Source organism: Oryctolagus cuniculus, chromosome 19 (genome assembly GCF_964237555.1).
Source record: "Oryctolagus cuniculus chromosome 19, mOryCun1.1, whole genome shotgun sequence".
Lineage (NCBI taxonomy): Eukaryota > Metazoa > Chordata > Mammalia > Lagomorpha > Leporidae > Oryctolagus > Oryctolagus cuniculus.
This window is the reverse complement of record NC_091450.1, coordinates 44517819-44650093: the sequence shown is the minus strand read 5'-3', so window position 1 is coordinate 44650093 and position 132275 is coordinate 44517819. Positions and strand designations below refer to the sequence as shown.

Here is a 132275-nt window from a genome sequence, read left to right as displayed (position 1 = left end):
TATAGAAGCACCGATCCTCCCAGTCTCTATTCCCACCCCCTTTTTCATTTCCTCTTGGTTCCTGTCCATTAAAGATGTCCAGTAAGAGGAGTCAACTGCTCATCTTGGCCCAGGCAGGCTCAGCTCATTGTCCCAAAAGATTTCCAAGCTCTGTCATGGCTTGAACAGATGGTGGCTCCCTCACTCATGTCTACGTTCATCACACACATATGTACTTGTATGTTCAAAAACAAAAACAGAGGCATAAAGGTGTCCCTTTAGAGGAATTGAGCATTTGCAAACTGAGTTCTGGTGGTGCTGCCCACCATCAGCCTGCTGCTCTGTTTGTCTTCTGAAGGTGAAACACTCAGAGCACACGGAGAGAATAGAAACAATGTTACTGGAAACGCTGCACAAACAAGCCAGGCTTCCTTCCCCATAGAACAGCAGGTTACAGCCTCAGCCTCACTCAGCCCCTGTCTTCCTCCTGAGGGAGGATTCCTGGGGAAGGTAAGGGACCTATTGTCGCTCCTCCAGGCTCCTGAGTTCTTGCAATGCAGACTGTGAAACGTGTTTATGAGATCTTCACAATGAAAGTGGTGTTGTTCTCACTCTTGCTCTCTCCATCCCCTTCTCTCCCCTTCCCTCCGTTTCTCCCCACTGAAAGTATGTCTTTCAAATAGATTAATTACATTTTTTAGCTTTTGTTAATATTTAATTGTTTATTTATTTTTAAAGATTTTATTTATTTGAGAGGTAGCATTACAGACAGTGAGAGGGAAAGACAGACAGAGAGGCCTTCCATCCACTGGTTCACCCCCCAGATGGCTGCAATGGCCAGAGGCGCGCTGATCAGGAGCCAGGAGCTCCCTCCCGGTCCCCCCCATGGGTGCCTTCGGACGCCCTCACCCACGTGCCCGGCCTGAGTCCCGGCTGCTCGGCTCCGAGGCTGCTTCCTGCTAATGCACCTGGGGTGCTCCCTGGCATGGTCACGCAGGAGACTCAGACGAGGCCCTGGCTCCAGCCTGGCCCAGCCCCGCACACATCTGGGGAGGGCACCAGCGGATGGAAGGTCAATTGCTCTCCTTCTGTGCTGCAGTGTCAGCGGGCTGGTGGAGCAGGGAGGTGCTACGGGGCCAACAGAGCGGGGAGCACGAAGAAGGGCAACAGGGAGCCCCCCAGAGCAGTGCAGGGCCCAGCACCACACAGGGTTCAGGGGCAGCAGAGACTTCCTCAAGTTGCCCTATAGGATCAAAAACAGCCTGCAGACCAAGCCTCCCTGGTGTAGACCAAGCCCTCTGGGATGTAGAACATCCCTCCCGGGTGTAGACCAGGCCTCCCAGGTGTAGACCAGGCCTCCCGGGGGTAGACCAGGACTCCCAGGTGTAGACCAGGTCTCCCAGGTGCAGACCAAGCCCTCTGGGATGTAGACCAGCCCTCCCAGATGTAGACCAGGCCTCCCGGATGTAGACCATGACTCCCGGGTGTAGACCAAGCCCTCTGGGATGTAGACCAGCCCTCCCGGGGTCTAGACCAAGCCTCCCAGGGTGTAGACCTGTAGACCAGGCCTCCCAGTGTGCAGATGAAGCCCTCCCAGATGTAGACCAGGCCTTCCGGGTGTAGGCCAGGTGTCCCGGGTGTTGACTTGTAGACTAGCCCTCCTGGGTGCAGACCAGGCCTCCCAAGGTCTAGACCTGTAGACCCGTGCCCCCCCCGGGATCTAGACCAGGCCACCGCAGTCTCTGAACTCACATCCAAGCCCCTCCAGGACCTGCTGGTGCAGCTGAGAAGAAAAGGGAAACCCGTTCTAGATGAGGAGCTCCTGGACAGAACCGCCGCAACACATGCTGCACCCCTGCAGGCCAGAGGATAGCAGAGGACAGCACACCCACCACGTGGAAGAGCTGTGGCTCACACACTGCACCCCTACAGGCCAGAGGGTAGCAGAGGACAGCACACCCACCACGTGGCAGAGACGCCGCTCACACGCAGCACCCCTGCAGGCCAGAGGATAGTGAGGACAGCACGCCCACCACGTGGCAGAGATGTGGCTCACACTGCACCCCTGCAGGCCAGAGGATAGTAGAGGACAGCACGCCCACCAGGTGGCAGAGCTGTGGCTCACACACTGCACCCCTGCAGGCCAGAGGATAGCAGAGGACAGCATGCCCACCATGTGGCAGAGCTGTGGCTCACACAATGCACCCCTGCAGGCCAGAGGATAGCAGAGGACAGCACACCCACCACGTGGCAGAGCCGTGGCTCACACCTCCCCCATGTGGCAGCTTCATGGGCCACCACGGCACCTCCAGCCACTGCTCACTGAGCCTCCTGCCATTGCATGTCACACTCTGCAGCAGGGGACGTGGCTTGGCCCAGGCCATGGGATGCCTGGAACCCTCCCTCCTGTAGCTGATTCCTGGCAGGGGTGGAGAGACCTCACACCCTGTCAGTCTCGTAGCAGGCCTGACTAGTGTGAGGTCAACACGGGGTCACTGGGATGTCCTCGGAGACACTGTCCCTTTTGCCGTGGTGCGGGCAGGAGTGAGCACAGGCTCTGGGCAGGACAAAGGGAACTGCTGGCCTCCCAGGGAGCACCCGGCTCCAGTTCTCTCGTGCAGGGACAGCCCAGTTGTCCTACCCCAGGACTCAGGGCTCCCACTTGACACGTGCTGGCACTGGCACTCACAGTTGCAGCACAGAGCCTCTGAGGGAGCAAGGAGGGCCACCGGGCTGAGGCCGGACACAGGAGCAGGGCCTCCCATGGCGACACGGAGACCGGGGGCGCTGGGACTGCTGCCCACCTGCGGTGGCCTCCCCACACGTGTGCTGACCTCCGAAACCTCTGTCACACTAGCAGCTAATGGGTCGGTGGTGCAGGGATGGGGCAGGGCCCCGACCCAGTCCTGGTGTACGAAGGCTTCTACAGAGTGGGTGGCCGGATTGGGTGGCCAGGTGGTCCCGGCTGCATAAGGAAAACCCCAGAGGGCAGAGGACCTGCTGCTGTCTGTGCTGCCTGACATGGCCTGGGCCCTTCCTCTTGGGGGATGGCCATGGTTGACCAGTGCCAGGCACACGTGGCCAGGCCCTGCCAACCAGCCAGCCACAGTCAGCCTGGGGGCCACCTGCTCCCGCGTGCACACCCACTGCGCCAGGGGTGTTCTTTCTGGGCTCGCTGAGGCACACAGGATCCGTCCCCAAGAGCCCCAGGCTCCATCGCCGTGGATGGGCACGGCCCAAGGCCATATCAGTGGCAAGCTCCCCAGGGCCCGGGACTTTCTCCGGTGTTGGCCAAGGGCGGCCTCGGTGCGACAGCTCCTGACTGTGTCAGTTACGCCAGATGAGCCATGCCCTGCGGGTGGCCCTCCTACCCCCATCCCGGGAATGGTATCCTCCCATGGACGTCACTGCGGCCTCTGCCTGCTGGGGTCACTCATCCACTGCGCCCCTGACCCTGCTGCACCACCCAGGCTCTGCACTTCAAGACCTTGGGTCCTAGCTGGGAGCTCCTTTGTGGGGTGGCAGCCCCCGGCCCAGCCTCCCCCAGCCCTGCACCCAGCCTCTCCCAGCCCCCTACCCTGCCTCCCCCAGCCTCTGGCCCTGCCATCTCCAGCCCCGCACCCAGCCTCTCGCAGCCCCCCACCCTGCATCTCCCACCCCCCTGGCCCTGCCTCCTACAGCCCCCACCCTGCCTCCCCCAGCCCCAACCCTCCCTCCCCGACCCCCCACCTTGCATCTCCCAGCCCAGGCCCTGCCTCCTACAGCCCCACCCACAGGAACTGAAAGGCAGCGACGGCCCCCAGGCTCTGCCTCCACATAGCGCTACACAACCCCACCATGGACAGACATGCATGGCCACATGGACAGACATGACAGGATCAGTGAAGGAAGCCTGGCACAGAAGGCAGCAGGCTCCTCTCCCACGAAACGTCCGCGACAGGAGGCAGAGCGGTGCGGCCAGGACTGAGGGGCTGGGGTCCCAGTGGGCTCAGGGCTCCTCCTGGTGGGAGTGGAGGTCCAGGAGCCGGAAGGCACCCAGCAGCTGAGTAGTCCCTGTGGCGACTGTGAACCCTGCACACCGGGCGGCTCACTCTAGAAAAACCTCCCGCCCATCCCTCTGCCCTCGGATGCGGTTCTGGTGGTCACGCCGGAGCCAGCCATGCCTGTACACGCCCCCAGTCCAGCTCAGGTAAGCGAAGCACAGGAAGGCATGGCAGAGCCGTGGTTCCCCCCCATGACTTCACTCCTGCCTGTCCACACCACCACGTGAGCAATCCCATGAGTTCCCACCATCCTGAGTTTCCCCTGGCAAAAATAAGCAGGTATGTGAACTACTTCTTTATCAAAAAGATTTATGTTTATTTCCTTTACTTGAAAGCCAGATTAGAGGGAGGTGAAGAGACGGCTCGTGTCCGCTGCTTCAGTCCCAAAATGGCCGCAATGGGCTGGGCAGGAGCAGGAGCCAGGAGCTCCCTCCGGGCCCCCCACGTGGGTGCAGGGATGGACCCCCTGGGCTGTCTTCCAGGGCTTCCCCCGGCCACCAGCAGGCAGCGGGAACAGAAGTGGGGCAGCCGTCCTCGATCCAGCACCCACGCGGGATGCCGGGGCCACGGGCGGCTTCACCCACTGCACCACAGCGCCGGGCCCCTCTGCAAACTCCTGGACCTCTGGTGCAAACTGTGATTTCCTCACAGAGCACCCAGCACGAGTCTCCAACACACAGAGAACATGCCAGCGTCCACCCCACGGCACCACCCACACCTGAGCTGGGGATCACACAGCATCCCAGCGTCCACCCACAGTACCACCCACACCTGAGCTGGAGAAAAGAGCATCCCAGTGTCCACCCCACGGCACCACCCACACCTGAGTTGGGGATCACACAGCATCCCAACGTCCACCCACACTACCACCCACACCTGAACTGGTGGACACAGCATCCCAGTATCCAGCACACAGCCCCACCCAACCTGAGCTGGGGGACACAGCATCCCAGTGTCCACCCACGACACCACCCACACCTGAGCTGGGGGACACAGCCTCCCAGTGTCCACCCACGTCACCACCCTCACCTGATCTGGACACAGGAAATCCCAGCGTCCACCCACAAAACCACCCACACCTGATCTGGAGAACAGAGCATGCCAGTGTCCACCCACAGTACCACCTACACCTAGGCTGGGGGACACAGCATCCCAGTGTCCACCCACACAACCACGCACACCTGAGCTGAGGGACACAGCATCCCAGTGTCCAGCCCATGGCACCACCCACACCTGAGCTGGGGCACACAGCACCCCAGTGTCCCCCAACGGCAGGTCAAGGTCAGGCTGTGAGGGGCAGGAAGGCCACAGAGGTCACTGTGGAAGCTCCAGACAGAGAAGCTGCCCCAACAGGTCTCAAGTCTAAGTAACCGCTCCTGGGGCCAGCACCAGGTGGCATAGTGGGCAAATCCGCCACCTACAGTCCCAGCACCCCATCTGGGCACGAGCTCAAGTCCCGGCCGCCCACCTACGATCCGGCTCCTGGCTACAGCCCGGGAAAGCAGCGGAAGATGGCCCAAGTCCTTGGGCCCCTGCACCCGCACAGGAGACCCGGAGGAAGCCCCCAGCCCCTGGCCTCAGATCAGCCCAGCTCCAGCTATTGTGGCCAACCAGGGAGTGAACCAGCGGATGAAGACTTCTCTCTCTCTCTCTTTAACTCTTCCAACAACAAAAAAATAAATAGATAAATAGCTCCATGGGCCAGTGTTGGGCGCAGCAGTGAGGCTGCCACCTGTGCGTCCTTAATCCTGTGGGACACTGGTTCAGGTCCCGGCTACTCCACCTCTGCTCCAGCTCCCTGATGATGGCCCAGGAAAGCACCGGAAGATGCCCAAGAGCTGGGACCCCTGCACCCACATGGAGAGCTGAATGAAACTCCTGGCTTTGGCCTGGCCCAGCCCCAGCTGCTGGGGCCATCTAGGGAGTGAACCAATGGATGGAAGCTCTCTCTGTTTGTCTCTCCCTCTCTGAAACGCTTCCAAATAACACAATAAATCTTTTTTTTCAGACAGAGTTAGGCAGAGACAGAGAGACAGAGAGAAAGGTCTTCCTTTCCTATTGGTTCACCCCCCAAATGGCTGCTACCAAAGGCTCCCTGTGCCGATCCGAAGCCAGGAGTCAGGTGCCTCTCCTGGTCTCCCATGTGGGTGCAGGGCCCAAGCACCTGGGCCATCCTCCACTGCACTCCTGGGACACAGCAGAGAGCTGGCCTGGAAGAGGGACAACCCGGACAGAATCCGGCGCCCTAACTGGGACTAGAACCCAGGGTGCCGGCGCCACAGGTGGAGGTTTAGCCTAGTGTGCCACGGCGCCGGCCCACGATAAATCTTAAAAGAAAAAAAGGAAACAGACCAGGCGTCTCTCCAGTGCCATAAGACTTCCTGCAGGCATCAGGAGAGGGCGTAACAGACGAGTGCAGGGGGCAGTGGTGAGCTTGGGGCACGGAGGCGGTGGTGTCGTGAGAGCACAGTGCTGGGGGCCGTGGTGAGCTGGGGGCCGTGTTGGAGCACAGTGCTAGGGGCCGTGGTGGAGTACAGTGCTGGGGGCTGTGGTGAGCTGGGGGCCGTGGTGGAGCACAGTGCTGGGGGCTGTGGTGAGCTAGGGGCTATGGTGGAGCACAGTGCTGGGGCCATGGTGGAGCACAGTGCTGGGGCCATGATGGAGCACAGTGCTGGGGGCCGTGAAGGAGTACAGTGCTGGGGGCCATGGTGAGCTGGGGGCTGTGGTGGAGCAGAGTGCGGGGACAATGGTGAGCTGGGGGCCATGGTGTCCTGAGAGCACAGTTCTGGGGGCCGTGGTGAGCTGGGGGCCATGGTGGAGCACAGTGCTGGGGACCGTGGTGAGCTGGGGGCCATGGAGTCCTGAGAGCACAGTGCTGGGGGCCGTGGTGAGCTGGGGGCTGTAGTGGAGCACAGTGCGGGGGCAGTGGTGAGCTGGGGGACATGGTGGAGCACAGAGCAGAAGGCGGTGGTGACCTGGAGGCCATGGTGAGCTGGGGGCTGTGGTGGAGCACAGTGCAGGGGCAGTGGTGAGCTCGGGGCCGTGGTGTCCTGAGAGCGCAGTGCAGGGGACAGCTCACCGCGGCCGCCAAGATCACTGCCACCTCTGCACTGAGCTCCCGGGGGCCAGACCCCCAGGTAGGGGGTAGAACACCTCTGGAGAACACGACTAGCCCTAAGAGAAGCCTAAACAGGGGCCACGGGGCCTCATTAAGGCCTGGGCAGATGACCCACCAAAGGCAGATCCACACGCACCTCCCGGGCAGCCAGCTCAGAGCGGGGTGGAAGGCGATGTTTGCTGAGTCACAGCAGGGCCCGAGGCGGGGGCTCAAGTCCTCATGTCCCTGCTCCCACCCCAGACCAGGTGCAGCTCCCGGCTCCCAGCTGTTGTGGGTGTTTGGGAGTGAACCAGTGAACATAGCTATCCTTTCACTCTTTCCAATGAATAAAAAGCTAAAAAAACGAAACCAACCCCCTGCGATCACACACACACAGGACACTCCATGTGGCACCTGCTGGGGTCGCTCTCAGGAAACCGGCCATCCCCCCTCCCCAGGAAACCAGGGGTGCAGCCCTGCACCTGCTCCCGACTCTTCCCAGGGTGGCGTCTGCAGTCCCCACTCATGGGCTCACCCACCACCACATCTGCCTCTGCCCCTTCTCACCAGGACGGGGTTGTGACACAGCGGGCTCACCAGGACCCGGGCATCCTGGCCCTCATCTGGGAGCATGGGCCACACTCCCCTCCTCCCCTTCCAGGGCATGGGCACCCCTCCCTTCCCAGCCCTCCAGGCCGGGCCCCACTACCCTCAGTGCCCGATAGGGCCAGACCCTGTGCCACTACTTGTCCTACTGGGCCTAGCCCTGCTCCCCTTTTTGCCCTCCAGGGCCGGGCCCTGCTCTTCTCAAAGCCCTCCAGAGCTGGACGCCAATCTTCTCCTCACCCTTCAGGGCCTGGGCCCCACTCCCTCCTCGCCCTCCAGGGCCTGGGCCCCCACCAATTGCACCTCGCCAAGGCCGGGCCCCTTCCCAATGCATCCCAACAGGGAAGGGCCACAATATCCTCAACACCCTATAGGGCCAGACCCTGCTCCCCTCCTAGACCTCCAGGGCCAGGGCTCCACTCCAATTCTCACCCTCCAGGGCCTGGGTCGCACACCCCTCCTCACCCTCCATGGCCTGCGCCCCATTCCCCTCACCCTCCAGGACATGGGCCCCACTCCAATTCTCTCCCTCCAGGGCTCAGCCCTGCTCCCAACCTTGCAATCCAAGGTCAGACCCCACTCTCCTCCTCACACTTCAGGACCTGGGCCCAGCCCCCCACACTGCTCTCCAGGGCTGGGCCCCACTCCCCTCAAGGCACCCCAGGACCAGACACTGCCCCCCTCCTCGCCCTCCAGGGCCTGGGCACGCTCTGCTAGCTGCCCTCCAGGGCTGGACCCTGCTTCCCCTCCTTGCCTTCCAGGGCCTGACACCACTGCCCTCAAGGCCCTCCAGGGCTGGATCCTGCTCCACTCCTAAACCTCCAGGGATTGGGCTCTACTCCCTACGCTGCCATCCATGGCCTAGCCCCACTCCCCTCAAGGCCCTCCATGGCTGGACCCCACAACCCTCCTCACCCTCCAGGGCCTTGGCCCCATTCCCCTCCTTGCCCTCCAACGCCAGTGCCAGCTCTCCTCCTCACCCTCCAGGGTTGACCTGACACTTTCTTGTTGAGAAAAATAAAGCAGAGGAAAACAGACAATATTGCAGGGAACCGAACCTTTTATTCTGTAACAGGGTTAGGTCCAGAAAGGTCTCTGGACCTTGGACAATCTCTGCTTTGATTTGGAAACATTGCTCATGGCTCGGTGAGGTCTCAACAGTGAGGCTGTGAGCATGAAGTGGCCTTTGTCCTTTGTCCTATAGACTGTGTCCTTTCGCGTATGTCCTATGTCTTGTGTCCTGTAGGTCCAAGGTCCAGAGACCTTTCTGGATCTAACCCTGTTACAGAATAAAAGGTTCGGTTCCCCGCAATATTATCTCTTTTCCTCTGCTTTATTTTTCTCAACAAGAAAGTGTCAATTCAACCAGTGGTGGGTGAGGAGGAGAGCAGGCACTGGACTTTGTCCTTTGTGACATAGGTCACAGGACACATGCTACAGGATGGAGGCCACAGGCTACAGGACATAGGCCAAAGGCTACAGTACACAGGACACAGGCTACAGGAGATAGGACAGAGGACACAGGACACAGGCTACAGCACACAGGACATAGCCCAGATGACACAGGACACAGGATATAGGACACAGAATATGGAACCCAGGACACAGCCTAGAGGACACAGGCTACGGGACACAGGTTGCAGGACACAGGACATAGGCGACAAGCTACAGGACACAGGACAGAGGCTACAGGACACAGGCTACACAATCTAGGACACAGGCCACAAGACACAGGACACTATCCTATAGCCAGTGTCCGGTGTCTTGTTCCCTCTCTCTTTCAGCCTGTCGTGTAGCCTGTATCCTGTATCGTGTAGCCTGCAGCCTGTATCCTTTGTTCTGTGGTCTGTCCTGTGTCCCATAGCCTCTGTCCTGGATCCTCTGTCATGTGTCCTGTGTCCTATGTTGTGTAGCCTGTGTCCTGAATCTTGTACCCTGTGGCCTATGTACGCATCCTGAATCTTGTGGCCTCTGTCCTGTAGCCTGTGACCTCTGTCCCCTAGCCTGTGTCCTGTGTCCTGAGCCTGTGGCCTGTAGTTTTTGTCCTAGTGCTGGTGTCCTCTTTGCTGTAGTCTGTGTCCTGTGTCCTGAAGCCCATTTCTTGTAGCCTGTGGACAATGTCCTGTAGTGTGTGTCCTGTGTCCTGTAGCCTGTTCTCTGAGCTCTGGGGCCTAGGTCCTGTAGCCTGTATCCTGTGATGTTTGTCATATGTTGTGTAGCCTGTGTCCTGTAATCTATGGCCTATGTCCTGTGGCCTATAGCCTGTAGCCTTTGGCCTTTTCCATGCAGGCTTTGTCCTGTGTCCTGTGGCCTCTGTCCTATAGCTGGTGTCCTGTGTCTTGTTTCCTCGTTCCTTCAGCCTGTGTCGTGTAGCTTGTGTCCTGTATCGAGTATGCTGTGTCCTGTAACCTGTGTGCTGTAGCTTGTAGTCTGTATTCCTTAACCAGTGTCCTGTATTCTGTGTCCTGTGTCCTTTGTTGTGTATCCTGTGTCCTGTAGCCCGGCTCCTATAGCCTGTGGACTATGCCATGCAGCCTTTGTCCTGTGGCCTGTGGCCTTTGTCATATAACCTGTGTCCTGTGTCTTATTTCCTGTGTCCTTCATCCTGTGTCATGTAGCCTGCGTCCTCTGTCTTGTAGCCTATGGCCTATGTATGCATTGAGGATCCTGTGTCCTGTGTCCTGTAGCCTCTGTCGTGCGTCCTGTGTCCTGTGTCCTGTGTCCTATGTCTTGTATCCTGTGTTCTAAATCCTGTGGCCTCTAGATGTAACCTATGTCCCATAGCCTGTGTTCTAGCCTGTGTCCTGGGTTCTGTGTTCTGTGTCCTGTATCCTGTGTCCTGTATCTTCTGGCCTATGCCCTGAATGCTGTAGCTTGTGTTCTATCTTGTGTAGCCTGTGTCCTGTAGCCTGTGTGCTGTAGCCTGTGTTCATGTCCTCAACCCTGTGTCCTGTGTTCTGTAGTCTGTGCTATATCCTGTAGCTGTGGCCTTTGTCCTGTGGCCAGTGTACTTTACACTTTGGCCTCTGTGCTTTGTCCTGTAGCCAGTGTCCTTGTCCTTTAGCCTGCTCATGTACCCTGCTCCATTATCCTGTATCCTGAGCCCTTAGCCTGTCCCTGTGTCTTGTAGCCTGTGTCCTATGTTGTTTAACATGAGTCCTGGCTCCTGTAGCCTGTAACCTCTGTCCTGTAGCTTTTGGCTCATGTCCTGTAGCCTGTAACCTGTCTCCAGTAGCCTGTGTCCTGTGTTCGGTATTCTGTGTCCTATGTCCTGTGTCCTGTGTTGTCTGGGCTATGTCCTGTGTCCTGTAGCCTGTGGCCTATGTGCTGTAGCCTGTGTCCTGTGTCCTATATTGTTTAGCCTTTGTCCTGGCTCCTGTAGCCTGTAACCTGTGTCCTGTAGCCTTTGGCTCGTGTCCTGTAGCCTGTAACCTGTGTCCAGTAGCCTGTGTCCTATGTTCGGTATTCTGTGTCCTATGTCCTGTGTCCTGTGTCATCTGGGCTATGCCCTGTGTCCTGTAGCCTGTGGCCTATGTGCTGTAGCCTGTGTCCTGTGGCCTCTGTCCTGTGTCTTGAGTCCTGTAGCCTGTATCTTATGCCCTTATTCTGGGTCCTGTAGCCTGTGTATTGTGTCCAGTAGTCTGTGATGTCGCAGGACACAGGCTACAGCACAGAGGCCACAGGCTACAGGACACAGGACACAGTCTATAGGACAAGGGACACAGGCTACAGGACAGAGGCCACAGGACACAGGACACAGGACATAGCCCAGATGACACAGGACACAGGATATAGGACACAGAATATGGAACCCAGGACACAGCCTATAGGACACAGGCTACAGGACACAGGTTGCAGGACATAGGACATAGGCAACAAGCTACAGGATACAGGACAGAGCCTACAGGAGACAGGACACAGGCCACAGGACAGTGGCTACAGGACACAGGCTACAGGACACTCTATCCTATAGCCAGTGTCCGGTGTCTTGTTCCCTCTCTCCTTCAGCCTGTGTCGTGTAGCCTGTGTCCAGTGTCGTGTAGCCTGCGGACTGTATCCTTTGTTCTGTAGCTCTGTCCTGTGTTTCATAGCCACTGTCCTAGACCCCCTATCCTGTGTCCTGTGTCCTATTTGTGTAGCCTGTATCCTGTGTCTTGTACCCTTTGGCCTATGTACACATCCTGAGTCCTGTGGCTTCTGTCCTCTAGCTGGTGTCCTGTGTCCCCTAGCCTGTGTCCTGTGTCCTGAGCCTGTGGCCTGTAGTTTTTGTCCTAGTGCTGGTGTCCTCTTTGCTGTAGTCTGTGTCCTGTGTCCTGTAGCCCGTTTCTTGTAGCCTGTGGACAATGTCCTGTAGTGTGTATCCTGTGTCCTGTAGCCTGTTCTCTGAGCTCTGGGGCCTAGGTCCTGTGGCCGGTGGCCTGTGACCTTGGCCTTTGTCCTATGTCGTGCAGCCTGTGTCCTGTAGTCTGTGGCCTATGTCCTGTGGCCTATACCCTGTAGCATGTGTTCTTTGTCCTCAATTCTTTGTCCTATGTCCTGTAGCCAGTGGCCTTTGCCCTGCAGCCTTTAGCCTGTGTCCTGTGGCCTCTATCCTATAGCCAGTGGGCTGTGTCTTGTTCCCTCTTTCCTTCATTCTGTGTCGTGTAGCCTGTGTCCTGTGTCGTGTATTCTATGTCGTGTATCCTGTGTCCCATAGCCTGTGTCCCATACCTGTGTCCTGTGTAATGTGTCCTGCAGCCTGTGTCATGTGCCCTGTTTCCTGTAGTCTGTATCCTTTAACCAGTGTCCTGTAATCTGTGCCCTGTGTCCTATGTTGTGTATCCTCTGTCCTGTAGCCCATCTCCTGTAGCCTGTGGACTATGCCCTGCAGCCTTTCCTGTGTCCTGTGTCCTCTGTCCTAGAGCCTGTGTCCTGTGTCTTGTTTCCTGTGTCCTTCAGCCTGTGTCATGCAGCTTGCATCCTCTGTGTTGTAGCCTGTGGCCTATGTATCCATTGAGTATCCTGTGTCCTGTCCTGTAGCCTCTGTCCTGTGTCCTGTGTCCTGTGTCCTATGTCTTGTATCCTGTGTTCTAAACCCTATGGCCTATAGTGTGTAACCTATGTCCCTTAGCCTGTGTTCTAGCCTGTGTCCAGGGTTCTGTGTTCTGTGTCCTGTATCCTGTGTCCTGTATCCCTCTGGCCTATGCCCTGAAAGCTGTAGCTTGTGTTCTATCTTGTGTAGCCTGTATCCTGTAGCCTGTGTGCTGCAGCCTGTGTCCATGTCCTCTACCCTGTGTCCTGTGTTCTGTAGTCTGTGTCCTATATTCTATAGCTGTGCCCTTTGTCCTGTGGCCAGTGTGCTGTACACTGAGGCTCAGTCCTGTGACCTGTAGCCAGTGTCCTCGTCCTTTAGCCTTTGTCCTGTGTCCTGTAGCCTGGGTCCTGTGTCCTGTATCCTGAGCCCTGTATCCTGTCCCTGTGTCCTATAGCCTGTGGACTGTGTCCTATATTGTTTAGCCTTTGTCCTGTCTCCTGTAGCCTGTAACCTGTGTCCTGTAGCCTGTGGACTATATCCTGGAGCCTGTAACCTGAATCCCATAGCCTGTGTCCTGTGTTCAAAATTCTGTGTCCTATATCCTGTGTCCTGTGTCATCTGGGCTATGTCCTCTGGTCTGTAGCCTGTGGCCTAATTCCTGTGTATTGTGGACTATATCCTGTATCATGTAACCTGTGTCCCATAGCCTGTGTCCTGTGTTCGGTATTCTGTGTCCTATATCCTGTGTCCTGTGTCATCTGGGCTATGCCCTGTGTCCTGTAGCCTGTGGTCTCTATGCTGTAGCCTGTGTCCTTTGGCCTATGTCCTGTGTCTTGAGTCCTATAGCCTGTGTCTTATGTCCTGTATTCTGGGTCCTGTAACCTGTGTATTATGTCCAGTAGTCTGTGATGTCACAGGACAGAGGCCACAGGCTACAGGACACAGGACCAAGGCTACAGGACAGAGGACACAGGCTACAGGACAAAGGACATAGCCCAGATGACACAAGACACAGGATATAGGACACAGAATATGGAACCAGGACACAGCCTAGAGGACACAGGCTATGGGACACAGGATGCAGGACACAAGACATAGGCGACAAGCTACAGGACACAGGACAGAGGCTACAGGACACAGGACAAAGGCTACACAATCTAGGACACAGGCCACAGGCCACAGGCCACAGGACAATGGCTATGGGACACAGGCTACAGGACACTCTATCCTATAACCAGTGTCCGGTGTCTTGTTCCCTCTTTCCTTCAGCCTGTGTCGTGTAGCCTGATTCCTGTGTCATGTAGCCTGTGGCCTGTATCCTTTGATCTGTAGTTCTGTCCTGTGTCCCATAGCCTCTGTCCTGAGCCTCTGTCCTGTGACCTGTGTCCTATGTATATAGCCTGTGTCCTGAGTCCTCTAGCCTGTCCTTATGTCCTGTAGCCTGTGTCCTGTGTCCTGTAGCCTTTGTCCTGTCTCCTGTAGCCTGTAACCTGTGTCCTGTAGCCTTTGGCCCATGTCCTGAGCCTGTAACCTGTGTCCTGTATCATGTGTCCTGTGTTCGGTATTCTGTGTCTTATATCCCTTGTCCTGTGTTATCTGGGCTATGTCCTGTGTCCTGTAGCCTGTGGCCTCTGTGCTGTAGCCTGTGTCCTGTGACATCACAGACTACTGGACACAATACACAGGCTACAGGACCCAGAACAAGGGCATAAGATACAGGCTACAGGACTCAAGACACAGGACAGAGGCCACAGGACACAGGCTACAGCACATAGGCCACAGGCTACAGGACACAGGGCATAGCCCAGATGACACAGGACACAGGACATAGGACACAGAATACCGAACACAGGACACAGGCTACTGGACACAGGTTACAGGCTACAGGACACGAGCCAAAGGCTACAGGACAGAGGTTACAGGCTACAGGAGCCAGGACAAAGGCTAAAAAACATAGGACACAGGACACAGGCTACAAGACACAGGGACAGGCTAAGGGCTCAGGATACAGGATAATGGATCAGGGTACATGAGCAGGCTAAAGGACAAGGACACTGGCTACAGGACAAAGCACAGAGGCCAAAGTGTAAAGTACACTGGCCACAGGACAAAGGCCACAGCTACAGGATATAGCACAGACTACAGAACACAGGACACAGGGTTGAGGACATGAACACAGGCTACAGCACACAGGCTACAGGACACAGGCTACACAAGATAGAACACAAGCTACAGCATTCAGGGCATAGGCCAGAAGATACAGGACACAGGATACAGGACACAGAACACAGAACCCAGGACACAGGCTAGAACACAGGCTATGGGACATAGGTTACATCTAGAGGCCACAGGATTTAGAACACAGGATACAAGACATAGGACACAGGACACAGGACGCACGACAGAGGCTACAGGACACAGGACACAGGATCCTCAATGCATACATAGGCCATAGGCTACAAGACAGAGGACGCAGGCTACATGACACAGGATGAAGGACACAGGAAATAAGACACAGGACACAGGTTATATGACAAAGGCCACAGGCCACAGGACAAAGGCTGCATGGCATAGTCCACAGGCTATAGGAGCCGGGCTACAGGACACAGGATACACAACAAAGGACACAGGACACAGAATACAGGACACTGGTTAAGGAATACAGACTACAAGCTACAGCACACAGGTTACAGGACACAGCATACTCGATACAGGACACAAGCTACACGACACAGGCTGAAGGAACGAGGAAACAAGACACAGGACACCAGCTATAGGACAGAGGCCACAGGACACAGGACAAAGCCTGCATGGAAAAGGCCAAAGGCTACAGGCTATAGGCCACAGGACATAGGCCATAGATTACAGGACACAGGCTACACAACATATGACAAACATCACAGGATACAGGCTACAGGACCTAGGCCCCAGAGCTCAGAGAACAGGCTACAGGACACAGGACACACACTACAGGACATTGTCCACAGGCTACAAGAAATGGGCTTCAGGACACAGGACACAGACTACAGCAAAGAGGACACCAGCACTAGGACAAAAACTACAGGCCACAGGCTCAGGACACAGGCTAGGGGACAGAGGTCACAGGCTACAGGACAGAGGCCACAAGATTCAGGATGCGTACATAGGCCACAGGGTACAAGATTCAGGACACAGGCTACACAACATAGGACACAGGACACATGACAGAGGATCCAGGACAGAGGCTATGGGACACAGGACAGACCACAGAACAAAGGATACAGGCTGCAGGCTACACGACACAGGATACAGGCTACACGACACAGGCTGAAAGAGAGAGGGAACAAGACACCGGACACTGGCTATAGGATAGTGTCCTGTGAATTGTGGCCTGTGTCCTAGATTGTGTAGCCTGTGTCCTGTAGCCTCTGTCCTGTGTCCTGTAGCTTGTCGCCTATGTCCTGTGTCCTGCAACCTGTGTCCCGTAGCCTGTGTCCTCTAGGCTGTGTCCTGGGTTCCATATTCTGTGTCCTATATCCTGTGTCCTGTGTCGTCTGGGCTATGTCCTGTGTCCTGTAGCCTGTGTCCTGTGTACTGTAGCCTTTGGCCTATGTCCTGTAGCCTGTGGCCTCCATCCTGTAGCATGTGTCCTGTGACTTATGTCACAAAGGACAAAGTCCAGTGCGTGCTCTCCTCCTCACCCACCACTGGTTGAATTGACACTTTCTTGTTGAGAAAAATAAAGCAGAGGAAAAGAGATAATATTGCGGGGAACCGAACCTTTTATTCTGTAACAGGGTTAGATCCAGAAAGGTCTCTGGACCTTGGACCTACAGGACACAAGACATAGGACATACGCGAAAGGACACAGTCTATAGGACAAAGGACAAAGGCCACTTCATGCTCACAGCCTCACTGTTGAGACCTCACCGAGCCATGAGCAATGTTTCCAAATCAAAGCAGAGATTGTCCAAGGTCCAGAGACCTTTCTGGACCTAACCCTGTTACAGAATAAAAGGTTCGGTTCCCTGCAATATTGTCTGTTTTCCTCTGCTTTATTTTTCTCAACAAGAAAGTGTCAGGTCAACCCTGGAGGGTGAGGAGGAGAGCTGGCACTGGCGTTGGAGGGCAAGGAGGGGAATGGGGCCAAGGCCCTGGAGGGTGAGGAGGGGTGTGGGGTTCAGCCATGGAGGGCGTTGAGGGGCGTGGGGCTGGGCCATGGATGGCAGCGTAGGGAGTAGAGCCCAATCCCTGGAGGTTTAGGAGTGGAGCAGGATCCAGCCCTGGAGGGCCTTGAGGGCAGTGGTGTCAGGCCCTGGAAGGCAAGGAGGGGAAGCAGGGTCCAGCCCTGGAGGGCAGCTAGCAGAGCGTGCCCAGGCCCTGGAGGGTGAGGAGGGGGGCAGTGTCTGGTCCTGGGGTGCCTTGAGAGGAGTGGGGCCCAGCCCTGGAGAGCAGTGTGGGGGGCAGGGCCCAGGTCCTGAAGTATGAGGAGGAGAGTGGGGTCTGACCTTGGATTGCAAGGTTGGGAGCAGGGCTGAGCCCTGGAGGGAGAGAATTGGAGTGGGGCCCATGTCCTGGAGGGTGAGGGGAATGGGGCACAGGCCATAGAGGGTGAGGAGGGGTGTGCGACCCAGGCCCTGGAGGGTGAGAATTGGAGTGGAGCCCAGGCCCTGGAGGTCTAGGAGGGGAGCATGGTCTGGCCCTATAGGGTGTTGAGGATATTGTGGCCCTTCCCTGTTGGGATGCATTGGGAAGGGGCCCGGCCTTGGCGAGGTGCAATTGGTGGGGGCCAAGGCCCTGGAGGGCAAGGAGGGAGTGGGGCCCAGGCCCTGAAGGGTGAGGAGAAGATTGGCGTCCAGCTCTGGAGGGCTTTGAGAAGAGCAGGGCCCGGCCCTGGAGGGCAAAAAGGGGAGCAGGGCTAGGCCCAGTAGGACGAGTAGTGGCACAGGGTCTGGCCCTATCGGGCACTGAGGGTAGTGGGGCCCGGCCCTGGAGGGCTGGGAAGGGAGGGGTGCCCATGCCCTGGAAGGGGAGGAGGGGAGTGTGGCCCAGGCTCCCAGATGAGGGCCAGGATGCCCGGGTCCTGGTGAGCCCGCTGTGTCACAACCCCGTCCTGGTGAGAAGGGGCAGAGGCAGATGTGATGGTGGGTGAGCCCATGAGCGGGGACTGCAGACGCCACCCTGGGAAGAGTCGGGAGCAGGTGCAGGGCTGCACCCCTGGTTTCCTGGGGAGGGGGGAAGGCCGGTTTCCTGAGAGCGAGCCCAGCAGGTGCCACATGGAACCCTGATGCCACATGGAGTGGGAGATGCAGGGTGGGGGGCTGCGAGAGGCTGGGTGCGGAGCTGGAGAAGGCAGGGCCAGAGGCTGGGGGAGGCAGGGTAGGGGGCTGGGAGAGGCTGGGTGCAGGGCTGGGGGAGGCTGGGCCGGGGGCTGCCACCCCACAAAGGAGCTCCCAGCTAGGACCCAAGGTCTTGAAGTGCAGAGCCTGGGTGGTGCAGCAGGGTCAGGGGCACAGTGGATGAGTGACCCCAGCAGGCGGAGGCCACAGTGACGTCCACGGGAGGATACCATTCCCGGGATGGGGGTAGGAGGGCCACCCGCAGGGCATGGCTCGTCTGGCATAACCGACACAGTCAGGAGCTGTCGCACCGAGGAGCCCTTGGCCAACACCGGAGAAAGTCCCGGGCCCTGGGGAGCTTGCCACTGAGCTGGCCTTGGGCTGCACCCATCCACTGCAATGGAGCCTGGGGCTCTTGGGGACGGATCCTGCGTGCCTCAGCGAGCCCAGAAAGAACACCCCTGGCGCAGTGGGTGTGCACGCGGGAGCAGGTGGCCCCCAGGCTGACTGTGGCTGGCTGGTAGGCAGGGCCTGGCCACGTGTGCCTGGCACTGGTCAACCATGGCCATCCCCCAGGAGGAAGGGCCCAGGCCATGTCAGGCAGCACAGACAGCAGCAGGTCCTCTGCCCTCTGGGGTTTTCCTTATGCAGCCGGGACCACCTGGCCACCCAATCCGGCCACCCACTCTGTAGAAGCCTTCGTACACCAGGACTGGGTTGGGGCCCTGCCCCATCCCTGCACCACTGACCCATTAGCTGCTAGTGTGACAGAGGGTTCGGAGGTCAGCACACGTGTGGGGAGGCCACCGCAGGTGGGCAGCAGTCCCAGCCACCCCGGTCTCCGTGCCGCCATGGGAGGCCCTGCTCCTGTGTCCGGCCTCAGCCCGGTGGCCCTCCTTGCTCCCTCAGAGGCTCTGGGGTGCAGCTGTGAGTGCCAGTGCCGGCACGTGTCGAGTGGGAGCCCTGAGTCCTGGGGTAGGACAACTGGGCTGTCCCCGCATGAGAGAACTGGAGCCGGGTGCTCCCTGGGAGGCCAGCAGTTCCCTTTATCCTGCCCAGGGCCTTGCTCACTCCTGCCCGCACCACGCCGAAAGGGACAGTGTCTCAGAGGACATCCCAGTGACCCTGTGTTGACCTCACACTAGTCAGGCCTGCTACGAGAGTGACAGGGTGTGACGTCTCCCCACCCCTGCCAGGAGTCAGCTACAGGAGGAAGGGTTCCAGGCATCCCATGGCCTGGGCCAAGCCACGCCCCCTGCTGCGGAGTGTGCCATGCAATGGCAGAAGGCAGAGTGAGCAGTGGCTGTAAGCGCCGTGGTGGCCCATGAAGCTGCCACATGGGGGAGGTATGAGCCACAGCTCTGCCACGAGGCGGGCATGCTGTCCTCTGCTATCCTCTGGCCTGCAGGGGTGTAGTGTGTGAGCCACAGCTCTGCCACGTGGTGGGTGTGCTGTCCTCTGCTATCCTCTGGCCTGCAGGGGTGCAGTGTGAGCCACAGCTCTGCCACATGGTGGGCGTGCTGTCCGCTGCTATCCTCTGGCCTGCAGGGGTGCATTGTGTGAGCCACAGCTCTGCCACCTGGTGGGTGTGCTGTCCTCTACTATCCTCTGGCCTGCAGGGGCACAGTGTGAGCCACAGCTCTGCCACGTGGTGGGCGTGCTGTCCTCGCTATCCTCTGGCCTGCAAGGGTGCAGCGTGTGAGCGGCGTCTCTGCCACGTGGTGGGTGTGCTGTCCTCTGCTACCCTCTGGCCTGTAGGGGTGCAGTGTGTGAGCCACAGCTCTTCCACGTGGTGGGCGTGCTGTCCTCTGCTATCCTCTGGCCTGCAGGGGCGCAGTGTGAGCCACAGCTCTGCCACGTGGTGGGCGTGCTGTCCTCGCTATCCTCTGGCCTGCAGGGTTGCAGTGTGTGAGCGGCGTCTCTGCCACGTGGTGGGTGTGCTGTCCTCTGCTACCCTCTGGCCTGTAGGGGTGCAGTGTGTGAGCCACAGCTCTTCCACGTGGTGGGCGTGCTGTCCTCTGCTATCCTCTGGCCTGCAGGGGTGCAGCGTGTGTTGCGGCGGCTCTGTCCCAGGAGCTCCTCATCTAGAACGGGTTTCCCTTTTCTTCTCAGCTGCACCAGCAGGTCCTGGAGGGGCTTGGATGTGAGTTCAGAGACTGCGGTGGCCTGGTCTAGACCCCGGGGGGGCACTGGTCTACAGGTCTAGACCTTGGGAGGCCTGGTCTGCACCCAGGAGGGCTAGTCTACAAGTCAACACCCGGGACACCTGGCCTACACCCGGGAGGCCTGGTCTACATCTGGGAGGGCTTCATCTACACACTGGAAGGCCTGGTCTACAGGTCTACACCCTGGGAGGCTTGGTCTAGACCCCGGGAGGGCTGGTCTACATCCCAGAGGGCTTGGTCTACACCCGGGAGTCATGGTCTACATCCGGGAGGCCTGGTCTACATCTGGGAGGGCTGGTCTACATCCCAGAGGGCTTGGTCTATACCCGGGAGTCATGGTCTACATCTGGGAGGCCTGGTCTACATCTGGGAGGGCTGGTCTACATCCCAGAGGGCTTGGTCTACACCTGGGAGGCCTTGTCTACACCTGGAGGCCTGGTCTACACCCGGGAGGCCTGGTCTACATCTGGGAGGTCTGGTCTACATCCCAGAGGGCTTGTTCTACACCTGGGAGACCTGGTCTACACCTGGGAGTCCTGGCCTACACCCGGGAGGCCTGGTCTACACCTGGGAGGCCTGGTCTACACCCAGGAGGGCTGTTCTACATCCCAGAGGGATTGGTCTACACCAGGGAGGCCTGGTCTGCAGGCTGTTTTTGATCCTATAGGGCAACTTGAGGAAGTCTCTGCTGCCCCTGAACCCTGTGTGGTGCTGGGCCCTCCACTGCTCGGGGGGGCTCCCTGCACCCTGCTGGCCCCCTCGGGCTCCCTGCACTGCTCTGGGGGGCCCTGCACCCTGCACTGCTCTTGGGGGCTCCCTGTTGCCCTTCTTCGTGCTCCTCGCTCTGTTGGCCCCGTAGCACCTCCCTGCTCCACCAGCCCGCTGATGCTGCAGCACAGAAGGAGAGCAATCGACCTTCCATCCGCTGGAGCCCTCCCCGGATGTGTGCGGGGCTGGGCCAGGCAGGAGCCAGGGCCTCGTCTGAGTCTCCTGCGTGACCATGCCTGGGAGCGTCCCAGGTGCATTAGCAGGAAGCTGCCTCGGAGCCGAGCAGCCGGGACTCACGCCGGGCACGTGGGTGAGGGCGTCCGAAGGCACCCATGGGGGGGACCGGGAGGGAGCTCCTGGCTCCTGATCAGCGCGCCTCTGGCCATTGCAGCCATCTGGGGGGTGAACCAGTGGATGGAAGGCCTCTCTGTCTGTCTTTCCCTCTCACTAACTGTAACGCTACCTCTCAAATAAATAAAATCTTTAAAAATAAATAAACAATTAAATATTAACAAAAGCTAAAAAATGTAATTAATCTATTTGAAAGACATACTTTCTGCGGGGAGAAACGGAGGGAAGGGGAGAGAAGGGGATGGAGAGAGCAAGAGTGAGAACAACACCACTTTCATTTTGAACATCTCATAAACACGTTTCACAGTCTGCATTGCAAGAACTCAGGAGCCTGGAGGAGCGACAATAGGTCCCTTACCTTCCCCAGGACTTCTCCCTCAGGAGGAAGACAGGGGCTGAGTGAGGCTGAGGCTGTAACCTGCTGTTCTATGGGGAAGGAAGCCTGGCTTGTTTGTGCAGTGTCTCCAGCAACATTGTTTCTATTCTCTCCATGTGCTCTGAGTGTTTCACCTTCAGAAGACAAACAGAGCAGCAGGCTGATGGTGGGCAGCACCACCAGAACTCAGTTTGCAAATGCTCAATTCCTCTAAAGGGACACCTTTATGCCTCTGTTTTTGTTTTTGAACATACAAGTACATATGTGTGTGATGAACGTATACATGAGTGAGGGAGCCACCATCTGTTCAAGCCATGGCAGAGCTTGGAAATCTTTTGGGACAATGAGCTGAGCCTGCCTGGGCCAAGATGAGCAGTTGACTCCTCTTACTGGACATCTTTAATGGACAGGAACCAAGAGGAAATGAAAAAGTGGATGGGAATGGGGGTGGAAATAGAGACTGGGAGGATCAGTGCTTCTATACGTGTATTGAAACAATAGAAAAAGCCTGAAGAGGACTGTGCTAATTTATCAAGTCCTAAATACCGATCTCCACCACCAACTTAAGCCAAAAGCTTTTGGGGTCCTTTCTCTTTAACCAAGTAGAAAGTTTCTTGAGAAAACCAGCCTGGTGTGTCCCCAGCTGTGATTGGTCTAGAGCCTCCTCTGCCCTCAAGGGGGCCATTGTGATGTCATTCCAACTGCCTTAGCAGTTCCCTGCTTGGGCTCGGTTCTGGTCAGTTGGCCCAGGAAGCTCTGTGGAGACTGCCTGAAGGATTGGACGACATCACTGGTTTTCCCTTGTCCTGTCATTTGTGGTGTTGTTTTGTCTCGTCTATTAGTTCTCCTTACCGTAGTGGTTCTTTTAGTTTTTCTTCTTTTTTTTTTGCTATTTTGTCAATTTCTCTCCCCCTCCCATTTTTACATTGTGTGCTTGTGTATTTTCTGTAAATATTTGTTTATTTTTTGTTTTTTCTTTCACAGGCTAAATGTACTTGATGCTGTGTTGATTTTGTCCTCCTTGTGTTTCCTCCATTTTCTATTTTCTCATTTTTGATTCTTTGATTTAGATAAGACTGTTATAAGACTTATTGATTAGCATTGTTACCATAGTTACCATAGTTGGTGTTGCTTTCCTTCACCATTTTTAGTATTCTGTGTGTTTTAAAACTTTTAATTCTTAATTTTGATACAGTGTTAGTGATTAGTATACCATAGTTCATAGAGTTAGCATTATCTAGTAGAAATATTAGCATATTGAGTTGTTAATTTTGGTTTCCATTTAGCTTGTTTGATTTCTATTTGTTTCCCAGTTTTTGTTGTTACTTTAGGGGACTAGTAAGTGTTCCCAGTGTCAGAGTGCAGGGTGGGGGGTGGGGTGGGGATCCCACCATGGAAGGCCTCACCGCCTTCAGCAGTGAGGAGGAGGTCCTGGATGGGTACCAGGTCCTCAGGGTCCTCGGCCAGGGCGGTTTTGGGCTGGTGGTCCTGGCCTATCATTGGGAAAGCAGGACCCAGGTGGCTGTGAAGGTTGTGGAGAATGGTGGCCAGCACTCCTGCAGCTTCCAGCAGTTGTGCACAGAAGCAGAAATAATGAAGGGGCTGCATCACCCTCACATCATTCAACTATTGCAGGTCAGGCACACCACAGAGAGGGGCTACCTTTTCATGGAATACGCAGTCAGGGGGGACCTTAGATGTTACATGGTAGAACGAGGGTACCTGCTGGATGGAGAGATTCATCAGCTATTGAAACAAATTCTATCCGCTGTGCATTACTGCCATTCGCAGCACGTGGTGCACAGGGATTTAAAGTTAGAAAACCTGCTTCTCGACGCCCACCTAAACATTAAGTTGAGCGATTTTGGTCTCAGCTGCAAACTGGCTGGTGGAGAGCGCCTGAAGAGTCTGTGCGGGACCTTTGCCTACTGTGCGCCCGAGGAATTCTTAGGTGAGGAGTTCTGCGGGTACAAGGCTGATGCCTGGAGTGTGGGCGTGATCCTGTACGCCATGGTGGCAGGCTCACTGCCTTTTGTTGGAGAGGATTGTGTGGAGCTGCGGGCAGCCATCCTGTCTGGATACTACAGAATCCCCCACTATGGAAACCCAGTGCTGTGTAACCTGGTGGACAGCTTACTGACCCGGGACCCTGAGGCCAGGCCCACAGTGGCAGACATCATGGGCCACCCCTGGCTCCATGCAGGACATGGAGCACCTGGAACCAGTGACGAGTTTCTGTTTCTTCCCCAGGAGCAGGAAGTCTGGGAATTCCCGTGGGGCCTCTGTCCTCCACTGTGGCTTCATGAATGGGATGACCCCTTGCCCCCTGTGCCACGCTGGGGGATCTCCCAACAGCAGGGCTTCAGCATCCCAGAAATACATGGGCAGAGCCAAGTGGAGCCTGCAGCACCTCCTCAGGGTCCTGAAGCTCTAAGCTCCCTTGAGGACCTGGGATTGAAGCTGGGCCATCAAGCAGGCTCCCTGCCACCCAGGCTCCAAGCCAGTGCCTTGTGCCCAGGACTTCAGCAGGATCACAGCAAAGGGAAGCCCACGCCTCAGGCCATCCCCGGTGCTCAGAGCTGTCCCGCTCTCCAGTGCCTCCAGGGACACTCAGGCTGCAACAGCAGAGCCCGTGAGTGTCCCGCTCTTGAATCCCAACCACTGGTGCTTGCAGAAGGCCAGTCGGGGCAGACTCCTTGCTGTGGGACTCCCAGTGTGAGCAGCAGTGAGTCCTGCAGTACAGAGAGTTCCCAACGGGCCGCGTGGACAAGGAGCCCCGCTGCCTGTGCAGTCCTCAGCCAGGATGCTCTGACCTCTCTCTCCACCACACTGAGCACCAACAGCAGTGAGGCTGATGGAGAAGTCAGGAGCTGCTCCCCGGGTGCCTCAGAGGAGCAGAGCATCCCAGGAATGCAGCAGCAGGAGGAGGAGCAGGAGGCAGGGACCTCAGACAGGCAGGCCAGAAAGGGCAAGGGGCGCCTGGGGATTGGCAGGAGGATCATCCAATGCTTCAGCTGGATGTGTTGTGTCCTGCCAGCCCCAGAGGAAAGCCCTTGAGTGCAGAGAGGAAAGTGCCCTCTCAGTAGCCTCTTGGGAAATGCCCCCGAGGAGGGGCCCTTCCCTGAGGAGTGTAGCAATGAAGGGTAGTCATGGACTCCTGTCTGGGAGGAGGGCAGGTGAGGAGGCAGTAAGAGAAACTGCAGGCAGAGAGGGAAGATATTGTTGCATATTTCAGATGGCCAGTAAGGAAACATGTTTTCATGGTTAGGGGTCATGACCTTTTTCTAACACAGAACATGGTGCTGGATTTTGTTTAGAATTGATCCATGAACATCACTCCCTTAAACTTACTATACCCAGGCCTTATTGGGCCCCTCCCTTAGTCCCCCTTCTGGCTTGCAAGAGTATGATTTCCTCACGAAAACCTATTTTGCTTTTTCTCCCTCACCCTCATGATCCATGTTGGGATTATGTGAGAGAAAGAATGGACTTGAACTTCCTGCAGCATCGTTGGTGCCGTGACGTGGAGGGACTCAGCTCCATGGGAAAGGTGAGTAAGGCAGACTGCTCCTCTGGTGTTTGGAGAACCCCTGATCTTCTACATGGTCATTTATCTTTTAGATTCCCCAGGTCTCCGAGCCAGTTCAAAGCGATTGGTGTGGGATGCTGGTTGTAAGATACAGGCCCACGTTGGATGACACTCTTGTCCTCCTCCCACTTTATTCTGTCTTTGATTATTGCCTGCACTCTGTGCTCAGGCGGCTCTCTGCCCTGGGAAGTCTTCTCACCCTGATTTCCTTCTCCAAGCCCAAGTTCCCAGGTCCCTGGATGAGACACTCCTGCGACAACTTAGAGCTCCTAGATCTGCACTGAGGAGCCTGCATTGCAGACCGAGGTGGCCTCTCCCATTGAGCTGCCTTCTTGTGCGCCCCAAAGAACTCAGGACCCACATGTCTGGGAAGAAGTCACCTGGCACCTTAACTCGTGCCCATGCTTTCCGTTTTCCTGCCCAGGTTTTTCTTTGCCAAAGAACATGTTGGAAGTCATTCCTTCCCAGAGCCATGCTCCTGAAGGTGACTCCCAGGGAAAATTCTATCCTCGTGCCACACTCACATTCCCCCTCTGCACATTCAACAGTTCTGCACTTGCCCACCCTCCACACTTTGGCCACAAGAGAGTTAGTTGAGACCCCCTTTGTAGAGCCTCATTTCCAAGTTCAGACATGATGCAGGGACAGCAGGAGTGCCGGAGGACACAGGCAATGACTGCTAGGGACCACGCCAACCCCAAAGACTTGGCAACATCTGGGAGAATGGGGGGTCCTAAAACTCGGCTGCTGTGGGGGGGTGAGGAAGGAGGAGGCAGCTTCTGGGGTCCACGTGGTGACCTAGTGATGCAGTGGCAGTGGGAGTGCCCAGGGAAGGAGCTGGTGGGGCCTGGGGGCCGTGTGGTGGGGCCTGGGGGCTACAAGAGGGCCCAGATAACCACAGGGGAGCCCAAGAAGAAGTAGGAAGAATCCTCGGGCAATCATAGGGAGGCTGCTGGGGACCGTGCTGGGGGCCCCATGACGGGTGGCTCCTGGTGGCTGCACTGGGGCATAAAGATGTGGCCTCACTCGGTGTGCCTGAGGAAGCAGAAGGAGGCAGCCAAGGCAGGCCATGAAGTGGCAGGTGCTGGGGAACCGTGAGGGCTGCCCAATGCTGCAGTGACAGCAGGGGCGCACAAAGATGGAGGCCGTGGCTGCTAGGAACCACCGAGTGACACCAGTGACTTATTGGCAGCAATGGGAGCCGGGCCCAGCCGCTTAAGGTAAGAGGTGAGCAGGGTAAGGCCCTGGAGGGTGAGGAGGGCAGCTGGGCCAGGTCGTGGAGGACAAGGAGGGGAGCAGGGTTTGGCCCTGATGGTGTTGAGGTTAGTGGGGCCTGGCCCAAGAGAGCAGCGTGCTGAGAGGGGCCCAGCCCTGTAGGGGGAAGAGGAGAGCGGTGCCCAGCCCTGGAGGGCGAGGAGGAGAGTAGGGTCTGGCCCTGGAGGGTGAGGAGGGGAACAGGGTCCAGCCTTGGAGGGCAGTGAGTGGAGCTGGGCCCAGGCTCTGTTTTCAAGGTGGGGAGCAGGGTCCAGCCCTGGAAGGTGGCGAGCAGAGTGGGCCCAGGCCTTGGAGGGCGAGGAGGCAAGCAGGGCCCGGCCATGGAGGGTGTTGAGGGTAGTGTGGCCTGTCCCTGTAGGGAAGCCCTGAAGTGGGGCCCAGGCTCTGGAGTGTGAAGGTTGGAGTGGGTGCCAGGTTCTGCAGGGCAAGGAGAGGTACGGGACCCAGGCCCTGGAAGGCCAGGAGCGGAGCAGGGGCTGGCCCTGAAGGTGTGGAGGGAAGCGGGGTCTGGCTCTGGAGGGAGGACAGGGATGGCCCTGTGGGGAGAAGGGCCTGGCTGTGGATGGGGAGGAGGGGAGCAGAGCCAGACCAAGAGTGTGAGGAGGAGATTGGTGCCTCTGGGGAGCAACTTGGACTATACTGTTACTGGAATTAAGAGTTATTCTATACATCTGCTCTCCCACAATATGGCGCTGGGAGAGGAGCAAACAGCTTCTACCCAGCTGCCTCTCACCAACTTGATTGATTGAGCTGCAGGAGCTGATCTTGCTCCTGATTGGAGGAGAGCAGCGTACTCGGCATGTGGGTAGCAGAGTTGGGATTGGTGGAAGAGGACTATAAAGGAGGAGAGACAACATGCACCAGGAACATCTAAGGGGAACATCTATCTGAAGGAACACCTGTGCAGCCCCCGAGAGAGCCGGCCGGCGGTGTGCCGCTCCCCCGCGGAAGTGGGGAATGTGGCAGGGGGAACCGCCCTTCCACGGAGGTGGAAGGGACGGTAGCCAACCCGGGAAGAACCAGCAGCAAACCCGGGGAGGGCCGAGCAGACAAAAGAACAGCGCAGGGTCCTGTGTCGTTCCTCCATGAAGACGGGGAGCGACAGTGCCAGCCCTGGAGCATGAGGAGGGGAACACTGGCCCTGGAGGTGAGGAGGGGAGCAGAGTTTGGCCCTGGAGGGAGGCCAGGGCTGGGCCTGAGGGGAGAAGGGCCCGACCCTGCAGGCTGAGGAGGGGATTGGGGCCCAGCTCTGGAATGTGGTGAGGGGAGCAGGGCCTGGCCCTGAAGGACAGCAATGGGAGCTGGGCCCAGGCCCTGGTGGGCAACTAGGGGAGTGGGGCCCAGGCCCTGGAGGACAAGGAAAGTGGGGCAGCCCTGCTGGGTGTCTAGTGCCACAACTGAAGGGAGTAGGGCCTGGCTCTGTAGGGCATGGAGAGGAGAAGGAGCCCAGCCCTAGAGGGTTGCCAGGGCCCTGCCGGAGGGGATCATGGCCCTGGAGGGCAAGGAGGAGTGAGGGGCATGTCACTGGAGCGTGGCCAGGGCCCTGCCTGTGCTCTGGAGCCTATGTCCTGTGGCCTGTGACCTGTGTCCTGAAGTCTGTGCTGTGTCCTGTAGCCTGAGTCCTTTCGCCTGTGTTCTATGTTGTGTAGCCTGTATCTTGTAGCCTGTGTGTTGTGTTGTAGGCGTGTGTCCTCTGGCCTCTGCCCTGCGTCCTGTATCCTGTGTCCTATGTTCTGCAGCCTGTGTCCTGTGTCCTGTTTTGTGGCTAGTGTGTGTGTCCTGTGGCATCTGTCTTTTTTCTTATAGCCTGTGACCTATAGTTTGTCCTATAGAGTGTAGCCTGTGTGCTGTAGCCTGTGTCCTCTATCCTGTGTCCTGTGTCCATTAGCCTTTTCATGTGGCCTGTGTCCTTGTCCTGTAGCCAGTGTCCCATTGCCTGTGTCCTATAGCATGTATCGTATAGCCTGTGTCCTTTGTCCTGTAGCCTGTGTCCTGTGTCCTCTGGCCTGTTTCTTTTTGCATGTGTCCTGTGGCCTATGTCCTGTGTCCAGTGTAGTGTTGCCTCTGTCCTATAGCTGGTGTCCTGTGTCTTGTTCCCTCTGTCCTTTAGCCTGTGTCCTGTAGCCTGTGTCTTGTGTCCTGTTACTTGTTTCCTGTGGCCTATGTCCTGTGTCTTGTGTCCTGTAGCCTGTGTCTTATGTCTGATAATCTGTTTCCTTTGTCCTTTGTCCTATAGGCTATGTCCTATCCTCTGTGTCCTATCTCTTATATCCTGTGTTCTGTGTCCTGTAGCTGTGTCATGTGTTCCATATTCTGCATCCTGTAGCCTCGGGCCTGTGTCCCGTGTCCTATGTTGTGTAGCCTGTGTCCAGTGTCTTGTAGCCTGTGGCCTATGTATGCAACCCATGTCCTGTGGTCTCTGTCCTCTAGCTGATGTCCTATGCCCCCTAGCCTGTGTCCTGTGTATTGAGCCTGTGCCGAGTGTCCTGTAGTCTGTGTCCTGTGTCCTGAGCCTGTGTCGTGTGTCCTATAGCCTGTGGCCTGTAGTCTTTGTCCTAGAGCTGGTGTCTCTTTGTAGTAGCCAGTGTCCTGTGTACTGAAGCCGGTTTCTTGTAGCCTGTGACAATGTCCTGTATTCTGTGTCCTGTAGCCTGTAGCCTGTGCCCTGTGCTCTGGATCCTAGCTCCTGTGGCCTGTGGCCTCTGTCTTGTCTTGTGTAGCCTGTGTCCTGTAGTCCGTGGCCTATGTCCTGCAGCTGTGGCCTTTGTCCTGTGTCCACTGTGCTGTATGCTGTGGTGCAGGATATTGGATGTAGGCTACAGAACACAGGTTACAGGACACAAGACAGAGGCCCAAAGCAAAGGCCACAGTCTACAGGATTCAGGGCATAGGGCAGTGGACACAGGACACAGGATAGAGGACACAGAATACAGAACCCATGACACAGGCTAGAACACAGGCTATGTGACATAGGTTGCACGCTACAGAACACAGGATCCAGGAGAAAGGACACAGGCTACAGAACACAGGCTACAGGACATAGGACACAGGCTACAGGGCACAGAAGAGAGGCTACAAGACACAGACTATGGGACACAGGACACAGGCTATGGGACACAGGACACAGGACATAAGATACAGGCTATGGGACACAAGACACAGGACAAGGCCACAGGACATAGAACACAGGACATAAGACACAGGCTATGGGACACAGAACACAGGCTACAGGACACAGAGCACAGGACATTAGACACAGGCTATGGGACACAGGACACAGGCTACAGGACACAGAACACAGGATATAAGATACAGGCTATGGGACACAAGACACAGAGGCCACAGGACACAGGACATAGGACACAGGACACATACTACAGGACATTGTCCACAGGTACAAGACACCGGCTTCAGTATACAGTACACAGGCTATAGCAGAGAGGAAGTCAGCCCTAGGACAAAGAATACAGGCCACAGCTCAGGACACAGGACACTGGCTCAGGACACAGGACACCAGCTAGACGACAGAGGCCACAGAACACAGGTTGGATACATAGGCTTGAGGCTACAAGACATAGGACACAGGCTACACAACATAGAACACAGGATACAGGATACAGGATATAGACAAAAGGACATAGGCCACAGACTACAAGACAAAGATAAACGACACAACACAGAGGCCACAGACTACACGACACAGGACACAGGCTAGACCACACAGTGTGAGAGAACCACTCAGGACACAGGCTAGAACACAGGCTACGGAACAAGGTTATAGCCTATAGATCACAGGATATAGAACACAGGATACAAGACATAGGACACAGGACACATACACAGGACAGAGGCTAAAGCACAGGACACAGCGACATCACACAGGATACAGGACATAGGCTATAGTAAAAAGGACAAAGGAAATAGACTATCAGACACAATACACTGGCTACAGGACCCCGAACACAGGACAGAAGACATAGGCTACAGGACTCAAGACACAGGACATAGACCACAGGACACAGGCTGCAGCACAGAGGCCACAGGCTACAGGACACAGGACATAGCCCAGATGATATGGGACACAGGATATAGGACACAGAATACCAAACACAGGACACAGGCTATGGGACACAGGTTACAGGCTACAGACAAGGACACAGGCTACAGGACACAGGGACAGGCTACAGGACTCAGGACACAGGCTATACAACATAGGACACAGGTCACAGGACAGAGGCTCCAGGACAGAGGCTATGGGACACAGGACAGAGCTACAGAACAAAGGATACAGGCCGTAAGCTACAGGACACTGACACATGCTACACAACACAGGCTGAAGGAAAGAGGGAACAAGACACCGGACACTGGCTGTAGGATAGAGTGTCCTGTGGCCTGTGGCCTAGATTGAGGAGCCTGTGTCCTGTGTCCTGTAGCCTCTGTCCTGTGTCCTGTAGCTTGTCGCCTATGTCCTGTGTCCTGCAATCTGTGTCCCGTAGGCTGTGTCCTCTAGGCTGTGTCCTGGGTTCCATATCCTATGTCCTATATCCTGTGTCCTGTGTTGTCTGGGCTATGTCCTGTGTCCTGTAGCCTGTGTCCTCTGTCATGTAGACTGTGGCCTCTGTCCTGTAGCCTGTGTCCAGTATCCTCTGTCCTGTAGCCTGTGACCTGTGTCCTGTAGCCTGTGTCCTGTGACTTATCACAGACTACTGGACACAATACATAGGATACAGGACCCAGAACACAGGACATAAGACACAGGCTAAGGGCTCAAGACACAGGACATAGGCCACAGGACACAGGCTACAGCACAGAGACCACAGGCTACAGGACACAGGACATAGCCCAGACAACACAGAACACAGGACATAGGACACAAAATACGGAACACAGGACACAGGCTATGGGACACAGGTTACAGGCTACAGGAGACAGGACAGAGGCTAAACAATATAGGACACAGGACACAGGATAAAAGACACAGGGACAGGCTACAGGACTCAGGACACAGGACACAGGCTACAGGACACATGATAAAGGCTAAATGACGAGGACACTGGCTACAGGACAAAGCACAGAGGCCAAAATGAACAGCACACTGGCCACAGGACAACGGCCACAGCTACAGGATATCAGACACAGACTACAGAACACAGGACACAGGGTTGAGGACATGAACACACCTGCAGCACACAGGCTACAGGACACAGGCTACACAAGATAGAACACAAGCTACAGCATTCAGGGCATAGGCCAGAGGATAGAGGACACAGGATACAGGACACAGAACACAGAACACAGGACACAGGCTACGGGACATAGGTTACACGCTAGAGGCCACAGGATTTAGAACACAGGATACAAGACATAGGACACAGGACACAGGATGCAGGACAGAGGCTACAGGACACAGGACACAGAATACTCAATGCATACATAGGCCACAGGCTACAAGACAGAGGATGCAGGCCATACAGGCTGAAGGACACAGGAAACAAGTCACAGGACACAGGCTATAGGACAGAGGCCACAGGACACAGGACATAGGAAAAGGCTGCATGGCATAGTCCACAGGCTACAGGAGCCAGGCTACAGGACACAGGATACACAACATAGGACAGAGGGCACAGATTACAGGACACTGGTTGAAGGATATAGACTACAGGCTAAAGGACACAGGCTACAGGACACAGCACACTCGACACAGGACACAAGCTACATGACACAGGCTGAAGGAAAGAGGGAACAAGACACAGGACACCAGCTATAGGACAGAGGCCACAGGAAACAGGACAAAGGCTGCAGGGTAAAGGCCACAAGCTACAGGATATAGACCACAGGACAGTGGCCATAGATTACAGGACACAGGCTACAGGACATAGGACAAATGTCACAGGATACAGGCTACAGGACCTAGGCCCCAGAGCTCAGAGAACAGGCTACAGGACACAGGACACAGACTACGGGACATTGTCTACAGGCTACAAGAAATGGGCTTCAGGACACAGGACACAGAGTACAGCAAAGAGGACACCACACTAGGACAAAAACTACAGGCCACAGGCTCAGGACACAGGCTAGGGGACATAGGACACCAGCTAGAGGACAGAGGCCACAAGATTCAGGATGTGTACATAGGCCACAGGGTACAAGACACAGCACACAGGCTACACAACACAGGACACAGGACATAGGACAGAGGCTCCAGGACAGAGGCTGTGGGACACAGGACATAACTACAGAACAAAGGATACAGGCCACAAGCTACAGGACACTGACACAGGCTACACGACACAGGCTGATGGAAAGAGCGAACAAGACAGCGGACACTGGGTATAGGATAGAGTGTCCTGTAGCCTGTGTCCTGTAGCCACTGTCCTGTGGCCTGTGTCCTAGATTGTGTAGCCTGTGCTCTGTCTCCTGTAGCCTCTGTCCTGTGTCCTGTAGCTTGTTGGCTTTGTCCTGTGTCCTGCAACCTGTGTCCTGTAGCCTGTGTCCTCTAGGCTGTGTCCTGGGTTCCATATTCTGTGTCCTATATCCTGTGTCCTGTGTCATCTGGGCTATGTCCTGTGTCCTGTAGCCTGTAGCCTGTGGCCTCTGTCCTGTAGCCTGTGGCCTCTGTCCTGTGACTTATGTCACAGACTACCGGACACAATACACAGGCTACAGGTTCCAGAAACAAGACCTAAGACAGAGTTAATAGGACTTAAGACACAGGATATAGGCCACAGGACACAGGCTACAGCAGAAGGGCCACACGCTACAGGACACAGGACATAGCCCAGACGACACAGGACACAGGATATAGGACACAGAATACAGAACCAAAAACACAGGGTAGTACACAGGCTACGGGACGTAGGTTACACGCTACAGGCCACAGGATACAGAACACAGGATTCAAGACATAGGACACAGGACACAGGATGCAGGACAGAGGCTACAGGACACAGGACACAGGATACTCAATGCATACATAGGCCGCAGACTACAACACAGAGGATGCAGACTACATGACACAGGTTGCAGGACACAGGAAAGATGACACAGGACACAGGCTATAGGACAGAGGCCACAGGACACAGGATGTAGGACAGAGGCTACAGGACACAAGACGTAGTACATAGGCGAAAGGACATAGTCTATAGGACAAAGGACAAAGGCCAGTGCGTGCTCTCCTCCTCACCCACCACTGGTTGAATTGACACTTTCTTGTTGAGAAAAATAAAGCAGAGAAAAAGAGATAATATTGCGGGGAACCGAACCTTTTATTCTGTAACAGGGTTAGTTTTAGAAAGGTCTCTGGACCGTGGACCTACAGGACACAAGACATAGGACATACGCGAAAGGACACAGTCTATAGGACAAAGGACAAAGGCCACTTCATGCTACATCCTCACTCTTGAGACCTCACCAAGCCATGAGAAATGTTTCCAAATCAAAGCAGAGATTGTCCAAGGTCCAGAGACCTTTCTGGATCTAACCCTGTTACAGAATAAAAGGTTCGGTTCCCTGCAATATTGTCTCTTTTCCTCTGCTTTATTTTTCTCAACAAGAAAGTGTCAGGTCAACCCTGGAGTGTGAGGAGGAGAGCTGGCACTGGCGTTGGAGGGCAAGGAGGGGAATGGGGCCAAGGCCCTGGAGGGTGAGGAGGGGTGTGGGGTCCGGCCCTGGATGGCGTTGAGGGCAGTGGGGCTGGACCATGGATGGCAGTGTGGGGAGTGGAATCCAATCCCTGGAGGTCTAGGAGTGGAGCAGGATCCAGCCCTGGAGGGCCTTGAGGGCAGTGGGGTCCAGCCCCGGAAGGCCAGGAGGGGAAGCAGTGTCTAGCCCTGGAGGGCAGCGAGCAGAGCATGCCCAGGCCCTGGAGGGCAAGGAGGGAGGCAGTGTCTGGCCCTCGGGGGCCTTGAGGATAGTGGGGCCCAGCCCTGGAGAGCCATGTTGGGGGCAGGGCCCAGGCCCTGAATGGTCATGAGGGGAGCGGGGTCTGACCTTGGATTGCGTTTCAGGAGCAGGACCGAGCCCTGGATAGAGAGAATTGGAGTGGGGCCCAGCCCTGGAGGGAGAGGATTGGAGTGGGCCCATGTCCTGGAGGGTGAGGAGGGAGTGGGGCCTAGGCCCTGAAGAGTGAGTATTGGAGTGGGGCCCAGGCCCTGTAGGTCTAGGAGGGGAGCAGGGTCTGGCCCAATAGGGTGTTGAGGGCAGTAGGGCCCGAAAATGGGGGTTGCAATGGGAGGGGCCCCAGGACATGAAGGGTGAGGAGAGAGTGGGGCCCAGGCCCTGGAGGGTGAGGAGGGGAGCAGGGTTCATCCCTGGAGGGCTTTGGGAGTATTGGGCCCAGCCCTGGAGGGCAGTGTGGGGTGTGAGGTATGGCCCTGGTGTGCAGCGTGGGGAGTTGAGCCCAGGCCCTGGAGGATGAGGATTGGAGTCGGGTACAGGCCCTGGAGAGTGAGGATTGGAGTGGTGACCAGGCCCTGGAGGGGTGCAAGTTGAGCAGAGCCCAGGCCCTGGAGGTCTAGGAGGGGAGCAGGGTCTGGCCCTATAGGGTGTTGAGGGCAGTGGGGCCTGGCCCTGGAGGGCAGTGTGGGGTGTGAGGTATGGCCCTGGAGGGCAAGGAGGGAGTTGGGCCCAGGCCCTGGAGGGCTAGGAGGGAGTTGGGCCCAGGCCCTGGAGGACGAGGAGGGGTGTGGAATACAGGCCCTGGAGAGTGAGGATTGGAGCAGAGCCCAGGCCCTGGAGGTCTAGGAGGGGAGCAGGGTCTGGCTCTATAGGGTGTTGAGGGCAGTGGGGCCCGGCCCTGGAGGGATATGATCGGAGGGGGCCCGGCACTGGAGGGATGTGATGGGAGGGGGCCCAGGCCCTGGAGGGCGAGGAGGCCGTGGGGCTCAGACCCTGGAGGGTGAGGAGGAGATTGGCGTCCAGCTCTGGAGGGCTTTGAGAAGAGCAGGGCCTGGCCCTGGAGGGCAAAATGGGGAGCAGGGCTAGGCCCAGGAGGATGAGGAGTGGTACAGGGTCCGGCCCTATACAGATGGCACTGAGGGTAGTGGGGCCCAGCCCTGGAGGGCTGGGATGGGAGGGGGGCCCATGCCCTGGAAGAGGGGGAGGGGAGTGTGGCCTAGGCTCCCAGATGAGGGCCAGGATGCCCGGGTCCCGGTGAGCCCGCTGTGTCACAACCCCATCCTGGTGAGAAGTGGCAGAGGCAGACGTGGTGGTGGGTGAGCCCATGAACGGGAACTGCAATCGCTACCCTGGGAAGAGTCGGGAGCAGGTGCAGGGCTGCACCCCTGGTTCCCTGGGGAGGGGGGGATGGCCGGTTTCCTGAGAGCGACCCAGCAGATGCAACGTGGAACCCTGATGCCACACGGAGTGTCCTGTGTGTGTGTAATCGCAGGGGGTTGGTTTCATTTTTTTAGCTTTCTTTTTATTTATTGGAAAGAGTGAAAGAGATAGCTCCGTTCACTGGCTCACTCCCGAACACCCACAACAGCTGGGAGCCGGGAGCTCCACCTGGTCTGGGGTGGGAGGCAGGGACATGAGGACTTGAGCCCCCGCCTTGGGCCCTGCTGTGACTCAGCAAACATTGCCTTCCACCCCAGTTTGAGCTGGCTGTCCGGGAGGTGCGTGTGGATCTGCCTTCAGTGGGTTGTCTGCCCAGGCCTTAAGGAAGGCCCCGTGGTCCCTGTCTGGGCTTCTCTTAGGGCTAGTCGGGTTCTCCAGAGGTGTTCTACCCCTGCCTGGGGTCTGGTCCGCAGGATCTCATTGTAGAGGGTGGCAGTGAGTTCTGTGGCCGTGGTGAGCTGTCCCCTACACTGCGCTCTTAGGACACCACAGGCCCGAGCTCACCACTGCCCCCAGCACTGTGCTCCTCCATGGCCCCCAGCTCACCACGTCCCCTGCACTGTGCTCCACCATGGCCCCCAGCTCACCACGGCCCCCTGCACTGTGCTCCACCATGGCCCCCAGCTCACCAAGGCCCCCAGCACTGTGCTCTCGGTACACACTGTCCCTGTGCTGTGCTCTCACGACAGCACGGACCCCGAGCCCCGAGCTCACCACAGCCCCATGCACTCATCTGTTACGCCCTCTCCTGCTGCCTGCAGGAAGTCTTCTGGCACTGGTGAGACTCCTGGTCTGTTTCCTTTTTCTTTTATAATTTATCGTGGGCTGGCACCATGGCTCACTAGGGTAATCCTCCACCTGCAGCGGCAGCACCCTGGGTACTAGTCCCAGTTTGGTCTCCTGTAGCCTCTGTCCTGTGTCCTGTAGCTTGTCGCCTATGTCCTGTGTCCTGCAACCTGTGTCCCGTAGCCTGTGTTCTCTAGGCTGTATCCTGGGTTCCATATTCTGTGTCCAATAGCCTGTGTCCTGTGTCGTCTGGGCTATGTCCTGTGTCCTGTAGCCTGTGTCCTGTGTCCTTCAGCCTGCGTCCTTGTCCTGTGACCTGTAGCCTGTGGCCTCTGTCCTGAACGTGTGTCCTGTGACTTATGTCATAGACTACCAGGCACAATACACAGGCTACAGGACCCAGAACACAGGACATAAGACACAGGCTACAGGACTCAAGACACAGGACATAGGCCACAGGACACAGGCTACAGCACAGAGGCCACAGGCTACAGGACACAGGACATAGCCCAGATGACACAGGACACAGGGCATAGGACACAGAATACCGAACACAGGACATAGGCTACGGGGCACAGGTTACAGGCTACAGGATATAGTCCACAGGACACAGGAGACAGGACAAAGGCTAAACAACATATGACACAAGCTACAGGACACAGGACAAGGGTAAAGGACACAGGCTACATGCTATATGAACAGGTTAAAGGATGAGGACACTGGCTACAGGACACAGGAAGTCGGCACAGCATACAGCACACTAGCCACAGGACAAAGGCCACAGCTACTGGACATAGGACACAGGCTACAGGACGCAGGATACAGGACATAGGACACGGGCTACAGGACATAGGTTATAGGACAAAGGACAAAGGCCACTTCATGCTCACAGCCTCACTGTTCAGACCTTACTGAGCCATGAGCAATGTTTCAAAATCAAAGCAGAGATTGTCCAAGGTGCAGAGACCTTTCTGGAACTAACCCTGTTACAGAATAAAAGGTTCAGTTCCCTGCAATATTATCTCTTTTCCTCTGCTTTATTTTTCTCAACAAGAAAGTGTCAGCTGAGCCAGGGGTTTGGGGCCAGAGACTCTCAGCACCATGTGTGCTGCCACCCTCTCCGCGAGTGTCCCTCATTGTCCAGTCTCCTTCCCTTGGGTATCGGGTTGTTCCTCTGTTGTCAGGTCAAAAGAGCAGTTTCAGTTCTCAACCACAAAATTCTCTGGAAGTATCTTCAGCGACCGTTCATCCTCATCCAAGGGCTGAGTCAGGAGGCAGGCAGTGGTGTCTACAGATGGCCTGGTTTGCAGCACCACGAGGGTCCTCCAAGCGGTGCCTCCTGTTCTGATGGCTTTCTTCCTGAGTGCCCACTTTGGAGCTGCTGCACTTACGTGGCCTTGCTGTGGCCTTCCTGTGGCTCCTTCCTGGGCAGGCTGGGAGTGGGTGGAAAGGGGCATCTCTAAGGCCCTCCTCTTCCTGCTTCCTAGGAGCCTGTAAAATGGTTGCCCTGATGCTTCCAGTACAACCACAAGATTCTCCCCTGGACCTGGGCGGAACAGCTGCTCCCAGCAGGCAGTCGTGTTCTTCGAGGTGTTGCTTTCCAGGTGGCTTCTGGCCGCATCAGTGGGTGGGGCCTAGACAGGACCCATGAGTGAGAACTTGGGGGCCTGGGTGTAGCCTTGATTATACATTAACTAATATGACATGAGCTTCTGCTAGAGCCTGACTCTCATTCCCATACACGAGGGACTACACGAAGAGATGAGTATAAAAGAAAGAAAAACTACACCTTCTAGACCTTACCGTCTAGCTGAAGAATGGGTCATTACAAGACACAAGGTACAGGCCGGCGCTGTGGCTCACTTGGTTAATCCTCCGCCTGTGGTGCTGGCATCCCATATGGGCGCTGGGTTCTAGTCCCGGTTGCTTGGCTTCCAGTCCAGCTCTCTGCTGTGGCCCAGGAAGGCAGTGCAAGTGTTTGGGCTGCTGCACCCACATGGGAGACCAGGAAGAAGCACCTGGCTCCTGGCTTCAGATTGGTTCAGCACCAGCAATAGCGGCCATTTGGGGAGTGAACCAATGAAAGGAAGACCTCTCTCTCTCTCTCTCTCTCTCTCTCTTTCTCTCTCTTTCTCTCTCTCTCTTTCTTTCTCTCTTTCTTTCTCTCTTTCTCTCTCTCTCTCTCATTGTCTATACCTCTACCTGTCAAATAAAAGAAAAACACAAGGTACAATACATGAAGGAGACAGCAGGAGGGAGCTTGTCACAGCCACAGGAGGATCCAACGTGCCACCCAGCATGTTCCCCGGGGCAGTGACTTACACGGAGACCCCCAGAGATACGTTGGAGTCATCCAGATGATTGGGACAAGGAATATGGAGGACCATGGAGGCTCGGGACAGAGGGCACAGGAGGGAGGGTGAACTAGAGGCGGGGGGAGGAGAAGGTTGTCCCTAACAAGGCAGAGAGGTAGTAGGAGCCAGGTTGCACAGAGAAAGACGATCCAGTGATGACAGGGCTCCTGGTGGGATGAAATGAGATCATAAATGCAAATCAGTTAGTGCCGTGCACGTACACAGGACAGGTTTGAAGAACAGGAGGGACTTGCACGCTCAAACCACATGGAGGACCAGCCTGTACTCCCAGGGACAGGCAGCTACCGAGCATGGGAGAATGAGGCAGTCAGGGAGAGGAGTGGGTACCGGCCCTGGAGGGCAGTGTGGGGAGCTGAACCCAGGCCCTGGAAGGCAAAGAGGGGAGCGGGGTCCAGCCCTGGAGGTTGGTGAGGGGAGTGGGGTGTGGCCCTGGAGGGCAGCAATGGGTGCTGGGCACAGGCCCGGGTGGGCAAGGAGAGGAGTGGGGCCCAGAACTCATGGGTGGCTAATTCAGCGCCCAAGGGGAGCCAGGCCCTGCTCAGTATCGCATGGAGAGAAGGGTCCATTGCTGGGAGGTGGCCAGGGCCCTGCCCTGGAGTGTGAGGAGGAGAGCAGGCCCTGGCCCTGGGTGGTGAGGAGGGGAGTGGGGCCCGGCCCTAGAGAGTGAGGAGGGGAGCGGGGTCTGGCCCTGGAGGGTGTTGAGAGGAGTGTGGCCTGGCCCTCCAAGGCAGCATGGGGAGTGGAGTCCAATCCTGGAGGTCTAGGAGTGCAGCAGGGTCCGGCCCTATAGGGTGTTGATGGCAGTGGGCCCGACCATGAAGGGCTGGGATGGGAGCAGGGCCCAGGCTTAGAGGGCGAGGAGTGGAGCAGGTCCCATAGCCGGGAGGACGAGGAGGAGAGGGGAGTCAGCTCTGGAGGGCTTTGAGCAGGGCAGGGCTCGGCCCTGAAGGGCAAGGAGGACAGCTGGGTCCGGCCCAGGAGGGTGAGGAGTGGAGCAGGCCCCAGGCCATGGAGGGCGTTGAGGGCAGTGGGGTCTGGCCCTGGAGGGCAGCGTGGGTAGTGGGGACTGGCGCTGGAGTGTGGCCATGGCCATACCTCAGGGAAGCAGGGCACGACCTGCAGGGCAAGTATGGGAGTGAGCCCCAGCCCTGGAGGTTGTCCAAGGCCATGCCTGAGGGGAGCTGGGCCCAGCCCTGGAGGCCAAGGAGTGCAGCAGAGCCCAGCCTAGGAGGGCAGGCATTGGAGTGGGGTTCGGCCCTGGGTGGTGTTGAGGGCAGTGGTGCCAGGCCCTAGAGGGCCGTGTGCAGATAGAAGCCCAAGCCCTGGGGGGTGAGGAGGAGAGTGAGGTCCAGCTTTGGAGGGCATTGAGGGGAGTTGGTTCCAGCCTTGGAGGGCAGCGGAGGTAGTGGGGCTCAGGCCCTGAAGGGCCAGGAAGGGATCAGGGTATGGCCCTAAGGGAGCTGAGGTCACTGGGGTCTGGACCTGGAGGGCATTGAAAAGAGCAGGGCCCAGGCCCTGGAGGGAGAGAGGGGTGCGGGGACCAGGCCCTAGACAGCCAGGAGGGGAGCAGGGTCTGGCCCTGGAGGGGGGTGAGGTGAGTGGGTCCAGGCTCTGGAGGGCAAGGAGGGCAGCAGTGTCTGGGCCTGGAGGGCCTTGAGGGTAGTGGGGCCCAGCCCTGGAGAGCAGCGTCGGGTGACAGGGCCCAGGCCCTGGAGGGTGAGGAGGGGAGCAGGGCCTGGACTTGGAGGGCGAGGATGGGAGTAGGGCCCTTGTCCATGAGGGTGAGCAGGGGTGTAGGTGTGGGAACCAGGCCCTGGAGGGCTAGGAGGGGAGCAGGGCCTGGCCCTGGGGGCAAGAAGGGGAACAGGGACAAGCCCTGGAGGCCATTGAGGGTATTGGGGCCTGGGCCTGGAGGGCAGTGTGGGGAGTGGGGCCTGGCCCTGGAGCTCGAGGAGGGGAGCAGGGTCCAGCCCGATAGGGTCTTGAGGGAAGTGGGGCACGACCCTGGAGGGCTGGCATGGGAGTGGGGCCCAGACCTGGAGGGTGAGGAGGGCAGCATGGCCCAGGCCATGGGGGATGAGGTGGTGAGTGGGGTCCTGCTCTGGACGGCTTTGAGCAGTGCGGGGCAGGCCCTGGAGGGTGAGGTGGGGAGTGTGGCCCAGGCCATGCGGGATGAGTTGGTGAGTGGGGTCCTCCTCTGGACGAATTGAGCAGTGCGGGGCACGCCCTGGAGGGTGAGGTGGGGAACTGGGCCTAGCCCTGGAGGGCAAAGAGTGGAGCAGAGTCCAACCCTGGAGGGCATTGAGGGCAGTGTGGCCCAGCCCTGGAGGTCAGTGTGTGGAGTGGGTTTTGGCCCTGGAGGGCAGCATGGGGAACAGAGCCCAGGCCCTGGAGGGTAAGGAGGAGAGCTGGTCCTGGCCCTGGAGGGTGTTGAGGGGAGTGGGGCTGGGCCCTGGAGGGCAGCGTGGGGAGTGGAGTGCAATCCCTGGAGATCTAGGAGTGGAGCAGGTCCAGTCCTACAAGGTGCTGAGGGCAGTGGGTCTTGGCCTTGGTGGGCAGCGTGGGGAGTAGGCGGAAGCCCTGTGGGGCAAGGAGGAGAGCAGGCACTGGCCCTGAAGGGCGAGGAGGGCATTGGGGCCCGGCCCTGGAGAGCAGCGTGGGGAGAAGAGCCCAGGCCCTGGAGGGCGAGGAGTGGAGCAGGGTCTGGCTCTAGAGAGCATTGAGGGCAGTGGGCCCAGCCATGGAGGGCTGCGATTGGAGGGGGCCCAGGCCCTGGAGGGCGAGGAGGGGAGCAGGCATTGGCACTGGGGGTCAAGGAGGAGAGCAGGACCCGAGAGAGGAGGGCAAGGAGTGGAGCGGGGACCAGCCCTGGAGGGCGATGAGGGCAGTGGGGCCCAGCCCTAGAGGGCAGCAGTGGGAGTCAGGGTCCAGGCCATGAAAGGCAAGTGGGGAACAGGGTGTGGCCCTGGAAGGAGGCCAGGAACAAGCTAAGGGGAGCAGGGCCTGGCCATGGAGGGTGAGGAGGGGAGCGGGGCCTGGCCCTGGTGGGCAGCAATGAGAGCCGGGCCCAGGCCATGACAGACAAGTAGAGAGCGGGTCTGGCCCTGGATGGAGACCAGGGACGCACCTGATGGGAGCAGGACCTGGCTCTGGGGGGCGAGGAGGGGAGCAGGCCCGGCCCTGCAGGACAAGGAGGCGAGCGGTGTCTTGCCCTGGAGCCTGAGGAGTGGAGCAGGGTCTGGTCCTGGAGGGTGTTGAGGGTAGTGGGGCCCAGCCCTGGAGGGCAGCGTGAGGAGCTGGGCCCAAGCCCTGGAGGGTGAGGCGGGGTACAGGTCTTGGCCCTGGAGGGTGTTAAAGGCAGTGGGGCCCCGCCCTGCAGGTCAGCGTGTGGAGTGGGGCCAGGCCCTGGAGTGCAAGGAGGGGAGCAGAACCTGACCTTGGAGGGTGAGGAGGAGAAGAGGCACTGTCCCTGGGGGCTAGGAGGGGAATGGGTCAAGGTCCTGGAGGGTGAGGAGGGGTTTGGGGTCCGGCCCTGGAGGGCAGCGAGCAGAGCGTGCCCAGGGCATGAGGACAAGGAGGGGACTGGGGCCTGGCCCTGGAGGGCAGTGTGGGGAGTAGGACTAGGCCCTGGAGGGCAGCATGAGGAGATGGATCCAGGCATGGAGGGTGAGGAGGGGAGGGGGGACCAGGCCTGGAGGGCCAGGATTGGAGTGGGACTCGCCCTGGAATAGGCCAGCAACTGCTTGAGGGGAGCAGGGCCCGATCCTGCAGGGCAAGGAGGGGAGGGGAGCTGAGCCCGGGAAGGTGGCCATGGCCATGCTTGAGGGGAGCAGGGCTGAACCCAGGAGGGCAAGGAGGGGTGCGAGGCCCAGCCCTGGAGTGTGAGGAGGAGAGCAGGCCTTGGCCCTGGGTGGTGAGGAGGGGAGCGGGGTCTGGCCCTGGAGGGTGTTGAGATGAGTGTGGCCTGGCCCTCCAGGGCAGCATGGGGAGTGGAGTCCAATCCCTGGAGGTCTAGGAGTGCAGTAGGGTCTGGCCCTATAGGGTGTTGATGGCAGTGGGCCCTACCATGGAGGGCTGGGATTGGAGCAGGGACCAGGCTTGGAGGGCAAGGAGTAGAGGAGGTCCCAGAGCCGGGAGGACGAGGAGGAGAGAGGGCTCAGCTCTGGAGGGCTTTGAGCAGGGCAGGGCTCAGCCCTGAAGGGCAAGGAGGGGAGCTGGGTCCAGCCCAGGAGGGTGAGGAGTGGAGCAGGCCCCAGGCCATGGAGGGCAGTGTGTGGAGTTGGGCCCAGCCTTGGAGGCCAATGAGTGCAGCAGAGCCTGGCCCAGGAGGGCGAGCAGTGGAGTGGGGTCTGGCCCTGGATGGAGTTGAGGGCAGTGGGGCCTGGACCTACAGGGCCATGTGCAGATAGGAGCCCAAGCCCTGGAGAGCGAGGAAGACAGCAGGGTCCTGCACTGGAGGGCATAGAGGGCAGTGGGGTCCATCCTTGGAGGGCAGAATGGTGAGCAGGACTCAGGCCCTGAAGGGCCAGGAAGGGATCAGGGTGTGGCTCTATAGGGCGCTGAGGGCACTGGGGTCTGGACCTGGAGGGCATTGAACAGAGCGGGCCCCAGGCCCTGGAGGGCGAGGAGGGGTGCGGGGACCAGGCCCTGGACAGCTAGGAGGGGAGCAGGGTCTGGCCCTGGAGGGGGGTGAGGTGAGTGGGTCCAGGCCCTGGAGGGTGAGGAGGGGAGTAGTTTCCGGGTTGGAGGGACTTCAGGGTATTGGAGCCCGGCCCTGGAGAGTAGCATGGGGGGCAGGGCCCAGGCCCTGTTTGGTGAGGAGGGGAGCAGAGCCCGGCCTTGGAGGGTGAGGATTGGAGTGGGGCCCTTGTCCACGAGGGTGAGCAGGGGTGTGGGTGTGGGAACCAGGCCCTGGAGGGCCAGGAGGGGAGCAGGGCCTGGCCTGGGGGGCGAGAAGGGGAACAGGGACCAGCCCTGGAGGGCGTTGAGGGTATGGGGGCCTGGCCCTGGAGGGCAGTGTGGGGAGTGGGGCCTGGCCCTGGAGCTTGAGGAGGGGAGCAGGATCCAGCCTGATAGGGTGCTGAGTGAAGTGGGGCACAACCCTGGATGGCGACCATGGGAGTGGGGTCCTCCCTGGAGGGTGAGGAGGGGAGCGTGGACCAGGCCACGGGGGATGAGGTGGTGAGTGTGGTCCATCACTGGACGGCTTTGAGCAGTGTGGGTCAGGCCCTGGAAGGTAAGGTGGGGAGCCAGGCCCAGCCCTGAAGGGCGAAGAGTGGTGCGGGATCCAACCCTGGAGGGCGTTGAGGGCAGTGGAGCCCGTACGGGAGGTCAGTGTGTGGAGTGGGTTTTGGCCCTGGAGGGCAGCATTGGGAGCCGAGCCCAGGCCCTGGAGGGTGAGGAGGGGAGCTGGTCCTGTCCCTGGAGGGTGTTGAAGGGAGTGTGGTCGGGCCCTGGGGGGCAGCGTGGGGAGTGGAGTGCAATCCCTGGAGATCTAGGAGTGGAGCAGGTCCAGTCCTACAAGGTGCTGAGGGCAGTGAGTCTTGGCCTTGGTGGGCAGCGTGGGGAGTACGCCAAGGCCCTCTGGGGCAAGGAGGAGAGCAGGCACTGGCACTGGAGGTCGAGGAGTAGAGCAGGGTCAGGCTCTAGAGGGCATTGAGGGCAGTGGGCCTGGCCATGGAGGGCTGCGATGGGAGGGGGCCCAGGCCCTGGAGGGCGAGGAAGGGAGCAGGACCTGACCCAGGAGGACAAGCAGCGGAGTGGGGCCCAGGCCCTGGAGGGCGAGGAGGGATGCAGGCATTGGCACTGGGGGCAAGAGGCGAGCAGGACCCGACCCAGGAGGGTGAGGATGGGAGCAGGACCCGACCCAGGAGGGTGAGGAGGGGAGCAGGACCCGACCCAGGAGGTCGAAGTGGGGAGCAGGATCCGACCCAGGAGGACGAGGAGGGTGAGGAGGGGTACAGGGCTTGGCCCTGGAGGGTGTTAAAGGCAGTGGGACCAGGCCCTGCAGGGTAGCATGGGGAGCAGGGCCCAGGCCCTGGATGGAGGGTGAGGAGCAGAGCAAAACCTGACCTTGGAGCGTGAGGAGAAGAGGCGCTGTCCCTGGGGGCTAGGAGGGGAATGGGGTCAAGGCCCTGGAGGGTGAGGAGGGGAGCGAGGTCTGACCTTGGATTGCGAGGTCAGGAGCAGGGCCCAGCCTTGGAGTGTGGTGAGGGGAGCGGGGCCTGTCCCTGGAGGGCAGTGTGGGGAGTAGGACTTGGCCCTGGAGGGCAGCATGAGGAGATGGGACCAGACCTGGAGGGTGAGGAGGGGAGGGGGGCCCAGGCCTCGAGGGCCCGGATTGGAGTGGGAGTCGCCCTGGAATAGGCCAGCAACTGCTTGAGGGGAGCAGGGCCCGATCCTGCAGGGCAAGGAGGGGAGGGGGGCTGAGCCAGAGAAGGTGGCCATGGCCAAGCCTGAGGGGAGCAGGGCTGAACCCAGGAGGGCAAGGAGGGGTGCGAGGCCCAGCCCTGGAGTCCAAAGAAGGAGAGCAGGCCCTGGCCCTGGGTGGTGAGGAAGGGAGTGGGGCCCGGTCCTAGAGGGTGAGGAGGGGAGCGGGGTCTGGACTTGAAGGTGTTGAGAGGAGTGTGGCCTGGCCCTCCAGGGCAGCATGGGGAGTGGAGTCCAATCCCTGGAGGTCTAGGAGTGCAGCAGGGTCTGGCCCTATAGGGTGTTGATGGCAATGGGCAAGAACGTGGAGGGCTGGGATGGGAGCGTGGACCAGGCTTGGAGGGCAAGGAGTGGAGCAGGTCCCAGAGCCGGGAGGACGAGGAGGAGAGAGGGGTCAGCTCTGGAGGGCTTTGAGCAGGGCAGGGCTCAGCCCTGAAGGGCAAGGAGGACAGCTGGGTCCGGCCCAGGAGGGTGAGGAGTGGAGCAGGCCCCAGGCCATGGAGGGCGTTGAGGGCAGTGGGGTCTGGCCCTGGAGGGCAGCGTGGGGAGTGGGGACTGGCGCTGGAGTGTGGCCATGGCCATACCTCAGGGGAGCAGGGCACGACCCTGCAAGGCAAGTATGGGAGAGAGCCCCAGCCCTGAGGTTGTCCAAGGCCATGCTTGAGGGGAGCTGGGCCCAGCCCTGAGGGCTAGGTGTGCAGCAGAGCCCGGCCCAGGAGGGCGAGCAGTGGAGTGGGATCCGGCCCTGGGTGGTGTTGAGGGCAGTGGGGCCAGGCCCTAGAGGGCTGTGTGCAGATAGGAGCCCAAGCCTTAGAGGGCGAGGAGGAAAGCGGGGTCCAGCTTTGGAGGGCACTGAGGGGAGTGGGTTCCAGCCTTGGAGGGCAGCGGGGCGAGCGGGACTCAGGCCCTGAAGGTTCAGGAAGGGACCAGGGTTTGCCCTATAGGGCGTTGAGGTCACTGGGGTCTGGACCTGGAGGGCATTGAAAAGAGCAGGGCCCATGCCCTGGAGGGCGAGGCAGGGTGCGGGGACCAGGCCATGGACAGCGAGGAGGTGAGCAGAGTCTGGGACTGGAGGGGGTGAGGTGAGTGGGTCCAGGCCCTGGAGGGTGAGGAGGGGAGCAATGTCCAGGCCTGGAGGGCCTTGAGGGTCTTGGTGCCCAGCACTGGAGAGTAGCGAGAGGTGGCAGGGCCCAGGCCCTAGAGGATGAGGAGGGGAGCAGAGCCCAGCCTTGGAGGGTGAGGATTGGAGTAGGGCCCTTGTCCACGAGGGTGAGCAGGGGTGTGGGTGTGGGAACCAGGCTCTGGAGGGCCAGGAGGGGAGCAGGGCCTGGCCTGGAGGGTGAGAAGGGGAGCAGGGACCTGCCTGGAGGGCGTTGAGGGTATTGGGGCCTGGTCCTGGAGGGCCAGGAGGGGAGTAGGGCCTGGCCCTGGAGCTCGAGGAGGGGAGCAGGGTCCGGCCATATAGGGTCTTGAGGGAATTGGAGCACGACCCTGGAGGGTTGCTATGGGAGTGGAGCCCAGACCTGGAGAGTGAGGAGGGGAGTGTGGCCAAGGCCATGGTGGATGAGGTGGTGAGTGGGGTCCTCCTCTGGACGGCTTTGAGCAGTGCAGGGCAGGCCTTGGAAGGTAAGGTGGGGAGCCGAGCCCGGTCCTGGAGGGTGAGGAGGGGAGCTGGTCCTGGCCCTGGAGGGTGTTGAGGGGAGTGGGGTCGGGCCCTGGAGGGCAGCGTGGGGAGTGGAGTGCAATCCCTGGAGATCTAGGAGTGGAGCAGGTCCAGTCCTACAAGGTGCTGAGGGCAGTGGGTCTTGGCCTTGGTGGGCAGCGTGGGGAGTAGGCCGAGGCCCTGGGGGGCAAGGTGGAAAGCAGGCACTGCCCTGGGGGACGAGGAGGGCATTGGGGCCCGGCCTTGGAGAGCAGCATGGGGAGAAGCGCCCAGGCCCTGGAGGGCGAGGAGTGGAGCAGGGTCTGGCTCTAGAGGGCGTTGAGGGCAGAGGGACGGCCATGGAGGGCTGCGATGGGAGGGGGCCCAGGCCCTGGTGGGCGAGGAGGAGAGCACGACACGACCCAGGAGGGCGAGGAGGGGAGCAGGACCTGATCCAGGAGGGCAAGGAGTGGAGCAGGGCCCAGCACTGGAGGGCGAGAAGGGCAGCGGGGACAAGCCCTAGAGGGCAGCATTGGGAGTTGTGTCCAGGCTGTGAAAGGCAAGTGGGGAGCAGGGTGTGGCCCTGGAAGGAGGCCAGGAACAAGCTAAGGGGAGCAGGGCCTGGCCATGGAGGGTGAGGAGGGGAGCGGGGCCTGGCCCTAGTGGGCAGCAATGGGAGCCAGGGCCAGGCCATGACAGGCAAGTAGGGAGCGGGTCTGGCCCTAGATGGAGACCAGGGACACACCTTACGGGAGCAGGACCTGGCTCTGGGGGGCGAGGAGGGGAGCAGGCCCGGCCCTGCAGGGCGAGGAGGTGAGCGGTGTCTTGCCCTGGAGCTCAAGGAGTGGAGCAGGGTCTGGTCCTGGAGGGTGTTGAGGGTAGTGGGGCCCAACCCTGGAGGGCAGTGTGAGGAGCTGGGCCCAAGCCCTGGAGGGTGAGGAGGGGTACAGGGCTTGGCCCTGGAGGGTGTTAAAGGCAGTGGGGCCCGGCCCTGCAGGGCAGCGTGGGGAGTGAGGCCAGGTCCTGGAGGGCAAGGAGGGGAGCAGAACCTGACCCTGAAGGTTGAGGAGGAGAGCCAGGTCTCACCTTGGATTGCGAGGTCGGGAGCAGGGCCCAGCCTTGGAGTGTGGTGAGGGGAGTGGGGCCTGGCCCTGGAGGGCAGTGTGGGGAGTAGGACTTGGCCCTGGAGGGCAGCATGAGGAGATGGGCCCAGACCTGGAGGGTGAGGAGGGGAGGGGGGCCCAGGCCTCGAGGGCCCGGATTGGAGTGGGGACTCGCCCTGGAATAGGCCAGCAACTACTTGAGGGGAGCAGGGCACGAACCTGCAGGGCAAGTATGGGAGTGAGCCCCAGCCCTGTAGGTTGGCCAAGGGAATGCCTGAGGGGAGCTGGGCCCAGCCCTGGAGGCCAAGGAGTGCAGCAGAGCCTGGCCCAGGAGGGCGAGCCGTGGAGTGGGATCCGGCCCTGGGTGGTGTTGAGGGCAGTTGGGCCAGCCCTGGAGAGAAGCGTGGGGTGGCAGGGCCCATGCCCTGGAGGGTGAGCAGGGGAGCAGAGCCCAGCCTTGGAGGGTGAGGTTTGGAGTGGGGCTCTTGTCCACGAGGGTGAGCAGGGGTGTGGGTGTGGGAACCAGGCTCTGGAGGGCTAGGCGTAGAGCAAGGATTTGCCCTGGTGGGCGAGGAGGGCAACAGGGTCCAGTCCTGGAGGGCCTTGAGGATATTGGGCCCGGCCCTGGAGGGCAGTGTGCGGAGTGGGGCCTGGCCCTGGAGCTTGAGGAGTGGAGCAGGGTCGGGTCCTATAGGGTGTTGAGGGAAGTGTGGCCCGGCCCTGGAGGGTGAGGAGGGGAGTTTGGCCCAGGCCATGGGGGATGAGGTGGTGAGTGGGGTCCACCTCTGGATGGCTTTGAGCCGTGGGGGGCAGGCCCTGGAAGGTAAGGTGGGGAGCCGGGCCCGGCCCTGGAGGGCGAAGAGTGGAGCAGGGTCCAACCCTGGAGGGCGTTGAGGGTAGTGGGGCCCGGCCCTGGAGGTCAGTGTGTGGAGTGGGTTTTGGCCCTGGAGGGCAGCATGGGGAGCAGAGCCCAGGCCCTGGAGGGTGAGGAGGGGAGCTGGTCCTGGCCCTGGAGGGTGTTGAGGGGAGTGGGGCCGGGCCCTGGAGGGCAGCGTGGGGAGTGGAGTGCAATCCCTGGAGACCTAGGAGTGGAGCAGGTCCAGTCCTACAAGGTGCTGAGGGCAGAGGGTCTTGGCCTTGGTGGGCAGCGTGGGGAGTATGCCGAGGCCCTGGGGGGCAAGGAGGAGAGCAGGCACTGGCCCTGGAGGGCGATGAGTAGAGCAGGGTCACGCTCTAGAAGGCGTTGAGGGCAGTGGGCCCGGCCATGGAGGGCTGCGATGGGAGGGGGCCCAGGCCCTGGAGGACGAGGAAGGTAGCAGGCATTGGCACTGGGGGGCGAGGAGGAGAGCAGGACCCGACCCAGGAGGGCGAGGAATGGAGTTGAGCCCAGCCCTGGAGGGCAGTGTGGGGAGTGGGGCCTGGCCCTGGAGCTTGAGGAGGGGAGCAGGGTGCGGCCCTATAGGGTGTTGAGGGAATTGGAGCACAACCCTGGAGGGCTGCCATGGGAGTGGGGCCCAACCTCCAGGGTGAGGAGGGGAGCATGGCCCAGGCCACGGGGGATGAGGTGGTGAGTGGGGTCCGGCTCCGGACGGTTTTGAGCAGTGCGAGGCAGGCCCTGGAAGGTAAAGTGGGGAGCTGGGCCTGGCGCTGGAGGGTGAAGAGTGGAGCTGAGTTCAACCCTGGAGGGCGTTGAGGGCAGTTGAGCCCGGCCCTGGAGGTCAGTGTGTGGAGTGGGTTTTGGCCCTGAAGGGCAGCATGGGGATGGTGTCCAATCCCTGGAGGTCTAGGAGTGCAGCAGGGTCTGGCCCTATAGGGTATTGATGGCAGTGGGCCCGACCGTGGAGGGCTGGGATGGGAGCAGGGACCAGGCTTGGAGTGCAAGGAGTGGAGCAGGTCCCAGAGCTGGGAGGACGAGGAGGAGAGAGGGGTCAGCTCTGGAGGGCTTTGAGCAGGGCAGGGCTCCGCCCTGAAGGGCAAGGAGGACAGCTGGGTCCGGCCCAGGAGGGTGAGGAGTGGAGTAGGTTCCAGGCCATGGAGGGCATTGAGGGCAGTGGGGTCTGGCCCTGGAGGACAGCGTGGGGAGTGGGGATGGCATTGGAGTGTGGCCATGGCCATACCTCAGGGGAGCAGGGCACGAACCTGCAGGGAAAGTATGGGAGTGAGCCCCAGCCCTGGAGGTTGGCTAAGGCCATGCCTAGGGGAGCTGGGCCCAGCCCTGCAGGCCAAGGAGTGCAGCAGAGCCTGGCCCAGGAAGACGAGCCGTGGAGTGAGGTCCGGCCCTGGGTGGTGTTGAGGGCAGTTGGGCCAGCCCTGGAGAGAAGCGTGGGGTGGCAGGGCCCAGGCCCTGGAGGGTGAGGAATGGTTCAGGGCCCTGCCTTGGAGGGTGAGGTTTGGAGTGGGGCCCTTTTCCATGAGGGTGAGCAGGGGTGTGGGTGTGGAAACCAGGCTCTGGAGGGCTAGGCGTGGAGCAAGGCCTTGCCCTGGAGGGCGAGGAGGGTAACAGGGTCCAGCCCTGGAGGGCATTGAGGGTACTGGGCCCGGCCCTGGAGGGCAGTGTGCGGAGTGGGGCCTGGCCCTGGAGCTTGAGGAGTGGAGCAGGGTCGGGTCCTATAGGGTGTTGAGGGAAGTGTGGCCCGGCCCTGGAGGGTGAGGAGGGGAGTTTGGCCCAGGCCATGGGGGATGAGTTGGTGAGTGGGGTCCACCTCTGGATGGCTTTGAGCCGTGGGGGGCAGGCCCTGGAAGGTAAGGTGAGGAGCTGGGCCCGGCCCTGGAGGGCGAAGAGTGGAGCAGGGTCCAACCCTGGAGGGTGTTGAGGGCAGTGGGGCCCGGCCCTGGAGGTCAGTGTGTGGAGTGGGTTTTGGCCCTGGAGGGCAGCATGGGGAGCGGAGCCCAGGCCCTGGAGGGTGAGGAGGGGAGCTGGTCCTGGAACTGGAGGGTGTTGAGGGGAAGGGGCCGGGCCCTGGAGGGTGTTGAGAGGAGTTTGGCCTGGCCCTTTAGGGCAGCATGGGGAGTGGAGTCCAATCCCTGGAGGTCTAGGAGTGCAGTAGGGTCTGGCCCTATAGGGTGTTGATGGCAGTGAGCCCTACCATGGAGGGCTGGGATTGGAGCAGGGCCCAGGCTTGGAGGGCAAGTAGTAGAACAGGTCCCAGAGCCGGGAGGACGAGGAGGACAGAGGGCTCAGCTCTGGAGGGCTTTGAGCAGGGCAGGGCTCAGCCCTGAAAGGCAAGGAGGGGAGCTGGGTCCGGCCCAGGAGGGTGAGGAGTGGAGCAGGCCCCAGGCCATGGAGGGCGTTGAGAGCAGTGGGGTCTGGCCCTGGAGGGCAGCGTGGGGAGTGGGGACTGGCGCTGGAGTGTGGCCATGGCCATACCTCAGGAGAGCAGGGCCTGACCTGCAGGGCAAGTATGGGAGGGAGCCCCAGCCCTGGAGGTTGGCCAAGGCCATGCCTGAGGGGAGCTGGGCCCAGCCCTGGAGGCCAAGGAATGCAGCAGAGCCTGGCCCAGGAGGGTGAGCCGTGGAGTGGGATCCTGCTCTGGGTGGTGTTGAGGGCAGTCGGGCCAGGCCCTAGAGGGCCATGTGCAGATAGGAGCCCAAGCCCTGGAGGGCAAGGAGGAGAGTGGGGTCCAGCATTGGAGGGCATTGAGGGGAGTGTGTTCCAGCCTTGGAGGGCAGCAGGGGGAGCGGGGCTCAGGCCCTGAAGGGCCAGGAAGGGATCAGGGTGTGGCCTTATAGGGCGTTGAGGGCACTGGGGTCTGGACCTGGAGGGCATTGAAAAGAGCAGGGCCCAGGCCCTGGAGGGCGAGGAGGAGTGAGCGGACCAGGTCCTGGACGGCCAGAGGGGAGCAGGGTCTGGCCCTGGAGGCGGGTGAGGTGAGTGGCTCTAGGCCCTGGAGGGTGAGGAGGGGAGCAGTGTCCGGCCCTGGAGGGCCTTGAGGGTAATGGTGCCCGACCCTGGAGAACAGCATGGGGGGCAGGGCCCAGGCCCTGAATGGTGAGCAGGGAACAGAGCCTGACCTTGGAATGTGAGCAGGGAAGCAGGGCCCAGCCTTGGAGGGTGAGGATTGGAGTGGGGCCCTTGTCCACGAGGGTGAACATGGGTGTGGGTGTGGGAACCAGGCTCTGGAGGGCCAGGAGGGGAGCAGGGCCTGGCCCTGGAGGGCGAGAAGGGGAACAGGGACCAGCCCTGGAGGGCGTAGGCGGTATTGGGGCCTGGCCCTGGAGGGCAGTGTGGAGAGTGGGGCCTGGCCCTGGAGCTCGAGGAGGGGAGCAGGGTCCGGCCCTATAGGGTGTTGAGGGAAGTGGGGCACAACCCTGGAGGGCTGCCATGGGAATGGGCCCAGACCTGGAGAGTGAGGAGGGGAGTGTGGCCCAGGCCATGGTGGAAGAGGTGGTGAGTGGGGTCCTGTTCTGGACAGCATTGAGCAGTGCAGGGCAGGCCCTGGAAGGTAAGGTGGGGAACTGGGCCCGACCCTGGAGGGCGAAGAGTGGAGCGGGGTCCAACCCTGAAGGGCGTGGAGGGCAGTGGAGCCCGGCCCTGGAAGTCAGTGTGTGGAGTGGGTTTTGGCCCTGGAGGGCAGTGTGGGGAGCAGAGCCCAGGCCCTGGAGGGTGAGGAGGGGAGCTGGTCCTGGCCCTGGAGGGTGTTGAGGGGAGTGGGGCCGGGCCCTGGAGGGCAGCGTGGGGAGTGGATTGCAATCCCTGGAGATCTAGGAGTGGAGCAGGTCCAGTCCTACAAGGTGCTGAGGGCAGAGGTTCTTGGCCTTGGTGGGCAGCGTGAGGAGTAGGCCGAGGCCCTGGGGGGCATGAGGAGAGCAGGCACTGGCCCTGGGGGGCGAGGAGGACTTTGGGGCCCTGTCTTGGAGAGCAGCGTGGGGAGAAGCGCCCAGACCCAGTATGGCGAGGAGTGGAGCAGGGTCTGGCTCTAGAGGGCGTTGAGGGCAGTGGGCCCGGCCATGGAGGGCTGCGATGGGAGGGGGCCCAGGCCCACGAGGGTGAAGAGGTGAGCAGGACCCGTACCAGGAGGACAAGCAGTAAAGCAGGGCCAGGCCCTGGAGGGCGAGGAGGGGAGCAGGCATTGGCACTGGGGTGCGAGGAGCAGAACAGGACCCGACCCAGGAGGGTGAGGAGGGGAGCAAGACCCGACCCAGGAGGGCGAGAGGGGAGCAGGATCCGACCCAGGAAAGCAAGAAGGGGAGCAGGACCCGACCCAGGAGGGCAAGGAGTGGAGTGGAGCCTCGCGCTGGAACAGGCCAGCAACTGCTTGAGGGGAACAGGGCCCGATCCTGCAGGGCAAGGAGGGGAGGGGGGCTGAGCCCGGGAAGGTAGCCATGGCCAAGCCTGAGTGGAGCAGGGCTGAAACCAGGAGGGCAAGGAGGTTGCGAGGCCCAGTCCTGGAGTCCAAGGAGGAGAGCAAGCCCTGGCCCTGGGTGGTGAGGAGGGGAGTGGGGCCCGGCCCTAGAGAGTGAGGAAGGGAGTGGGGTCTGGCCCTGGAAGGTGTTGAGAGGAGTGTGGCCTGGCCCTCCAGGGCAGCATGGGGATTGGAGTCCAATCCCTGGAGGTCTAGGAGTGCAGTAGGGTCTGGCCCTATAGGGTGTTGATGGCAGTGGGCCTGACCGTGGAGGGCTAGGATGGGAGCAGGAACCAGGCTTGGAGGGCAAGGAGTAGAGCAGGTCCCAGAGCCGGGAGGATGAGGAGGAGAGAGGGGTCAGCTCTGGAGGGCTTTGAGCAGGGCAGGGCTCGGCCCTAATAGGCAAGGAGGGGAGCTGGATCCAGCCCAGGAGGGTGAGGAGTGGAGCAGGCCCCAGGCCATGGAGGGCAGCGTGTGGAGTTGGGCCCAGCCTTGGAGGCCAAGGAGTGCAGCAGAGCCCGGCCCAGGAGGGCGAGCAGTGGAGAGGGGTCCGGTCCTGGGTGGTGTTGAGGGCAGTGGGGCCAGGACCTAGAGGGCGATGTGCAGACAGGAGCCCAAGCCCTGGTGGGCGAGGAAGACAGCAGGGTCCTGCACTATAGGGCACTGAGGGGAGTGGGGTCCAGCCTTGGAGGGCAGTGGGGGGAGCAGGTCTCAGGCCCTGAAGGGTCAGGAAGGGATCAGGGTGTGGCCCTATAGGGCGTTGAGGGCACTGGGGTCTGGACCTGGAGGGCATGAACAGAGCAGGGCCCAGGCTCTGGAGGGCGAGGAGGGGTGCAGGGACCAGGCCCTGGAGGGGGGTGAGGTGAGTGGGTCCAGGCCCTGGAGGGTGAGGAGGGGAGCAGTCGCCGGCCCTGGAGGCCCTTGAGGGTAGTGGGCCCGGCCCTGGAGAGTAGCGAGGGGTGGCAGGGCCCAGGCCCTGGAGGGTGAGGAGGGGAGCAGAGCCCGGCCTTGGAGGGTGAGGATTGGAGTGGAGCCTTTGTCCACGAGGGTGAGCAGGGGTGTGGGTGTGGGAACCAGGCCCTGGAGGGCCAGGAGGGGAGCAGGGCCTGGCCCTGGGGGGCGAGAAGGGGAACAGGGACCAGCCCTGAAGGGCATTGAGGGTATTGGGGCCTGGGCCTGGAGGGCAGTGTGGGGAGTGGGGCCTGGGCCTGGAGGGCAGTGTGGGGAGTGGGGCCTGGCCCTGGAGCTCGAGGAGGGGACCAGGGTCCAGCCCGATAGGGTGATGAGGGAAGTGGGGCACGACCCTGGAGGGCTGGCATGGGAGTGGGGCCCAGACCTGGAGAGTGAGGAGGGGAGCGTAGACCAGGCCATGGAAGATGAGGTGGTGAGTGGGGTCCTGCTCTGGACGGCTTTGAGCAGTGCGGGGCAGGCCCTGGAAGGTAAGCTGGGGAGCTGGGCCTGGCGCTGGAGGGCGAAGAGTGGAGCGGGATCCAACCCTGCAGGGCAGCATGGGGAGTGGGGCCAGGCCCTGGAGGTCAGTGTGTGGAGTGGGTTTTGGCCCTGGAGGGCAGCGTGGGGAGCGGAGCCCAGGCCCTGGAGGGTGAGGAGGGGAGCTGGTCCTGGCCCTGGAGGGTGTTGAGGGGAGTGGGGCCAGGCTCTGGAGGGCAGCATGGGGAGTGGAGTGCAATCCCTGGAGATCTAGGAGTGGAGCAGGTCCAGTCCTACAAGGTGCTGAGGGCAGTGGGTCTTGGCTTTGGTGGGCAGCGTGGGGAGTAGGCCGAGGCCCTCTGGGGCAAGGAGGAGAGCAGGCACTGGCCCTGGAGGGCGAGGAGGGCATTGGGGCCCGGCCCTGGAGAGCAGCGTGGGGAGAAGAGCCCAGGCCCTGGAGGGCGAGGAGTGGAGCAGGGTCTGGCTCTAGAGGGCGTTGAGGGCAGTGGGCCCAGCCATAGAGGGCTGCGATGGGAGGGGGCCCAGGCCCTGGAAGGCAAGTAGGGGAGCAGGACCCAACCAAGGAGGAGAAGCAGTGGAGCAGGCCCAGGACCTGGAGGAAGTGGAGGGGAGCAGGCATTGGCACTAGGGGGCGAGGAGGAAAGCAGGACCTCACCCAGGAGGGCGAGGAGGGGAACAGACCTGACCCAGGAGGGTGATGAGGTTAGTGGGGCCCGGCACTAGAGGGCAGCAGTGGGAGTCGGGCCCAGGCCATGACAGGCAAGTAGGGAGCAGGTCTGGCCCTGGATGGAGACCAGGGACGCACCTGACAGGAGCAGGACCTGGCTCTGGGGGGCGAGGAGGGGAGCAGGCCTGGCCCTGCAGGGCGAGGAGGTGAGCGGTGCTTGCCCTAGAGCTCAAGGAGTGGAGTAGGGTCTGGCCCTGGGTGGTGTTGAGGGCATTGGGGCCAGGCCCTAGAGATCGTGTGCAAATAGGAGCCCAAGCCCTGGAGGGTTAGGAGGAGAGCGGGGTCCAGCTTTGGAGGGCATTGAGGGGATTGGGGTCCATCCTTGGAGGGCAGCGGGGGGATTGGGGCTCAGGCCCCGAAGGACCAGGAACGGATCAGGGTGTGGCCCTATAGGGCGTTGAGGGCACTGGGGTCTGGACCTGGAGGGCATAAACAGAGCAGGGCCCAGGCCCTGGAGGGTGAGGAGGGGTAGGGCGACCAGGCCCTGGACGGCCAGGAGGGGAGCAGGGTCCGGCCCTGGAGGGGGGTGAGGTGAGTGGGTCCAGGCCCTGGAGGGCAAGGAGGGGAGCAGTGTCCGGCCCTGGAGGGCATTGAGGGTAATGCGCCCGGCATTGGAGAGCAGCATGGAGGGCAGGTCCCAGGCCCTGGAGGGTGAGGAGGGGAGCAGGGCACATCCTTGGAGGGCGAGGATGGGAGAGGGGCCCTTGTCCACGAGGGTGAACATGGGTGTGGGTGTGGGAACAGGCCCTGGAGGGCCAGGAGGGGAGCAGGGCCTGGCCCTGGGGGGCGAGAAGGGGAAGAGGAACCAGTGTGGAGGGCGTTGTGGGTATTGGGGCCTGGCCCTGGAGGGCAGTGTGGGGAGTGGGGCCTGGCCCTGGACCTCGAGGAGGGGAGCAGGGTCCAGCCCGATAGGGTGCTGAGGGAAGTGGGACATGACCCTGGAGGGCTGCCATGGGAGTGGGGCCCAGACCTGGAGGGTGAGGAGGGGAGCGTGGCCCAGGCCATGGAAGATGAGGTGGTGAGTGGGGTCCTGCTCTGGACGGCTTGAGCAGCGCAAGGCAGGCCCTAGAAGGTAAGGTGGGGAGCTGGGTCCAGCCCTGGAGGGCGAAGTGTGGATCGGGGTCCAATCCTGGAGAATGTTGAGGGCAGTGGGGCTCGGCCCTGGAGGTCAGTGTGTGGAGTGGGTTTGGGCCCTGGAGGGCAGCGTGGGGAGCGGAGCCCAGGCCCTGGAGGGTGAGGAGGGGAGCTGGTCCTGCCCTGGAGGGTGTTGAGGGGAGTGGGGTCGGGCCCTGGAGGGCAGAGTGGGGAGTGGCGTGCAATCCCTGGAGACCTAGGAGTGGAGCAGGTCCAGTCCTACAAGGTGCTGAGGGCAGAGGGTCTTGGCTTTGGTGGGCAACGTGGAGAGTAGGCTGAGGCCCTGTGGGGCAAGGAGGAGAGCAGGCACTGGCCCTGGGCGGCGAGGAGGGCATTGGGGCCTGGCCCTGGTGGCAGCACGGGGAGAAGCGCCCAGGCCCAGGAGGACAATGAGTGGAGCAGGGTCTGGCTCTAGAGGGCATTGAGGGCAGTGGGACGGCCATGGAGGGCTGTGATGGGAGGGGGCCAGGCCCTGGAGGGCGAGGAGGGGAGCAGGACCCAAGCCAGGAGGACAAGCAGTGAGGCAGGGGCCAGGCCCTAGAGGACGAGGGAGGGAGCAGGCATTGGCACTGGGGGGCGAGGAAGAGAGCAGGACCTGATCCAGGAGAGCGAGGAGGGGAGCAGGACCTAATCCAGGAGGGCGAGGAGGGGAGTTGGGCCCAGCCCTGGGGGGCGAGGAAGGCAGCGGGGCCAAGCCCTAGAGGACAGCATTGTGAGTTGGGCCTAGGCCGTGAAAGGCAAGTGGGGAATAGGGTGTGGCCCTGGAAGGAGGCCAGGAACAATCTAAGGGGTGCAGGACCTGGCTCTGGAGGGCGAGGAGGGGAGCAGGCCCTGCCCTGCAGGGCAAGGAGGGGAGCGGGGCCTGGCCATGGAGGGTGAGGAGGGGAGCGCGGCCTGGCCCTGGTGGGCAGCAATGGGAGCCGGGCCCAGGCCATGACAGGCAAGTAGGGAGCGGGTCTGGCCCTGGATGGAGACCAGGGACGCACCTGACGGGAGCAGGACCTGGCTCTGGGGGGCGGGGAGGGGAGCAGGCCCGGCCCTGCAGGGCGAGGAGGCGAGCGGTGTCTTGCCCTGGAGCTCGAGGAGTGGAGCAGGGTCTGGTCCTGGAGGGTGTTGAGGGTAGTGGGGCCCAGCCCTGGAGGGCAGTGTGAGGAGCTGGGCCCAAGCCCTGGAGGGTGAGGAGGGGTACAGGGCTTGGCCCTGGAGGGTGTTAAAGGCAGTGGGGCCCAACCCTGCAGGGCAGCGTGGGGAGTGAGGCCAGGCCCTGGAGGGCATTAGGGGAGCAGAACCTGACCTTGGAGGGTGAGGCGGTGAAGATGCACTGGCCCTGGGGGCTAGGAGGGGAATGGGGTCAAGGCCCTGGAGAGTGAGGAGGGGTTTGGGGTCCGGCCCTGGAGGGCAGTGAGCAGAGCGTGCCCAGGACCTTGAGGACGAGGAGGGGAGCGGGGCCCGGCCGGGAGAGCAGTGTGCGGAGCAGGGCACAGGCCCTGAAGGGTGAGGAGGGGTCTGACCTTGGATTGCGAGGTCGGGAGCAGGGCCCAGCCTTGGAGTGTGGTGAGGGGAACGGGGCCTGGCCCTGGAGGGCAGTGTGGGGAGTCGGACTTGGCCCTGGAGGGCAGCATGAGGAGATGGGCCCAGGTCTGGAGGGTGAGGAGGGGAGGGGGCCCAGGCCTGGAGGGCCAGGATTGGAGTGGGGCCTCGCCCTGGAATAGGCCAGCAACTGCTTGAGGGGAGCAGGGCCCGATCCTACAGGCAAGGAAGGGAGGAGGGCTGAGCCCGGGAAGGTGGCCATGGCCATGGTTGAGGGGAGCAAGGCTGAACCCAGGAGGGCAAGGATGGTGCGAGGCCCCGTCCTGGAGTGTGAGGAGGAGAGCAGGCCCTGGCCCTGGGTGGTGAGGAGGGGAGCGGGGCCCGGCCCTGAGGGTGTTGAGAGGAGTGTGGCCTGGCCCTCCAGGGCAGCATGGGGAGTGAAGTCCAATCCCTGGAGGTCTAGGAGTGCAGCAGGGTCTTCCCCTATAGGGTGTTGATGGCAGTGGGTCCGACTGTAGAGGGCTGGGATGGGAGCGTGACCAGGCTTGGAGTGCAAGGAGTAGAACAGGTCCCAGAGCCGGGAGGACGAGGAGGAGAGAGGGGTCAGCTCTGGAGGGCTTTGAGCAGGGCAGGGCTCAGCCATGAAGGGCAAGGAAGGGAGCCGGGTCCGGCCTAGGAAGGTGAGGAGTGGAGCAGGCCCCAGGCCATGGAGGGCAGCGTGTGGAGTTGGGCCCAGCCCTGGAGGCCAAGGAGTGCAGCAGAGTCCGGCCCAGGAGGGCGAGCAGTGGAGTGGGGTCGGCCCTGGATGGAGTTGAGGGCAGTGGGGCCAGGACCTAGAGGGCGATGTGCAGATCGGAGCCCAAGCCCTGTTGGGCAAGGAAGACAGCAGGGTCCAGCACTGGAGGGCACTGAGGGGAGTGGGTTCCAGCCTTGGAGGGAAGCGGGTGGAGTGGGGCTCAGGCCCTGAAGGGCCAGGAAGGGATCAGGGTGTGACGCTATAGGGTGTTGAGGGCACTGGGGTCTGGACCTGGAGGGCATGAATAGAGCAGGGCCTAGGCCCTGGAGGGTGAGGTTGGGTAGGGGGACCAGACCCTGGACAGCCAGGAGGGTAGCAGGGTCTGGCCCTGGAGGGGGGTGAGGTGAGTGGGTCCAGGCCCTGGAGGGCAAGGAGGGAAGCAGTGTCCGGGCCTGGAGGGCCTTGAGGGTAACGGGGCCCGGCATTGGAGAGCAGCATGGGGGGCAGGGCCCAGGCCCTGGAGGGTGAGGAGGGGAGCAGAGCCTGGCCTTGAAGGGCGAGGATGGGAGAGGGGCCCTTGTCCGCCCTGGAGCTGGAGGAGTGGAGCAGGGTCTGGTCCTGGAGGGTGTTGAGGGTAGTGGGGCCCAACCCTGGAAGGCAGTGTGAGGAGCTGGGCCCAAGCCCTGGAGGGTGAGGAGGGGTACAGGGCTTGGCCCTGGAGAGTGTTAAAGGCCGGGGGCCCGGCCCTGCAGGGCAGCGTGGGGAGTGAGGCCAGGCCCTGGAGTGCAAGGAGGGGAGCAGAACCTGACCTTGGAGGGTGAGGAGGTGAAGAGGCACTGGCCCTAGGGGCTAGGAGGGGAATGGGGTCAAGGCCCTGGAGAGTGAGGAGGGGTTTGGGGTCCGGCCCTGGAAGGCAGTGAGCTGAGTGTGCCCAGGCCCTTGAGGATGAGGAGGGGAGCGGGGCCCGGCCGGGAGTGCAGTGTGGGCGGCAGGGCCCAGGCCCTGAAGGGTGAGGAAGAGAGTGAGGTCTGACCTTGGATTGCGAGGTCGGGAGCAGGGCCCAGCCTTGGAGTGTGGTGAGGGGAACGGGGCCTGGCCCTGGAGGGCAGTGTGGGGAGTCGGACTTGGCCCTGGAGGGCAGCATGTGGAGATTAGCCCAGGCCTGGAGGGTGAGGAGGGGAGGGGGGCCCAGGCCTGGAGGGCCAGGATTGGAGTGGGGCCTCGCCCTGGAATAGGCCAGCAACTGCTTGAGGGGAGCAGGGCCCGATCCTGCAGGGCAAGGAGGGGAGGGGGGCTGAGCCCGGGAAGGTGGCCATGGCCAAGCCTGAGGGGAGCAGGGCTGAACCCAGGAGGGCAAGGAGGGGTGCGAGGCCCAGCCCTGGAGTGTGAGGAGGAGAGCAGGCCCTGGCCCTGGGTGGTGAGGAGGGGAGTGTGGCCTGGCCCTCCAGGGCAGCATGGGGAGTGGAGTCCAATCCCTGGAGGTCTAGGAGTGCAGTAGGGTCTGGCCCTATAGGGTGTTGATGGCAGTGGGCCCGACCGTGGAGGGCTGGAATGGGAACAGGGACCAGGCTTGGGGTACAAGGAATAGAGGAGGTCCCAGAGCCGGGAGGACGAGGAGGAGAGAGGGGTCAGCTCTGTAGGGCTTTGAGCAGGGCAGGGCTCGGCCCTAATAGGCAAGGAGGGGAACTGGATCCAGCCCAGGAGGGTGAGGAGTGGAGCAGGCCCCAGGCCATGGAGGGCAGCATGTGGAGTTGGGCCCAGCCTTGGAGGCCAAGGAGTGCAGCAGAGCCTGGTCCAGGAGGGCGAGTAGTGGAGTGGGGTCCGGCCCTGGATGGTGTTGAGGGCAGTGGGGCCAGGCCCTAGAGGGCCGTGTGCAGATCGGAGCCCAAGCCCTGGAGGGTGAGGAAGACAGTAGGGTCCTGCACTGGAGGGCATTCAGGGGAGTGGGGTCCAGCCTTGGAGGGCAGCAGGGGGAGCGTGGCTCAGGCCCTGAAGGGTCAGGAAGGGATCAGGGTGTGGCCCTATAGTGCGTTGAGGGCACTGGGGTCTGGACCTGGAGGGCATTGAGAAGAGTAGGGCCCAGGCCCTGGAGGGTGAGGAGGGGTGCGGAAACCAGGCCCTGGACAGCTAGGAGGGGAGATGGTCTGGCTCTAGAGGGGGTGAGGTGAGTCGGTCCAGGCCCTGGAGGGTGAGGAGGGGAGCAGTGTCCGGCCCTGGAGGGCCTTGAGGGTAGTGGGGCCCAGCCCTGGAGAATAGCGAGGGGTGGCAGGGGCCAGGCCCTGGAGGGTGAGGAGGGGAGCAGAGCCTGGCCTTGGAGGGTGAGGATTGGAGTGGGGCCTTTGTCCACGAGGGTGAGCAGGGGTGTGGGTGTGGGAACCAGGCCCTGGAGGGCCAGGAGGGGAGCAGGGCCTGGCCCTGGGGGGCAAGAAGGGGAACAGGGACCAGCCCTGGAAGGCGTTGAGAGTTTGGGGCCTGGCCCTGGAGGGCAGTGTGGAGAGTGGGGCCTGGCCCTGGAGCTCGAGGAGGGGAGCAGGGTCCAGCCCTATAGGGTGCTGAGGGAAGTGGGGCATGACCCTGGAGGGCTGCCATGTGAGTGAAGCCCAGACCTGGAGAGTGAGGAGGGGAGCATGGCCCAGGCCATGGGGGATGAGGTGGTGTGCGGTGTCCTGCTCTGGACAGCATTGAGCAGTGCGGGGCAGGCCCTGGAGGGTGAGGAGGGGAGCGTGGCCCAGGCCATGGGGGATGAGGTGGTGAGTGGGGTCTGGCTCTGGACGGTTTTGAGCAGTGCGAAGCAGGCCCTGGAAGGTAAAGTGGGGAGCTGGGCCCGGCCCTGAAGGGTGAAGAGTGGAGCTGAGTTCAACCCTGGAGGGCATTGATGGCAGTTGAGCCCGGCCCTGGAGGGCAGTGTGGGGAGTGGGTTTTGGCCCTGAAGGGCAGCTTGGGGAGTGGAGACCAGGCCCTGGAGGGTGAGGAGGGGAGCTGGTCCTGGAACTGGAGGGTGTTGAGGGGAAGGGGCCGGGCCCTGGAGTGTGTTGAGAGGAGTGTGGCCTTGCCCTTTAGGGCAGCATGGGGAGTGGAGTCCAATCCCTGGAGGTCTAGGAGTGGAGCAGGGTCTGGCCCTATAGGGTGTTGATGGCAGTGGGCCCTACCATGGAGGGCTGGGATGGGAGCAGGGCCCAGGCTTGGAGGGCAAGGAGTGGAGCAGGTCCCAGAACCTTGAGGACGAGGAGGACAGAGGGCTCAGCTCTGGAGGGCTTTGAGCAGGGCAGGGCTCAGCCCTGAAAGGCAAGGAGGGGAGCTGGGTCCGGCCCAGGAGGGTGAGGAGTGGAGCAGGCCCCAGGCCATGGAGGGCGTTGAGAGCAGTGGGGTCTGGCCCTGGAGGGCAGCGTGGGGAGTGGGGACTGGCGCTGCAGTGTGGCCATGGCCATACCTCAGGAGAGCAGGGCCTGACCTGCAGGGCAAGTATGGGAGGGAGCCCCAGCCCTGGAGGTTGGCCAAGGCCATGCCTGAGGGGAGCTGGGCCCATCCCAGGAGGCCAAGGAGTGCAGCAGAGCCCAGCCAGGAAGGTGAGCATTGGAGTGGGATCCTGCTCTGGGTGGTGTTGAGGGCAGTGGGGCCAGGCCCTAGAGGGCCGTGTGCAGATTGGAGCCCAAGCCCTGGAGGGCGAGGAGGAGAGTGGGGTCCAACATTGGAGGGCATTGAGGGGAGTGGGGTCCAGCCTTGGAGGGCAGCAGGGAGAGCTGGGCTCAGGCCCTGAAGGGCCAGGAAGGGATCAGGGTGTGGCCTTATAGGGCATTGAGGGCACTGGGGTCTGGACCTGGAGGGCATTGAAAAGAGCAGGGCCCAGGCCCTGGAGGGCAAGGAGGAGTGAGTGGACCAGGTCCTGGACGGCCAGAAGGGGAGCAGGGTATGGCCCTGGAGGCGGGTGAGGTGAGTGGCTCTAGGCCCTGGAGGGTGAGGAGGGGAGCAGTGTCCGGCCCTGGAGGGCCTTGAGGGTAATGGTGCCCGACCCTGGAGAACAGCATGGGGGGCAGGGCCCAGGCCCTGAATGGTGAGCAGGGAACAGAGCCTGACCTTGGAATGTGAGCAGGGAAGCAGGGCCCAGCCTTGGAGGGTGAGGATTGGAGTGGGGCTCTTGTCCACGAGGGTGAACATGGGTGTGGGTGTGGGAACCAGGCCCTGGAGGGCCAGGAGGGGAGCAGGGCCTGGCCCTGGAGGGCGAGAAGGGGAACAGGGACCAGCCCTGGAGGGCGTAGGCGGTATTGGGGCCTGGCCCTGGATTGCAGTGTGGAGAGTGGGGCCTGGCCCTGGAGCTCGAGGAGGGGAGCAGGGTCCGGCCCTATAGGGTGTTGAGGGAAGTGGGGCACAACCCTGGAGGGCTGCCATGGGAATGGGCCCAGACCTGGAGAGTGAGGAGGGCAGTGTGGCCCAGGCCATGGTGGATGAGATGGTGAGTGGGGTCCTGCTCTGGACGGCTTTGAGCAGTGCAGGGCAGGCCCCGGAGGGTGAGGTGTGGAGTGTGGCCCAGGCCATGGGGGATGAGGTGGTGAGTGGGGTCCTGCTTTGGATGGCTTTGAGCAGTGCGGGGCAGGCCCTGGAAGGTAAGGTGGGGAGCTGGGTCCGGCCCTGGAGGGTGAAGAGTGGAGCGGGGTCCAATCCTGGAGAATGTTGAGGGCAGTGGAGCCCGGCCCTGGAGGTCAGTGTGTGGAGTGGGTTTTGGCCCTGGAGGGCAGTGTGGGGAGCAGAGCCCAGGCCCTGGAGGGTGAGAAGGGGAGCTGGTCCTGGCCCTGGAGGGTGTTGAGGGGAGTTGGGTCGGGCCCTGGAGGGCAGCGTGGGGAGTGGCGTGCAATCCCTGGAGACCTAGGAGTGGAGCAGGTCCAGTCCTACAAGGTGCTGAGGGCAGTGGTTCTTGGCCTTGGTGGGCAGCGTGGGGAGTAGGCAGAGGCCCTAGGGGGCAAGGAGGAGAGCAGGCACTGGCCCTGGGCGGCGAGGAGGGCATTGGGGCCTGGCCCTGGAGAGCAGCACGGGGAGAAGCGCCCAGGCCCAGGAGGACAAGGTGTGGAGATGGGTCTGCCTCTAGAGGGCGTTGAGGGCAGAGGGACAGCCATGGAGGGCTGCGATGGGAGGGGTCCCAGGCCCTGGAGGGTGAGGAGGGGAGCAGGACCCGACCCAGGAGGACAAGCAGTGGAGTGGGGCCCTGGACCTGGAGGAAGTGGAGGGGAGCAGGCATTGGCACTGGGGGGCGAGAAGGAAAGCAGGACCCCACCCAGGAGGGCGAGGAGGGGAACAGACCTGACCCAGGAGGGTGATGAGGGCAGTGGGGCCCGGCACTAGAGGGCAGCAGTGGGAGTCGGGCCCAGGCCATGACAGGCAAGTAGGGAGCGGGTCTGGCCCTGGATGGAGACCAGGGACGCACCTGAAGGGAGCAGGACCTGGCTCTGGGGGGCGAGGAGGGGAGCAGGCCTGGCCCTGCAGGGCAAGGAGGTGAGCGGTGCCTTGCCCTAGAGCTCAAGGAGTGGAGTAGGGTCTGGCCCTGGGTGGTGTTGAGGGCACTGGGGCCAGGCCCTAAAGGTCGTGTGCAAATAGGAGCCCAAGCCCTGGAGGGTTAGGAGGAGAGCGGGGTCCAGCTTTGGAGGGCATTGAGGGGATTGGGGTCCATCCTTGGAGGGCAGTGGGGGGATTGGGGCTCAGGCCCCGAAGGACCAGGAAGGGATCAGGGTGTGGCCCTATAGGGCGTTGAGGGCACTGGGGTCTGTACCTGGAGGGCATGAACAGAGCAGAGCCCAGGCCCTGGAGGGTGAGGAGGGGTAGGGCGACCAGGCCCTGGACGGCCAGGAGGGGAGCAGGGTCCGGCCCTGGAGGGGGGTGAGGTGAGTGGGTCCAGGCCCTGGAGGGCAAGGAGGGGAGCAGTGTCCGGCCCTGGAGGGCCTTGAGGGTAACGCGCCCGGCATTGGAGAGCAGCATGGAGGGCAGGGCCCAGGCCCTGGAGGGTGAGGAGGGGAGCACTGCACATCCTTGGAGGGTGAGGATTAGAGAGGGGCCTTTGTCCACGAGGGTGAACATGGGTGTGGGTGTGGGAACCAGGCCCTGGAGGGCCAGGAGGGGAGCAGGGCCTGGCCCTGGGGGGCAAGAAGGGGAACAGGGACCAGTGTGGAGGGCGTTGAGGGTATTGGGGCCTGGCCCTGGAGGTCAGTGTGGGGAGTGGGGCCAGGCCCTGGACCTCGAGGAGGGGAGCAGGGTCCAGCCCGATAGGGTGCTAAGGGAAGTGGGACATGACCCTGGAGGGCTGCCATGGAGTGGGGCCCAGACCTGGAGGGTGAGGAGGGGAGCGTGGACCAGGCCACGGGGGATGGGGTGGTGAGTGGGGTCCTGCTCTGGACGGCTTTGAGCAGTACGGGGAAGGCCCTGGAAGGTAAGGTGGGGAGCCGGGCCCAGCCCTGGAGGGCAAAGAGTGGAGCAGGATCCAACCCTGGAGGGCATTGAGGGCAGTGGGGCCCGGCCCTGCAGGGCAGCATGGGGAGTGGGGCCAGGCCCTGGAGGGCAAGGAGGGGAGCAGAACCTGAGCTTGAGGGTGAGGTAGAGAAGAGGCACTGTCCCTTGGGGCTAGGAGACGAATAGGGCCAAGTGCCTGGAGGGTGAGGAGGGGTTTGGAGTCCCGCTCTTGGGGACAGCGAGCAGATCATGCCCAGGCCCTTGAGGACGAGGAGAGGAGCGGGCCCGGCCCTGGACTGCAGTGTGGGGGGCAGGGCCCAGGCCCTGAAGGGTGAGGAGAGGACAGAGGTCTGACCTTGGATTGCGAGGTCGGGAGCAGGGCCCAGCCTTGGAGGGCAACGGGGGGAGCGGGGCTCAGGCCCTGAAGGGCCAGTAAGGGATCAGGGTGTGGCCCTATAGGGAGTTTAGGGCACTGGGGTCTGGACCTGGAGGGCATTGAAAAGAGCAGGGCCCAGGCCCTGGAGGGCGAGGAGGGGTGCGGGGACCAGGCCCTGGACAGCTGGAGCGGAGCAGGGTCTGGCCCTGGAGGGGGGTGAGGTGAGTGGGTCCAGGCCCTGGAGGGTGAGGAGGGGAGCAGTGTCCGGCCCTGGAGGGCCTTGAGGGTAGTGGGGCCCGTCCCTGGAGAGTAGCATGGGGGGCAGGGCCAAGGCCCTGAATGGTGAGCAGGGGAGCAGGGCCTGGCCTTGGAATGCGAGCAGGGGAGCAGGGCCCGGCCTTGGAGGGTGAGGATTGGAGTGGGGCTCTTGTCCACGGGGGTGAGCAGGGGTGTGGGTGTGGGAACCAGGCCCTGGAGGGCCAGGAGGGGAGCAGGGCCTGGCCCTGGGGGGCGAGAAGGGGAACAGGGACCAGCCCTGGAGGGCATTGAGAGTATTGTGGTCTGGGCCTGGATTGCAGTGTGGGGAGTGGGTTTTGGCCCTGGAGGGCAGCATGGGGAGCAGAGCCCAGGCCCTGGAGGGTGAGGAGGGGAGCTGGTCCTGGCCCTGGAGGGTGTTGAGGGGAAGGGGCCGGGCCCTGGAGGCAGCGTGGGGAGTGGCGTGCAATCCCTGGAGATCTAGGAGTGGAGCAGGTCCAGTCCTACAAGGTGCTGAGGGCAGTGAGTCTTGGCCTTGGTGGGCAGCGGGGGGAGTAGGCAGAGGACCTGGGGACAAGGATGAGAACAGGCACTGGCCCTGGGGGGCGAGGAGGGCATTGTGGCCCAGCCCTGGAGAGCAGTGTGGGGAGAAGAGCCCAGGCCCTGGAGGGCGAGGAGTAGAGCAGGGTCTGGCTCTAGAGGGCGTTGAGGGCAGTGGGCCCAGCCATGGAGGGCTGCGATGGGAGGGGGCCCAGGCCCTGGAGGGCGAGGAGGGGAACAGGACCCGACCCAGGAGGACAAGCAGTGGAGCAGGGCCCAGGCCCTGGAGCACGAGGAAGGTAGCAGGCATTGGCACTGGGGTGCAAGGAGGAGAGCAAGACCTGACCCAGGAGGGCGAGGAGGGGAGATGGACCCCACCCAGGAGGGCAAGGAGTGGAGCGGGGCCCAGCCCTGGAAGGCAATGAGGCCAGCGGGACCCGGCACTAGAGGGCAGCAGTGGGAGTCACGCCGAGGCTGTGAAAGGCAAGTGGGGAGCATGGTGTGGCCCTGGAAGGAGGCCAGGAACAATCTAAGGGGAGCAGGGCCTGGCTCTGGAGGGCGAGGGGGGAGCAGGCATTGGCACTGGAAGGCAAAGAGGGGAGCGGGGCCTGGAAATGGAGGGTGAGGAGGGGAGCGGGGCCTGGCCCTAGTGGGCAGCAATGGGAGCCAGGGCCAGGCCATGACAGGCAAGTAGGGAGCGGGTCTGGCCCTGGATGGAGACCAGGGACACAACTGAAGGGAGCAGGACCTGGCTCTGGGGGCCGGAGAGGGGAGCAGGCCCAGCCCTGCAGGGCGAGGAGGCAAGCGGTGTCCTGACCTGGAGCTCAAGGAGTGGAGCAGGGTCTGGTCCTGGAGGGTTTTGAGGGTAGTGGGGCCCAAACCCTGGAGGGCCGCGTGAGGGGCTGGGTCCAAGCCCTGGAGGGTGAGGAGGGGTACAGGGCTTGGCCCTGGAGGGTGTTAAAGGCAGTGGGGCCCAACCCTGCAGGGCAGCGTGGGGAGTGAGGCCAGGACCTGGAGGGCAAGGAGGGGAGCAGAACCTGACCTTGGAGGGTGAGGAGGAGAAGAGGCACTGTCCCTGGGGGCTAGGAGGGGAATGGGTCAAGGCCCTGGAGGGTGAGGAGGGGTTTGGAGTCTGGCCCTGGAGGGCAGCGAGCACAGCAGCCCAGGCCCTTGAGGATGAGGAGGGGAGCGGGGCATGGCCCTGGAGAGCAGTGTGCGGAGCAGGGCCCAGGCCCTGGAGGGTGAGGAGTGGTATGACCTTGGATTGCAAGGTCGGGAGCAGGGCCCAGCCTTGGAGTGTGGTGAGGGGAGCGGGGCCTGGCCCTGGAGGGCAGTGTGGGGAGTAGGACTTGGCCCTGGAGGGCAGCATGAGGAGATGGGCCTGGGCCTGGAGGGTGAGGAGGGGAGGGGGGACCAGGCCTGGAGGGCCAGGATTGGAGTGGGGCCTCGCCCTGCAATAGGCCAGCAACTGCTTGAGGGGAGCAGGGCCCGATCCTGCAGGGCAAGGAGGGGAGGGGGGCTGAGCCCGGGAAGGTGGACATGGCCAAGCCTGAGGGGAGCAGGGCTGAACCCAGGAGGGCAAGGAGGGGTGCGAGGCCCAGCCCTGGAGTCCAAGGAGGAGAGCAGGCCCTGGCACTGGGTGGAAAGGAGGAGTGTGGGTTCTGGCCCTGGAGGGTGCTGAGAGGAGTGTGGCCTGGCCCTCCAGGGCAGCATGGGGAGTGGAGTCCAATCCCTGGAAGTCTAGGAGTGCAGTATGGTCTGGCCCTATAGGGTGTTGATGGCAGTGCGCCCGACCGTGGAGGGCTGGGATGGGAGCAGGAACCAGGCTTGGAGGGCAAGGAGTAGAGCAGGTCCCAGAGCCGTGAGGACGAGGAGGAGAGAGGGGTCAGCTCTGGAGGGCTTTGAGCAGGGCAGGGCTCAGCCCTGAAGGGCAAGGAGGGGAGCTGGGTCTAGCCCAGGAGGGTGAGGAGTGGAGTAGGTTCCAGGCCATGGAGGGCGTTGAGGGCAGTAGGGTCTGGCCCTGGAGGGCAGCGTGGGGAGTGGGGACTGGTGCTGCAGTGTGGCCATGGCCATACCTCAGGAGAGCAGGGCCTGACCTGCAGGGCAAGTATGGGAGTGAGCCCCAGCCCTGGAGGTTGCCCAAGGCCATGCCTGAGGGGAGCTGGGCCCATCCCAGGAGGCCAAGGAGTGCAGCAGAGCCCGGCCCAGGAAGGCGAGCAGAGGAGTGGGATCTGGCCCTGGGTGGTGTTGAGGGCAGTGGGGCCAGGCCCTAGAGGGCCGTGTGCAGATAAGAACCCAAGCCCTGGAGGGCGAGGATGAGAGCGGGGTCCAGCTTTGGAGGGCATTGAGGGGAGTGGGGTCCAGCCTTGGAGGGCAGTCAGGGGAGCAGGGCTTAGGCCCTGAAGGGCCAGGAAGGGACCAGGGTGTGGCCCTATAGGGCGTTGAGGGCACTGGGGTCTGGACCTGGAGGGCATTGAACAGAGCATGGCCCATGCCCTGGAGGGCGAGGAGGGGTGCGGGGACCAGGTCTGGACGGCCAGGAGGGGAGCAGGGCCTGGCCCTGGGGGGCGAGAAGGGGAACAGGGACCAGCCTTGGAGGGCGTTGAGGGTATTGGGGCCTGGGCCTGGAGGGCAGTGAGGGGAGTGGGGCCTGGCCTGAAGTTCAAGGAAGGGAGCAGGGTCCGGCCCTATAGGGTGTTGAGGGAATTGGGGCACGACCCTGGAGGGTGAAGAGTGGAGCGGGATCCAACCCTGGAGGGTGTTGAGCACAGCGGAGCCCGGCCCTGGAGGTCAGTAAGTGGAGTGGGTTTTGTCCCTGGAGGGCAGCATGGGAGCGGAGCCCAGGCCCTGGAGGGTGAGGAGGGGAGCTGGTCCTGGCCCTGGAGGGTGTTGAGGGGAATGGGACCAGGCCCTGAAGGGCAGCGTGGGGAGTAGAGTGCAATCCCTGGAGACCTAGGAGTGGAGCAGGTCCAGTCCTACAAGGTGCTGAGGGCAGAGGTTCTTGGCCTTGGTGGGCAGCGTGAGGAGTAGGCCGAGGCCCTCGGGGGCAGGAGGAGAGCAGGCACTGGCCCTGGGGGGCGAGGAGGGCTTTGGGGCCCTGCCTTGGAGAGCAGCGTGGGGAGAAGCGCCCAGACCCAGTGTGGCGAGGAGTGGAGCAGGGTCTGGCTCTAGAGGGCGTTGAGGGCAGTGGGCCCGGCCATGAAGGGCTGCGATGGGAGGGGGCCCAGGCCCATGAGGGTGAGGAGGGGAGCAGGACCCGACCCAGGAGGACAAGCAGTGGAGCAGGGCCCAGGCCCTGGAGGGCGAGGAGGGGAGCAGGCATTGGCACTGGGGTGCGAGGAGCAGAACAGGACCCCACCCAGGAGGGCGAGGAGGGGAGCAGGACCCGACCCAGGAGGGCGAGAGGGGAGCAGGATCCGACCCAGGAGGGCAAGAAGGGGAGCAGGACCCGACCCAGGAGGGCAAGGAGTGGAGTGGAGCCTCGCCCTGGAACAGGCCAGCAACTGCTTGAGGGGAACAGGGCCCGATCCTGTAGGACAAGGAGGGGAGGGGGGCTGAGCCCGGGAAGGTAGCCATGGCCAAGCCTGAGTGGAGCAGGGCTGAAACCAGGAGGGCAAGGAGGTTGCGAGGCCCAGTCCTGGAGTCCAAGGAGGAGAGCAAGCCCTGGCCCTGGGTGGTGAGGAGGGGAGTGGGGCCCGGCCCTAGAGAGTGAGGAAGGGAGTGGGGTCTGGCCCTGGAAGGTGTTGAGAGGAGTGTGGCCTGGCCCTCCAGGGCAGCATGGGGAGTGGAGTCCAATCCCTGGAGGTCTAGGAGTGCAGTAGGGTCTGGCCCTATAGGGTGTTGATGGCAGTGGGCCCGACCGTGGAGGGCTAGGATGGGAGCAGGAACCAGGCTTGGAGGGCAAGGAGTAGAGCAGGTCCCAGAGCCGTGAGGATGAGGAGGAGAGAGGGGTCAGCTCTGGAGGGCTTTGAGCAGGGCAGGGCTCGGCCCTAATAGGCAAGGAGGGGAGCTGGATCCAGCCCAGGAGGGTGAGGAGTGGAGCAGGCCCCAGGCCATGGAGGGCAGCGTGTGGAGTTGGGCCCAGCCTTGGAGGCCAAGGAGTGCAGCAGAGCCCGGCCCAGGAGGGCGAGCAGTGGAGAGGGGTCCGGTCCTGGGTGGTGTTGAGGGCATTGGGGCCAGGACCTAGCGGGCTGTGTGCAGATTGGAGCCCAAGCCCTGGAGGGCGAGGAAGACAGCAGGGTCCTGCACTGGAGGGCACTGAGGGGAGTGGGGTCCAGCCTTGGAGGGCAGTATGGGGAGCGGGGCTCAGGCCCTGAAGGGCCAGGAAGGGATCAGGGTGTGGCCCTATAGGGCATTGAGGGCACTGGGATCAGGAACTGGAGGGCACTGAACAGAGCAGGGTCCAGGCTCTGGAGGGCGAGGAGGGGTGCAGGGACCAGGCCCTGGACGGCCAGGAGGGGAGCAGGGTCTGGCCCTGGAGGGGGGTGAGGTGAGTGGGTCCAGGCCCTGGAGGGCGAGGAGGGGAGCAGTGTCTGGCCCTGGAGGGCCTTGAGGGTAGTGGGTCCTGTCCCTGGAGAGCAGCGTGGGATGGCAGAGCCCAGGCCCTGGAGGGTGAGGGTGGGAGTAGGGCCCTTGTCCACAAGGGTGAGCAGGGGTGTGGGTGTGGGAACCATTCCCTGGAGGGCTAGGAGGGGAGCAGGGCCTGGCCCTTGGGGGCGAGAAGGGGAACAGGGACCAGCCTTGGTGGGCATTGAGGGTATTGGGGCCTGGGCCTGGAGGGCAGTGTGGAGAGTGGGGCCTGGCCCTGGAGCTCGAGGAGGGGAGCAGGGTCCAGCCCTATAGGGTCTTGAGGGAAGTGGGGCATGACCCTGGAGGGCTGCCATGGGAGTGGGGCCCAGACCTGGAGAGTGAGGAGGGGAGCATGGCCCAGGCCATGGGGGATGAGGTGGTGAGTGGTGTCCTACTCTGGACGGCTTTGAGCAGTACTGGGCAGGCCCTGGAAGGTAAGGTGGGGAGCTGGGCCTGGCCCTGGAGGGCGAAGAGTGGAGCGGGGGCCAACCACGGAGGGCGTTGAGGGCAGTGGGTCACGGCCCTGGAGGTCAGTGTGTGGAGTGGGTTTGGCCCTGGAGAGCAGCGTGGGGAGTGGAGCCCAGGCCCTGTAGGGTGAGGACGGGAGCTGGTCCTGGCCCTGGAGGGTGTTGAGGGGTTGTGGGGCCAGGCTCTGGAGGGCAAGGAGGGGAGCAGAACCTGACCTTGGAGGGTGAAGATGAGAAGAGGCACTGGCCCTGGGGGCTAGGAGGGAAATAGGGTAAGACCCTGGAAGGTGAGGAGGGGTTTGGGGTCCGGCCCTGGGGGCAGTGAGCAGAGCGTGCCCAGGCCCTTTAGGACAGGGAGGGGAATGGCCCTGGCCCTGGAGAGCAGTGTGGGGGGCAGGGCCCAGGCCCTGAAGGGTGTTGAGGGGAGTGAGGTTTGACCTTGGATTGCGAGGTCGGGAGCAGGGCCCAGCCTTGGAGTGTGGTGAGGGGAGCGGGGCCTGGCCCTGGAGGGCAGTGTGGGGAGTAGGACTTGGCCCTGGAGGGCAGCATGAGGAGATTGGCCCAGGCCTGGAGGATGAGGAGGGGAGGGATCCCAGGCCTGGAGGGCCAGGATTGGAGTGGGGCCTCGCCCTGGAATAGGCCAGCAACTGCTTGAGGGGATCAGGGCCCGATCCTGCAGGGCAAGGAAGGGAGGGGGGCTGAGCCCGAATAGGTGGCCATGGCCAAGCCTGAGGGGAGCAGGGCTGAACCCAGGAGGGCAAGGATGGTGCGAGGCCCAGCCCTGGAGGGTGGTGAGGAGGGGAGTGTGGCCTGGCCCAAGAGAGTGAGGAGGGGAGCGGGGTCTGGCCCTGGAGGGTGTTGAGAGGAGTATGGCCTGGCTATCCAGGGCAGCATGGGGATTGGAGTCCAATCCCTGGAGGTCTAGGAGTGCAGCAGGTTCTGGCCTTATAGGGTGTTGATGGCAGTGGGTCGACCACGGAGGGCTGGGATGGGAGCGTGGACCAGGCTTGGAGGGCAAGGAGTGGAGCAGGTCTCAGAGCATTGAGGACGAGGAGGAGAGGGCTCAGCCCTGAAGGGCAAGGAGGAGAGCTGGGTCTAGCCCAGGAGGGTGAGGAGTGGAGCAGGCCCCAGGCCATGGAGGGCGTTGAGGGCAGTGGGGTCTGGCCCTGGAGGGCAGCGTGGGGAGTGGGGACTGGCGCTGGAGTGTGGCCATGGCCATACCTCAGGGGAGCAGGGCCTGACCCTGCAGGGCAAGTATGGGAGAGAGCCACAGCCCTGGAGGTTGGCAAAGGCCATGCTTGAGGGGAGCTGGGCCCAGCCCTGAGGGCTAGGTGTGCAGCAGAGCCCGGCCCAGGAGGGCGAGCAGTGGAGTGGGATCCTGCTCTGGGTAGTGTTGAGGGCAGTGGTGCCAGGCCCTAGAGGGCCGTGTGCAGATAGGAGCCCAAGCCCTGGGGGGTGAGGAGGAGAGTGAGGTCCAGCTTTGGAGGGCATTGAGGGGAGTTGGTTCCAGCCTTGGAGGGCAGCGGAGGTAGTGGGGCTCAGGCCCTGAAGGGCCAGGAAGGGATCAGGATGTGGCTCTATAGGGCGTTGAGGGCACTGGGGTCCGGCCCTGGAGGGCATTGAAAAGAGCAGGGCCCAGGCCCTGGAGGGAGAGAGGGGTGCGGGGACCAGGCCCTGGACGGCCAGGAGGGGAACAGGGTCTGGCCCTGGAGGGGGGTGAGGTGAGTGGGTCCAGGCCCTGGAGGGCAAGGAGGGCAGCAGTGTCTGGGCCTGGAGGCCTTGAGGGTAGTGGGGCCCAGCCCTGGAGAGCAGCGTCGGGTGACAGGGCCCAGGCCCTGGAGGGTGAGGAGGGGAGCAGGCCCTGGCCCTGGGTGGTGAGGAGGGGAGTGGGTTCTGGCCCTGGAGTGTATTGAGAGGAGTGTGGCCTGGCCCTCCAGGGCAGCATGGGGAGTGGAGTCCAATCCCTGGAGGTCTAGGAATGCAGCAGGGTCTGGCCCTATAGGGTGTTGATGGCAGTGGGCCCATCTGTGGAGGGCTGGGATTGGAGCAGGGAGCAGGCTTGGAGGGCAAGAAGTGGAGCAGGTCCCAGAGCCGGGAGGACGAGGAGGAGAGAGGGGTCAGCTCTGGAGGGCTTTGAGCAGGGCAGGGCTCAACCCTGAAGGGCAAGGAGGGGAGCTGCGTCCGGCCCAGGAGGGTGAGGAGTGGAGCAGGCCCCAGGTCATGGAGGGCAGCGTGTGGAGTTGGGCCCAGCCTTGGAGGCCAAGGAGTGCAGCAGAGCCCGGCCCAGGAGGGCGAGCAGTGGAGTGGGGTCCGACCTTGGATGGTGTTGAGGGCATTGGGGCCAGGACCTAGCGGGCTGTGTGCAGATCGGAGCCCAAGCCCTGGAGGGCGAGGAAGACAGCACAGTCCAGCTTTGGAGGGCATTGAGGGGAGTGTGTTCCAGCCTTGGAGGGCAGTGTGGGGAGCGGGGCTCAGGCCCTGAAGGGCCAGGAAGGGATCAGGGTGTGGCCTTATAGGGCGTTGAGGGCACTGGGGTCTGGACCTGGAGGGCATTGAACAGAGCAGGCCATGGCCCTGGAGGGTAAGGAGGCGTGGGGGGGACCAGGCCCTGGAAAGCTAGGAGGGGAGCAGGGTCTGGCCTTGGAGGGGGGTGAGGTGAGTGGGTCCAGGCCCTGGAGGGTGAGGAGGGGAGCAGTGTCCGGCCCTGGAGGGCCTTGAGCGTAGTGGGGCCCGGCCCTGGAGAGTAGCGTGGTGGGGCAGGGGCCAGGCCCTGAGGGTGAGGAGGGGAGCAGGGCCCAGCCTTGGAGGGTGAGGATTGGAGTGGGACCCTTGTACACGAGGGTGAGCAGTGGTGTGGGTGTGGGAACCAGGCCCTGAAGGGCCAGGAGGGGAGCATGGCCTGGCCCTGGGGGACGAGAAAGGAAACAGGGTCCAGCCCTGGAGGGCATTGAGGGTATTGGGGCCTGGGCCTGGAGGGCAGTGAGGGGAGTGGGGCCTGGCCCTGGACCTCGAGGAGGGGAGCAGGGCCCGGCACTATTGGGTGTTGAGGGAAGTGGGGCACGACCCTGGATGGTTGCTATGGGAGTGGTGCCCAGACCTGGAGGGTGAGGAGGGGAGCGTGGCCCAGGCCATGGAGGATGAGGTGGTGAGTGGGGTCCTGCTCTGGACGGCTTTGAGCAGTGCCCGGCAGGCCCTGGAAGGTAAGGTGAGTAGCTGGGCCCGGCCCTGGAGGGTGAAGTGTGGAGCGGGGTCCAATCCTTGAGGGTGTTGAGCGCAGCGGAGCCCGGCCCTGGAGGTCAGTGTGTGGAGTGGGTTTTGGCCCTGGAGGTCAGTGTGTGGAGTGGGTTTTGGCCCTGGAGGGCAGTGTGGGGAGCAGAGCCCAGGCCCTGGAGGGTGAGGAGGGGAGCTGGTCCTGGCCCTGGAGGGTGTTGAGGGGAGTGGGGCCGGGCCCTGGAGGGCAGCGTAGGGAGTGGAGTGCAATCCCTGGAGATCTAGGAGTGGAGCAGGTCCAGTCCTACAAGGTGCTGAGGGCAGAGGGTCTTGGCTTTGGTGGGCAGTGTGGGAAATAGGCCGAGTCCCTGGGGCGCAAGGAGGAGAGCAGGCACTGGCCCTGGGGTGTGAGGAGGGCATTGGGGCCCGGTCCTGGAGAGCAGCATGGGGAGAAGAGCCCAGGCCCAGGATGGCGAGGAGTGGAGCAGGGTCTGGCTCAAATGGGCGTTGAGGGCAGTGAGCCCAGCCATGGAGGGCTGCGACTGGAGGGGACCCAGGCCCTGGAGGGTGAGGAGGGGAGCAGGACCCGACCCAGGAGCACAAGCAGTAAAGCAGGGCCCAGGCCCTGGAGGGTGAGGAGGGGAGCAGGACACGACCCAAGAGGGGGAGGAGTGGAGCGGGGCCCATCCCAGGAGGGCGATGAGGGCAGTGGGGCCCGGCACTAGAGGGCAGCAGTGGGAGTCGGGCCCAGGCTGTGAAAGGCAAGTGGGGAGCAGGGAGTGGCCCTGGAAGGAGGCCAGGAACAATCTAAGGGGAGCAGGGCCTGGCTCTGGAGGGCGAGGTGGGGAGCAGGCATTGGCACTGGAAGGCAAGGAGGGAGCTAGGCCTGGCCTTGGAGGGTGAGGAGGGGAGCGGGGCCTGGCCCTAGTGGGCAGCAATGGGAGCCAGGGCCAGGCCATGACAGGCAAGTAGGGAGCGGGTCTGGCCCTGGATAGAGACCAGGGACACCCTGACGGGAGCAGGACCTGGCTCTGGGAGGCGAGGAGGGGAGCAGGCCTGGCTCTGGAGGGTGAGGAGGCGAGCGGTGTCCTGCACTGGAGCTCAAGGAGTGGAGCAGGGTCTGGTCCTGGAGGGTGTTGAGGGTAGTGGGGCCCAGCCCGGGAAAGCGGTGTGAGGAGCCTGGCCGAAGCCCTGCAGGGTGAGGAGGGGTACAGGGCTTGGCCCAGGAGGGTGTTAAAGGCAGTGGGGCCCGGCCCTGCAAGAGAGCGTGGGGAGTGGGGCCAGGCCCTGGAGGGCAGTGTGGCGAGTAGGACTTGGCCCTGGAGGGCAGCTTGAGGAGATGGGCCTGGGCCTGGAGGGTGAGGAGGGGAGGGGGGCCCAGGCCTGGAGGGCCAGGATCGGAGTGGGGCCTCGCCCTGGAATAGGCCAGCAACTGCTTGAGGGGAGCAGGGCCCGATCCTGCAGGGCAAGGAGGGGAGGGGGACTGAGCCCGGGAAGGTGGACATGGCCAAGCCTGAGCGGAGCAGGGCTGAAACCAGGAGGGTAAGGAGGGGTGCGAGGCCCAGCCCTGGAGTGTGAGGAGGAGAGCAAGCCCTGGCCCTGGGTGGTGAGGAGGGGAGTGGGGCCCGGCCCTAGAGAGTGAGGAGGGGAGCGGGGTCTGGCCCTGGAAGGTGTTGAGAGGAGTGTGGCCTGGCCTTCCAGGGCAGCATGGGGAGTGGAGTCCAATCCCTGGAGGTCTAGGAGTGCAGTAGGGTCTGGCCCTACAGGGTGTTGATGGCAGTGGGCCCGACCATGGAGGGCTGGGATGGGAGCAGGAACCAGGCTTGGAGTACAAGGAGTAGAGGAGGTCCCAGAGCCGGGAGGACGAGGAGGAGAGAGGGGTCAGCTCTGGAAGGCTTTGAGCATGGCACGGCTCGGCCCTGAAGGGCAAGGAGGGGAGTTGGGTCCGGCCCAGGAGGGTGAGGAGTGGAGCAGGCCCCAGGCCATGGAGGGCAGCGTGTGGAGTTGGACCCAGCCTTGGAGGCCAAGGAGTGCAGCAGAGCCCGGCCCAGGAGGGCGAGTAGTGGAGTAGGGTCCGGTCCTGGGTGGTGTTGAGGGCAGTGGGGCCAGGACCTAGAGGGCTGTGTGCAGATAGGAGCCCAAGCCTTGGAGGGCGAGGAAGACAGCAGGGTCCTGCACTATAGGGCACTGAGGGGAGTGTGTTCCAGCCTTGGAGGGCAGTGTGGGGAGCAGGTCTCAGGCCCTGAAGGATCAGGAAGGGATCAGGGTGTGGCCTTATAGGGCGTTGAGGGCACTGGGGTCTGGACCTGGAGGCCATGAACAGAGCAGGGCCCAGGCCCTGGAGAGCAAGGAGGTATAGGGGCCCAGGCCCTGGACAGCTAGGAGGGGAGCAGGGTCTGGCCCTGGAGGGGGGTGAGGTGAGTGGGTCCAGGCCCTGGAGGGTGAGGAGGGGAGCAGTGTCAGGCTCTGGAAGGCCTTGAGGGTAGTGGGGCCTGGCCCTGGAGAGTAGGGAGGGGTGGCAGGGGCCAGGCCCTGGAGGGTGAGGAGGGGAGCAGAGCCCGGCCTTGGAGGGTGAGGATTGGAGTAGGGCCTTTGTCCACGAGGGTGAGCAGGGGTGTGGGTGTGGGAACCAGGCCCTGGAGGGCCAGGAGGGGAGCAGGGCCTGGCCCTGGGGGGCGAGAAGGAAAACAGGGACCAGCCCTGGAGGGCATTGACGGTTTGGGGCCTGGCCCTGGAGGGCAGTGTGGGGAGTGGGGCCTGGCCCTGGACCTCGATAGGGGAGCAGGGTCCAGCCCGATAGGGTGCTGAGGGAAGTGGGGCACGACCCTGGAGGGTGAGGAGGGGAGCGTGGCCTAGGCCATGGTGGATGAGGTGGTCAGTGGGGTCCTGCTCTGGACGGCTTTGAACAGTGCGGGGCAGGCCCTGGAAGGTAAGCTGGGGAGCTAGGCCTGGCGCTGGAGGGCGAAGAGTGGAGCGGGCTCCAACCCTGGAGGGCATTGAGGGCAGTGGGGCCCGGCCCGGGAGGTCAGTGTGTGGAGTGGGTTTTGGCCCTGGAGGGCAACATGGGGAGCGGAGCCCAGGCCCTGGAGGGTGAGGAGGGGAGCTGGTCCTGGCCCTGGAGGGTGTTGAGGGGAGTGGGTCCGGGCCCTGGAGGGCAGCATGGGGAGTGGAGTGCAATCCCTGGAGATCTAGGAGTGGAGCAGGTCCAGTCCTACAAGGTGCTGAGGGCAGAGGGTCTTGGCTTTGGTGGGCAGTGTGGGGAGTAGGCCGAGGCCCTGGGGGGCAGGAGGAGAGCAGTCACTGGCCCTGATGGGCAAGGAGGGCACTGGGGCCCGGCCCTGGAAAGCAGCGTGGGGAGAAGAGCCCAGGCCCTGGAGGGCGAGGAGTAGAGCAGGGTCTGGCTCTAGAGGGAGTTGAGGGCAGTGGGCCCAGCCATGGAGGGCTGCGATGGGAGGGGGCCCAAGGCCTGGAGGGCAAGGAGGGAAGCAGGACCCAACCCAGGAGGACAAGCAGTGGAGCAGGGCCCAGGCACTGGAGGGCGAGGAGGGATGCAGGCATTGGCACTGGGGGGCGAGGAGGAAAGCAGGACCCCACCCAGGAGGGCGAGGAGGGGAACAGACCCGACCCATGAGGGTGATGAGGGCAGTGGGGCCCGGCCCTAGAGGGCAGCAGTGGGAGTCGGGCCCAGGCCGTGACAGGCAAGTAGGGAGCAGGTCTTGCCCTGGATGGAGACCAGGGACGCACTTGACGGGAGCAGGACCTGGCTCTGGGGGGCGAGGAGGGGAGCAGGCCTGGCCCTGCAGGGCGAGGAGGTCAGCGGTGCCTTGCCCTCAAGCTCGAGGAATGGAGTAGGGTCTGGCCCTGGGTGGTGTTGAGGGCATTGGGGCCAGTCCCTAGAGGTCATGTGCAGATAGGAGCCCAAGCCCTGGAGGGTTAGGAGGAGAGCGGGGTCCAGCTTTGGAGGGCATTGAGGGGAGTGTGTTCCAGCCTTGGAGGACAGCGGGGGGATTGGGGCTCAGGCCCCGAAGGACCAGGAAGGGATCAGGGTGTGGCCCTATAGGGCGATGAGGGCACTGGGGTCTGGACCTGGAAGGCATGAACAGAGCAGGGCCCAGGCACTGGAGGGTGAGGAGGGGTAGGGGGACCAGGCCCTGGACGGCCAGGAGGGGAGCAGGGTCTGGCCCTGGAGGGGGTGAGGTGAGTGGGTCCAGGCCCTGGAGGGCAAGGAGGGGAGCAGTGTCCAGCCCTGGAGGGCCTTGAGGGTAACGGGGCCCGGCATTGGAGAGCAGCATGGGGGGCAGGGCCCAGGTCCTGGAAGGTAAGGTGGGGAGCTGGGTCCGACCCTGGAGGGCGAAGTGTGGAGCGGGGTCCAATCCTGGAGAATGTTGAGGGCAGTGGGGCTCGGCCCTGGAGGTCAGTGTGTGGAGTTGGTTTTGGCCCTGGATGGCAGTTTGGCGAGCGGAGCCCAGAACCTGGATGGTGAGGAGGGGAGCAGGCCTGGCCCTGGAGGGTGAGGAGGCGAGTGGTGTCCTGCCCTGGAGCTCAAGGAGTGGAGCAGGGTCTGGTCCTGGAGGGTGTTGAGGGTAGTGGGGCCCAGCGCTGGAGGGCAGCGTGAGGAGCTGGGCCCAAGCCCTAGAGGGTGAGGAGGGGTACAGGGCTTGGCCCTGGAGGGTGTTAAAGGCAGTGGGGCACAACCCTGCAGGGCAGCATGGGGAGTGGGGCCAGGCCCTGGAGGGTGAGGAGGGGAGCAGAACCTGACCTTGGAGGGTGAGGAGGTGAAAAGGCACTGTCCCTGGGTGCTAGGAGGGGAATGGGGTCAAGGCCCTGGAGAGTGAGGAGGGGTTTGGGGTCTGGCCCTGGAGGGCAGCGAGCAGAGCGTGCCCAGGACCTTGAGGACGAGGAGGGGAGCGGGGCCCAGCCCGGGAGTGCAGTGTAGAGCAGGGCCTATGAGCTGAAGGGTGAGGAGGGGTCTGACCTTGGATTGCGAGGTCGGGAGCAGGGCCCAGCCTTGGAGTGTGGTGAGGGGAGCGGGGCCTGGCCCTGGAGGGCAGTGTGGGGAGTAGGACTTGGCCCTGGAGGGCAGCATGAGGAGATGGGCCCAGGCCTGAGGGTGAGGAGGGGAGGGAGGCCCAGGCCTGGAGGGCCAGGATTGGAGTGGGACTCGCCCTGGAATAGGCCAGCAACTACTTGAGGGGAGCAGGGCCCAATCCTGCAGGGCAAGGAGGGGAGGGGGGCTGAGCCCGGGAAGGTGGCCATGGCCAAGCCTGAGGGGAGCAGGGCTGAACCCAGGAGGGCAAGGAGGGGTGCGAGGCCCAGCCCTGGAGTGTGAGGAGGAGAGCAGGCCCTGGCCCTGGGTGGTGAGGAGGGGAGTGGGGTCTGGCCCTAGAGAGTGAGGAGGGGAGCAGGGTCTGGCCCTGGAAGATGTTGAGAGGAGTGTGGCCTGGCCCTCCAGGGCAGTATGGGGATGGAGTCCAATCCCTGGAGGTCTAGGAGTGCAGCAGGGTCTGGCCCTATAGGGTGTTGATGGCAGTGGGCCCGACCGTGGAGGGCTGGGATGGGAGCAGGGAGCAGGCTTGGAGGGCAAGGAGTAGAGCAGGTCCCAGAGCCGGGAGGACGAGGAGGAGAGAGGGGTCAGCTCTGGAGCTCGAGGAGTGGAGCAGGGTCTGGTCCTGGAGGGTGTTGAGGTTAGTGGGGCCCAGCCCTGGAGGGCAGCGTGAGGAGCTGGGCCCAAGCCCTGGAGGGTGAGGAGGGGTACAGGGCTAGACCCTGGAGGGTGTTATAGGCAGTGGGGCCTGGCTATGCAGGGCAGCGTGGGAGTGTGGCCAGCCCCTGGAGGGCAAGGAGGGGAGCAGAACCTGACCCTGAAGGGTGAGGAGGGGTCTGACTTTGGATTGCGAGGTCGGGAGCAGGGCCCAGCCTTGGAGTGTGGTGAGGGGAGCGGGGCCTGGCCCTGGAGGGCAGTGTGGGGAGTAGGACTTGGCCCTGGAGGGCAGCATGAGGAGATGGGCCTGGGCCAGGAGGGTGAGAAGGGGAGGGAGCCCAGGCCTGGAGGGCCAGGATTGGAGTGGGACTCGCCCTGGAATAGGCCAGCAACTGCTTGAGGGGAGCAGGGCCCAATCCTGCAGGGCAAGGAGGGGAGGGGGGCTGAGCCCGGGAAGGTGGCCATGGCCAAGCCTGAGGGGAGCAGGGCTGAACCCAGGAGGGCAAGGATGGTGCGGGGCCCAGCCCTGGAGTCCAAAGAAGGAGAGCAGGCCCTGGCCCTGGGTGGTGAGGAGGGGAGTGGGGCCCGGCCCTAGAGAGTGAGGAGGGGAGCAGGGGTCTGGCCCTGAGGGTGTTTAGAGGAGTGTGGCCTGGCCCTCCAGGGCAGGAGTCCAATCCCTGGAGGTCTAGGAGTGCAGCAGGGTCTGGCCCTATAGGGTGTTGATGGCAGTGTGCCTGACCGTGGAGGGCTGGGATGGGAACAGGGAGCAGGCTTGGAGGGCAAGGAGTAGAGCAGGTCCCAGAGACGGGAGGATGAGGCGGAGAGAGGGGTCAGCTCTAGAGGGCTTTGAGCAGGGCAGGGCTCAGCCCTGATAGGCAAGGAGGGCAGCAGGGTCCGGCCTAGGAAGGTGAGGAGTGGAGCAGGCTCCAGGCCATGGAGGGCAGCATGTGGAGTTGGGCCCATCCTTAGAGGCCAAGGAGTGCAGCAGAGCCCGGCCCAGGAGGGCGAGTAGTGGAGTAGGGTCCGGCCCTGGATAGTGTTGAGGGCAGTGGGGACAGGACCTAGAGGGCCGTGTGTAGATAGGAGCCCAAGCCCTGGAGGATGAGGAAGACAGCAGGGTCCTGTACTGGAGGGCACTGAGGGGAGTGGGTTCCAGCCTTGGAGGGCAACGGGGGAGTGGGGCTCAGGCCCTGAAGGGTCAGTAAGGGATCAGGGTGTGGCCCTATAGGGCGCTGAGGGTACTGGGGTCTGGACCTGGAGGTCATGAATAGAGCAGGGCCCAGGCCCTGGAGGGCTAGGAGGGGTAGGGGGACCAGACCCTGGACAGCTAGGAGGGGAGCAGGGTCTGGCCCTGGAGCGGGGTGAGGTGAGTGGGTCCAGGCCCTGGAGTGCAGTGTGGGGGGCAGGGCCCAGGCCCTGAAGCGTGAGGAGGCGAGCGGTGTCTTGCCCTGGAGCTCGAGGTGTGGAGCAGGGTCTGGTCCTGGAGGGTGTTGAGGGGAGTGGGGCGCAGCCCTGGAGGGCAGTGTGAGGGGCTGGGCCCAAGTCCAGGAGGGTGAGGAGGGGTACAGGGCTTGGCCCTGGAGGTTGTTAAAGGCAGTGGGGCCCAGCCCTGCAAGGCAGCATGGGGAGTGTGGCCAGGCCCTGGAGGGCAAGGAGGGGAGCAGAACCTGACCCTGAAGGGTGAGGAGAGGACCGAGGTCTGACCTTGGATTGCGAGGTCGCGAGCAGGGCCCAGCCTTGGAGTGTGGTGAGGGGAGCGGGGCCTGGCCCTGGAGGGCAGTGTGGGGAGTGGACTTGGCCCTGGAGAGCAGCATGAGGAGATGGGCCCGGGCCGGGAGGGTGAGGAAGGGAGGGGGCACAGGCCTGGAGGGCCAGGATTGGAGTGGGGCCTCGCCCTGGAATAGGCCAGCAACTGCTTGAGGGGAGCAGGGCCCGATCCTGCAGGGCAAGGAGGGGAGGGGGGCTGAGCCCGGGAAGATGGACATGGCCATGGTTGAGGGGAGCAGGGCTGAACCCAGGAGGGCAAGGAGGGGTGCGAGGCCCAACCCTGGAGTGTGAGGAGGAGAGCAGGCCCTGGCCCTGGGTGGTGAGGAGGGAAGTGGGGCCCGGCCCTAGAGAGCGAGGAGGGGAGTGGGGTCTGGTCCTGGAGGGTGTTGAGAGGAGTGTGGCCTGGCCCTCCAGGGCAGCATGGGGAGTGGAGTCCAATCCCTGGAGGTCTAGGAGTGCAGCAGGGTCTGGCCCTATAGGGTGTTGATGGCAGTGGGCCTGACCGTGGAGGGCTGGGATGGGAGCAGGGCCCAGGCTTGGAGAGCAAGGAGTGGAGCAGGTCCCAGAGCCAGGAGGACGAGGAGGAGAGAGGGGTCAGCTCTGGAGGGCTTTGAGCAGGGCAGGGCTCAGCCCTGAAAGGCAAGGAGGGGATCTGGGTCCGGCCCAGGAGGGTGAGGAGTGGAGCAGGCCCCAGGCCATGGAGGTCGTTGAGGGCAGTGGGGTCTGGCCCTGGAGGGCAGCGTGGGGAGTGGGGACTGGCACTGGAGTGTGGCCATGGCCATAGCTCAGGGGAGCAGGACCGGACCCTGCAGGGCAAGTATAGGAGTGAGCCCCAGCCATGGAGGTTGGCCAAGGCCATGCCTGAGGGGAGCTGGGCCCAGCCGTGGAGGCCAAGGAGTGCATCAGAGCCAGGCCTAGGAGGGCGAGCAGTGGAGTGGGATCCTGCTCTGGGTGGTGTTGAGGGCAGTCGGGCCAGGCCCTAGAGGGCCGTGTGCAGATTGGAGCCCAAGCCCTGGAGGGTGAGGAGGAGAGCGGGGTCCAGCTTTGGAGGGCATTGAGGGGAGTGTGTTCCAGCCTTGGAGGGCAGTAGGGGGAGCAGGGCTCAGGTCCTGAAGGGCCAGGAAGTGATAAGGGTGTGGCCTTATAGGGCTTTGAGGGCACTAGGGTCTGGACTTGGAGGGCATTGAAAAGAGCAGGGCCCAGGCTCTGGAGGGCGAGGAGGAGTGAGCAGACCAGGCCCTGGACGGCCAGGAGGGGAGCAGGGCCTGGCCCTGGAGGGCGAGAAGGGGAACAGGGACCAGCCCTGAAGGGCGTAGGCGGTATTGGGGCCTGGCCTGGAGGGCAGTGTGGAGAGTGGGGCCTGGCCCTGGAGCTCCAGGAGGGGAGCAGGGTCCGGCCCTATAGAGTGTTGAGGGAAGTGGGGCACGACCCTGGAGGCTCATGGGAGTGGGGCCCAGACCTGGAGAGTGAGGAGGGGAGTGTGGCCCACCCAGGCCACGGGGGATGAGGTAGTGAGTGGGGTCCTGCTCTGGACAGCATTGAGCAGTGCAGGGCAGGCCCTGGAAGGTAAGGTGGGGAACTGGGCCCGGCCCTGGAGGGCGAAGAGTGGAGCGGGGTCCAACACTGAAGGGCGTTGAGGGCAGTGGAGCCGGCCGTGGAGGTCAGTGTGTGGAGTGGGTTTTGGCCCTGGAGGGCAGTGTGGGGAGCGGAGCCCAGGCCCTGGAGGGTGAGGAGGGGAGTTGGTCCTGGCCCTGGAGGGTGTTGAGGGGAGTGGGGCTGGGCCCTGCAGGGCAGCGTGGGGAGTGGAGTGCAATTCCTGGAGATCTAGGAGTGGAGCAGGACCAGTCCTACAAGGTGCTGAGGGCAGTGGGTCTTGGCCTTGGTGTGCAGCGTGGGGAGTAGGCCGAGGCCCTGGGGGGAAGGTGGAAAGCAGGCACTGGCCCTGGGGGGCGAGGAGGGCATTGTGGCCCGGCCCTGGAGAGCAGCGTGGGGAGAAGAGCCCAGGACCTGGAGGGCGAGGATTGGAGCAGGGTCTGACTCTAGAGGGCGTTGAGGGCAGTGGGCCCGGCCATGGAGGGCTGCGATGGGAGGGGGCCCAGGCCTTGGAGGGCAAGGAGGGGAGCAAGACCCAACCCAGGAGGACAGGCAGTGGATCAGGGCCCAGGCCCTGGAGGACGAGGAGGGGAGCAGGCATTGGCACTGGGGGGCGAGAAGGAGAGCAGGACCCGACCAAGGAGGGCGAGGAGGGGTGCAGGACCCGACCCATAAGGGAAAGGAGTGGAACGGGTTCCAGCCCTGGAGCGCGATGAGGGCAGCGGGACCCGGCCCCAGAGGGCAGCAGTGGGAGTCGGGCCCAGGCCGTGAAAAGCAAGTTGGGAACAGGGTGTGGCCCTGGAAGGAGGCCAGGAACAATCTAAGGGGAGCAGGGCCTGGCTCTGGAGGGCAAGGAGGGAGCAGGCATTGGCACTGGAAGGCAAAGAGGGGAGCGAGGCCTGGCCTTGGAGGGTGAGGAGGGGAGCGGGGCCTGGCCCTAGTGGGCTGCAATGGGAGCAGGGCCCAGGCCATGACAGGCAAGTAGGGAGTGGGTCTGGTCCTGGATGGAGACCAGGGACGCACCTGACAGGAGCAGGACCTGGCTCTGGAGGGCGGGGAGGGGAGCAGGCCCGGCCATGCAGGGTGAGGAGGCGACCGGTGTCTTGCCCTGGAGCTCGAGGAGTGGAGCAGGGTCTGGTCCTGGAGGGTGTTGAGGGTAGTGGGGCCCAGCCCAGGAGGGCAGTGTGAGGGGCTGGGCCCAGGCCCTGGAGGGTGAGGAGGGGTACAGGGCTTGGCCCAGGAGGGTGTTAAAGGCAGTGGGGCCCGGCTATGCAGGGCAGCGTGGGGAGTGGGGCCAGGCCCTGGAGGGCAAGGAGTGGAGAAGAACCTGACCCTGAAGGGTGAGGAGAGGACCGAGGTCTGACCTTGGATTGCGAGGTTGCGAGCAGGGCCCAGCCTTGGAGTGTGGTGAGGGGAGCGGGGCCTGGCCCTGGAGGGCAGTGTGGGGAGTGGACTTGGCCCTGGAGGGCAGCATGAGGAGATGGGCCTGGGCCTGGAGGGTGAGGAGGGGAGGGGGACCAGGCCTGGAGGGCCAGGATTGGAGTGGGACTCGCCCTGGAATAGGCCAGCAACTGCTTGAGGGGAGCAGGGACCGATCCTGCAGGGCAAGGAGGGGAGGGGGGCTGAGCCCGGGAAGGTGACCATGGCCATGCCTGAGGGGAGCAGGGCTGAACCCAGGAGGGCAAGTAGGGTGCGAGGCCCAGCCCTGGAGTGTGAGGAGGAGAGCAGGCCCTGGCCCTGGGTGGTGAGGAGGGGAGTGGGGCCCGGCCCTAGAGAGTGAGGAGGGGAGTGGGGTCTGGCCCTGGAGGGTGTTGAGAGGAGTGTGGCCTGGCCCTCCAGGGCAGCATGGGGAGTGGAGTCCAATCCCTGGAGGTCTAGGAGTGCAGCAGGGTCTGGCCCTATAGGGTGTTGATGGCAGTGGGCCTGACCATGGAGGGCTGGGATGGGAGTGTGGACCAGTCTTGTGGGCAGGTCCCAGAGCCAGGAGGACGAGGAGGAGAGAGGGGTCAGCTCTGGAGGGCTTTGAGCAGGGCAGGGCTCAGCCCTGAAGGGCAAGGAGGGGAGCTGTGTCCGGCCCAGGAGGGTGAGGAGTGGAGCAGGCCCCAGGCCATGGAGGTCGTTGAGGGCAGTGGGGTCTGGCCCTGGAGGGCAGTGTGGGGAATGGGGACTGGCGCTGGAGTGTGGCCATGGCCATAACTCAGGGGAGCAGGGCACGACCCTGCAGGGCAAGTATGGGAGTGAGCCCCAGCCCTGGAGGTTGGCCAAGGCCATGCCTGAGGGGAGCTGGGCCCAGCCGTGGAGGCCAAGGAGTGCAGCAGAGCCTGGCCCAGGAGGGCGAGCCGTGGAGTGAGGTCCGGCCCTGGGTGGTGTTGAGGGCAGTTGGGCCAGCCCTGGAGAGAAGCGTGGGGTGGCAGGGCCCAGGCCCTGGTGGGTGAGGAGAGGTTCAGGGCCCAGCCTTGGAGGGTGAGGTTTGGAGTGGGGCCCTTGTCCACGAGGGTGAGCAGGGGTGTGGGTGTGGAAACCAGGCTCTGGAGGGCTAGGCGTGGAGCAAGGCCTGGCCCTGGAGGGCGAGGAGGGCAACAGGGTCCAGCCCTGGAGGGCATTGAGGATATTGGGCCAGGCCCTGGAGGGCAGTGTGGGGAGTGGGGCCTGGCCCTGGAGCTTGAGGAGGGGAGCAGGGTCGGGTCCTATAGGGTGCTGAGGGTAGTGGGGCACGACCCTGGAGGGCTGCCATGGGAGTGGGGCCAAGACCTGGAGGGTGAGATGGGGAGCGTGGGCCAGGCCATGGGGGATGAGGTTGTCAGTAGGGTCCTGCTCTGGACGGCTGAGCAGTGCCCGGCAGGCCCTGGAAGGTAAGGTGGGGAGCCGAGCCCGGCCCTGGAGGGTGAAGAGTGGAGCGGGGTCCAACCCTGGAGGGTGTTGAGGGTAGTGGGACCCGGCCCTGGAGGGCAGTGTGGGGACTGGGTTTTGGCCCTGGAGGGCAACATGGGGAGTGGAGCCCAGGCCCTGGAGGGTGAGGACGGGAGCTGGTCCTGGCCCTTTAGGGTGTTGAGGGGAGTGTGGCCAGGCCCTGGAGGGCAGCATGGGGAGTGGAGTCAATCCCTGGAGATCTAGGAGTGGAGCAGGTCCAGTCCTACAAGGTGCTGAGGGCAGTGGGTCTTGGCTTTGGTGGGCAGCGTGGGGAGTATGCCGAGGCCCTGGGGGCCAAGGAGGAGAGCAGGCACTGGCCCTGGAGGGCGATGAGTAGAGTAGGGTCACGCTCTAGAGGGCGTTGAGGGCAGTGGGCCCGTCCATGGAGGGCTGCGATGGGAGGGGGCCCAGGACCTGGAGGACGAGGAAGGGAGCAGGACCTGACCCAGGAGGACAAGCAGCGGAGTGGGGCCCAGGCCCTGGAGGGCGAGGAGGGATGCAGGCATTGGCACTGGGGGGCAAGGAGGAGAGCAGGACCCGACCCAGGAGGGTGTGCAGGGGAGCAGGACCCCAGCCCAGAGGGTGAGGAGGGGAGCAGGACCTATCCAGGAGGGCGAGGAATAGAGTTGAGCCCAGCCCTGGAGGGCAATGTGGGGAGTGGGGCCTGGCCCTGGAGCTCGAGGAGGGGAGCAGGGTCCGGCCCTATAGGGTCTTGAGGGAAGTGGGGCACGACCCTGGAGGGCTGCCATGGGAGTGGGGCCCAACCTGCAGGGTGAGGAGGGGAGCGTGGCCCAGGCCATGGGGGATGAGGTGGTGTGTGGGGTCCTGCTCTGGACGGCTTTGAGCAGTGCGGGGCAGGCCCTGGAGGGTGAGGTGGGGAGCTGGGCCCGGCCCTGAAGGGTGAAGAGTGGAGCTGAGTTCAACCCTGGAGGGCGTTGAGGGCAGTTGAGCCCGGCCCTGGAGGTCAGTGTATGGAGTGGGTTTTGGCCCTGAAGGGCAGCTTGGGGAGTGGAGACCAGGCCCTGGAGGGTGAGGAGGGGAGCTGGTCCTGGCCCTGGAGGGTGTTGAGGGGAAGGGGCCGGGCCCTGGAGGGCAGCATGGGGAGTGGAGTGCAATCCCTGGAGATCTAGGAGTGGAGCAGGTCCAGTCCTACAAAGTGCTGAGGGCAGTGGTTCTTGGCCTTGGTGGGCAGCGTGGGGAGTAGGGAGAAGCCCTGGGGGACAAGGAGGAGAGCAGGCACTGGCCCTGGGGGGCGAGGAGGGCATTGGGGCCCAGTCCTGGAGAGCAGCATGGGGAGAAGCGCCCAGGCCCTGGAGGGCGAGTGGTGGAGCAGGTCTGGCTCTAGAGGGTGTTGAGGGCAGTGAGCCCAACCATGGAGGGCTGCAATGGGAGAAGGCCCTGGCCCTGAAGGGCAAGGAGGGGAGCAGGCATTGGCACTTGGGGCGAAGAGGAGAGAAGCACCCGACCGAGGAGAGCGAGGAGGGGAGCAGGACCCGACCAAGGAGGGCGAGGAGAGGAGCAGAACCCGACCCAGGAGGGCGAGGAGTGGAGCAGAGTCCAGCCTGGAGGGCGATGAGGGCAGTGGGGCCCGGTCCTAGAGGGCAGCAGTGGGAGTCGGGCCCAGGCCGTGAAAGGCAAGTGGGGAGCAGGGTGTGGCCCTGGAAGGAGGCCAGGAACAATCTAAGGGGAGCAGGGCCTGGCTCTGGAGGGCGAGGAGGGAAGCAGGCATTGGCACTGGAAGGCAAGGAGGGGAGCGAGGCCTGGCCATGGAGGGTGAGGAGGGGAGCGGGGCCTGGCCCTGATGTGCAGCAATGGGAGCTGGGCCCAGGCCATGACAGGCAAGCAGGGAGCAGGTCTGGCCCTGGATGGAGACCAGGGACGCACCTGACGGGAGCAGGACATGGCTCTGGGGGGTGAGGAGTGGAGCAGGCCCGGCCCTGCAGGGCGAGGAGGCGAGCGGTGTCTTTCCCTGGAGCTCGAGGAGTGGAGCAGGGTCTGGTCCTGGAGGGTGTTGAGGGTAGTGGCGCCCAGCCCTGGTGGGCAGCGTGAGGAGCTGGGCCCAAGCCCTGGAGGGTGAGGAGGGGTACAGGGCTTGGCCCAGGAGGGTGTTAAAGGCAGTGGGGCCCGGCTATGCAGGGCAGCGTGGGGAGTGGGGCCAGGCCCTAGGGGGCAAGGAGTGGAGAAGAACCTGACCCTGAAGGGTGAGGAGGAGAGCTAGGTCTGACCTTGGATTGCGAGGTCGCGAGCAGGGCCCAGCCTTGGAGTGTGGTGAGGGGAGCGGGGCCTGGCCCTGGAGGGCAGTGTGGGGAGTAGGACTTGGCCCTGGATGGCAGCATGAGGAGATGGGCCCAGGCCTGGAGGGTGAGGAGGGGAGGGGGGCCCAGGCCTGGAGGGCCAGGATCGGAGTGGGGCCTCGCCCTGGAATAGGCCAGCAACTGCTTGAGGGGAGCAGGGCCCGATCCTGCAGGGCAAGGAGGGGAGGGGGACTGAGCCCGGGAAGGTGGCCATGGCCATGCTTGAGGGGAGCAGGGGTGAACCCAGGAGGGCAAGGAGGGGTGCGAGACCCAGCCCTGGAGTGTGAGGAGGAGAGCAGGCCCTGGCCCTGGGTGGTGAGGAGGGGAGTGGGGCCCGGCCCTAGAGGGTGAGGAGGAGAGTGGGGTCTGGCCCTGGAGGGTGTTGAGAGGAGTGTGGCCTGGCCCTTCAGGGCAGCATGGGGAGTGGAGTCCAATCCCTGGAGGTCTAGGAGTGCAGCAGGGTCTTCCCCTATAGGGTGTTGATGGCAGTGGGCCCGACCGTGGAGGGCTGGGATGGGAGCAGGGCCCAGGCTTGGAGGGCAAGGAGTAGAGCAGGTCCCAAGCCGGGAGGATGAGGAGGAGAGAGGGGTCAGCTCTGGATGGCTTTGAGCAGGGGAGGACTCAGCCCTGAAGGGCAAGGAGGGGAGCTGGGTCCGGCCTAGGAAGGTGAGGAGTGGAGCAGGCTCCAGGCCATGGAGGGCAGCATGTGGAGTTAGGCCCAGCCTTAGAGGCCAAGGAGTGCAGCAGAGCCCGACCCAGGAGGGCGAGCAGTGGAGTGGAGTCCGGCCCTGGATGGTGTTGAGGGCAGTGGGGCCAGGCCTTAGAGGGCCGTGTGCAGATAGGAGCCCAAGCCCTGGAAGGCAAGGAAGACAGCAGGGTCCTGCACTGGAGGGCACTTAGGGAAGTGGGGTCCAGCCTTGGAGGGCAGTGGGGAGAGCGGGGCTCATGCCCTGAAGGACCAGGAAGGGATCAGGGTGTGGCCCTATAGGGCGTTCAGGGAAGTGGGGCACGACCCTGGAGGGCTGCCATGGGAGTGGGGCCCAGACCTGCAGGGTGAGGAGGGGAGCGTGGCCCAGGCCACGGGGGATGAGGTGGTGAGTGGGGTCCTGCTCCGGACGGCTTTGAGCAGTGCGAGGCAGGCCCTGGAAGGTAAAGTGGGGAGCTGGGCCCCGCCCTGAAGGGTGAAGAGTGGAGCTGAGTTCAACCCTTGAGCCGTTGAGGGCAGTGGAGTCCGGCCCTGGAGGTAGTGTGTGGAGTGCTGCAATGGGAGGGGGCTCAGGCGCTGAAGCGCGAGGAGGGTAGCAGGCATTGGCACTGGGGGGCGGGGAGGAGAGTAGGACCAGACCCAGGAGAGTGAGGAGGGGAGCAGGACCCAACCCAGGAGGGCGAGGAGGGGAATGGGGCCCAGCCCTGGAGAGCGATGAGGGCAGTGGTGCCCAGTTCTAGAGGGCAGCAGTGGGAGTCGGTCCCAGGCCTTGAAAGGCAAGTGGGGAGCAGGGTGAGGAGGGGTACAGGACTTGGCCCTGGAGGGTGTTAAGGCAGTGGGGCCCGGACCTGCAGGGCAGCATGGGGAGTGGGGCCAGGCCCTGGAGGGCAAAGAGGGGAGCAGAACCTGACATTGGAGGGTGAGGAGGAGAAGAGGCACTGGCCCTGGGGGCTAGGAGGGTAATGGGGTCAAGGCCCTGGAGGTGAGGAGGGGAGCGAGGTCTGACCTTGGATTGTGAGGTCGGGAGCAGGGTCCAGCCTTGGAGTGTGGTGAGGGGAGCGGGGCCTGGCCCTGGAGGGCAGTGTGGGGAGTAGGACTTGGCCCTGGGGGGCAGCATGAGGAGATGGGCCCAGGCCTGGAGGGTGAGGAGGAGAGCAGGCCCTGGCCCTGGGTGGTGAGGAGGGGAGTGGGGCCCGGCCCTAGAGAGTGAGGAGGGGAGCGGGGTCTGGCCCTGGAGTGTGTTGAGAGGAGTATGGCCTGGCCCTGCAGGGCAGCATGGGGAGTGGAGTCCAATCCCTGGAGGTCAAGGAGTGGAGCAGGGTCTGGCCCTATAGGGTGTTGATGGCAGTGGGCCTGATCATGGAGGGCTGGGATGGGAGCAGGGACCAGGCTTGGAGGGCAAGGAATGGAGCAGGTCCCAGAGACATGAAGATGAGGAGGAGAGAGGGGTCAGAGGAAGACTGCAGGGTCCTGCACTGGAGGGCACTGACGGGAGTGGGGTCCAGCCTAGGAGGGCAGCGGGCAGAGTGGGGCTCAGGCCCTGAAGGGCCAGGAAGCGATCAGGGTGTGGCCCTATACGGCGTTGAGGGCACTGGGGTCTGGACCTGGGGGGGGTGAACAGAGCAGGCCCAGGCCCTGGAGGGCGAGGAGGGGTGGGGGACCAGGCCCTGGACAGCTAGGAGGGGAGCAGGGTGTGGCCCTGGAGGGGGGTGAGGTGAGTGGGTCCAGGCCCTGGAGGGTGAGGAGGGGAGCAGTATCTGGCCCTGGAGGGCCTTGAGGGTAGTGGGCCCGGCCCTGGAGAGTAGCGTGGGGTGGCAGGGCCCAGGCCCTGGAGGGTGAGGAGGGGAGCGTGGACCAGGCCACGGGGGATGAGGTGGTGAGTGGGGTCCATCCCTGGACGGCTTTGAGCAGTGCGGGTCAGGCCCTGGAAGGTAGCTGGGGAGCCGGGCCAGCCCTGGAGGGCGAAGAATGGAGCGGTGTTGTGGGCAGTGGGGCCCGGCCCTGGAGGGCAGCGTGGGGAGTGGAGTGAAATCCCTGGAGATCTAGGAGTGGAGCAGGTCCAGTCCTACAAGGTGCTGAGGGCAGTGGGTCTTGGCCTTGGTGGGCAGCGTGGGGAGTAGGCCGAGGCCCTGTGGGACAAGGAGGAGAGCAGTCACTGGCCCTGGGGGGCGAGGAGGGTAGGGGGGCTTGCCCGCGAAGGTGGCCATGGCCATGCTTGAGGGGAGCAGGGGTGAATCCAGGAGGGCAAGCAGGGGTGCGAGGCCCAGCCCTGGAGTGTGAGGAGGAGAGCAGGCCCTGGCCTGGGTGGTGAGGCGGGGAGTGGGGCCCCGCCCTAGAGAGTGAGGAGGGGAGCGGGTTCTGGCCCTGGAAGGTGTTGAGAGGTTTGGGCCTGGCCTTCCAGGGCAGCATGGGGAGTGGAGTCCAATCCCTGGAGGTCTAGGAGTGCAGCAGGGTCTTCCCCTATAGGGTGTTGATGGCAGTGGGCCCTACCATGGAGGGCTGGTATGGGAGCAGGGAGCAGGCTTGGAGGGCAAGAAGTGGAGCAGGTCCCAGAGCCAGGAGGACGAGGAGGAGAGAGGGGTCAGCTCTGGAGGGCTTTGAGCAGGGCAGGGCTCAGCCCTGAAGGGCAAGGAGGGGATCTGGGTCCAGCCCAGGAGGGTGAGGAGTGGAACAGGCCCCAGGCCATGGAGGGCATTGAGGGCAGTAGGGTCTGGCCCTGGACGGCAGCGTGGGAAGTTGGGATGGGTCTGGAGTGTGGCCATGGCCATAATTCAGGGGAGCAGGGCACGACCCTGCAGGGCAAGTATGGGAGTGAGCCCCAGCCCTGGAGGTTGGCCAAGGCCATGCCTGAGGGGAGCTGGGCCCAGCCCAGGAGGCCAAGGAGTGCAGCAGAGCCCCGCCTAGGAGGGCGAGCAGTGGAATGGGATCCTGCTCTGGGTGGTGTTGAGGGCAGTGGGGCCAGGCCCTAGAGGGATGTGCTGATAGGAGCCCAAGCCCTGGAAGCAAGGAGGGAAGCGGGATCCAGCTTTGGAGGGCACTGAAGGTAGTGGGGTCCAGCCTTGGAGTGCAGTGGGGGGAGCAGGTCTCAGGCCCTGAAGGGCCAGGAAGGGATCAGGGTGTGGCCCTATAGGGCGTTGAGGGCACTGGGGTCTGGACCTGGAGGGAATTGAACAGAGCAGGGCCCAGGCCCTGGAGGGCGAGGAGGGGTGGGGGACCAGGCCCTGAACAGCCAGGAGGGGAGCAAGGTCTGACCCTGGAGGGGGGTGAGGTGAGTGGGTCCAGGCCCTGGAGGGTGAAGAGGGGAGCAGTGTCCGGCCCTGGAGGGCCTTGAGGGTAGTGGGTCCCATCCCTGGAGAGCAGCAGCGGGGCAGGGGCAGGCCCTGAATGGTGAGCAGGGGAGCAGAGCCTGACCTTGGAATGCGAGCAGGGGAGCAGGGCCCGGCCTTGGAGGGTGAGGATTGGAGTGGGGCGCTTGTCCACGAGGGTGAGCAGGGGTGTGGGTGTGGGACCCAGGCCCTGGAGGGCCAGGAGGGGAGCAGGGCCTGGCCTGGAGGGCAAGAAGGGGAACAGGGACCAGCCCTGGAGGGCATTGAGGGTATTGGGGCCTGGGCCTGGAGGTCAGTGTGTGGAGTGGGTTTTGGCCCTGGAGGGCAGTGTGGGGAGCAGAGCCCAGGCACTGGAGGGTGAGGAGGGGAGCTGGTCCTGGCCCTGGAGGGTGTTGCGGGGAATGGGGCCGGGCCCTGGAGGGCAGCGTGGGGAGTAGAGTGCAATCCCTGGAGATCTAGGAGTGGAGCAGGTCCAGTCCTACAAGGTGCTGAGGGCAGAGGTTCTTGGCCTTGGTGGGCAGCGTGGGAAGTAGGCCGAGGCCCTGGGGGGCAAGGAGGAGAGCAGGCACTGGCCCTGGGCGGCGAGGAGGGCATTGTGGCCCGGCACTGGAGAGCAGTGTGGGGAGAAGAGTCCAGGCCCTTGAGGGCGAGGAGTGGAGCAGGGTCTGGCTCTAGAGGGCGTTGAGGGCAGTGGGCCCGGCCATGGAGGACTGCGATGGGAGGGGGCCCAGGCCCTGGAGGGCGAGGAGGGAGGCAAGACCCGACCCAGGAGCACAAGCAGTGGAGCGGGGCCCAGGCCCTGGAGCACGAGTAGGGGAGCAGGCATTGGCACTGGGGGGCGAGGAGGAGTACAGGACCCGACTAAGGAGGGCGAGGAGGGGGGTGCAGCACCCGACCCAGGAGGGCAAGCAGGGAGCAGGACCCACCCAGGATTGCAAGGAGTGGAGGGGAGCCCAGCCCTGTAGGCCGATGAGGGCAGTGGGGCCAGGCCCTAGAGTGCAGCAGTGGGAGTCGGGCCCAGGACATAAAAGGCAAGTGGGGAGCAAGGTGTGGCCCTGGAAGGAGGCCAGGAACAATCTAAGGGGAGCAGGGCCTGGCTCTGGAGGGCGAGGAGGGGAGCAGGCATTGGCACTGGAAGGCAAGGAGGGGAGCGAGGCCTGGCCATGGAGGGTGAGGAGGGTAGCGGGCCCTGGCCCTAGTGGGCAGCAATGGGAGCCAGGGCCAGGCCATGACAGGCAAGTAGGGAGCAGGTCTGGCCCTGGATGGAGACCAGGGACACACCTGACGGGAGCAGGACCTGGCTCTGGGTGCGAGGAGGGGAGCAAGCCCAGCCCTGCAGGGTGAGGAGGCGAGTGGTGTCTTGCCCTGGAGCTCGAGGAGTGGAGCAGGGTCTGGTCCTGGAGGGTGTTGAGGGTAGTGGGGCCCAGCCCTGGAGGGCAGCGTGAGGAGCTGGGCCCAAGCTCTGGAGGGTGAGAAGGGGTACAGGGCTTGGCCCTGGAGGGTGTTAAAGGCAGTGGGGCCCGGCCCTGCAGGGCAGCATGGGGAGTGGGGCCAGGCCCTGGAGGGCAAGGAGGGGAGCAGAACCTGACATTGGAGGGTGAGGAGGAGAAGAGGCACTTGCCCTGGGGGCTAGGAGGGGAATGGGGTCAGGGCCCTGGAGGGTGAGGAGGGGAGCGAGGTCTGGCCCTGGAGTGCAGCGAGCAGAGCGTGCCCAGGTCCATGAGGATGAGGAGGGGACTGGGGCCTGGCCCTGAAGGGCAGTGTGGGGAGTAGGACTTGGCCCTGGGGGGCAGCATGAGGAGATGGGCCCAGGCCTGGAGGGTGAGGAGGAGAGCAGGCCCTGGCCCTGGGTGGTGAGGAGGGGAGTGGGGCCCGGCCCTAGAGAGTGAGGAGGGGAGCGGGGTCTGGTCCTGGAGTGTGTTGAGAGGAGTATGGCCTGGCCCTGCAGGGCAGCATGGGGAGTGGAGTCCAATCCCTGGAGGTCAAGGAGTGGAGCAGGGTCTGGGCCTATAGGGTGTTGATGGCAGTGGGCCCGACTGTGGAGGGCTGGGATGGGAGCGGGTACCAGGCTTGGAGTGCAACGAGTGGAGCAGGTCCCAGAGCCGGGAGGACGAAGAGGAGAGAGGGGTCAGCTCTGGAAGGCTTTGAGCAGGGCACGGCTCGGCCCTGATAGGCAAGGAGGGGAGCTGGGTCCAGCCCAGGAGGGTGAGGAGTGGAGCAGGCCCCAGGCCATGGAGGGCAGCGTGTGGAGTTGGGCCCAGCCTTGGTAGCCAAGGAGTGCAGCAGAGCCCGGCCGAGGAGGGCGAAAAGTGGAGTGGGGTCCGACCCTGGATGGTGTTGAGGGCAGTGGGGACAGGACCTAGAGGGCTGTGTGCAGATAGGAGCCCAAGCCCTGGAGGGCGAGGAGGTGAACAGGGACCAGCCCTGAGGGTGTTGAGGGTATTGGGGCCTGGGACTGGAGGGCAGTGTGGGGAGTGGGGCCTGGCTCTGGAGGGCGAGGAGGGGAGCAGTTTGGCCCGATAGGGTGCTGAGGGAAGTGGGGCACAACCCTGGAGGGCTGCCATGGGAGTGGGTCTAGACCTGGAGGGTGAGGAGGGGAGCGTGGACCAGGCCACGGGGGATGAGGTGGTGAGTGGGGTCCATCTCTGGACAGGTTTGAACAGTGCGGGGCAGGCCCTGGAAGTTAAGATGGGGAGCCGAGCCCGGCCCTGGAGAGCGAAGAGTGGAGCAGGGTCCAACACTGGAGGGCGTTGAGGGTAGTGGAGCCCGGCCCTGGAGGTCAGTGTGTGGAGTGGGATTTGGCCCTGGAGGGCAGCGTGGGGAGCGGAGCCCAGGCCCTGGAGGGTGAGGAGGGGAGCTGGTCCTGGCCCTGGAGGGTGTTGAGGGGAGTGGGGCCGGGCCCTGCAGGGCAGCGTGGGGAGTGGAGTGCAATCCCTGGAGATCTAGGAGTGGAGCAGGTCCAGTCCTACAAGGTGCTGAGGGCAGAGGGTCTTGGCCTTGGTGTGCAGCGTGGGGAGTAGGTGGAGGCCCTGGGGGCCAAGGAGGAGAGCAGGCACTGGCCGTGGGGGGCGAGGAGGGCATTGGGGCCCGGTCCTGGAGAGCAACGTGGGGAGAAGACCCCAGGCTCTGGAGGGCGAGGAGTGGAGCACGGTCTGGCTCTAGAGGGCGTTGAGGGCACTGAGACCAGCAATGGAGGGCTACGATGGGAGGGGGCCCAGGCCCTGGAGGGTGAGGAGGGGAGCAGGCATTGGCACTGGGGGGTGAGGAGGAGAGAAGTACCCAACCCAGGAGGGCGAGGAGGGGAGCAGGGCTTGACCCAGGAGGGCGAGGAGGGGAGCAGGGCTCGACCCAGGAGGGCGAGGAGGGGAGTGGGGCCCAGCCCTGGAGGGTGATGAGGTCAGTGGGGCCCGGCCATAGAGGGCAGCAGTGGGAGTCGGGCCCAGACCATAAGAGGCAAGTGGGGATCAGGATGTGGCCCTGGAAGGAGGCCAGGAACAATCTAAGGGGAGCAGGGCCTGGCTCTGGAGGGCGAGGAGGGGAGCAGGCATTGGCACTGGAAGGCAAGGAGGGGAGCAAGGCCTGGCCATGGAGGGTGAGGAGGGGAGCGGGGCCTGGCCCTAGTGGGCAGCAATGGGAGCCAGGGCCAGGCCATGACAGGCAAGTAGGGAGCAGGTCTGACCCTGGATGGAGACCAGGGACGCACCTGACGGGAGCAGGACATAGCTCTGGGGGGCGAGGAGGAGAGCTGACCCGGCCCTGCAGGCCGAGGAGGCAAGAGTTGCCTTGCCCTAGAGCTCGAGGAGTGGAGTAGGGTCTGGCCCTGGGTGGTGTTGAGGGCATCGGGGTCCGGCCCGAGAGGGCCGTGTGCAGATAGGAGCCCAAGCCTTGGAGGGCAAGGAGGAGAGCGGGGTCCAGCTTTAGAGGGCATTGAGGGGAGTGGGGTCCAGCCTTGGAGGGCAGCGGGGGGAGCGGGGTTCAGGCCCTGAATGGCCAGGAAGGGATCAGGGTGTGGCCCTATAGGGCGTTGAGGGCACTGGGGTCTGGACCTGGAGGGCATTTAAAAGAGCAGGGCCCAGGCCCTGGAGGGCAAAGCGGGGAGTGGGGACCAGACCCTGGACGGCTAGGAGGGGAGCAGGGTCTGGCCCTGGAGGGGGGTGAGGTGAGTGGGTCCAGGCCCTAGAGGGCAAGGAGGGGAGCAGTGTCCGGGCCTGGAGGGCCTTGAGGGTAATGGGGCCCGGCAGTGGAGAGCAGCATGGGGGGCAGGACACAGGCCCTGGAGGGTGAGGAGGGAGCAGGGCCCAGCCTTGGAGGGTGAGGATGGGAGAGGGGCCCTTGTCCACGAGGGTGAGCAGGGGTGCAGGTGTGGGAACCAGGCCCTGGAGGGCCAGGAGGGGAGCAGGGCCTGGCCCTGGGGGGCAAGAAGGGGAACAGGGACCAGCCCTGGAGTGCGTTGAGGGTATTGGGGCCTGGCCCTGGAGGGCAGTGTGGGGAGTGGGACCTTGCCCTGGAGCTCGAGGAGGGGAGCAGGGTCCGGCCATATAGGGTGTTGAGGGAAGTGGAGCACGACCCTGAAGGGCTGCCATGGGAGTGGGGCCCAACCTTTAGGGTGATGAGGGGAGCATGGCCCAGGCCATGGTGGATGAGGTGGTGAGTGGGGTCCTGCTCTGGACAGCTTTGAGCAGTGTGGAGCAGGCCCTGGAGGGTGAGGTGGTGAGCGTGGCCCAGGCCACGGGGGATGAGGTGGTGAGTGGGGTCCTACTCTGGACTGCTTTGAGCAGTGCGAGGCAGGCCCTGGAAGGTAAGGTGGGGAGCTGGGCCCGGCCCTGAAGGGTGAAGAGTGGAGCTGGGTCCAACCCTGGAGGTCGTTAGGGCAGTGGGGGCCGGCCCTGGAGGTTAGCGTGTGGAGTGGGTTTTGGCCCTGAAGGTCAGCGTGGGGAGTGGAGCCCAGGCCCTGGAGGATGAGGAGGGGAGCTGGTCCTGGCCTTGGAGTGTGGTGAGGGGAGCAGGGCCTGGCCCTGGAAGGCAGTGTGGGGAGTAGTACTTGGCCCTGGGGGGCAGCATGAGGAGATGGGCCCAGGCCTGGAGGGTGAGGAGGGAGGGGGGCCCAGGCCTGGAGGGCCAGGATTTGAGTGGGGCTCGCCCTGGAATAGGCCAGCAACTGCTTAGGGGAGCAGGGCCCAATCCTGCAGGGCAAGGCGGGGGAGGGGGGCTGATCCTGGGAAGGTGGCCATGACCATGCTTGAGGGGAGCAGGGCTGAACCCAGGAGGGCAAGGAGGGGTGCGAGGCCCAGTCTTGGAGTGTGAGGAGGAGAGCTGGCCCTGGCCCTGGGTGGTGAGGAGGGGAGTGGGGCCTGGCCCTAGAGGGTGAGGAGGGGAGCGGGGTCTGGTCCTGGAGTGTGTTGAGAGGTTTGGGACTGGCCCTCCAGGGCAGCATGGGGAGTGGAGTCCAATCCCTGGAGGTCTAGGAGTGCAGCAGGGTCTGGCCCTATAGGGTGTTGATGGCAGTGGGCCTGACCGTGGAGGGCTGGGATGGGAGCGTGGACCAGTCTTGGAGGGCAAGGAGTGGAGCAGGTCCCAGAGCCGGGAGGACGAGGACGAGAGATGGGTCAGCTCTGGAAGGCTTTGAACAGGTAGGGCTCATCCCTGAAGGGCAAGGAGGAGAGCTGGGTCCACCCCAGGAGGGTGAGGATTGGAGCAGGCCCCAGGCCATGGAGGGCGTTGAGAGCAGTGGGGTCTAACCCTGGAGGGCAGCGTGGGGAGTGGGGACTGGCGCTGGAGTGTGGTCATGGCCATAGCACAGGGGAGCAGGGCCTGACCCTGCAGGGCAAGTATGGGAGTGAGACCCGGCCCTGGATGTTGGCCAAGGCCATGCCTGTGGGGAGCTGGGCCCAGCCCTGGAGGCCAAGGAGTGCAGCAGAGCCCGGCCCAGGAGGGCCAGCAGTGGAGTGGAGTCCGGCCCTGGATGGTGCTGAGGGCAGTGGGGCCAGGCCCTAGAGGGATGTGCTGATAGGAGCCCAAGCCCTGGAAGCGAGGAGGGAAGCGGGGTCCAGCTTTGGAGGGGACCGAGGGGAGTGGGGTCCAGCCTTGGAGGGCAGTGGGGGGAGCGGGGCTCAGGCCCTGAAGGGCCAGGAAGGGATCAGGGTGTGGCCTTATAGGGCGTTGAGGGCACTGGGGTCTGGACCTGGAGGGAATTGAACAGAGCAGGGCCCAGGCCCTGGAGGGCGAGGAGGGGTGGGGGACCAGGCCCTGGACAGCCAGGAGGGGAGCAAAGTCTGACCCTGGAGGGGGTGAGGTGAGTGGGTCCAGGCCCTGGAGGGTGAAGAGGGGAGCAGTGTCCGGCCCTGGAGGACCTTGAGGGTAGTGGGGCTCGGCCCTGGAGAGCAGCATGGGGGGCAGGGCCAAGGCCCTGAATGGTGAGCAGGGGAGCAGAGCCTGACCTTGGAATGTGAGCAGGTAAGCAGGGCCTGGCCCTGGGGGGCGAGAAGGGGAACAGGGACCAGCCCTGGAGGGCATTGACGGTTTGGGGCCTGGCCCTGGAGGGCAGTGTGGGTAGTGGGTCATGGCCCTGGATCTCGAGGAGGGGAGCAGGGTCCAGTGATAGGGTGCTGAGGGAAGTGGGGCACGACCCTGGAGGGTTGCTATGGGAGTGGGGCTGGCCCTGGAGGGTGAGGAGGGGAGCCAGGCCCGGCCCTGGAGGGCAAAGGGTGGAGCGGGATCCAACCCTGGAGGGCATTGAGGGCAGTGGGACCCGGCCCTGGAGGTCAGTGTGTGGAGTGGGTTTTGGCCCTGGAGGGCAGCGTGGGGAGCGGAGCCCAGGCCCTGGAGGGTGAGGAGGGGAGCTGGTCCTGGCCCTGGAGGGTGTTGAAGGGAGTGGGCCAGGCCCTGGAGGGCAGCGTGGGGAGTGGAGTGCAATCCCTGGAGATCTAGGAGTGGAGCAGGTCCAGTCCTACAAGTGCTGAGGGCAGTGGGTCTTGGCTTGGTGGGCAGCGTGGGGAGTAGGCCGAGGCCCTGTGGGGCAAGGAGGAGAGCAGGCACTGGCCGTGGGGGGCGAGGAGGGCATTGTGGCCCGGTCCTGGAGAGCAGCGTGGGGAGAAGAGCCCAGGCCCTGGAGGGCGAGGAGTGGAGCAGGGTCTGGCCCTATAGGGTGTTGATGGCAGTGGGCCCGACCGTGGAGGGCTGGGATGGGAGCAGGGACCAGGCTTGGAGGGCGAGGAGTAGAGCAGGTCCCAGAGCCGTGAGGACGAGGAGGAGAGAGGGGTCAGCTCTGGAGGGCTTTGAGCAGGGCAGGGCTCAGCCCTGAAGGGCAAGGAGGAGAGCTGGGTCCAGCCCAGGAGGGTGAGGAGTGGAACAGGCCCCAGGCCATGGAGGGCGTTGAGGGTAGTAGGGTCTGGCCCTGGAGGGCAGCGTGGGGAGTGGGGACTGGCGCTGGAGTATGGCCATGGCCATACCTCAGGGGAGCAGGGGCCGACCCTGCAGGGCAAGTATGGGAGTGAGCACCAGCCCTGGAGGTTGGACAAGGCCATGCCTGAGGGGAGCTGGGCCCATCCCAGGAGGCCAAGGAGTGCAGCAGAGCCCGGCCCAGGAGGGCGAGCAGTGGAGTGGGATCCTGCTCTGGGTGGTGTTGAGGGCAGTGGGGCCAGGCCCTGGGGGCCGTGTGCAGATAAGAACCCAAGCCCTGGAGGGCGAGGAGGAGAGCGGGGTCCAGCTTTGGAGGGCATTGAGGGGAGTGGGGTCCAGCCTTGGAGGGCAGTCAGGGCAGTGGGGCTCAGGCCCTGAAGGGCCAGGAAGGGACCAGGGTGTGGCCCTATAGGGCATTGAGGGCACTGGGGTCTGGACCTGGAGGGCATTGAACAGAGCAGGGCCCATGCCATGGAGGGTGAGGAGGGGGGCGGGGACCAGGTCTGGAAGGCCAGGAGGGGAGCATGGTCCGGCCCTATAGGGTGCTGAGGGAAGTGGCGCACGACCCTGTAGAGCTGCCATGGGAGTGGGGCCCAGACCTGGAGAGTGAGGAGGGGCGTGTGGCCCAGGCCACGGGGGATGAGGTGGTGAGTGGGGTCCTGCTCTGGACAGCTTTGAGCAGTGCGGAGCAGGCCCTGGAGGCTGAGGAGCTTAGCCCGGCCCTGCCCTGGAGGGCGAAGAGTGGAGTGGGTCCAACCCTGGAGGGCATTGAGGACAGTGGGGCCCGGCCCTGGAGGTCAGTGTGTGGAGTGGGTTTTGGCCCTGGAGGGCAGCATGGGGAGTGGAACCCAGGCCCTGGAGGGTGAGGAGGGAAATGGGTCGGGCCCTGGAGGGCAGCGTGGGGAGTGGAGTGCAATCACTGGAGTTCTAGGAGTGGAGCAGGTCCAGTCCTACAAGGTGCTGAGGGCAGTGGTCTTGGCCTTGGTGGGCAGCGTTGGGAGTAGGCCGAGGCCCTGGGGGGCAAGGAGGAGAGCAGGCACTGGCCCTGGGGGGCGAGGAGGGCATTGGGGCCCAGCCCTGGAGAGCAGCATGGGGAGAACCTCCCAGGCCTTGTGGGCGAGGAGTGGAGCAGGGTCTGGCTCTAGAGGGCGTTGAGGGCAGTGGGCCCAGCCATGGAGGGCTGCGATGGGAGGGGGCCAGGCCCTGGAGGGCGAGGGAGGGAGCAGGCATTGGCACAGGGGGGCGAGTAGAGGAGCAGGACGCGACCCAGGAGAGCGAGGAGGGGAGCAGGACCTGATCCAGGAGGGCGAGGAAGGCAGCGGGGCCAAGCCCTAGTGGGCAGCAGTGGGAGTCGGGCCCAGGCCATGAAAGGCAAGTGGGGAGCAGGGTGTGGCCCTGGAAGGAGGCCAGCAACAATCTAAGGGGAGCAGGGCCTGGCTCTGGAAGGCGAGGAGGGGAGCAGGCATTGGCACTGGAGAGTGAGGAGGGGAGCGGGGCCTGGCCCTAGTGGGCAGCAATGGGAGCCAGGGCCAGGCCATGACAGGCAAGTAGGGAGCGGGTCTGGCCCTGGATGGAGACCAGGGACACACCTGACGGGAGCAGGACCTGGCTCTGGGGGGCGGGGAGTGGAGCAGGGTCTGGTCCTGGAGGGTGTTGAGGGTAGTGGGCCCAGCGCTGAAAGGCAGTGTGAGGAGCTGGGCCCAAACCCTGGAGGGTGAGGAGGGGTACAGGGCTTGGCCCTGGAGGGTGTTAAAGGCAGTGGGGCCCAACCCTGCCGCGCAGCGTGGGGAGTGGGGCCAGGTGCTGGAGGGCATTAGGGGAGCAGAACCTGACCTTGGAGGGTGAGGAGGGGAGGAGGGCCCAGGCCTGGAGGGCCAGGATTGGAGTGGGGCCTCGCCCTGGAATAGGCCAGCAACTACTTGAGGGGATCAGGGCCCAATCCTGCAGGGCAAGGAGGGGAGGGGTGCTGAGCCAGAGAAGGTGGACATGGCCATGCTTGAGAGGAGCAGGGCTGAACCCAGGAGGGCAAGGAGGGGTGCGAGGCCCAGCCCTGGAGTGTGAGGAGGAGAGCAGGCCCTGGCCCTGGGTGGAAAGGAGGGGAGTGGGACCTGGCCCTAGAGAGTGAGGAGGGGAGCGGGGTCTGGCCCTGGAGGTTGTTGAGAGGAGTGTGGCCTGGCCCTCCAGGGTAGTATGGGGATGGAGTCCAATCCCTGGAGGTCTAGGAGTGCAGCAGGGTCTGGCCCTATAGGGTATTGATGGCAGTGGGCCCGACCGTGGAGGGCTGGGATGGGAGCAGGGAGCAAGCTTGGAGGGCAAGGAGTAGAGCAGGTCCCAGAGCCGGGAGGACGAGGAGAAGAGAGGGGTCAGCTCTGGAGGGCTTTGAGCAGGGCAGGGCTCAGCCCTGAAAGGCAAGGAGGGGAGCTGGGTCCAGCCCAGGAGGGTGAGGATTGGAGCAGGCCCCAGGATATGGAGGGCGTTGAGGGCAGTGGGGTCTGGCCCTGGACGGCAGCGTGGGGAGTGGGGACTGGCGCTCGAGTGTGGCCATGGCCATACCTCAGAGGAGTAGGGCACGAACCTGCAGGGCAAGTATGGGAATGAGCCCCAGCCCTGGGGGTTGGCCAAGGCCATGGAGGGCAGCCTGTGGAGTTGGGCCCAGCCCTGGAGGCCAAGGAGTGCAGCAGAGCCCAGCCTAGGAGGGCGAGCAGTGGAGAGGTGTCCGGCCCTGGGTGGTGTTGAGGGCAGTGGGGCCAGGCCCTAGAGGACCGTGTGCAGATAAGAACACAAGCCCTGGAGGGCGAGGAGGAGAGAGGGGTCCAGCTTTGGAGGGCATTGAGGGGAGTGTGTTCCAGCCTTGGAGGGTAGCGGGGGGAGCGGGGCTCACGCCCTGAAGGGCCAGGAAGGGATCAGGGTGTAGCCCTATAGGACATTGAGGGCACTGGGGTCTGGACCTGAAGGGCATTGAAAAGAGCAGGGGCCAGGCCCTGGAGAGCGAGGAGGGGTGCGGGGACCAGGCCCTGGACAGCCAGGAGGGGAGCATGGTCTGGCCCTGGAGGGGGGTGAGGTGAGTGGGTCCAGGCCCTGGAGGGCGAGGAGGGCATTGGAGCCCGGCCCTGGAGGTCAGTTGTGGAGTGGGTTTTGGCCCTGGAGGGCAGCGTGGGGAATGGAGCCCAGGACATGCAGGGTGAGGAGGGGAGCTGGTTCTGGCCCTGGAGGGTGTAGAGGGGAGTGGGGCCAGGCCCTGCAGGGCAGCGTGGGGAGTGGAGTGCAATCCCTGGAGATCTAGGAGTGGAGCAGGTCCAGTCCTACAAGGTGCTGAGGGCAGTGAGTCTTGGCCTTGGTGGGAAGCGTGGGGAGTGGGGCCAGGCCCTGGGGGGCAAGGAGGGGAGCAGAACCTGACCCTGAAGGGTGAGGAGGGGAGCGAAGTCTGACCTTGGATTGCGAGGTCGGGAGCAGGGTCCAGCCTTGGAGTGTGGTGAGGGGAACAGGGCCTGGCCCTGGAGGGCAGTGTGGGGATTAGTACTTGGCCCTGGAGGGCAGCTTGAGGAGATGGGCCTGGGCCGGGAGGGTGAGGAGGGGAGGGGGCCCAGGCCTGGAGGGCCAGGATTGGAGTGGGAGTCGCCCTGGAATAGACCAGCAACTGCTTGAGGGGAGAAGGGCCCAATCCTGCAGGGCAAGGAGGGGAGGGGGGCTGAGCCCGGGAAGGTGGACATGGCCAAGCCTGAGGGGAGCAGGGCTGAACCCAGGAGGGCAAGGAGGGGTGCGAGGCCCAGCCCTGGAGTCCAAGGAGGAGAGCAGGCCCTGGCCCTGGGTGGTGAGGAGAGGAGTGGGGCCCGGCCCTAGAGAGTGAGGAGGGGAGCGGGGTCTGGATCTGGAGTGTGTAGAGAGGAGTGTGGACTGGCCCTCCAGGGCAGCATGGGGAGTAGAGTCCAATCCCTGGAGGTCTAGGAGTGCAGCAGGGTCTGGCCCTATAGGGTGTTGATGGCAGTGGGCCCGACCGTGGAGGGCTGGGATGGGAGCAGGGCCCAGGCTTGGAGGGCAAGGAGTGGAGCAGGTCCCAGAGCCGTGAGGACGAGGAGGAGAGAGGGGTCAGCTCTGGAGGGCTTTGAGCAGGGCAGGGCTCAGCCCTGAAGGGCAAGGAGGAGAGCTGGGTCCAGCCCAGGAGGGTGAGGAGTGGAGTACGTTCCAGGCCATGGAGGGCATTGAGGGCAGTGGGGTCTGGCCCTGGAGGGCAGCGTGGGGAGTGGGGAGTGGGGACTGGCGCTAGAGTGTGGCCATGGCCATACCTCAGGGGAGCAGAGCACGAACCTGCAGGGCAAGTATGGGAGTGAGCCCCAGCCCTGGAGGTTGGCCAAGGCCATGCCTGAGGGGAGCTGGGCCCAGCCGTGGAGGCCAAGGAGTGCAGCAGAGCCTGGCCCAGGAGGGCGAGCCGTGGAGTGAGGTCCGGCCCTGGGTGGTGTTGAGGGCAGTTGGGCCAGCCCTGGAGAGAAGCGTGGGGTGGCAGGGCCCAGGCCCTGGTGGGTGAGGAGAGGTTCAGGGCCCAGCCTTGGAGGGTGAGGTTTGGAGTGGGGCCCTTGTCCACGAGGGTGAGCAGGGGTGTGGGTGTGGAAACCAGGCTCTGGAGGGCTAGGCGTGGAGCAAGGCCTGGCCCTGGAGGGCGAGGAGGGCAACAGGGTCCAGCCTTGGAAGGCGTTGAGGGTACTGGGCCCGGCCCTGGAGGGCAGTGTGCGGAGTGGGGCCTGGCCCTGGAGCTTGAGGAGTGGAGCAGGGTCGGGTCCTATAGGGTGTTGAGGGAAGTGTGGCCCGGCCCTGGAGGGTGAGGAGGGGAGTTTGGCCCAGGCCATGGGGGATTAGGTGGTGAGTGGGGTCTACCTCTGGACGGCTTTGAGCCGTGGGGGGCAGGCCCTGGAAGGTAAGGTGAGGAGCTGGGCCTGGCCCTGGAGGGCGAAGAGTGGAGCGGGGTCCAACCCTGGAGGGTGTTGAGGGTAGTGGAGCCCGGCCCTGGAGGTCAGTGTATGGAGTGGGTTTTGGCCCTGGAGGGCATCATGGGGAGCGGAGCCTAGGCCCTGGAGGGTGAGGAAGGGAACTGGTCCTGGCCCTGGAGGGTGTTGAGGGGAGTGGGGCCCGGCCCTGGAGGGCAGCGTGGGGAGTGGAGTGCAATCCCTGGAGATCTAGGTTGGAGCAGGTCCAGTCCTACAAGGTGCTGAGGGCAGAGGGTCTTGGCCTTGGTGGGCAGTGTTGGGAGTAGGCCGAGACCCTGGGGGGCAAGGAGGAGAGCAGGCACTGGCCGTGGGGGGCGAGGAGGGCTTTGGGGCCCGGCCCTGGAGAGCAACGTGGGGAGAAGAGCCCAGGCCCTGGAGGGCGAGGAGTGGAGCAGGGTCTGGCTCTAGAGGGCATTGAGGGCAGTGGGCCCGGCCATGGAGGGCTGCTATGGGAGGGTCCCAGGCCCTGGAGGGCGAGGATGGGAGCAGGACCCGACCCAGGAGGACAAGCAGTGGAGCGGGACCCAAGCCCTGGAGGGCGAAGAGGGGAGCAGGCACTGGCACTGGGGGGCCAGGAGGAGTGCAGGACCCGACCCAGGAGGGCGAGGAGGGGAGCAGGGTCTGGTCCTGGAGGGTGTTGAGGGTAGTGGGGCCCAGCCCTGGAGGGCAGCGTGAGGAGCTGGGCCCAAGCCCTGGAGGGTAAGGAGGGGCACAGGGCTTGGCCCTAGAGGGTGTTAAAGGCAGTGGGGCCCGGCCCTGCAGGGCAGCGTGGGGAGTCGGGCCAGGCCCTGGAGGGCAAGGAGGGGAGCAGAACCTGACCTTGGAGGGTGAGGAGGAGAAGAGGCACTGTCCCTGGGGCTAGGAGGGGAATGGGTCAAGGCCCTGGAGGGTGAGGAGGGATGTGGGGTCCGGCCCTGGAGGTTTAGGAGTGGAGCAGGATCCAGCCCTGGAGGGCCTTGAGGGCAGTGGGGTCCGGCCCTGGAAGGCAAGGAGGGGAAGCCGAGTCCAGCCCTGGAGGGCAGCGAGCAGAGCGTGCCCAGGCCCTTGAGGATTAGGAGAGGAGTGGGGCCCGGCCCTGGAGAGCAGTGTGGGGAGCAGGGCCCAGGCCCTGAAGGGTGCGGAGGGGAGCGGGGCCTGGCCCTGGCGGGCAGCAATGGTAGCCAGGCGCAGGCCATGTAGGGCAGGTGAGGAGCAGGGTAAGGTCCTGGAAGGTAAGGAGAGGAACGGGGTCTGCCCTTGAGGGAGGCCAGGGCCATGCCTGTGGGGAGAAGGGCCCGACCCTAGAGGGCAAGGAGGGGAGTGGGGCCCAGCCCTGGTGGGTAACTAGTGCCAGGCCAGAGGGGAGAAGGGCCCAGAAGAACTTTGTGGCAATTTGAAAGAATGACTGCAGATTTTTTTTTTAGTCATGACTCCCACTGAGGGCTGTGGATCTGTGTCCCCTCCCCTTTGAATTTAGGCCCACCTTAGGGACTGCTTGACAATACAATGTTTCTCTCCCTCTTGCTCTGTGTGTGTGTGAGAGAGACTCTGCCTTTCAAATAAAGATATAAATCTTAAAAATAAGCTCTGTGCTGGGTTGAATAGAATCCCTCCCTCACCCCTTACTCATGTCCACCCAGGACCTCAGACTGACCTTATCAGGAAATAAATAAATAGAATATGGTGTACGTTCCGCTACGTGACTCCCCAGGCCACATCACAAAACACTACTTAGGCTAGAACTTCGAACCTCCTGGTAAGAAGTCCTGCCACCGTAGGCAGCCCGGCCAGCTGGCAGAGAGACGGCACAGGGAGCAGAGATGCCCGCTGGTCCGCACAGCTGATGAGTGACAGAGCAGCTGCTTTACTCCCAGCCCAGAGCTCTTCGCCAGCTGTCGATTACGTACATGGGGATATCTTTAAGCTCCAGAAACCCACCGCAGACCAAGCAGAGCCGGGGAATACTGAGGCCTGGGCACTGCTCTCCTCATGCAGGCACTTGCCTGCACTCTCCTGCATCCTTCACCGTGTCTTGAAGTGGCGACCTCAGGTTCACCCCTGCAGCCCCTTCCTCCTCTTCCCGATTGCCTCATTCTCCCATGCTCGGTAGCTCCTGTCCCTGGGAGTACAGATGGTCCTCCATGTGGTTTGCACTTGCAAGTCCCTCCTATTGTTCAAACCTGTCCTGTGTACGTGCACGGCACTAACTGATTTGCATTTATGATCTCATTTCATCCCACCAGGAGCCCTGTCATCACTGGATCGTCTTTCTCTGTGCAACCTGGCTCCTACTACCTCTCTGCCTTGTTAGGGACAACCTTCTCCTCCCCCCACCTCTGGTTCACCCTCCCTCCTGTGCCCTCTGCCTACAGCCTCCATGGTCCTCCATATTCCTTGTCCCAATCATCTGGACGACTCCAACGTATCTCTGGGGGTCTCCGTGTAAGTCACTGCCCCGGGGAACCTACTGGGTGGCACGTTGGACCCTCCTGTGGCTGTGACAAGCTCCCTCCTGCTGTCTCCTTCATGTATTGTACCTTGTGTTTTTCTTTTATTTGACAGGTAGAGATATAGACAATGAGAGAGAGAGAGAGAGAGAGAGAGAGAGAGAGAGAGAGAGAGAGAGAGAGAAAGAGAGAGAGAGAGAGAGAGAGAGAGAGAGAGAGAAAGGTCTTCCTTTCATTGGTTCACTCCCCAAATGGCTGCTATTGCCGGTGCTGAACCAATCTGAAGCCAGGAACCAGGTGCTTCTTCCTGGTCTCCCATGTGGGTGCAGCAGCCCAAACACTTGCACTGCCTTCCTGGGCCACAGCAGAGAGCTGGACTGGAAGCCGAGCAACCGGGACTAGAACCCAGCGCCCATATGGGACACTCGCGGAGAGGGTGGCAACACACATGGTGCTGGGAGTCTCTGGCCCCAAACCCCTGGCTCAGCTGACACTTTCTTGTTGAGAAAAATAAAGCAGAGGAAAAGAGATAATATTGCGGGGAATTGAGCCTTTTATTCTGTAACAGGGTTAGTTCCAGAAAGGTCTCTGCACCTTGGACAATCTCTGCTTTGATTTTGAAACATTGCTCATGGCTCAGTAAGGTCTGAACAGTGAGGCTGTGAGCATGAACTGGCCTTTGTCCTTTGTCCTATAACCTATGTCCTGTAGCCCGTGTCCTATGTCCTGTATCCTGCGTCCTGTAGCCTGTGTCCTATGTCCTGTGTCCTGTGTTCTGTAGTCTGTGTCCTATGTCCAGTAGCTGTGGCCTTTGTCCTGTGGCTAGTGTGCTGTATGCTGTGCCGACTTCCTGTGTCCTGTAGCCAGTGTCCTCGTCCTTTAACCTGTTCATATAGCATGTAGCCTGTGTCCTTTACCCTTGTCCTGTGTCCTGTAGCTTGTGTCATATGTTGTTTAGCCTTTGTCCTGTCTCCTGTGTCCTGTGGCCTGTGGACTATATCCTGTAGCCTGTAACCTGTGCCCTGTAGCCTATGTCCTGTGTTCGGTATTCTGTGTCCTATGCCCTGTGTCCTGTGTCATCTGGGCTATGTCCTGTGTCCTGTAGCCTGTGGCCTCTGTGCTGTAGCCTGTGTCCTGTGGCCTATGTCCTGTGTCTTGAGTCCTGTAGCCTGTGTCTTATGTCCTGTGTTCTGGGTCCTGTAGCCTGTATATTGTGCCTGGTAGTCTATGACATAAGTCACAGGACACATGTTCAGGACAGAGGCCACAGGCTACAGGTCACAGGACAAGGACGCAGGATGAAGGACACAGGACACAGGACACAGGCTACAGGACACAGGACATAGCCCAGACGACACAGGACACAGGCTATTGGACACAGAATATGGAACCCAGGATACAGCCTAGAGAACACAGGCTACGGGACACAGGTTGCAGGACACAGGACATAGGTGACAAGCTACAGGACACAGGACAGAGGCTACAGGAGACCAAACTTCTCAAAGCCCTCCAGAGCTGGACGCCAATCTCCTCCTCACCCTCCAGGGTCTGAGCCCCACGGCCTCCTCGCCCTCCAGGGCCTGGGCCCCCTCCCATCACATCCCTCCAGTGCCGGGCCCCCTCCCATCATATCCCTCCAGGGCCGGGCCCCACTGCCCTCAACACCCTATAGAGCCAGACCCTGCTCCCCTCCTAGACCTCCAGGGCCTGGGCTCTGCTCCAATCCTCACTCTCCAGGGCCTGTATCCCACACCCCTCCTCGTCCTCCAGGGCCTGGGCCCAACTCCCTCCTAGCCCTCCAGGGCCTGGGCCCAACTCCCTCCTTGCCCTCCAGGGCCATACCTCACACCCCACACTGCCCTCCAGGGCCAGGCCCCACTGCCCTCAACACCCTATAGGGCCAGACCCTGCTCCCCTCCTAGACCTCCAGGGACTGGGCTCTGCTCAACCTGCACCCCTCCAGGGCCTGGTCCCCACTCCAATCCTCACTCTCCAGGGCCTGTACCCGACTCCAATCCTCATCCTCCAGGGCCTGGGCTCAACTCCCCACGCTGCACACCAGGGCCATACCTCACACCCCACACTGCCCTCCAGGGCTGGGCCCAATACTCCCAAAGCCCTCCAGGGATGAACCCTGCTCCCCTCCTCACCCTCCAGGGCCTGGGCCCCACTCTCTCCTCACCCTTCATGTCCTGGGGCCCCTCCCATTGCAACCCCCATTTTCGGGCCCTACTGCCCTCAACACCCTATTGGGCCAGACCCTGCTCCCCTCCTAGACCTACAGGGCCTGGGCCCCACTCCAATACTCACTCTTCAGGGCCTAGGCCCCACTCCCTCCTCACCCTCCAGGACATGGGCCCCACTCCAATCCTCTCCCTCCAGGGCTGGGCCCCACTCCAATTCTCTCTATCCAGGGCTCGGTCCTGCTCCTGAAACGCAATCCAAGTTCAGACCCCGCTCCCCTCATGACCATTCAGGGCCTGGGCCCTGCCCCCAACATGGCTCTCCAGGGCTGGGCCCCACTATCCTCAAGGCCCCCCAGGGCCAGACACTGCCTCCCTCCTCGCCCTCCAGGGCCTGGGCATGCTCTGCTCGCTGCCCTCCAGGGCTAGACACTGCTTCCCCTCCTGGCCTTCCGGGGCTGGACCCCACTGCCCTCAAGGCCCTCCAGGGCTGGATCCTGCTCCACTCCTAGACCTCCAGGGATTGGATTCCACTCCCCACACTGCCATCCATGGTCCAGCCCCACTCCTCTCAACGCCATCCAGGGCCGGACCCCACACCCCTCCTCACCCTCCAGGGCCTTGGCCCCATTCCCCTCCTTGCTCTCCAAGCCCAGTGCCTGCTCTCCTCCTCACCCTCCAGGGTTGACCTGACACTTTCTTGTTGAGAAAAATAAAGCAGAGGAAAAGAGACAATATTGCAGGGAACCGAACCTTTTATTCTGTAACAGGGTTAGATCCAGAAAGGTCTCTGGACCTTGGACAATCTCTGCTTTGATTTGGAAACATTTCTCATGGCTTGGTGAGGTCTCAACAGTGAGGCTGTGAGCATGAAGTGGCCTTTGTCCTTTGTCCTATAGACTGTGTCCTTTCGCGTATGTCCTATGTCTTGTGTCCTGTAGGTCCACGGTCCAGAGACCTTTCTAAAACTAACCCTGTTACAGAATAAAAGGTTCGGTTCCCTGCAATATTATCTCTTTTCCTCTGCTTTATTTTTCTCAACAAGAAAGTGTCAATTCAACCAGTGGTGGGTGAGGAGGAGAGCACGCACTGGCCTTTGTCCTTTGTCCTATAGACTATGTCCTTTCGCCTATGTACTACGTCTTGTGTCCTGTAGCCTCTGTCCTGCATCCTGTGTCCTGTGTCCTGTGGCCTCTGTCCTATAGCCTGTGTCCTGTGTCATCTTTCCTGTGTCCTGCAACCTGTGTCATGTAGTCTGCGTCCTCTGTGTTGTAGTCTGCGGCCTATGTATGCATTCAGTATCCTGTGTCCTGTGTCCTGTAGCCTCTGTCCTGCATCCTGTGTCCTGTGTCCTATGTCTTGAATCCTGTGTTCTATATCCTGTGGCCTGTAGCGTGTAACCTACGTCCCGTAGCCTGTGTACTACCCTGTGTTTTTGGTTCTGTATTCTGTGTCCTATATCCTGTGTCCTGTGTCGTCTGGGCTATGTCCTGTGTCCTGTAGCGTGTGGCCCTTGTGCTGTAGCCTGTGGCCTATATCCAGTGTCTTAAGTCCTATTAACTCTGTCTTAGGTCTTGTTTCTGGAACCTGTAGCCTGTGTATTGTGTCCAGTAGTCTGTGACATAAGTCACAGGACAGAGGCCACAGGCTACAGGACAGAGGCCACAGGCTACAGGCTACAGGACACAGGACATAGCCCAGACGACACAGGACACAGGATATAGGACACAGAATATGGAACCCAGGACACAGCCTAGAGGACACAGGCTACAGGACACAGGTTGCAGGACACAGGACAAAGCCAACAAGCTACAGGACACAGGACAGAGGCTACAGGAGACAGAGCATAGGCTACACAATCTAGGACACAGGCCACAGGACAGTGGCCACAGGACAGTGGCTACAGGACACTCTATCCTATACCCAGTGTCCGCTGTCTTGTTCGCTCTTTCCATCAGCCTGTGTCGTGTAGCCTGTGTCAGTGTCCTGTAGCTTGTGGCCTGTATCCTTTGTTCTGTAGTTATGTCCTGTGTCCCACAGCCTCTGTCCTGGAGCCTCTGTCCTGTGTCCTGTGTCCTGTGTTGTGTAGCCTGTGTCTTGTGTCTTGTACCCTGTGGCCTATGTACACATCCTGAATCTTGTGGCCTCTGTCCTCTAGCTGGTGTCCTATGTCCCCTAGCCTGTGTCCTGAGCCTGTGGCCTGTAGTTTTTGTCCTAGTGTGGTGTCCTCTTTGCTGTACTCTGTGTCCTGTGTCCTGAAGCCCATTTCTTGTAGCCTGTAGACAATGTCCCGTAGTCTGTGTCCTGTGTCCTGTAGCCTGTTCTCTGAGCTCTGGGGCCTAGGTCCTGTAGCCTGTATCCTGTGACATTTGTCCTATGTCCTGTAGCCTGTGTCCTGTAATCTATGGCCACTGTCCTGTGGTCTATATCCTGTAGCCTGTGGCCTTTACCCTGCAGCCTTTGTCCAGTTTCCTGTGGCCTCTGTCCTATAGCTGGTGTCCTGTGTCTTGTTCCCTCTTTCCTTCAGCCTGTGTCGTGTAGCTTGTGTCCTGTGTTGAGTGTGCTGTGTCCTGTAGCCTGTGTCCTTTAGCCTGTAGTCTATATCCTTCAACCAGTGTCCTGTAATCTGTGCCCTCTGTCCTATGTTGTGTATCCTGTGTCCTGTAGCCTGGCTCCTGTAGCCTGTGGACTATGCCATGCAGCCTTTTCCTATGTCCTGTGTCCTGTGGCCTCTGTCCTATAGCCTGTGTCCTGTGTCTTGTTTCCTGTGTCCTTCAGCCTGTATGGCCTGCATCCTCTGTCTTGTAGCCTGTGGCCTATGTATGCATTGAGTATTCTGTGTCCTGTGTCCTGTAGCCTCTGTCCTGCATCCTGTGTCCTGTGTCCTATGTCTTGTATCCTGTGTTCTAAATCCTGTGGCCTCTAGCGTGTAACCTATGTCCCGTAGCCTGTGTCCTGTGTTCTGTGTTCTGTGTCCTGTATCCTGTGTCCTCTATCCTCTGGCCTATGCCCTGAATGCTGTAGCTTATGTTCTATCTTGTGTAGCCTGTGTCCTGTAGCCTGTGTGCTGCAGGTGTGTTCATGTCCTCAACCCTGTGTCCTGTGTTCTGTAGTCTGTGTCTGATATCCTGTAGCTGTGGCCGTTGTCCTGTGGCCAGTGTGCTGTACATTTTGGCCTCTGTGCTTTGTCCTGTAGCCAGTGTCCTCGTCATTTAGCCTTTATCATGTGTCCTGTAGCCTGTGTCCTGTGTCCTGAGTCCTGTAGCCTGTCCCTGTGTCTTTTATCCTGTGTCCATTGTCCTATATTGTTTAGCCTTTGTCCTGTCTCCTGTAGCCTGTAACCTGTATCCTGTAGCCTGTGTCCTGTGTTCCGTATTTTGTGTCCTATGTCCTGTGTTCTGTGTTGTCTGGGCTATGTCCTGTGTCCTGTAGCCTGTGGTCTCTGTGCTGTAACCTGTGTCCTGTGGCCTATGTCCTGTGTCTTGAGTCCTTAGCCTGTGTCTTATGTCCTGTGTTCTGGGTCCTGTATCCTATGTATTGTGTCCAGTAGTCTGTGATAAGTCACAGGACACAGGCTACAGGACACAGGTCACAGGCTACAGGACAGAGGATACAAGACACAGGCTACAGGACAGAGGCCACAGTCTACACGACAGAGGACACAGGCTACAGGACACAGGACATAGCCCAGACAACACAGGACACAGGATATAGGACATAGGATATGGAACCCAGGACACAGCCTAGAGGACACAGCCTACGGGACACAGATTGCAGGACACAGGACATAGGCGACAAGCTACAGGACACAGGACAGAGGCTACAGGACACAGGACACAGGCTCCTCAATCTAGGCCACAGGCCACAGGCCACAGGACAGTGGCTACAGGACACAGGCTACAGGACACTCTATCCTACAGCCAGTGTCCGGTGTCTTGTTCCCTCTTTCCTTCAGCCTGTGTTGTGTAGCATGTGTCAGTGTCCTGTAGCTTACGGCCTGTATCCTTTGTTCTGTAGCTCTGTCCTGTGTCCCATAGCCTCTGTCCTGGAGCCTCTGCCTGTGACCTGTGTCCTATGTTTATAGCCTGTGTCCTGAGTCCTGTAGCCTGTCCCTGTGTCCTGTAGCCTGTGTCCTTGTCTGTAGCCTGTAACCTGTGTCCCATAGCCTGTGTCCTGTGTTTGGTATTCTGTGTCCTATATCCTGTGTCCCATATCATCTGGGCTATGTCCTGTGTCCTGTAGCCTGTGGCCTCTGTGCTGCAGCCTGTGTCCTGTGGTCTATGTCCTGTGTCTTGAGTCCTGTAGCCTATGTCTTCTGTCCTGTGTTCGGGGTCCTGTAGCCAGTGTATTGTGTCTGATAGTCTATTTCCTTTGTCCTTTTTCCTATAGCCTATGTCCTGTATCCTGTGTGATGTCGCTGTGTCCTGTGCTTTAGCCTCTGTCCTGTGTATGTGTCCTGTGTCCTATGTCTTGTATCCTGTGTTCTATATCCTGTGATCTATAGGCTATAACCTTGTTCCGTAGCCTGTGTTCTAGCCTGTGTCCTGAGTGGTTCTCTCACACTGTGTGGTCTAGCCTGTGTCCTGTGTCGTGTAGTCTGTGGCCTCTGTGCTGTGTCATTTATCTTTGTCTTGTAGTCTGTGGCCTATGTCCTTTTGTCTATATCCTGTATCCTGTATCCTGTGTTCTATGTTGTGTAGCCTGTGTCCTATGTCTTGTAGCCTCAGGCCTATGTATGCATCCTGTGTTCTGTGGCCTCTGTCCTCTAGCCGGTGTCCTGTGTCCTGAGCCAGTGTCCTGTGTCCTGAGCTGTGGCCTGTAGTCTTTGTCCTAGGGCTGACTTCCTCTCTGCTGTAGCCTGTGTACTGTATACTGAAGCCGGTGTCTTGTACCTGTGGACAATGTCCTGTAGTATGTGTCCTGTGTCCTGTGGCCTATGTCCTGTGTCTTGTTTCCCATAGCCTGTGTCTTATGTGCTGTGTTCTGTGTCCTGTAGCCTGTGTCCTGTGTCCCATAGCCTGTGTCTAATGTCCTGTGCTCTGTGTCCTGTAGCCTGTGTCCTGTGTCCCATAGCCTGTGTCTTATGTCCTGTGTTCTGTGTCCTGTGGCCTTGTCCTGTGTCTTGTGTCCCATAGCCTGTATCTTATGTCCTGTGTCCTGTGTCCCATAGCCTGTGTCCTGTGTCCCATAGTCTGTGTCTTGTAGCCTCTCTTCTGTGCCCTGTAGCCTGTGTCCTATGTCCTGTAGCCTGTGTTCTGTAGCCTGTGTCCTTTCTCCTGGATCCTGTGTTCTGTAGCGTGCAACCTATGTCACATAGCCTGTGTTCTAGCCTGTGTCATGGGTTCTGTATTCTGTGTCCTCTATCCTGTGTCCTGTGTCCACTGCCCTATGCCCTGAATCCTGTAGACTGTGGCCTTTGCTTTGGGCCTCTGTCTTGTGTCCTGTAACCTGTGTTCTGTAGCCTACATCCAATATCCTGCACAACAGCATACAGCACAGTGGACACAGGACAAAGGCCACAGCTACAGGACATAGGCCACGGACTACAGGACACAGGCTACACAACACAAGACAGAGGCCACAGGCCACAGGAGCTAGGATCCAGAGCACAGGGCACAGGCTACAGGACACAGAATACAGGACATTGTCACAGGCTACAAGAAACCGGCTTCAGTACACAGGACACTGGCTACTACAAAGAGACACCAGCTCTAGGACAAAGACTACAGGCCACAGGCTATAGGACACACGACACAGGCTCAGGACACAGGACACAGACTACAGGACACTCGGCACAGGCTCAGGATACAGGACACAGGCTCAATACACAGGACACAGGCTAGGGGGCATAGGACATCAGCTAGAGGACAGAGACCACAGGACATGGGTTGCATACATAGGCCACAGGCTACAAGACACTGGACACAGGCTACACAACATAGGACACGGGACACAGGCCCGAGGCTACAGGATGCAGAATATGGAACACATGACACAGCTACAGGACACAGAACACAGGATATAAGAGATAGGACACAGAGGATAGGACATAGCCTATAGGACAAAGGACAAAGGAAACAGATTATCAGACATAAGACACAGGCTACAGGACACAAGACACAGGACATAGGCCACAGGAAACAAGTAACAGGACACAAGACACAGGCTACAGGACACAGGCTAAAGGACAGAGGGAACAAGACACAGGACACCAGCTATAGGACAGAGGCAACACTACACTGGACACAGGACATAGGCCATAGGACACATGCAAAAAGAAACAGGCCAGAGGACACAGGACACAGGCTACAGGACAAAGGACACAGGCTATAGGATACATGCTATAGGACACAGGCAATGGGACACTGGCTACAGGACAAGGACACAGGCCACATGAAAAGGCTAATGGACATAGGACACAGGATAGAGGACACAGGCTACAGCACACAGGCTACACTCTCTAGGACAAACTATAGGTCACAGGCTATAAGAAAAAAGACAGATGCCACAGGACACACACACCAGCCACAAAACAGGACACAGGACACAGGCTGCAGAACATAGGACACAGGATACAGGATGCAGGGCAGAGGCCACAGGACACACACCTACAACACAACACACAGGCTACAAGATACAGGCTATACAACATAGAACACAGGCGAAAGGACTCAGGCTACAGGACACAGCACAGACTTCAGGTCACAGGCCACAGGACATAGGCTCCAGAGCACAGGCAGGGCCCTGGCCACGCTCCAGTGACATGCCCCTCACTCCTCCTTGCCCTCCAGGGCCATGATCCCCTCAGGCAGGGCCCTGGCAACCCTCTAGGGCTGGGCTCCTTCTCCTCTCCATGCCCTACAGAGCCAGGCCCTGCTCCCTTCAGTTGTGGCACTAGACACCCAGCAGGGCTGCCCCACTTTCCTTGTCCTCCAGGGCCTGGGCCCCACTCCCCTAGTTGCCCACCAGGGCCTGGGCCCAGCTCCCATTGCTGTCCTTCAGGGCCAGGCCCTGCTCCCCTCACCACATTCCAGGGCTGGGCCCCAATCCCCTCCTCAGCCTGCAGGGTCGGGCCCTTCTCCCCTCAGGCCCAGCCCTGGCCTCCCTCCAGGGCCAAACTCTGCTCCCCTCCTCACCTCCAGGGCCAGTGTTCCCCTCCTCATGCTCCAGGGCTGGCACTGTCGCTCCCCGTCTTCATGGAGGAACGACACAGGACCCTGCGCTGTTCTTTTGTCTGCTTGGCCCTCCCCGGGTTTGCTGCTGGTTCTTCCCGGGTTGGCTACCGTCCCTTCCACCTCCGTGGAAGGGCGGTTCCCCCTGCCACATTCCCCACTTCCGCGGGGGAGCGGCACACCGCCGGCTGGCTCTCTCGGGGGCTGCACAGGTGTTCCTTCAGATAGATGTTCCCCTTAGATGTTCCTGGTGCATGTTGTCTCTCCTCCTTTATAGTCCTCTTCCACCAATCCCAACTCTGCTACCCACATGCCGAGTACGCTGCTCTCCAATCAGGAGCAAGATCAGCTCCTGTAGCTCAGTCAATCAAGTTGGTGAGAGGCAGCTGGGTAGAAGCTGTTTGCTCCTCTCCCAGCGCCATATTGTGGGAGAGCAGATGTATAGAATACGTCTTAATTCCAGTAACAGTATAGTCCGAGTTGCTCCCCACAGGCACCAATCTCCTCCTCGCACTCTTGGTCTGGCTCTGCTCCCCTCCTCCCCATCCACAGCCAGGCCCTTCTCCCCACAGGCCCATCCCTGTCCTCCCTCCAGAGCCAGACCCCGCTTCCCTCCACACCTTCAGGGCCAGCCCCTGCTCCGCTCCTGGCCTTCCAGCGCCTGGGTCCCGTACCTCTCCTTGCCCTGCAGAACCTGGGACCCACTCCAACCTTCACACTCCAGAGCCTGGGCCCCACTTCAGGGCTTCCCTACAGGGACAGGCCACACTACCCTCAACACCTTCCATGGCCGGGCCCTGCTTGCCTCCTCGCCCTCCAAGGCCTGGGCCCCCTCTGCTCGCCACCTTCCAGGGCTGGACCCTGCTCCCCACCTTGAAACCAGAGCCTGGGCCCAGCTCCACTCACTGCCCTCCAAGGCTGGACCCTGTTCCCCTCCTCACCCTCCAGGGCCAGACCCTACTCTCCTCCTCGCCCTCCAGGGCTGGGCACCGCTCTCCTCTTCCCCCTCCAGGGCTGGGCCCCTCTCAGCACGCTGCTCTCTTGGGCCAGGCCCCACTAACCTCAACACCATCAGGGCCAAACCCTGCTCCCCTCCTTGTCCTCCACGACCTGGCCCAGCTGCCCTCCTCACCCTCCAGGGCCTTACCCTGCTCACCTCTTACCTTAAGCGGCTGGGCCCAGCTCCCATTGCTGCCACTAAGTCACTGGTGTCACTCGGTGGTCCCTAGCAGCCACTGCCTCCATCTTTGTGCGCCCCTGCTGTCACTGCAGCATTGGGCAGCCCGCACGGTTCCCCAGCACCTGCCACTTCATGGCCTGCCTTGGCTGCCTCCTTCTGCTTCCTCAGGCACACCGAGTGAGGCCACATCTTTATGCCCCAGTGCAGCCACCAGGAGCCACCCGTCATGGGGCCCCCAGCACGGTCCCCAGAAGCCTCCCTATGATTGCCCGAGGATTCTTCCTACTTCTTCTTGGGCTCCCCTGTGGTTATCTGGGCCCTCTTGTAACTCCCAGGCCCCACCACACGGCCCCCAGGCCCCACCAGCTCCTTCCCTGGGCACTCCCACTGCCACTGAATCACTAGGTCACCACGTGGACCCCAGAAGCTGCCTCCTCCTTCCTCGCCCCCCCACAGCAGCTGAGTTTTAGGACCCCCCCATTCTCCCAGAAGTCGCTGAGTCTTTGAGGTTCGCGCTGCCCTTAGCAGTCATTGCCTCTGTCCTCTGGCACTCCTGCTGTCCCTGCATCATGTCTGAACTTGGAAATGAGGCTCTACAAAGGGGGTCTCAACTAACTCTCTTGTGGCCAAAGTGTGGAGGGTGGGCAAGTGCAGAACTGTTGAATGTGCAGAGGGGGAACGTGGGTGTGGCCTGAGGATAGAAATTTTCCCTGGGAGTCACCTTCAGGAGCATGGCTCTGGGAAGGAATGACTTCCAACATGTTCTTTGGCAAAGAAAAACCTGGGCAGGAAAACGGAAAGCATGGGCACGAGTTAAGGTGCCAGGTGACTTCTTCCCAGACATGTGGGTCCTGAGTTCTTTGGGGCACACAAGAAGGCAGCTCAATGGGAGAGGCCACCTCGGTCTGCAATGCAGGCTCCTCAGTGCAGATCTAGGAGGTCTAAGTTGTCGCAGGAGTGTCTCATCCAGGGACCTGGGAACTTGGGCTTGGAGAAGGAAACTCAGGGTGAGAAGACTTCCCAGGGCAGAGAGCCGCCTGAGCACAGAGTGCAGGCAATAATCAAAGACAGAATAAAGTGGGAGGAGGACAAAGAGTGTCATCCAACGTGGGCCCTGTATCTTACAACCAGCATCCCACACCAATCGCTTTGAACTGGCTCGGAGACCTGGGGAATCTAAAAGATAAATGACCATGTAGAAGATCAGGGGTTCTCCAAACACCAGAGGAGCAGTCTGCCTTACTCACCTTTCCCATGGAGCTGAGTCCCTCCACGTCACGGCACCAACGATGCTGCAGGAACTTCAAGTCCATTCTTTCTCTCACATAATCCCAACACGGATCATGAGGGTGAGGGAGAAAAAGCAAAATAGGTTTTCGTGAGAAAATCATACTCTTGCAAGCCTGAAGGGGGACTAAGGGAGGGGCCCAATAAGGTCTGGGTACAGGAAGTTTAACTAGGGAGTGATATTCATGGATCAATTCTAAACAAAATCCAACACCATGTTCCTCTATCTTAGGAAAAGGTCATGACCCCTAACCATGAAAACATGTTTCCTGATGGCCATCTGAAAAATGTAACACTATATCTTCCCTCTCTGCCTGCAGTTTCTCTTACTGCCTCCTCACCTGCCCTCCTCCCAGACAGGAGTCCATGACTACCCTTCATTGCTACACTCCTCAGGGAAGGGCCCCTCCTCGGGGGCATTTCCCAAGAGGCTACTGAGAGGCCACTTTCCTCTCTGCACTCAAGGGCTTTCCTCTGGGGCTGGCAGGACACAACACATCCAGCTGAAGCATTGGATGATCCTCCTGCCAATCCCCAGGCGCCCCTTGCGCTTTCTGGCCTGCATGTCTGAGGTCCCTGCCTCCTGCTCCTCCTCCTGCTGCTGCATTCCTGGGATGCTCTGCTCCTCTGAGGCACCCGGGGAGCAGCTCCTGACTTCTCCATCAGCCCCACTGCTGTTGGTGCTCAGTGTGGTGGAGAGAGAGGTCAGAGCATCCTGGCTGAGGACTGCACAGACAGCGGGGCTCCTTGTCCACACGGCCCGTTGGGGACTGTCTGTCCTGCAGGACTCACTGATGCTCACACTGGGAGTCCCACGGAAAGGAGTCTGCCCCGACTGGTCTCCTGCAAGCACCAGTGGTTGGGAGCTGAGAGCGGCACACTCACGGGCTCTGCTGTTGCAGCCTGAGTGTCCCTGGAGGCACTGGAGAGCGGGACAGCTCTGAGCACCGGGGATGGCCTGAGGCGTGGGCTTCCCTTTGCTGTGATCCTGCTGAAGTCCTGGGCACAAGGCACTGGCTGGGAGCCTGGGTGGCAGGGAGCCTGCTTGATGGCCCAGCTGGAATCCCAGGTCCTCCAGGGAGCTTAGAGCTTCAGGACCCTGAGGAGGTGCTGCAGGCTCCACTTGGCTCTGTCTATGTATTTCTGGGATGCTGAAGCCCTGCTGTTGGGAGATCCCCCAGCGTGGCACAGGGGGCAAGGGGTCATCCCATTCATGAAGCCACAGTGGAGGGCAGAGGCCCCATGGGAATTCCCAGACTTCCTGCTCCTGGGGAAGAAACAGAAACTCGTCACTGGTTCCAGGTGCTCCATGTCCTGCATGGAGCCAGGGGTGGCCCATGATGTCTGCCACTGTGGGCCTGGCCTCAGGGTCCCGGGTCAGTAAGCTGTCCACCAGGTTACACAGCTCTGGGTTTCCATAGTGGGGGATTCTGTAGTATCCAGACAGGATGGCTGCCCGCAGCTCCACACAATCCTCTCCAACAAAAGGCAGTGAGCCTGCCACCATGGCGTACAGGATCACGCCCACACTCCAGGCGTCAGCCTTGTACCCGCAGAACTCCTCACCTAAGAATTCCTCGGGCGCACAGTAGGCAAAGGTCCCGCACAGACTCTTCAGGCGCTCTCCACCAGCCAGTTTGCAGCTGAGACCAAAATCGCTCAACTTAATGTTTAGGTGGGCGTCGAGAAGCAGGTTTTCTAACTTTAAATCCCTGTGCACCACGTGCTGCGAATGGCAGTAATGCACAGCGGATAGAATTTGTTTCAATAGCTGACGAATCTCTCCATCCAGCAGGTACCCTCGTTCTACCATGTAACATCTAAGGTCCCCCCTGACTGCGTATTCCATGAAAATGTAGCCCCTCTCTGTGGTGTGCCTGGCCTGCAGTAGTTGAATGATGTGAGGGTGATGCAGCCCCTTCATTATTTCTGCTTCTGTGCACAACTGCTGGAAGCTGCAGGAGTGCTGGCCACCATTCTCCACAACCTTCACAGCCACCTGGGTCCTGCTTTCCCAATGATAGGCCAGCATCACCAGCCCAAAACCGCCCTGGCCGAGGACCCTGAGGACCTGGTACCCATCCAGGACCTCCTCCTCACTGCTGAAGGCGGTGAGGCCTTCCATGGTGGGATCCCCACCCCACCCCCCACCCTGCACTCTGACACTGGGAACTCTTACTAGTCACCTAAAGTAATAACAAAAACTGGGAAACAAATAGAAATCAAACAAGCTAAATGGAAACCAAAATTAACAACTCAGTATGCTAATATTTCTAATAGAGAATGCTAACTCTATGAACTATGGTATACTAATCACTAACACTGTATGAAAATTAAGAATTAAAAGTTATAAAACACAGAGAATACTAAAAATGGTGATGTAAAGCGACACCAACTATGGTAACTATGGTAACAATGCTAATCAATAAGTCTTATAACAGTCTTATCTAAATCAAAGGATCAAAAAATGAGAAAACAGTCCCAAAACGAGGAATCACAATGAACACAGCATCAAGTACATTTAGCCTGTGAAAGAAAAAACAATAAAATATAAATAAATATTTAAAGAAAATAAACACACAATCACACAATGTAAAAATGGGAAGGGGAGAGAAATTGAAAAAACAGCAAAAAAAAAAAAAAAAAGAAGAAGAAGAAGAAAAACTAAATGAACCACTATGGTAAGGAGAACTAATAGACGAGACAAAACAACACCACAAATGACAGGACAAGGGGAAACCAGTGATGTCGTCCAATCCTTCAGGCAGTCTCCACAGAGCTTCCTGGGCCAACTGACCAGAACCGAGCCCAAGCAGGGAACTGCTAAGGCAGTTGGAATGACATCACAATGGCCCCCCTGAGGGCAGAGGAGGCTCTAGACCAATCACAGCTGGGGACACACCAGGCTGGTTTTCTCAAGAAACTTTCTACTTGGTTAAAGAGAAAGGACCCCAAAAGCTTTTGGCTTAAGTTGGTGGTGGAGATCGGTATTTAGGATTTGATAAATTAGCACAGTCCTCTTCGGGCTTTTTCTATTGTTTCCATACACGTATAGAAGCACTGATCCTCCCAGTCTCTATTTCCACCCCCTTTTTCATTTCCTCTTGGTTCCTGTCCATTAAAGATGTCCAGTAAGAGGAGTCAACTGCTCGTCTTGGCCCAGGCAGGCTCAGCTCACTGTCCCAAAAGATTTCCAAGCTCTGCCATGGCTTGAACAAATGGTGGCTCCCTCACTCATGTCTACGTTCATCACACACATATGTACTTGTATGTTAAAAAACAAAAACAGAGGCATAAAGGTGTCCCTTTAGAGGAATTGAGTATTTGCAAACTGAGTTCTGGTGGTGCTGCCCACCATCAGCCTGCTGCTCTGTTTGTCTTCTGAAGGTGAAACACTCAGAGCACACGGAGAGAATAGAAACAATGTTGCTGGAGACGCTGCACAAACAAGCCAGGCTTCCTTCCCCATAGAACAGCAGGTTACAGCCTCAGCCTCACTCAGCCCCTGTCTTCCTCCTGAGGGAGAAGTCCTGGGGAAGGTAAGGGACCTATTGTCGCTCCTCCAGGCTCCTGAGTTCTTGCAATGCAGACTGTGAAACGTGTTTATGAGATGTTCAAAATGAAAGTGGTGTTGTTCCCACTCTTGCTCTCTCCATCCCCTTCTCTCCCCTTCCCTCCATTTCTCCCTGCTGAAAGTATGTCTTTCAAATAGATTAATTACGTTTTTTAGCTTTTGTTAATATTTATTTATTTATTTTTAAATATTTTATTTATTTGAGAGGTAATGTTACAGAAGTGAGAGGGAAAGACAGAGAGGCCTTCCATCCACTATTCACCCCCCAGATGGCTGCAATGGCCAGAGCCGCGCTGATCAGGAGCCAGGAGCTCCCTCCCGGTGCCCCACGTGGTTGCTTCCACTGCCCTCCCGGGCCACAGCAGAGAGCCGGATCGGAAGTGGTGCAGCCAGAAGTCGAACTCGCGTCCACATGGGATGCCAGCTCCACAGGCGGAGACCCAGCCCCGTATGCCAGCTCCAAGATTTTACTTATTTACAATTGAGAGGCAGAGTTAGAGACACACACACAGAGATCTTCCATCCACTGCTTCACTCCCCAGACGGCCACGGTGGCCAGAACTGGGTGGCTCCAGAGCCAGGAGCCAGGCGCTTCCTCACTGCTTTCCCAGGCCAGATGGGGGAGGAGCAGCCAGGACTCCAGGCAGAGGCTCCGCCCACTCCACCACGGCCTGACTTCTCTCCAGGTCCTTCCACTGTCCCATGGTTACCAACTGAGAAAACCATGCAAACGGGTCAGTCCCATACAGCGGTTGGCAGGAAGGGAACTGGGCAGGCACCACGGCAGAGGAGGTGAGGCTGCCTCTAGGATGCCCTCACCCACGTGCCCGGCCTGAGTCCCGGCTGCTCGGCTCCGAGGCAGCTTCCTGCTAATGCACCTGGGGTGCTCCCTGGCATGGTCACGCAGGAGTCTCAGACGAGGCCCTGGCTCCAGCCTGGCCCAGCCCCGCACACATCCGGGGAGGGCACCATCGCACGGAAGCTCCATTGCTCTGCTTCTGTGCCGTGGCATCAGCAGGCAGGTGAGCAGGGAGGTGCTACGGGGCCAACAGAGCTGGAGGCCCGAGGGGGGCAACAGGGAGCCCCCCAGAGCAGTGCAGGGTATAGGGAGCCCGAGGGGGGCTGGCAGGGTGCAGGGAGCCCCCCAGAGCAGTGGAGGGCCCAGCACCACACAGGGTTCAGGGGTAGTAGAGCCCTTCCTCAAGGCTGCCCTGTAGGATCAAACACAGCCTGCAGACCAGGCCTCCCGGGTATAGACCAAGCACTCTGGGATGTAGACCAGGCCTCTGGGATGTGGACCAGGTCTCCCGGGTGTAGACCAGCCCTCCCGAGTGTAGACCAGCCCTCCCAGATATAGACCAGGCTTCCCGGGTGTAGACCAAGCCCTCTGGGAAGTAGATCAGGCCTCCCGGGGTGTAGACCATGCCTCCAAGGGTGTAGACCTGTAGACCAGGCCTCCCAGTGTGCAGATGAAGCCCTCCCGGATGTAAACCAGGCCTCCCGGGTGTAGGCAAGGTGTCCCGGGTGTTGACTTGTAGACCAGCCCTCCTGGGTGCAGACCAGGCCTCCCAAGGTCTAGACCTGTAGACCACCCCCCCGGGGACTAGACCAGGCCACCGCAGTCTCCGAACTCACATCCAAGCCCCTCACAGGACCTGCTGGTGCAGCTGAGAAGAAAAGGGAAACCCGTTCTAGATGAGGAGCTCCTGGGACAGAGCCGCCGCAACACACGCTGCACCCCTGCAGGCCAGAGGACAGCATGCCCACCACGTGGCAGAGACGCCGCTCACACACTGCACCCCTGCAGGACAGGGGATAGCAGAGGACAGCATGCCCGCCTCGTGGCAGAGCCGTGGCTCACACCTGCCCCATGTGGCAGCTTCATGGGCCACCACGGCGCCTCCAGCCACCGCTCACTGAGCCTCCTGCCATTGCATGGCACACTCCGCAGCAGGGGGCGTGGCTTGGCCCAGGCCATGGGATGTCTGGAACCCTTCCTCCTGTAGCTGACTCCTGGCAGGGGTGGGGAGACCTCACACCCTGTCAGTCTCGTAGCAGGCCTGACTAGTGTGAGGTCAACACGGGGTCACTGGGATGTCCTCTGAGACACTGTCCCTTCCAGCGTGGTGCGGGCAGGAGTGAGCACAGGCCCTGGGCAGGACAAGGGGAACTGCTGGCCTCCCAGGGAGCACCCGGCTCCAGTTCTCTCGTGCGGGGACAGCCCAGTTGTCCTACCCCAGGACTCAGGGCTCCCACTCGACACGTGCCGGCACTGGCACTCACAGCTGCACCACAGAGCCTCTGAGGGAGCAAGGAGGGTGCCGGGCTTAGGCCAGACACAGGAGCAGGGCCTCCCATGGCAGCACGGAGACCGGGGGGGCTGGGACTGCTGCCCACCTGCCATGGCCTCCCCACACGTGTGCTGACCTCCGAACCCTCTGTCACACTAGCAGCTAAAGGGTCGGTGGTGCAGGGATGGTGCAGGGCCCCGACCCAGTCCTGGTGTATGAAGGCTTCTACAGAGTAGGGGGCCGGATTGGGTGGCTGGGTGGTCCGGCTGCAGGAAACCAGAGGGCAGAGGACCTGCTGCTGTCTGTGTTGCCTGATGTGGCCTGGGCCCTTCCTCCTGGGGGATGGCCATGGTTGACCAGTGCCAGGCACACGTGGCCAGGCCCTGCCTACCAGCCAGCCACAGTCAGCCTGGGGACCACCTGCTCCCGCGTGCACACCTACTGCGATTGGGGTGTTGTTTCTGGGCTCGCTGAGGCACGCAGGATCCGTCCTCAAGAGCCCCAACCTCCATCACAGTGGATGGGTGCAGCCCAAGGCCAGCTCAGTGGCAAGCTCCCCAGGGCCCGGGACTTTCTCCGGTGTTGGCCTCTGTGCGACAGCTCCTGTGTCGGTTACTCCAGATGAGCCATGCCCTGCGGGTGGCCCTCCCACTCCCATCCCGGGAATGGTATCCTCCCATGGACCTCACTGCGGCCTCTGCCTGCTGGGGTCACTCATCCACTGCGTCCCTGACCCTGCTGCACCACCCAGGCTCTGCGCTTCAAGACCTTGGGTCCTAGCTGGGAGCTCCTTTGTGGGGTGGCAGTCCCCGTCCCTGCCTCTCCCAGCCCCGCACCCAGCCTCCCCCAGCCCCCGGCCCTGCATCTCCCTGCCTCTGCCAGCCCCACCCACAGGAACTGAAAGGCAGCGACGGCCCCCAGGCTCTGCCTCCACACAGTGCTACACGACCCCACCGTGGACAGACACGCGTGGCCACATGGACAGACATGACAGGATCAGTGAAGGAAGCCGGGCACAGAAGCCAGCAGGCTCCTCTCCCACGAAACGTCCGCGGCAGGAGGCAGAGCGGTGCGGCCAGGACTGAGGGGCTGGGGTCCCAGTGGGCTCAGGGCTCCTCCTGGTGGGAGTGGAGGTCCAGGAGCCGGAAGGCACCCAGCAGCTGAGTCGTCCCTGTGGCGACTGTGAACCCCACACAGCGGGTGGCTCACTCTAGAAAAACCTCCCGCCCATCCCCTCTGCCTCGGATGCGGTTCTGGTGCTCATGCAGGAGCCAGCCGAGCCTGTACACGCCCCCAGTCCGGCTCAGGTAAGCGAAGCACAGGAAGGCTTGGCAGAGCCGTGGTTCCCCCCCATGACTTCACTCCTGCCTGTCCACACCACCACGTGAGCAATCCCATGAGTTCCCACCATCCTGAGTTTCCCCTGGCAAAAATAAGCAGGTATGTGAACTACTTCTTTATCAAAAAGATTTATGTTTATTTCCTTTACTTGAAAGCCAGATTAGAGGGAGGCGGAGAGACGGCTCGTGCCCGCTGCTTCAGTCCCAAAATGGCCGCAACGGGCTGGGCAGGAGCAGGAGCCAGGAGCTCCCTCCGGGTCCCCCACGTAGGTGCAGGGATGAACCCCCTGGGCCATCTTCCAGGGCTTCCCCCAGGCCACCAGCAGGCAGTGGGAACAGAAGTGGGGCAGCCGTCCTCGATCCAGCACCCACGCGGGATGCCGGGGCCACGGGCGGCTTCACCCACTGCACCACAGCACCGGGCCCCTCTGCAAACTCCTGGACCTCTGGTGCAAACTGTGACTTCCTCACAGAGCACCCAGCACGAGTCTCCAACACACAGAGAACATGCCAGCGTCCACCCCACGGCACCACCCACACCTGAGCTGGAGAAGAGAGCGTCCCATCATCCAGCCCACGCCACCACCCACACCTGAGCTAGGGATCACACAGCATCCCAGCATCCACCCACATTACCACCCACACCTGAACTGGGGGACACAGCATCCTAATGTCCACCCACACCACCACCCACACCTGAGCTGGAGAACAGAGCATCCCAGTGTCCAGCCCACGCCAACACCCACACCTGAGCTGGGGGACACAGCATCCCAGCATCCACCCACAGTATCACCCACACCTAGGCTGGGGGACACAGCATCCCAGTGTCCACCCACGGCACCACCCACACCTGAGCTGAGGGACACAGCATCCCAGTGTCCAGCCCATGGCACCACCCACACCTGAGCTGGGGGACACAGCATCCCAGTGTCCACCCACGGCAGGTCAAGGTCAGGCTGTGAGGGGCAGGAAGGCAATGGAGGTCACTGTGGAAGCTCCAGGCAGAGGAGTTGCCCCAACAGGTCTCAAGTCTAAGTAACCGCTCCTGGGGCCAGCACCAGGTGGCATAGTGGGCCAATCCGCCGCCTACAGTCCCAGCATCCCCTCTGGGCACGAGCTTGAGTCCCGGCCACACCACCTATGATCCGGCTCCTGGCTACAGCTCGGGAAAGCAGCGGAAGATGGCCCAAGTCCTTGGGCCCCTGCACCCGCACAGGAGACCCGGAGGAAGCCCCCAGCCCCTGGCCTCAGATCAGCCCAGCTCCAGCTATTGTGGCCAACCAGGGAGTGAACCAGCGGATGAAGACTTCTCTCTCTCTCTCTTTAACTCTTCCAACTAAAAATAAATAAATAAATAGATAAATAAATAGCTCCACGGGCCATGTTGGGCGCAGCAGTGAGGCTGTCACCTGTGCGTCCTTAATCCTGTGGGATACTGGTTCAGGTCCTGGATGCTCCACCTCTGCTCCAGCTCCCTGCTGATGGCCCGGGAAAGCACCGGAAGCTGCCCAAGAGCTGGGGCCCCTGCACCCACATGGAGAGCTGAATGAAACTCCTGGCTTTGGCCTGGCCCAGCCCCAGCTGCTGGGGCCATCTGGGGAGTGAACCAGTGGATGGAAGCTCTCTCTGTTTGTCTCTCCCTCTCTGAAACACTTCCAAATAACACAATAAATCTTTTTTTTTCAGACAGAGTTAGGCAGAGACAGAGAGAAAGGTCTTCCTTTTCTATTGGTTCACCCCCAAATGGCTGCTACCAAAGGCTCCTTGTGCCGATCCGAAGCCAGGAGTCAGGTGCCTCTCCTGGTCTCCCATGTGGGTGCAGGGCCCAGGCACCTGGGCCATCCTCCACTGCACTCCCGGGACACAGCAGAGAGCTGGCCTGGAAGAGGGACAACCAGGACAGAATCCGGAACCCCAACTGGGACTAGAACCCAGGGTGCCGGCGCCACAGGTGGAGGATTAGCCTAGTGAGCCGCGGCACCAGCCCACGATAAATCTTAAAAGAAAAAGGAAACAGACCAGGCGTCTCTCCAGTGCCAGAAGACTTCCTGCAGGCAGCAGAAAGGGCGTAACAGACGAGTGCAGGGGGCAGTGGTGAGCTTGGGACTTGGGGGCCGTGGGGCCGTGGTGAGCTGGAGCCGTGGTGAGCTGGGGTCCGTGGTGGAGCACAGTGCTGGGGCCATGGTGAGCTGGGGGACATGGTGTAGTACAGTGCTGGGGGCCGTGGTGAGCTAGGGGCTGTGTTGGAGCACAGTGCAGGGGGCCGTGGTGGAGCACAGTGCAGGACCGTGATGAGCTGGAGGCTGTAATGGAGCACAGTGCTGGGGGCCGTGGTGAGCTGGGGGCTGTGTGGAGCACAGTGTGGGGGCAGTGGTGAGCTGGGGCCGTGATGGAGCACAGTGCAGGAGGCAGTGGTGAGCTCGGGGTCGTGGTGTCCTGAGAGCGCAGTGCAGGGGACAGCTCACCGCGGCCGCTGAGATCACTGCCACTTCTGCACTGAGCTCCCGGGGGCCAGCCCCCCAGGCAGGGGGTAGAACACCTCTGGGAACCCGACTAGCCCTAAGAGAAGCCCAGACAGGGACCACGGGGCCTTCCTTAAGGCCTGGGCAGACAACCAACCGAAGGCAGATCCACACGCACCTCCCAGGCAGCCAGCTCAGAGCGGGGTGGAAGGCGATGTTTGCTGAGTCACAGCAGGGCCCGAGGTGGGGGCTCAAGTCCTCATGTCCCTGCCTCCCACCACAGACCAGGTGGAGCTCCCGGCTCCCAGCTGTTGTGGGTGTTCGGGAGTGAGCCAGTGAACGGAGCTATCTCTTTCACTCTTTCCAATAAAGAAAAAGAAAGCTAAAAAAATGAAACCAACCCCCTGCGATCACACACACACAGGACACTCCGTGTGGCATCAGGGTTCCACGTTGCATCTGCTGGGTCGCTCTGAGGAAACTGGCCGTCCCCCCTCCCCAGGGAACCAGGGGTGCAGCCCTGCACCTGCTCCCGACTCTTCCCAGGGTGGCGTCTGCAGTTCCCGTTCATGGGCTCACCCACCACCACGTCTGCCTCTGCCACTTCTCACCAGGATGGGGTTGTGACACAGCGGGCTCACCGGGACCCGGGCATCCTGGCCCTCATCTGGGAGCCTAGGCCACACTCCCCTCCTCCCCTTCCAGGGCATGGGCCCCCCTCCCATCCCAGCCCTCCAGGGCTGGGCCCCACTACCCTCAGTGCCATCTGTATAGGGCCGGACCCTGTACCACTCCTCATCCTCCTGGGCCTATCCCTGCTCCTCATTTTGCCCTCCAGGGCCAGGCCCTGCTCTTCTCAAAGCCCTCCAGAGCTGGACGCCAATCTCCTCCTCACCCTCCAGGGTCTGAGCCTCACGGCCTCCTCGCCCTCCAGGGCCTGGGCCCCCTCCCATCACATCCCTCCAGGGCCGGGCCCCCTCCCATCATATCCCTCCAGGCCCGGGCCCCACTACCCTCAACACCATATAGGGCCAGACCCTGCTCCCCTCCTAGACCTCCAGGGCCTGGGCTCTGCTCCAATCCTCACTCTCCAGGGCCTGTATCCCACACCCCTCCTCGTCCTCCAGGGCCTGGGCCCAACTCCCTCCTAGCCCTCCAGGGCCTGGGCCCAACTCCCTCCTTGCCCTCCAGGGCCATACCTCACACCCCACACTGCCCTCCAGGGCCAGGCCCCACTGCCCTCAACACCCTATAGGGCCAGACCCTGCTCCCCTCCTAGACCTCCAGGGACTGGGCTCTGCTCAACCTGCACCCCTCCAGGGCCTGGTCCCCACTCCAATCCTCACTCTCCAGGGCCTGTACCCGACTCCAATCCTCGTCCTCCAGGGCCTGGGCTCAACTTCCCACGCTGCACACCAGGGCCATACTTCACACCCCATACTGCCCTCCAGGGCTGGGCCCAATACTCCCAAAGCCCTCCAGGGATGAACCCTGCTCCCCTCCTCACCCTCCAGGGCCTGGACCCCACTCTCTCCTCACCCTTCATGTCCTGGGGCCCCTCCCATTGCAACCCCCATTTTTGGGCCCTACTGCCCTCAACACCCTATTGGGCCAGACCCTGCTCCCCTCCTAGACCTACAGGGCCTGGGCCCCACTCCAATACTCACTCTCCAGGGCCTAGGCCCCACTCCCTCCTCACCCTCCAGGACATGGGCCCCACCCCAATCCTCTCCCTCCAGGGCTGGGCCCCACTCCAATTCTCTCTATCCAGGGCTCGGTCCTGCTCCCAACCTTGCAATCCAAGGTCAGACCCCGCTCCCCTCATGACCATTCAGGGCCTGGGCCCTGCCCCCAACATGGCTCTCCAGGGCTGGGCCCCACTATCCTCAAGGCCCCCCAGGGCCAGACACTGCCTCCCTCCTTGCCCTCCAGGGCCTGGGCATGCTCTGCTTGTTGCCCTCCAGGGCTAGACACTGCTTCCCCTCCTGGCCTTCCGGGGCTGGACCCCACTGCCCTCAAGGCCCTCCAGGGCTGGATCCTGCTCCACTCCTAGACCTCCAGGGATTGGATTCCACTCCCTACGCTGCCATCCATGGCCCAGCCCCACTCCCCTCAACGCCATCCAGGGCCGGACCCCACACCCCTCCTCACCCTCCAGGGCCTTGGCCCCATTCCCCTCCTTGCCCTCCAAGCCCAGTGCCAGCTCTCCTCCTCACACTCCAGGGTTGACCTGACACTTTCTTGTTGAGAAAAATAAAGCAGAGGAAAACAGACAATATTGCAGGGAACCGAACCTTTTATTCTGTAACAGGGTTAGATCCAGAAAGGTCTCTGGACCTTGGACAATCTCTGCTTTGATTTGGAAACATTTCTCATGGCTTGGTGAGGTCTCAAGAGTGAGGATGTAGCATGAAGTGGCCTTTGTCCTTTGTCCTATAGACTGTGTCCTTTCGCGTATGTCCTATGTCTTGTGTCCTGTAGGTCCACGGTCCAGAGACCTTTCTAAAACTAACCCTGTTACAGAATAAAAGGTTCGGTTCCCCGCAATATTATCTCTTTTCCTCTGCTTTATTTTTCTCAACAAGAAAGTGTCAATTCAACCAGTGGTGGGTGAGGAGGAGAGCACGCACTGGCCTTTGTCCTTTGTCCTATAGACTATGTCCTTTC

General features: G+C 62.0%; 1 protein-coding gene across 7 annotated transcripts; it reads right to left on the bottom strand.

Annotated features, from left to right (window-relative positions):
• Window positions 1-37706: 37706 nt before the first annotated feature.
• On the bottom strand, window positions 37707-122418 carry LOC100340380 (serine/threonine-protein kinase MARK2). Of its 7 annotated transcripts, XR_011384375.1 has the most exons (4): window positions 120827-122418; window positions 119902-119968; window positions 39026-39224; window positions 37707-38337 (listed from the first exon to the last, which is right to left on the bottom strand). XR_011384375.1 is itself a non-coding variant. In XM_070063780.1 (2 exons), exons 1-2 carry the CDS (start codon window positions 122064-122066, stop codon window positions 119958-119960), a joined length of 1251 nt encoding a protein of 416 aa, XP_069919881.1. In that variant the 5' UTR covers window positions 122067-122418; the 3' UTR covers window positions 117791-119957. The 7 variants fall into 7 exon arrangements, 1 of the variants encoding a protein (XP_069919881.1); XR_011384371.1 differs by having other exon boundaries at window positions 119902-122418; XR_011384376.1 differs by lacking the exon at window positions 39026-39224.
• Window positions 122419-132275: the final 9857 nt, after the last annotated feature.

What these genes read in the sequence shown, in the direction of transcription:
- LOC100340380 (XM_070063780.1), bottom strand. Translation starts at nt 122,066, where the DNA reads ATGGAAGGCCTCACCGCCTTCAGCAGTGAGGAGGAGGTCCTGGATGGG.